The sequence below is a fragment of the Populus alba genome, chromosome 8 (assembly GCF_005239225.2).
Source record: "Populus alba chromosome 8, ASM523922v2, whole genome shotgun sequence".
In the NCBI taxonomy this organism is placed as follows: domain Eukaryota; kingdom Viridiplantae; phylum Streptophyta; class Magnoliopsida; order Malpighiales; family Salicaceae; genus Populus; species Populus alba.
This window is the reverse complement of record NC_133291.1, coordinates 10,690,861-10,827,621: the sequence shown is the minus strand read 5'-3', so window position 1 is coordinate 10,827,621 and position 136,761 is coordinate 10,690,861. Positions and strand designations below refer to the sequence as shown.

Below are 136,761 nucleotides of genomic sequence, written 5' to 3'. Positions count from 1 at the left end.
AAATCTATAAATTTACCTTTGAGATACATATACTTTCGCAGCACCCCTTCCTTGAGGAAACCCAGTTTTTCCAAAACCCTTTGGGAGGCTTTGTTCTCCACATCAACCCTAGCTTGAAGCCTAACCAAATCAGGAAATGACCTGAGCCCATCAGAGATTGCCATCTTCAACGCTCTAGTTGTTACACCTTGCCCCCAATACTTAGCGGCTATAGCATATCCGAGTTCTGCCCTGCATTTGTCATCCCCAGATTCTTGTCTGATAAACACAAATCCAATTGAACGATCATTTACACATATAGACCTGCAGTATGGATGAGGAATGCAGAAGTCCTTGATGTAAACGAGGGCTTCTTCCTTGCAACTGAAAGTGTTCCACCGGGTGAATCGAGTCACTTCATCATCACCTGCATAGCCCAAGAAATCATCGGCATCGGATTCCTTATAAGGACGTAGAGTAATCACTTCCGATGAAATATCGTTCTCCGTTTCCTCAGCAAGGATTGATGATGGCATCACTACAGTACTCTGTGTCAATAACCGTGAAATGCGCTTAAGAGTTCTCTAAGAATTTAATAATGGGGTATCAGCTACATCAGCAGTCAGTACCATAATTTGTTTTGAGAAGACATGCTTTATAAAACAAGGATTCAATTACAGAACATGTTGAAAGAAGATAGAGCCTTCAACAACTAGCTAGATACGATATCTCGTGGGTCCGTAACATCCCCATCTAACCTATTAACTATAATTAAATTGGTAAGAAACATGTTCGACAAGTTCAACAAAAACTTCACAAGGGTATAATCTGATTGATGCTTACAATCTGTGATCTGGGCACGTATCCTATATATAACGCAGCACATCCTTGACAGATGGGAGGTCATATCTATCTTGCAGATTGCAATTTCGTTGACTAGCTTAATAAAAAAGCTCTACATCGTTTTATGTTAACGAGGTGATATAATTCTTCCCTTGCTCTTCGATGGGAATGCTTGGTAAAGAATATGTGTTTTATTTAGTTAATTCTTTGAAGATAGCGAGGAGAGAAAGTGGAGAATCTTTTGCAATTTGTATATATTTAGTTAATTGAGGGGCCTTGGTGCAACTGAGGGGTTTGTAGGCAAATATTCGGTGGATGGAGAAAGAGATGTTGTTGAGAGAAAGGGGATTAGGTTTTATTGATTTCAATTTGTGCATAACTAATAATTTGAAGCTGATTTTAATCTTGTGAATTGATAAATGTATTTTCAAGGTGATGTTTGGAGTACAGTAGAGGTTATTTTTATAATTTTTTTTTAAATTTTTAATTCATCACATATATAAAAATATAATTTTAAATAATAAATAAAATTAATTAACTCAAAATAATTACTTGATTTATGTTAAAGTATTGAAATCATAATCAAGATCGCAATTGATATGGTAATTATGTGTGCATAATATTATTCAAAAATCTAATCATTTAAAATTCATGGGTTTTATCCTTTATTGACACATCATTTTATATAAAAAAAAATTAATATGCAAGGTTTAATCATAAAATCTGAATTAAAATGACGACTAAAATCTGAATTATCCAATACTTAGAACGATGATCTCTCTAAAAATATTTATTTTCAATTAATTAGAAATGTCCTGTCTCATAACTGGATTTGTTAGATATAATTAATTAATTAGAAATTGTATATAATGGCAATTTTATAGGATTGTAATTTACAAAATAAAAATATATATGTTACTAATATTTTCCACCATAAAATGTAATTGTTAGCCGGATGTGATCTGATAAAACAGAATTTTCCCAGTGAAGAAAAAGAAAATACTATATATTACATGGTTTGAGATGCTTATCTTCAGGAAAATACAGCAGGAGTGAAAAAAAAAATCAAAAAATTAAGAAAATAAAAAAATAACTAAAAAAATTTATTAAACCAATAAAAAACTGAACCAAAATTAATAAAAAAACAAAATAAAAAAAACTTAACCAAACTGAAACCAAATCTATTAGAAATTATAAAAAAAAAACCAAGAAACAATATAGTTATTATTTTTTAATATAAAATAACTAAATCAAACCGAGTCAAAATGAATCAGTTGAGTTTTGATTTTTATTATAAAATAATTAAATCGAATCAAATCTAGTCAGTTTAAACTAATTTTGATTTTTTTTTAAAAATCAATTTAATTAATTTTTTAAATAAAAATTAAACCCAGAGTAAATTTCGTTGATAATGGAACATTGATTTATTAGGCTTATTTTAGAAGGAGCCTTTAACAACGTAGAGGAGAGGAGGCGACTGTGTTTATAATCAAAATCGCAATCGATCCCGGCAAGCAGACTTGAGATCTTCTTCGATGTGTATTCAGCAGCTTGAGAAAGGCGGGAAAAATGGTCTCTAGCTCTGTAATTGAGAATAATAAAGGCACCGCACAGGGCGGTCGATGAGGCGCTCGTGGCCTAATGGATAAGGCGTCTGACTTCTAATCAGACGATTGTGGGTTCGAGTCCCACCGAGCGTGGTTCCGAATTTTTGTCTGAGTTTCCAACTATTCCTTTTCAGTGTTTATTTTATTTTAATTTTTAAATCCATGAATATCAGCGCTCTTTATACGGTGGAATATCAACCTGCAACCTTTGGTAAGTATACCTAAACAGTCGCATTCCGTTCCTGATGATTCGACAGTCGACAGCTTTGCCATTCTCCGATGACCTTTGTTTTTTCTTTCTTCTTTTGTTCCTTTTGGCTTGATGTCCGAACACTTTTTCGAACTCTTAAAACAAAGCAAAGTAAGAGTTGTCAAGCGGTGTCCAAGCCTCTTGCTTACCGTTAAAACAGACACGTGAAAAATATTGTTCAATGAACCAGATAAAAAGCCATCGGAATCAAATTGTTTTTCTCCAGGGCTACCTGTTTTTTTGTCGTAATTCTATGGGTGATTTGAAAAATGGTCTAAGGACTAGTCCAGTAATTTGAACAAATTCCCTTTTCAAGATCCCCGCGTTACTTTTTCCAAGCCCTTTGCTTTCTGAAAGCTGGATAGGTGACTCGATTACGCTACATGAATCTTCTTCTGCTTGTAATCTTGCGTTTGTTTTTTTTTTTTTTTTTTGTGTGTTATAATGTGTTTTTTTTTTTTTTTGAAAAGACATTAAATTTATATTTTTTTAATAATTTTTAAAACTAAAAAGATAATTTTTAAAAATATAATTTTAATATATTTTTATTTGTAAAACATTTAATGTATCATTCACCACAATGCTGAAAGCATCACTCATAAAAAAATGTACAAATAAAAGAAAGAGTTAATTTAGTCCATTGGAAGGTAATTAAAAAAATATACAAATAAAAGAAAGAGTTAATTAAGTCCATTGGAAGGTAATAAAAAAATATACAAATAAAGTCGATTGGAAGGAGAATGAGTTAACCATTTAATTGTTTTTTATTAGAGTTGAAAAATATATAAAAAAATATATATATACTAAAAAAGCATCTTATATAAAAAGCATTTTGCAAAGTGGATTAAGCCACAAAAGCAATCACACTTTAAATAAATCTTTATCCTTCTTATATAACTAAAAATAAAACCAACATGTCATCTATCCTTTCTTCAATCTCTTCTAATAAACGATTGTGTTGATAAAATAGGAAGAAGAAAACAATAGGGACTTTTTTTTTTCATGCTAAAATTATTTATTTTGAATTCGTTTAGTATTACATTAGAAATTATTTTTTAAAATATTTGTTTATTTATAAATATGTTGAAATAATATTTTTTAAAAAAATTATTTTAAATTCCAGTATATTAAAACAATTTAAAATCTGAAAAAAATAATTTAAAATAAAAAATAATTTTTTTTTTCAAAAAATATTCTAGGAGACTTCCTCTTTGAATGGAGTTATATCTCCGTTTGCTAAATTAAACAAAATCCCAGACAGGAGAGCGACTCAACATTAAGAATGTACATCTTTTTGCATTTTTTATTATTCAAATAATTATTTATTTACTGAGCAATCTCTTTTCTGAATTAAATTATTTCTTTACATAAAATGGTTAGCAACCAAGCATGATGTGTGTGCAAAAACAAGGCTATATTTACGAGTTAAGAAGTAAACATGTACCGAATAAAAAAGAATATAAATATTTTAATGACCAAATCAACGAAATTACCTGTAACAAGTTTTTCTTAGACTAGAAGACAAAACAAAGTATAGAGGCCAGTCCACAGCCCTCTCTCCAGTAAAAGAAGATTTAAAAAATATTTTTTATTTTTTTTTTTTTTTTTTATTTTTTAATAATTGAATTGTTTTAATGCATTAATATTAAATTTTAAAAATAAAAAATATTATTTTAATATATATTTTTTTAAAAATACAGAAATTGAGATCGGTAATTGTGATCGTACGCCACGATCACACTGTAGACCCATCATTTCTAAGCGGGCCCTCCACATTTCCTCTCTCTGCTTGACTTCCAAATCGGTCCCTGCTTTACAAGAACATTTATTCATTTTCAAAGGGTATTTCAGTCATCAAGAGTTAATACCATTAATTCACGCACCTAAACAAATGCTAGCATGGGACAACGACACAACTTATTATTGTAGTAGACTAGAACCAGTGTGGGCCTTCCTTTGTTTGCGGGGCCAGAAGTCTATTCTCTTTAAGTGGGACCCAGTTAAAAAACGTTAACTTCCAAATTCCCACGAAGGGCCTGGGCGCTGCAACCAAGCTTTTGGGCGGCGCCTCCTACTGTGCCCGTGCCGAGTTTTCTTCTCTGTTCTTTTCTTCTCTAGAACTTGTTCAAAATCTTCGACTGGACTTCTGCTAGAGACTGCAACTTCAAATTACCAGATAAATAAATGAAAGAAGATCTAGACGCCAGAGGTTTTTTATAAAATGTGAACTTAACCCTTTCTTTCCATAAGATTACTGGATCTCATACTGTAAATATTATGATTTTATTACATGGACATGCATAGTCTCCAGGGGAGGTGATGTGTGAAAACGCGTGCTAAGATATCACCATGAACAAGTAGTCGCGAGATGAATGATTGTTGCGGGGTGGGAGAGTTCTAATCACTTGATGATTCATGGAAAGGGCTGCATATCCAATAACAACATGTTTTAGAGGAAAGAAAAACTCCTTTTTCAAAGCTGTATCTGATCTTTAAAAAAGAAAAGAAAGGAAAACTCAAAGATGAAGCCACCGGCCTCTTACTGGCTAGAACAAGACTCTTTTCCAATTACCACCCATCTTAAATTTCTTTGCAAATTACAATTTTCTCGTCGCCTACCAACCGTATGTATCGTCGAATTCGTCCTTGATTTTGTAAAGCAACGATGCACAGTGCATCCTTTTGAATCACTATTAGTACACGTACGAAACAGAAAAAAAAGATTTCCAAGCCATCTTTATATTAAGACAATAATTTGATACAAAAATCATTTATATTAAGGCATCTCGATTATAAAAATCAAACTCTCTTTTTCCATGCATATATAAAAATAAAATAAATATAAAATTATAAAAGACTACACGACACAAAACTTGATTAATTATTCTATAAATAAAAAATAGTTCTATAATGAATTAAGAATAATAACAAACTCTCCCACATAAGTTTTGTTTCTAAATAATAAATTATTTTCTATTTTTTATTTTTTTGAACCTGAATATAATTTAAATAAACTTATTTAATTATACCAGGTAAAACATTTTAAAAATTAATAAAAAATATCAAAAAAATTTATAAATAAAACTCTAAATCAATTAGAAACCAACTCAATTCCCGCACATTCACATTCAGGGAGAATATCGTTAGCCTTATGAGGTTATGGCTTAGCGAGTCCTTAGCTTAGCCCCGTGAGGTCATGGCTATCCTCCAAGTTTCTGTATTTTTTTTTCTTAACAATAACATTCAGGGAGAATATCGAGGGATTTTTCTTTCATGACCTGGAGTTACGATGATTTTGCTAAAGATAAACTCATTTTATTTTATGCATCTGAATTATATAAACAAAAGCATTTTAATTGCCTTATCGTGACCGAAAGCTCACTAATTGAGTGGAGGGGCTCTTGAGAAAGCATTTCGTGTTCGTGGCAATTCGAAAACCGACGTGATTTGCCATTTGTAAGGCAAGGCAGTGGTCTGATCAAAACCACCGATTCTCCCATGCATAACTTCCTTTAAGATCCACCCCTCAAAACCACGAGCTCCTTCTTTGTTTTGACTGTCCTCTTTGCTATTTCATGGCGATGTTTCAGGTCCTAATTATGGAAAGAATGAAATGGTGGGTTTAAAGTGTCAAAAAGTATTTTAAAAAGACAACCCACTGGAAGGGAAAGAGAGTAACAGTGCTAGGGCTATCATTCACCACTCTATTCATGGATGGGTTGTAATTTGTGGTTTTTACTTGGGTTTATGCTATGGGGTCTTGTCTGTTTCCAAGGCTTTGAATTTGATGCATCTTTGTTTTTTTTAATGATAAAAAAAAAAAACCTGTTGACATATACGGTTGAAGGACGCATAAAAAGAAACACAAAGATAAAAAGAGAAAGAAAGCAAAGCCAGGAGAGGGAAGAAAGAAAAGAGAGCAAAACAAAAACACAAAACTTCTTTTGTCACTGGTGGTGTCTGAGGCATGCACGTCTGGTCTGTTGATCATGACTCTTGGGGGTATCTTTGCATGTCTGTTCTATGAACTCAGGGATTCCTGCTGATGAATCGAGGTTTAAAGAGAGAGAACTTCGGGGAAAAAGTGAATCATTTTCTTCCTTTTTTTATTTTATTTTATTTCAGTTGATGTTTGGAAATGGAAGTGATGACAGAGCTATAGTGGAAGCAGAGGGGTTCTTGGATCCTATTCTCCGCTCTGTTGTTTCTGGGTTTACTAAATATTGTGATTTTGACTGTACTAGCGCCAGTCTTTTGCATCTCTTTCCCTAGTATAAACCTTCAAAGAAGCCACTTATTCAAGAGTTTCTTTCATATTTCTGAGCTCGCAGCTGGTCTTGATCTTAGCCCCTGGAATTCATGCATACTTCTGGGTAAAAAGCAAAAATCCTTCCAGGTAAATCTCCTGTCATTTTTATTTATTTATCTTGATTTTTTAATTAAATTTGGTGGCAAGTCATTATTTTTTTTTATATATATTCGTACTCACTGGGGTTATAGTATTCGGTTTATGCTAAAAAAGAGATCAAGAGCAGCAACAAGCAAGCAAGCTCTAATGTCACAGCATAGCTCAATCCCATCTCCAGCAGACAAGTTCAGAAAACCTACTTCATTTCCGAAATTGCTAACCGCCTTCACGTTCAAGAACTTCTCAGAAACGTCAGAGGCAAGTATGAGCCCAACTTCAATTCTTGATAGCAAGCCCTTCTCAGGCCTCAAAAACCCCTTCTGGCCTGACCCAAACCCCAGTCCTAGAACCCCGGAACCGGAGACCAGGCGCCACTGGGACAAACTAGACTCCAGAGGCATTGGCCTTGGCATTGTTGATGCTCTTGATGATGAAAAAACTGACTCCAATTTGTCGAAACCCGAAAGCAGAACAGTTCTGTTTGGCTCACAACTAAAGATCCAAATCCCTCCCTTTCCCCCATCGTTTCTTTCACCAACAGATCAATCTCCCAAATCTCCAGGTGAATTTGGTATTAAAACAAGAAACTCTCAATTGGGTTCTTTCTCTTCTGGGTATTCCCCTTCTCCAATGAAAAAATCATTATTCGGATCAGCTAATTCGGGTATAGAAACTCCTAATTCTCCCCGGGTCTTCGCCGGGTGTCTTTCTGCTAGTGAAATGGAGCTATCTGAGGATTATACTTGTGTAATAACCCACGGGCCTGTTCCTAGAACTACTCATATTTTTGACAATTGCATTGTCGAGAGCTGCTGTGGTGTTGTTGGCTTCTCTAGTTCTTTAAAGAAAGACAATAATAGATTTTTGGGTGATGGATCAAGCTACCCGCCTAATAATTTCTTAAGCTTCTGCTCTACTTGCAAGAACAATCTTGAGCAGGGAAAAGACATTTACATGTACAGGTTAGTTCAACCCCCGCATGTTTCTGCTTTCTTTCCTCATGATTTACGTGAAAACTATGCTAAGCTTGTTAAAATACATCTTAAACATGGAAATTTGGCTCAAACATAGTAATATAATTGTAAAAATCTAACAAATATTCCATCAGTAAACCTGCATATATCCTTTTCTGGGAATCTCAAAACTATTTCCTGTTTTGATAGGTAAAAATCTTGAACCGAAAGAATACGAATATCTCTGGCATTTGACTGTCCTGCTATGATTTATATACAGCACTTCAATTGTGTTATTTCAAGTTCCATCTCCGATCTCATACGAGTAAAATTAAGCTTTCTTTGAATGATTTAATTCTTTTTCCAGAGGGGAAAGAGCATTCTGCAGCAGTGAATGCCGGTACCAGGCGATGCAGTTAGAGGAGGGAATAGATGGAGTGGATCCATATGATGCTTGATTATGGAACTTGTTCCTGATACTAGTTTTCATAATTTTGAGCAGTCTCCCTTCCCTGAAAGCTGGACCAACCCAGGAAATAAACCGACTGCTCTAAGGGTAACTTTGTAGGACTACTACCTGATTTTTGTTTCAATTGAAGAAGCATGTAATTGATAAAAGCGTGGGAAAATATGGTAGGAAATTCAATGCCATGCTCGACTCTGTTTTCATGTTTTCTCCTTTGTTCTTTCACTTCATTACTCTCCCTGTAGAAATAAACAGGGACCCAGAGGCTGAAACATGGCCTGTAAATTTGATTTAATGAAGTGATAATTTTGGGGAATGATGTTTGGTTTGGCCACAGCGTATTGCTTTGTGCTGGTGTGATGATGACGTGTGACTGAAACTTACCTTATCTTTATTTTATATTAACTTGTACCTGTAACTATATTATATAATTTATTTATTAAACCCTTAGCCCCTGTAGCAGATTCTTTTCTTTTCTGCGTCCTCTTCCCCCATCTTCTTATTAATAATGTTATTGCTGTCAATACGTCCTGAATAAATAATTCCTCGCATTAATTAGTGAAACTCTGTCGCCCAGTGACGAAAGCAGCCCTTATAATTATCGAAGGGAGCACTTCCAAGGGAATAATTATCTGTTCTTTGCTATGCTCAGATATCAAATATATTAAATTATTCGGTGATGGATTAAATAATAGATTTTATATTATGCTATGCTATTAGTAAAACAACTTGAATTAAAATTATTGTTAAGAACATAACTTTAATTAAACATTCTATTAAGAAATAAAACTTAAGAAATCCTACAAAACGATAATGAAAACATTACATTGTTTTTCTTTCAATAATTAGAACCACTAAATAATTTAATTAAAATACATAAGAACTAGTATATTTGAAATAAAATAATTTAGATTTTTTAAGTTATTAATGGTGTAATTAAATATTAGTAATGCAAATTTTGAGGGATAATTCAACTTTAGGTTCATGAGTTTGAGTTTCTTCAAGACTATTAAAAATTTATATAATTATTAATTTTAAAATTTATAAAATTAGTTAAGGTGAAACTTAGACACAATTGTTTTATATATATATATATATATATAAAAGCACGGTGGATTGCCTTCAATAATGCTGGACAAAGGTAACGGTACGATGTTTATATACCTAAGCTATCTAGCCTTGCACCAGCCTGTCACAAGTAGGATCTCGTTCTTTTCAAGTGCAGAATTATTGGCTTTTCAGCAAAAACGATTGCCCTTGTGATGATGCTTTTAAATGGAGGAAAGCAGACCAGTTCGATATGTAACATAATTCTAATAACGCAACGTTTTTGAATGATGCTTTAATATACAATCTAAATTAACCCCAAATAAAACCATTAATCAATTATAATATTGTTTGGTAATTTTTCAAGTTACGGTTAAAATTATTTCATTGAGATATTTTTTATGGCATCAAGTGTGGTGTTTCTAGTGATTTCATTCTTCTTGTTTTTTTTTTTAATTCTTTCTCCTGTTATATCACCTTATCTTTTGTTTTTTTTTGTTATTATATTTTGAGTTTTATTTTTTTATCATTAGATATTTATAAAATTTTGGATTAATTTTTGTATACATAAAACATGAATTTTAAAACAATTTACTATTTTCAAAAGCGATTAAGTACAAAATTACTATTTAAAAATGCGGCTAAGCTCAAAATGTATTATTTTCTAAATATTTTTACAATTTATATTATTTTTCAAAACTTTTACTAAATTGTGTTATACAAACACATATAAAGAAAAGGTTTCGAACCAGGCGAGGCGGTCCTGCCAACAGAACCGCGTGCTCTCTGCCCGTGGCCAGTTGAGAGACCTGATAAGGAATCAAATTAGGACCAGAGACCCTTCAGTCCAGGAGAGTTGAGACCCTGGAATTTCTATATTCTTGTAGACGTGACAGTATTGTGGTACCGGTTATGCTTTTTCGTCGCCTGTTACTGCCATGTAAGGGATTTAAATGATGCTCTGTCTTGTTTTTTCTGTTAATGCTCTCCGATTTTGTTACATCTTGACTTGAAATGAGTACAAAGATTCATGTTACATTTTTCCGTATTCTTATTTTTATTTTTTGCATGTGTTTTTATTTTAGAGTTAATATATGATATTTTTAACCCTTTGCTCTGTATTTCTAAACTATCATGCTATCAAATCAGTATCGAAGAAAATTAATTAAAATGTTTTGTATAGTTTTTGGTAATTTATCGTAAATAAAAAGGATATTAAGATCATACAGTATGATGAAATAAATTAAAAATATATTCAAAACACATCTTAAACGTAGCATGCAATTCATGTGTATCCGTGATATGTTGCAGGGCTTAATTATTAATTAGCGAAACTAAACAGAGATTTTTTTTTGAAGTAATCTCTATTAGAAAACGAAAAAAGAAACCTGGTCTGATTTAGTTTCTGTTTTAATAGTTTGAAATTGATTGAAAAGACATTAAATTTTCTTCTGGACCCTAAAATAAACCCCAAAACAATCACCCCGAGATTTCTCTGTCTGTCGCCTGCTTTTACTGTCTCTTGTTCTCTCTGTTCTTCATTGATAGCCTCTGTCTCTCTATCTTATCGAACTACCCCCACCAACATATTAGAATGGGCAACAATAACTTTTCTTTTTTCTGGAGAATTCTTGACTTTAGAATTTGCAATTTTATTGAATGGTTTAATCATTGTCGTGTTGATTCTTTTGTTCCTTTTGGAATAGGAGCTTTCTCTGAAATTGGCCCATTCAGACCCAGTGGTGGAGGGCTTCTGGTCAGAAATGATTGTTGTTGGAATAAAGTTGCTTATTATTGTTAACTCTGTCAATTTTAAGGCAATGTTTTGGGAAAAAAAAATTATTTTTTATTTTTTAATGTGTTAATATTAATAATAAATTTTTAAAATATATATTATTTTACAAGTAAAAATCATTTCGGTATGAAGATTTGTTGGGTATGAACCAAGCTGATATCAATCTTCAATTCTTGTGTTATTTGATCTCCTAGGATGTAATACCTGACATAGGACCTCTCATTAATCCTAGTAAAAGTTGTTTGCCTAGTTAACATAGGACTGGTTTGAACTAATTTCTAGTTCGCTTCGGTAATTCTAATATGCTTATTTATTTTAAATGAAAATCAAACTGAATATGCTTCTAGCTTCAACAGACCTGAGTAGCTCGTTCACAATTTTATCCTCTCTTACCTGGTGTCGCCTCCCAGATTGACGGAAACGCTGTCCCTTGTCTCTCAGAAGAAAAAAAAAAACTCGCCGGGGACCACGTCGGAAACTAGCTTGGGGGGAGGGTATGTCTGTTGACGTCGCCATGCCCACGCCGTCTAATCAGAGTGACAAAAACCAGGGCTCGTTTTTGGATTCGACGGGCAGTAAGTCTATACTCGTGAATGACGATCAGAATGTGTCTGTAGTGATTTCGTTTTTCTTTTGATATCCCAAAATCAACTCTACCAGCACTTGCCGACCTCTGTCTTTAAGATTTAATGGCTACTTAAGTGGATAGATTAAGAGACATTTCAGAGATTAAACATGAATTTAAATTAAAAAAAAATCGGATCAATTGACATTCATCACGAGCTGGAATTAAAGATTTTCAATCTTAATAATTTGAAAATTCTAAAAAAGTTAGGATTCATATGTAGAACAGATAACGTATTTAGTACACCTATGTTCCTGCTAGATTTTAACCGGAGACGTTGAAGGAAAAAAGAGAGGGTTTATTTAGAAATTTATTAAAATATATTTTTTATATTTTAAAAAAATTATTTTTGATATAAGCACATAAAAAATAATTTAAAATTATCAAAAAATATTAATTTAAAATAAAAAAATTTAATTTTTTCAAAACACTTTTGAATGGAAAAAAATAAAGAAGGCATAAAAATATATGCCTAAAAGCAGATTTATATTACTAGTACAGTGGGCTTTGGTGTGGGCTTTTGTCACCAAATAGCAATGGTGTATTTTGTTCAAGGTGTCTTGGGCCTTGCCAGGCTCGCCGTCAGTTTTTACGCAATTAGATCCTGCTGAGGTATGTTGTCCTGCATGTTTTATATATCATAATTGATTATGAAAATAGTTAATAGTAGAGTTTTTATCAGGTTAATGAACCTGTTATTTCTGTTTTCTCACCGGTGGTCCATCTTTCTCTTAAATTTGATGAGTGTTATTTTCATGTGTTGTTTTATTATCTGAGCACAGACAAGGTACAAAGGAGAGCCGGCAAGAGTACATGAGCAATTTGACTCTTTTTTTTTTATACAACAAATATTTATTAATTATATTTTATAAAATAGAAATTGTTTTTAATTAACAAAAAAAACTTTAAATACAAAATAAAAATTGCTCAAAACATTACCTGTTATATACATAAAAAATAAAAATAAAATATTTTTTAAATAGTTTTAAAATTTTCATTTATAATTTTGTTCGAGTTGTTTATAGGTTTATTAGGTGCATTTTATTTATTGTCTATATATTTTACTTTTCCCTCTCGATTCATTAGGAGCAAGTAACCGTTACATTTCTGCATATCTTAAACGGTGCGTGTTGGCTGGTTGATAAAATGCTAGGGCTGAAAACGCCGCTGTTTCAATAACGGTCTTCCGTTTTAAACTTGGGGGGCGAGGGGTGTTATGGTTTGACATTTACAGTGATTTTGAGCATTTCTTTCTACCAAGTGTGTTCCAAAAGGACCAGGAGTTATCCTTATATTCAAACAGTTTGTGTTGTTTCTTAATACATCCGCTTTAAGGAATGGTTTTAGTTATTAATTAGTTGGATATTTAGTTCCTTATGTTTGTGTTGTTAGCAGGATCATTCTGTTGTGGCATGGTGGGGTTCAGGCATCCATTTCATTAACATGAGCTATATATGTTTTCTTTAGCTGCCTATTTTCACATGTCATTTTATTTTATTATTATTTCTTGTCACGTGCAAGGTTGATCTGCAAGAGTCATACACCGAAGCAGCTAAACTAACGAACTATTTACTTTGCAGGCTTCTTTCATGCCAGTTCCTGTACGAGCAGCGATTTAGTTATGTCCAGAGGGCATGGAAGCGACACTTTTTGCAACCCTTGTGTCCATTTCAAATGGAGGGAGTGTTCTTGGAGGCCTGATTGGTGCTGGTCTGACTCAATTCTGATGTCATTTCAAAGGAAGGTAGAGATATATAGAGATTAAGTACAATTGAACCTGGGATGATTGCTTCCTAGTTATCCAGTTTACATGAAAGGCATGTCATGAACTATTAAATAAATATATAAATATTTTTTAAGATTAATTATTAATTTATGTATATAAATTTTTAAAGTTAATAGTAAAGTTTCAATTCAAATACACTATTTAAAATATTAAAAAATAAATTTAAAAGTACATAAAATTAAAATGAAAGTAAAATAAACACACTATTAAAGTTACATCCTTCGATGCTTCATAAAATATAATTAATTTTATAATCAAATCTGAATCAATATTATAAGAATCCCTCCGCTAGAATAATTAAAATAACAATCTCATGTCAACTGGAAAATAAAGTAATTAAATTTGTTTTCTTTTTCAATTTCTCCTTTTTTCATTTTATTCTTTTTTTAGATTAATATTTTATAAATTGAACTTTATAAATTTATAAGGTTATTCTCTTATTTTTTTTATATTTTTTCCATACTTTTCTCTCTTTCTCACATTATACGTTTTATAGAATGTAACAAGCGCGCTGTTATGTAATGGTGGAAGAAATTGTCTTGCCTCCTGCCCGGGGGTTGATGCGTTGAGCCCTAAGTGCAACGTAGCCAGGACCAGTGGCTTCCAAGCTCGAGACTAAGTTGGGCTAATGTTATCGGGTCAACGTCTTTGATACAGGCTGCTCAACGGACCCTCGGCCTTAAACGCAAGGCATGGCAGAATGGTGCTAAAAAGCCTGGCTATTGATTGCATTTATAACATGCTTCAAATATAATTACTGTTAATTTTTAAAATATTTTTTTTTATACTGAAATATATTAATATAATTTTTTTTATTTTTAAAATCAGCGTAATAAACAATCAACAACATATAAAAAAATTAAATTTTAATAAAAAAACCAAATTTAATTTTTTTGGAAACGCGTTCCTAAACTGTGTCGAACCCTTCACATGCTACGCTATAAAGGGAAGAGGGGCCAATAAACTAAAAGAGAAAAGAATAAGAAAAGAGATTCTAACTAGGGGTGAGCATTTCCGGTTCGGTTCGGTTTTTCTCCAAAATAAACAACCAAACCGGAAAAAAAAAAAAACAAAAAAAAGACACCCGAAACCGAACCGGGCCCGGCCCAAACCGGCCGGTTTTGGTTCGGTTTGGGTCCGGTTTTTTAGCCAAAAAACCGGACAAACCTATATGCATTTTTTGGGCTTTTTTTTGGACCTTTAATAGGCTTTTTAATGGGCTTTTAATGGATTTCTGGTGGGCTTACAATTAATTATGCTATTATCTCATTTTCTTTGAAGATTCCAAATATATTTAATTTTTTTACCCTTAAATATTCAATTGTATTAAATTATTATTATCAATCTTATGTTTATTAATTTTTTTGCCATTAAATATTCATTTATATGAAATTATTAGTGTCAATCTTCTGTTCAATATATTTTTAACTTACTAATATTTTTCTACTTCTGAAAAGTTTAAATAAATAATAGTATAACACACACTCACCATCACACACCAATAAGTTAAAATCTAAATTACAAAATACAAACCATTGCCTTCAAAGGGCTTAACAAAAAAACAACAAATAACATTATCATAAAACACTCCAAGCCACAAAAAAAATAAATCTTCATGTGCACAACTGCACATCATCTCAATAAAAAAGCACTTCAAGAGCATTGCACCTTGATTCCTGAAATTCATAATCTAGAATTATAACATGATAAATTAAATCAGAAAATATAAAAAATTAAAAAAATATATATTTATACCATACGTTTGGGGTAGTGCCACTGGATGAAACATTTTGATTTTGAAGGTTTTCCATCTGTAATTACCAAATGCAAACTACTTGGTTAGTTTACAGAATCAAATGCAAACAGAATAATTACCAAATGCAAACTACTTGGAGTTCTCTACTTAAAGAAGTTTGGTTCATAAGCAAGGAAAATTAAACATTTACCGTTTCACATTCTAGCTAGCTAGTTGAAGTATTTATCCCCGTCTTTAATCATTTACAGTTTATAAAATACCTTTCTTTCCATATGGCAGCAAAGCAAAAGCAATTACAGTTTCAGTTCTATTTTGACTTGTCTTTACAAGTGGGGATGGCCAAGAGACAACAGGGGGGAGCAGAAGCTTTTAAAGGCAACTAAAATGGAAACTTAAATAGGACTAAAAAATGCTGAGCAAGAAAAGCATAAAACACAAGGAGATTAGCTGTCGTAGCTTCAAAAGCAATCACCTCATAATCAACCAGAAAATGATCAAATAAAAACAGGCCTCATATTTTCAATTTTCTCCTCCAAACCAGAAGGCAGAAGTCAATCGAGCAAAGAGCAAAGTCGCAAACAACATTGAATAAATGACTCTAAATTCTAATTTAAACCTAAACTAGAATTTATCACCCAACAAAATTTATTAAAACTAACAATAAGCTTAACTGCATGAATTAATTAGAAAGGAGAAAAAAAAATTAAAACTCACTGGTTTAATGGTTTTGAGAGGCTGATCAGGGAGAAACACTCAAACACCGAGTCACCGACCATGTTGATCGCGATCCAGTGGAGAGTCTGGAGACTGAGGAAGAAACGTCAAAAAAAATTAGCTTAACAGGATTAAAATTAACAATAACCTTAACCGAATTAATTAATTAGAAAAGGGAAAAAAAACTAAAAACTCACTGGTTTTGACTTTTGAGAGGTTGAGCCGTTGAGGAAACGTCGGTCGCCGGTGGTCGGTCTAAGGAGAGTGGACACTGGAGAGTGGAGAGGGAGAGGACAGGCGAGGGGGCGAGAGGGGACAGGGGGTAAGGGGACGGGGGGGCGTTACTCGGTGTCGGTCAGTGAGTAGTGACTACACTGACTAGTGAGAGTGAGAGGCTGAGGGGCTAATAGGCCAGAGGAGACTGGAGAGAATCGAGAGTTTTCAATCTTCAATTTGAAAGTTTACTGTTAGTGTTTAGGGTTAGCGGAGAGGAGAGGGGCGCGGCGTGCAACAAAATGAACAAATGAACAAATTTTTCTATTTATATCAGGGAGTACGGAGCGGAGTCAGCGGACCTTTTTTCTTAACCGGTCCGGTTCGGTCCGGTTAACCCGGTTTTTGCACTGCAAAACCGAAAACTGAACCGAACCGGGGTTTTTTCTATATAATCTATTCGGTTCACTCGGTTTTTTGTTTCGGTTCGGTTTTTTCGGTTAATTTTTTCTCGGTTTTCTTGGTTTTTTCGGTTTTCCGGTTTTTTTGCACACCCCTAATTCTAACCAGTTCCGACTTCCCGTTATGCCGTCCCGAGGACATTCCATCAAAGCACAACTGTTCGTAAAAATAATAAAAAAGAAAAGGGGGGCCTTCGACCCTTCACGGATGCTCAATCAATGTGACTGTGGCATTGTTTTGGTCGGGCAACTTGCAGAATAAAACGACAATGTTTTTGTGATTTTTAGGGGGGGGACACCACCCTGAAGAGATCCGAAGTTCTGTTAGATTGGGCCGAAGATTAGCCCACACATGGGAAAGGGACGCTGACCATGCGGCAAACTGACTGAGTGCTCCACGTGGTAGGGTCCTACAAAATACAAATTATCATATCCTCCCCTGTTTCCATCTGTCCCAAGATCGCCAAGAACTGAAAATTGGGGTCCTCAATTTACTATTTTTGGGCATCAGAACCAGAGGCACGTCTCCATTCCTCACAATCTAGCATCCATGGCCCATCAAGCTACAAATAGGTGCTAGGGCGTTTCTAAATATAGTTATACCTGTATTTTGAAAAGAAATTTTAATTTTTTTAATTAAATTTTAATTTTTTTATATATTTTTTTATGATATGTTAATTTTAAAAAATAACTGCAACCACATTCTCAAACAGAATATGTCGGTGTAAATTGGTTTTTTCTTAAGTTTTTTTTTGTTTAAAAGTATAATAATATAATAATTTTTATATATTTTTAATATTAATATATCAAAATCATTAAAAAAATATTAATTTAATGTTTTTTTTTTATACTAGACATATACTCAAGTACATGTAAAAATACATTTTCAAACGCACTATACTAAGGTTCCACTCTTGCCGACAATCCATAGATGCTGTGCTTCAATCACGACTTCATATCCACGTCGTCATCCTTCTTTGATTTTATCAAGTAACCATGCACATCAATTTGAGTAAATCTTCGTAACTAGGATGCAAAATTGTAAGCTTAAATTAATTCCACCTCCTGACTCATTGTGTATGGTATTATGCCCTACAGAGCTTTTGCCTTTGGTTTGATCAACGTGTTTATTCCAGTCAAAATCAATCAAATTATCAATAACTGAGTTCTGGTAATTCCGGTGAGTCCACAAGTCCAGTACCGTCTCAGATATTCCCGATTAGTTTTTGTTCTTGAAGAACAAACCCTTTTCAAATTGAATATCAAGTGGCTATACAACTCATCCATGAGCTCTTTAGAACTCCATTTTTTAATGAACTAAATCAAGTCCAAGCTAATTATCCCAAAACTTGAAGGTGATGCAATGGATAGCGCACATGCTGTCGCCCTGAAACTCATGAATGCTTCGCTCCTCGTAGACCAGTAGAGATCACTTGGCCTGGCACAGAGATGCGTGTGAATAGTTATATCTCTTGCATGTTACAGTATGTGTGTGTGCATGTATAGCAGAAGCACAGCAACTTTCAAAAACCAGTCGATCATTGATCATCAGGTAGCAGAGCGATCACGAAGTCAACAGTTCTGGAATGGGGGGGAGAGATGGGAGTTGAAATAGTTGCTGAGTCGCTAATGATTGAAGCAAATTTAATAACAAAAGGCCGTGCAAACACATGATACTGCGAACAGATTGAATAAATAAAGAACTGCATAGCCACAAAGGTTTCACATCCAATCATTAATTGCAAGCCCATGGTTTTGTGAGATGGAAAGAGTAATCTAGTAATTAAAAAAAATATTTTTAAAATACAAAAACAAATGAATCCTTAAAAAAATTATTTAATCCATATAAAAATATAAAAATAAAAACCCACTCATTTAGGCTTTTTTTTTTTTTTTACTGGACTATGTGTATCATTCAAGAATGGACTATTTTTTTATTTTTTTTTAATTTGATTTTTTTATCTTTGTCCTTTTTATTTTTATTTTCTAATCTCATTTTTTAATATTAAATTTATAGTGATTGTTTTTGTATTTTTTATCATATGATATTAGATTTTATTGTTATTGATTTTTATATTTTTTATTATATAATAAAATATAAAAAATTAATTCAATCCAGTAAAGTTCATAACCCGGATTGCAGGTTTTACGGGTTGATTTAGTTGAATATAACAATTTTTTTTTGTTTTATCAAGATTTATCTCATGAACAAAGTCATGTCGGGTAACTTTCAAATGATTTAATTTAAAATTTAAATTAAATAAAGAGTCAGAGTTAAGATTTTTTAAATTTAAATTGTTATTCTAAATTTAATAATAATATGACAATTTAGATGTTATTTCTTAACGCTCAGTTTTTATTTAAATTTTTTAATCAAAGCTGCAGCAGAAACATGGTAAATAAACTAGTAACAAGTAATCAACTGAGTTATTTTTTTTTTTTTTAAAAGGCTCTACCAAATTAAATAAAACCATACTAAATATATAAACTCATGCGGCAGTGCATAATTAGACAAATCCACTTTATATGGCAGGGAAAAAAAACCCAATTAATTAATTAGTGAGATCATTATTCTTGTACATTACTGTATTTTGAAGGACAATTATGATAATGGAAGACAATTGGCGAATCGGAGAGCATAATAATGACTGAGTAGAGAATTTGGATATAATCAAGCAAAAAGCACAGCAATTTATTCTTAATGGGAGGAGGTGGCAAGAAATGGGTTGGGTGAGAAGGAAAAACAATCCATGGTTGTGAAGAGAAATGCATGTGGGATGCCATGTGCAGAGCATTGAATTTTTAAAAAACTCAAACTCTTCTCTCTTTTTTACACTGCCTCCATAAGATCATGGAGAAACCAAACAAAATCCCATGTGAAGAATCATTGACCCTCAGAACAATGGATATAGAACTAAAATACATATGTTGGAAATTGGATGCTTATGCAGAAGCAGATGAGAAGCAAATTGTTTATATGGCTAACTAAGCTCCACTGCTATAAACACCAGGTAATTAACAATGTCATAAGATTTGCAGGCAAAAGATTAGACGGGATTTAATTTGTTATTCCTCTCTCTTTCTAAAAAATGTTTAATTAATATTTTTAATTATTTTAATATGTTGATATTAAAAATAATTTTTTTAAAAAAATATTATTTTATATATTTTTAAATAAAAAATATTTTATAAAACAATCATGAAATGAAACATTATCTTAGTCCAGTAATATATTTTATACACACACCCCTAACAACCGTCTTCACAAGGGGAAGTGGGAATAAATTAACCGAGGGAACATTCTCAAAATCAGTTTGATTAATCATAAATGAAAATGGCCACTAAAATTGAAACACCTAATTTTATTTAAGTAGAATGTTGGGGATGTTTGAGAGTATGGTTATAGTTGCATTTTAAAGTATTTGTTTTGTTCAATTAAGATATTAATATACAATAAATAAATTGGTTCAAAAATGATTTTAAACACAAAAATATACAAGATAAAAACAATAATGGTTGGAGATACCATTGTGGCCACTGGGATTGCCGGACATCTACCGGACAAGCCTTGCATGTCAGTATGTGCAATGACCTAACTCTATAACCTTGTCAATACTTGAATTCAAATGTATTGGATGCTTCAGGCCAAGCAGCCCCACATGCCTGGCCATGGCTTGTCCGTGGCCTCTTGCAATTGGCGACATGTATTCTATTCTTTCGTCAAGGACACGAAGCTTGACTGCATGCAGTTCCTTTTTTTTTTTTTTTAATTTTATTTACGTGGGTGTCTGGGCCAGCTTACGCGCACCACGACTAATCTCACGGTCCACTGAACATCCTGCAAACCCAGTGAGTATGTAAGGCACCGCGGAGGTGACAAGCGTGCACATTGAGGTTTGAACCCTGGTGCAGAGGAAGAAAATAAACTCCTTCCACTGCTAGACCAAGACCTCAAGTGCATGCAGTTCCTGATTCACATGTATACAATGTATCCAAAATTCTATGAAATAAAACATGATCTTGCTTAGCTAAAACAAAAAAAGAGCTTGAAGTTGAAGGTTTTGTTTATATATGTCCCTTAAGGCCGCCCACGCACGCGCGCATATGTAAATAGAATCTAAGGTGAGGGGCATTTATGAAGTAGTGGCTATTTTCAGAGAGAGAGAGAGAGAGAGTTGCATTATAATTATCGGATTTGAGTACATTATTCTTAATTGTTTTAATTAAATATGTGCATAGATTTTTTTTTTTACTTATAATCATGATTTTTTTTATAAAAAAAAAATATGTTAGAAAAACTTGTATATTTATTTATATATATATATATATATATATAAAATCCAATATAGAAACTATCAGGTAACATTAAGAGTGATATTATTTAAACCAATTGGCAAAGGATAACGTGATAAGCATTTTAACGAACATTTTGACCAGACATGTTAACACTTAGTTTTTCAAAGGGCAAGAGTACATAGGTATGGTTGAGGTGAAGAAAAGATCGAGCCTAATCAGAGTTAATTAATCTAGTTAGGTGTCGATTCCAACCAAACAGGTCCTAATTAACAGGATACGACTAGGTGTTAGTTGTGACAAGAAGCCTAGCCTCTCCATGATTACACTAGCTGCATGAAAACGCTACTTTTAATATAATTAATTTTATTAAAAATATGCATCGATCAGTAACAAAATTAAATATAAAATTTCTCCAGTCTATCCTTCCTTCCTTGACATTGCTCTTTCTCGTTGGATTTTTATATATTGTAACTGGTTCTTTGCAATAATTGAACTAATCTAAGCCCTTGATCAGAGAGGGCTTTTTCTCGGATAGAATATAAAAAAAACTCTTCCCGGTGGTAATTAATCAGAGTATTAAATTTATCAATCAATGCCCCCTTTTGACTTTTTTAGAATTTGACAACAATCGCCCTTTATTTTGTTGACTGCGAGATGTGACTGCTTAGAAAACGCAATCAATCGGGAGTTATATACTATTTATGTTAGTAAATTATTCTTTATTATAGGTTACTTTACCTCTTCTTCTTACTTTTAAAATTGAATAAAAATATAAATAATAAACTAATAATAAACGATAAATATTTATATTTTTTTTTTCAAATTCTAATAGTTATTAATTATTAAAAAATTAACAATGAGGTTTATTATTATTTTTTTACTCGTCTCCGAAAATTGATTAGGTGTAAATTCTTTTATTTTATGACTAAATAGGTAGCTAGATGCTCCTTCTTAAATATGCCATGCTAAAACTCTATGCAAACAGATATGTTGAGCGATAAAAGATGAATTATACATTTCATAAATATTAAATAATTGGTTAAATATAAAAAGAAGAATTGCACATTGATTACTTATTCTGAAATGACGTATATGGATTACAAATTTACAATCTCGTCCAAATAACTTATGTGAATCCCTTCAGAGATTTTCCTCGGGAATTATGACCACATCGAGGCAGAAACGTTGATTCGATATGGTAGCGCTGACTCGTGAATATGGGTCAACCTATCGTTTTAAATTGCACAACTATCTAATTAGCTAATTCAGTATCAGCATCCGTATATATAATTCCTTCGGGCTAACAATGTATCCTGACATTAGCCTCTGCATGCGTGCTGTAATTATATTTATTTATCTTATCCAATCAAATCAAAGACAGATTATTCCCATGCATCTTTAAATTTTCATTTCAGCAACACCAACGCAACCTAGAATTAGAAGGAGTGAATATGGTAGAGGTGCAGTTAATTTCTTATTATTAAATCAATACACTTGACAATATTCATCAAATCACTGATTAACTATATATATATATATATATATATATATATATATGAATATCCACGAGAAAAACTACTCATTGTAAAGCTGTGTTTCCTTTTTATCATAAGAAAAGAGATTCAAACCCGGAATCTGTTAGAAAAGAAGAGGAATAGCAGTGTCAATTAAGTTATAAACTGATCATTGATATATAAAAAGATTCATAATTTTATATATTTAACAACAAAAAATCCTAATTTAACAGTCTTAATTTCTTTTTTAAGTATAATTTTCCATACAGCTACTAAATTCCCTTAATATATATATATATATATATATATATATATATATATATCAGCCATTAATTTATGGTTATAAAATTGAGAAGGCTAGTGCCAAATTGTAGTCAAAATGAATGAGAACATAAACTACATGCAGTGGTTGGAGGTGAAAGCAACTTGGTAGCATGGCAGACAGAAAGTAACCCTAAACCAACCGCAGAGTTAAGAAGATGGAAAATACTAGAAAAACCCGTAATAATTTAAAGCTTCTGTTCCGATTATGCTAAGACAAGGTCAGTCTCACGTCACCTAATTTTAAAGGAAAAATAGAAAGACTACGATATAACACCAACCCTAATCTACGAGTTGAATAAATTTTGAAAATTTTTTATTTTTAAATTATTTTAATATGATGATATTAAAAATAATTCTTAAAAAATAAAAATATATTATTTATATATATTTTCAAGCTAAAAATATTTTAAAAAACAATTATTATAACATTCTTAGAAATCCTAAATTGCTTGTATTTTTGTTTTCAGAACAAAATTGCTTGGTATCAAATGGGAGGAATTAGCATAAAGTGTGTGTTTGGATGAAATGATGTAAAAGAATCATCTCAATCCATTAGCTCAAGTTGTTAGGTTAGGTCTCAAGATATTATTTATTTTATTATTTAGCACACCCCTTTAAGTGAAAAACCATTTAAATTTGAAATTTGTATATGACCATATTACTTTGTGCTTAATTTTTATTAAATAAATAAGGGTGATAAGATTTAAACTCGTAACCATTTGATCATCAAAGCTCTGATATCATGTTAAAAAACTATCTCAACTCAATAATTTAAATGGTTAGGTTAGGTCCTAGAATATTATTTATTTTATTTTTTAGCACTCATGAATTATGGATGTGAACAAGACCGCAAAATGTTCAATGAATTATGCAATAATTTGCATGGAATGATTTGATGTTGGCTAAAATTGCAATAAATTTTAAGCTCACACACAAACACATGTGTGTAATGCGTAAACCGCTTAAAGTTAATAGGGACTTAAGTAAAATGAGTTCTTTCAGGATATTAAAGAAATATAATTTTTTATATATATAAAGGAGACAATTTTCATTTTATAAGACATGATTAACAAATACATATGTAAAAATATATATATGCGTGTGTGTGAAACTTTGACTATAATCACATGAACCTACCTTCCACGTTGAAAACAAGTTTGAATTAATAGTCGTGCCAAAAAGTTAAAATTATTGCAAGACAAGATAGAGATCGATATCCATACGTACACAGATCGTCAGCTCCCCTGTTTGGTCACATTCAACTGTCCATAACCACATAATTTCTCTTTTCCAGCATTTATGTCCATTATATTAATAGTATTTGATCGATCGACTCATGCACAGCAAATCGAAATCATTGTTATAACTTTTGCACACAAAATTTAGACTTCACAGCACTTTACCGCTTTAACTTCTCATAACCCGTTCTCACTATAAAGAAATTTCCCAACCCATTTTCTTGGCAACAGCATGAATATATTCACAAAAGATTCACTATAGCTAATGTAAGTTAATTAACATATCAAGCAAAATACATTATAATTTCTATAATTATTAATTTAAGTATATTATTGACCAGGTCGAGAAAAAAATCCACTGAAAATATGCTTATTTTATGATAAAACAAACTATAATTACAGAGAAATTGAGACTCTTGTAAAAAAAAAAAAATTAAAAAGTCTCTTGAAATGATAGAGTACCTACACTTAAGTTAGCACGGATAATGAAAGAAAGAACTTCATAAGATTGTTTTGTATGTGTTTTAAGAGCAAAATTTAAAAAAGAAAAAAAAAGTGAAAAAAGTCTAGAGAGAGTAGAGACCTTATCTTAGGACTTAAAACCCTTTTATATTACCTTGAATTCACATGAGTTTGTTGCGAAAAAGGTGTAAAATAATCATTTTTGCATAATATAAGTAGTTTTGGATCTATTAAAGATTAATAATATCTTTTCTAAATGAAACTATCGTAAAGATGTCTTCAAGATATGAATCTTGCACTTAATTTGTGAAAAGTGGTCATATAGTCAGTTTAAATGATGTCACTGGACATATGGCGACATTAACAACATATATTATTAGTTAATGAAAAAAATTTCATACTTGTATGTTGTTGGTGGAGCAAGATTTATATCAATATTATTAAATATTTGATAGAAAAATATTTACTTTTAGAACAAGTCTATAATATTAGTTCAATATTCAGTATCTTGTTGGTTCGAGTTGCACATCCAAACTTAGGTAATAGGTGAGTGCCCAACACCACCCAAGTCCAGCTCCAAAAGATGTGACTGGTCCATTAGGTTCTAACTTCTTTTTAAATTCCAATCATTTTTTTTCTTTTATTAATGCATGTGGAATAGATAATTTCTCTTGTTAATGCATATGTAAACAATATTATCACTCGTTGATGGATGTGTAAAGGATATCTCCTTTTATTAATACATGTGCAATAGATTTTTGCCCCTCATTAATGTTATAGGGTAAAATGACTCTCAAACCCTCCTACTCAAGAAAAAGATAAGGTTAATTAATTATAATTAAATACTCCTTAAACTATTTAAATATAAACTTCAAGATTTTATATTAAAAAACACATTCATATTGAGCATAAAACAACATTTTTCTTATAATTTAATATTCTCTAGTATATTTATTATTATTTTTTATATAAGTTTACTGATGTTATTATCTGAGGGTTCTTAAATCTCTTAAAGAAGATTTTTTTTTAAAAGTATTCAAAGATACTTATCAAGAAATGTTTTTTTTTTTAAATAAAAGTTTTTTAAATGAACATTTAATTAACCTATAATTCAATCGTCAAATTCTCAAGTATATAAGATTCTGAGACATCATTATCAGTTGTTCATTGAAATGGGATGTATTATTCATCCATCAAAGCATACCAAATGCTTTTAGATAGCCACGGTTTATGACATTCGAGGAGGGACGCATGACTAATACATCGAGGAGAGATGCACAACCGGTCCTGGATTTTGTTGAGGGTGCTAGCTGATGCATTTTGCTGCTAAGCTTAAAGTCTATGTCTCATCACCAAGTTTACAAGCTAATAAGAAATCATTACAATGTATCAAGTAAAAATCATTTCATGGTTCATAATCAATTAACGTGACACCTTCTTCTTCTTCTTCTTCTTCCAGGATAACGTGACACCTTCTTCTTCTTCTTGTTTATCTACTATCCTTATGTTTAAATAATAATATTACAAGATAATAAAAAATACTTTTATAACGAGAAACTAGAAAGTAAACAGTACTGTATATTTGCGAGTGCTTTTACAATTCTCTCGGAGCACATACGAACACACATTATCAACAATCCTTTTTTTTTTTTTAACAGATAACCATGGCAAATTCATATCCATTGGATCCATCATTGGCTGTTGAACCACCCCAGGGCCAGTCAGTCAATAAAGTGTGATAGTGATGTTGACTTTATAGTAAGTTTTGATACAATCAAAGCGTATTCATTGAATCAAATGCTGAGTAGGTATCATTGATTTATAAAGTATTTGTTTTTATTAAGAATTATATAATTTAAAAATATAAAAAAATAATTAAATATTAACTAATATTCATTAAACACGATCCCAAACGGGGATAAGGAAAGAAACAAGCCGCTGTGTACCGACAACAGAGAGAAATAACAACGCTAAGCCCAGAGGGCAAGCTAGGGCCTAGCCTAAAAAGTTCCGAGCCAGAGACAGACAAGTCATGTAAAGCCACTAGCCAAGACAAGCCCTGTTCAAAACACCAACCGAATGTAACTGTCAATCAAATAAAGAAAAACTACTACAAGTGTCAGAACTTATAACTACGAACAAAATGACAAAGGGCTAAAAAGAACGGTTTTATTGAAGACTTAAACTCTAGGAAGGGCAAGTCTTGAGGCCCCTCCGACCACCTTGTCTCAATTGTCACTGCTCCATGTCCCTTATAACATGGAGGAAATTATGGCAGCTTTCCCTGCTCTAAGCCCTCTCTCTTCCAAACCAACCATAAAAGCTCTCACATAACACCGAACAACACACTTAGATCTTGTGCCAAAGAAGCCCGTCAATCACTAAGAAATCAAGAAAAGAAACCCACTTCTGTTTTATCATTTCAGTCATATCAAAGCACCTGTAATTATATACCGTACTTTTGCCGCCATCACTTTACTTGAAACGAGTTCTGTTTCTCATTCATAAACCTCTTCAAGCAGGGAAAAAGAAAGGGATATGGAGATTGAATCGGTCCAGTGTGAGTGTTGTGAACTGAAAGAGGATTGCACCCAAGAATATATTAGTGAAGTGAAGGCCAAATTTGATGGCAAGTGGCTATGTGGATTGTGCTCAGAAGCTGTTAGAGATGAAGTTAGCAGGGGTAAAACGCAATCTGGAATGGAAGAAGCTGTGAGAGCTCACATGTCATTTTGTGGTAAATTCAATTCGAATCCAGCAGTTAGAGTTGCTGATGGTATGAGGCAGATGCTGAGAAGACGGTCAGGAGACTTGTCTTCATCAAAATCTTCTTCCAAGAAGTATTCAAGGTCGGCAACCACAAAACTGTACCAATTGAACAAAAAATAAATAAAATTAAGGAGAGGACTCTTCCTCGCATAAATAATATTGATAGCTAGTCTCTCGAGGCTTCTTCTTAGTTTTACTGTTCGCTTGATCTTTGGCATGCTTTTCATCACTTTTTCTTCGCTAAGGGGTAAGGAGGCAGAAATTTTGAAGGGAAAACCCGAAGTTCATAGTAATTGATCATCAAGCGGTATGAAAGAAGTCCTTTTTTACCTTTCTCAACTCTGAGTCAACACTAGTTCTAAGAACTGAGTTGAGAGGTTTTCTTTCCTTTGGCTTATATCATTATCACCCCTCACCCCCCAAGCCATCCAAGAAACTAATTAACCATTGCCAGGCAGGTAGTCATGCCTGAAAAGCTTGAGATTTCTTCCGTTCATCCTTTAAATTAACGCTAATAAAAAAAAACTGTTGCTTAGTGAAACGCAGAGATTTAACATTTTAAATTCATTTAGTGATCATACCGTCGTTATTTTATGTTGAGCGGTCGACTCATAGGAACTCAAATAAATAAATAACAGTAACTGAAATGGTACAAACAAATAGCCCTTTGGTTTCTTGATGCCACGGGTATTTTTTCCCCGCCTGGCTCCTGAAAACCAACCATGAAGAAATCTTATATTTTTTTAATACAGATGTACGAGTCAACTTCCCAATGCATGTTTACGAGGAGGTTAAAAGAAATGGTGGCACGCTAATTATAATTATTCACAATACTTAAGACTAAAAAAGTACTAGTTGGACATCATGCTTATATTATATATGGGCTCCAATTATTTAAGCTAGGGTATAATTTCTTCCACAATAACTGGCGATTGACAAAGTAATTCTATAAAAAATTTCCGACATGTTCACTGCTCCGGATTGATGGATTAAATTATGATCATCGGATTTGCTAATGCGCCATCTAATTTGCTCCAAAATTGGGGTTTAATATATATTTTGGTTAATTAAACGTAACTAGCTCGTGATTAAGACAGCTTTCTTTATCCGATGCCACCCCCAGGGCAAGGCGAGGGAAATGAGCGAGGGGGTTAAAGTAGTAGGTCCCCACATAGTCAAACAGACACTCATGCATTGTATGTAACATCAATGTTTCACATGTCCAATAAAGGTGTGTGCCCCGGAAATCTTCGACTCCAACCATCCATGATCATCTCACGAATTATCAGTTTACTTGTGTGTTTGATTTTATAGCAGTTTCTTGTGATTGTAGTTATAAAAATATGTATTTAATTAAAATTGTCTGCTTATATATATTTAATTAATCTCATGAGTCCTGAAGTTAACGACTATGAAAATCTCTAGTGGCTTTAATACTTGTGGGACTCGAACGGGTGACTTTTAAAGAATAAAATTTATGTATTTTGATATTATAGCAGTTTCTTGTGATTATAGTATTAAAAATATATGTTTAATTAAAATGGTTGTGTAATAAATTTTTACTTGAAAAAAATTATTATTTTATTTTCAATAAAATCAGAGTTGGAGGCACGACTATACAATTTAATTAACCAAACAAATTTTTTAAAGGGCAAAAAGCAAAAACAATCGCAATACTAAACCATATTTTAGTATATAAAATAGTACAGCCTAAGCAAGCAGCATCCTCGAGTGGAGGTTAAGACCAATATTAATCACTAAATCAATCATTTTCCATGTGATTAGGTAATCATGATTCCAGTCTAAGAATAAGTCAAACATCTCGGTCGATTGAAACTGGCAGTGCGTTCAATCTATAACAGGTGTCTGCTTTGCATTAACCCGCACCGCACCGCACCATGCATTTTGGTTTTGTAATGGCTTGACATCTCGAATTGGATTCCCGAACTTATACGAGCTGGCAGTGCCGAATTCCGCAAGGAGCACCATTAAATTATCAGACGTGAGGTCGATAGATGCCTGATTCCCCAGGGAATAAGAACATTTGACATTGTTTTTGTTCCTGTTTACATTGCAGACAAATGCACATTGTCTCGTCAATACATATATCTTTGTTAGATTCTAGGACAGGAGAAGAAATGGAAAAGGATGCAGTGTCGATCGAATACTGAGGGCGTGTTCTGGCGTCCGAAGAAAGGTTGACCTCTGATCAAACCCTATGCGGTCTTCATAACTACTAGCATAAATTAAGCAGATGCAGATAACTTATACGCACCTCGTTTTTTTTTCCAGAGAGATTGTTGGAATTAACGTGATCAAGATCGAACTGCAAGAGAAACCGGCAGGGTTCTGGTTTATTTGTTCATCAATTTAAATTGGGAATTATTCGTCGAACTAATAATTCACACAGAAGAAGAATTAACCAGCGTGTGTTTCCGTTTCCTTTTCTTTTTTAAGGATAATTAATGGATTTATTAAACTTTGGAGAATATTTCTTAATTGATTTCTTAAGATAACTCTATAGGTCATATGATGTTAGTGTGTTTAGACCAAAACTGGATTGAATATGCAGTAAAAATATTTTAGTTGAATATTAAATATTTTGATAGAGTTCGTAATTTGATATAAAATTATGACTTTGTATTGATGAAATTTAATCTCGAATCATTTTTATATTAAAAAGTGTGACGTGAGACAAAGATAATTAGTTGAATTAAATGCCTCGGTTAAATTTATATTTTTATATGTAAGTTATAGATTTTTTTTTTTATTTACGTGGGTGTCCTGTTAGGTATTGCTATTAGTGGGACTACCCCACCACCATTGAAGTGGCCACCACCACTAAGCAAGTGGCAGCAGCCTTTGTTGAAGAAGATGGCAGCCACCCACTCCCATGTGCAGCTGAAGAGAAGCCACCATTAGCCTATAAATAAGGCATGCAAAGAGAGCCAAATTGTGAGAGGGAGAACGTGAGAATTGTATAGAGTGGAAGAGAAAGAGAAGAGAAAGGGCTGCTGCCCATGGCAGCAGCCCTGCAGCTGCAAGGGCAGCAGAGATGTGAGTTGAGTGGATGATCATTCTCCATGTATTTATTGTATTCTTTCTCTACTCTAATAAAATGGACTCTCTCCCGTGGATGTAGGCGGTTTTGCCGAACCACGTAAAATATTGTGTCCCAGTGTGCTTGCCCCTCCGATGAGCAATTATCCGTACATCACCGGTCACCGGATTCCGCCCAACAATTGGTATCAGAGCATATGGTTTAAAGTGGTGTTTGATCTTTGCTCAAAAATGAAAGTTGTCCAAATGGTGTTTTGACCATCCCACTGTGTAGAGGAGGCCGAGACGAAGCCACTGGTGAAAACGGCGTCAAAATCGGACGTCGGACATGGCCGCACTCTCCATCACTCTCCAGCAAGGCGTCTGCCCACGCGCGCAGACGCGCCCCACGCATGCCACGCGTCTTCTTCACCCGGATGAGTTGACCCGACCCGAAGACCAGCTAACCCGACCCATATGAACAGTAGACATGAACAGTGTCATTATGAACAATATGCATGAACAGTGACGGTATCATGACATCAGCATGATGCAAGGATGACATCATCATACACAGTCAGCAAAACACAGTTGACTAGTCAACATCCATGTCAGCATAGGGGGGACCCACATGCCATGTCATCAGCCGCGAGCCGAGCCACGCCGAGCCGAGTTGAGCCGAGCCGAATTGGAACTGAGCCGAGCCGCAAGCCGAGGGATAGGATCCAGTGTAGCTAATCCTACGTGCAACCGGATCTGATATTGAATCTGAGCCGTTGATCAGGCCAGAATTGTTTTGATCAAATCTTAGCCGTCTGATGTGCGATTTGGACGATTCAAGACATGTTTCCAGCTAATTTGATCATTCCGGATGCAATGGTACGATCCGATCGTTGAGATTCGAGACCGAAAATGGCAGTGATGAATTATTGAAGAGAGATTGCCGGATCAGGAGGCATCTGAGGGTCATGATGGTGGTCGATGAAGATGAAGAAGAAGAAGGTGCACATGTTTACCCAATTACATGTGCTGAACTGTTAAATGGGGAGATTTAATGTTTTGATGGAAGGCAAAATTGGGACACTCAGGACACCCAAGATGTGGACGATTTGAGGTGTAGAGTGGAAATTGATGAAGACCAATCTTGACGAATCTAAACACTAGTAGTCTCGCTAGATGTTGAGAAATCATGTATTAAACCTGTATATCCCAGATCACTTGTAAAGGAAAGCCGCAACAAAGCTAGCAAATGGTTGTATATACGGAGAGACAGTACGATGGATAGATATAGCCTAAGAAGTTCTGTCTAGGAGATTGGGTTTTAAGCGGGACCGTTGTGACCCCTCCAATCTTTCCTGGGAACTTGCTTAGTGGAAGGATTATCCATACGGTACTATTTTCGTATATATAGCAGTTTGTAATGAAACGATTGAAGACTAGCAGGATGACGGCATAAGGGGAACAGTTGGGTTCCGTATGATCAAGGATCTGATGGAGTGGTGATTTCTCCAAAGAAGTTAGATTCGGTAACTGTGATTTCTCGAGGGGAGAATTGATGAAGACCCTGATAATGGAAGAGAAATACAGCAAGGGAATGAAGATTGGCACCCTATTTTGACTTGGATAGGTGTTGTGACAGGATGAGCTGCTGTCAAACATAAGTAAGGAATAGGGAGAAATCTGGAAAACAGAAATTGCACGAGGGCACACGGAGATTATGCAGGAGTACCCGAGGGATCCAATGAGGTACTGTAATGAGACAACAGGTGCAAGGAGAAGAAGAGTTCCCAGATGAAGCTCAGAGCAGAGACTGTTAAAGTTTGTACAACAGGAAGTCTTTTATGCTCTTGATGAAGACAACAGGCAAAGACCTTTCCAATACATGCAAGGATGGAAAGAGAGCTGTTGCAGAGGCACCTAATTGAGGGGGTGCAAACGTCTGTGATAAAAGGCGACCGCCTATGATGAAAGGCGTAGACACCAAAGAGAGTGGTGTAGGTGGAGCTATCAAGCAGAAAGATGTAGAAGCTCCAAACATAGAAATCGAGGTGGAGGATTGCGAGGAGTATACCGCAACTTTCTCTTTCTATGTAGTCAGTGGCAGTAATCTCTCCCAAGTCCACATGGTGGTAGAGAATCTTGAAGCCACTGGATTCATCCCCAATGAAGGAGGATGAGACCGCCCCATGACAGCGGGCGGAGACACCTTAGAGAGAAGGTGTGAGGGCTATAAAATGAGCCCAAGATCAGGTCGCCCAAGAGAAGGTGTAAGGGCTATGAAATGAGCCCAAGATCAGGTCGCCCAAGACAACGGGCGTAGACACCTCAGATGGAAGGCGTGGGCCACGATGTGAGCCCAATTCAAACCGCCGCATGACGACGAGCGGAGACACCTCATGAGAAGGTGTGAGGGCCAAGATAGGAGCCCAAGTTCAGAACACCTCAGAGCCAATGTGATGGCTAGATATAAGTGGACAAGTGTATGGATAGCCAATGAAGTGGCTATGATGAGTATGAAGACAAATGCAGGATTGACTTTCATGGATATTGCCCCCATGCTAAAGATCAATGAGCTAGAAGACATTTGCCTTGGACAATAAGTGGATAACTTGTGGAGCATTAAGACGCGGCTGCTATGAAGGAGCAGAGGGCATGCGCAGGTTCCCGAAACGAGTTGACTCTTGTCAAGGTGGTGAGCTCGGTAATGGCATTGTAATACTCAGAGTATGGAGATAGATATGGATCAACCTTTAATGGGCTGCCCCCATGGTTAAAGGTGGAGAGCTACCTGGACTCTTACGACTAAGAGCGAGAGACTCATGGAGAAGTAAGGCGTGGTTCCTATGGTGGAACAGAGGGCAGGCGCAACTCCTGGATGAGTAGACTCTTGGAAGAGTGGTGGGCTTGTGATCATATTGAGATACTCAAATAATGACTGTCGCACTTGGAATATCCGTTTGAGGGGGTGTTGTAAGCCTTGGTGTGAGGCTTGATGAATCATTCCGGACCGAGCATGGTTGATACGCTCGAAGGGGAATGTTGTGTCCCAGAGACAAGCATTAACACTCTTCAGATGTGATGTGTGAGACCATCTGGTTGAAGTGATCCTTTGGTGTAAGCAAGGGTGTGCTTTGGTGACTCTGGTGATTGAAAGGTTTGGCGAGTACCTGTAAACTTGGCCACAGACGCTCTCAGAATGGTAAGCTTGGAAGAGCTGCAAGATGCAAGTTTGTGTTGAAGAAGCAAGAGGAAAATTGCCCACATAAATGGCAAAGGGGGTGATTGTTAGGTATTGCCATTAGTGGGACTACCCCACCACCATTGAAGTGGCCACCACCACTAAGCAAGTGGCAGCAGCCTTTGTTGAAGAAGATGGCAGCCACCCACTCCCATGTGCAGCTGAAGAGAAGCCACCATTAGCCTATAAATAAGGCATGCAAAGAGAGCCAAATTGTGAGAGGGAGAACGTGAGAATTGTATAGAGTGGAAGAGAAAGAGAAGAGAAAGGGCTGCTGCCCATGGCAGCAGCCCTGCAGCTGCAAGGGCAGCAGAGATGTGAGTTGAGTGGATGATCCTCCTCCATGTATTTATTGTATTCTTTCTCTACTCTAATAAAATGGACTCTCTCCCGTGGATGTAGGCGGTTTTGCCGAACCACGTAAAATATTGTGTCCCAGTGTGCTTGCCCCTCCGATGAGCAATTATCCGTACATCACCGGTCACCGGATTCCGCCCAACATGTCCGGGCCAGCTTGCGCGCACCACGACTAATTCCACGGTTCACTGAACATCCTGCAAACCCAGTGAACATGTAAGGCACCGCGAGGGTGACAGGCGTGCACAGTGAGGTTTGAACCCAGGATGCAGAGGAAGGGAACAAGTCCCTTCAACAGTTGGGCTAAGACCTCAAGTGCAAGTTATAGATTTACTTATATGAGTAATGAAATCTAACTTCGAATAATTATTTTTACAGTGGTAAGTGTGATGTTAATCTCACTTCCAAGAAAGTCACGGATCTAAATCATTTGTAAATATTGGAAGATGTCTGCTACGAGGTAAAGCATTGCAAGGGTAATAATTAAAGTAGTTTACTGCACAAAACGAGGAAGGAAATTTAATAATAACCTAAAATATTAATATGTGTATAAATGTGTGTTAATAGTTGTTTTTAAAATTATTTTTTATTTAAAAATATATTAAAATAATTTTTTTTATTTTTAAAAATTATTTTTAACACTAACATATCAAAACAATACAAGAATATTAAAAAAAATTAAATAATTATTTTTCAAAAAATTATAAAACACGAATTCCATGCAACTTCAACCCGCTCCTACTTCTTAAATGATTAGAATTGGGAGATAAACTTTAACCGATGAAAGAGAGGAGGAAGGAGGGTAAAAATTTGAAGGTAGAAAAAACTTATATAGTAACAATAACGACCCTTTTCTTTTTCTTTGCTTTCTTTATTCCTTTAGAGTTTAGACAAAGGGAAAGGAAAGGAAATTGCGAAGAAAACAAAAGGTAATGGGGCTATTTCAGTCATTTTCTAGAGCTTAAGAGTGCACGTAAAATCGCCCTTACATGACCGTTGTCTTCAAATTTCAAACAGTCTCCTAATCGCCTCCTCGCTTAAAATTCTCTTCTTGACCAAACAAGCAGAAACAATTAATTCAGCCATGAAAGCATACAGCACGATAACATCACTGTTCTCCATGAAATCAAGCGCTACCAACACTACCAACACTGCCATGGAAGAAAGAGATAGCTGTTACTTCCCTGGTTGCAGAAAAGGTGCCAACTGCAACTGTGATATTTGCTTAGCTAGCATCAATGCTACCCTTGACCTCATGCCAGTCAGCATTCAAAAGTCCTCTCTCACCAAGCTTTCTTCTTCACGCGCCAACGTAGAATGCACTCCCCTTTCTTTTGATACTTCAGTTATCTCTACACCGAGATCAAGTTCTTGTCCTAAAATGGACTCTCCAACACTCAAATCAACAGCAAGATTGACTCTGAATCAAAAGAAAGAAAAGAAGAAAGAACCGCGGCCTTTTGGTTTCTGGGGTGTTTTTTTTAGCCTGGTTTGGGGATTAAGCTTGCTTTATGGTGTGGAAAATGGGTTTTCTTGGGGGGTTTGTAGGTTTTTAAGGCCTTCGTTTTCATCTGATATGATTATAAGTATTGGTGAGAGATCTTGGGTTGTACAAGATTTGAATCGGAGGCTAAGATTTTTGCAGAGTGAATTGAAAGATTTTGTTGACGATGGGAAGGTTTCAAATTGCAGCTTTATGAATTCAATATGGGAAATCAACAAGGTTTCATTTGCCTAAACTCTGAATTAATTAAAAAATTTCTCTCAAAGATTCGTGAGGTATTTTTCAACGCAATAATATCATGAATAAGTATGAACTGCAGGATGGGCTGCTTTTGAATTCACGGTGCGTCTTGTACAAGTCAGCATTGGAAGAGGTGAGCATATGGGGCTGGCCTTTGCAAACTGGAGGATTGCTCAAAACAGAATTTTCTTCACGATCATTTACTGTGTTGTCAGGCAGAGTTACAGAGGTAAACCCAAAATCTTGTTGCATGTGTATCTTCTCTAATTAGTAGCAGTTTATGACAACTACAATAGTAGATGGTTTACCTGTGTCAATCAAATTCATGATATATATTTTTTTATGTTTAAAAGTGGTCTGACGGGAAGATTGGCTACTCAATTCGAAAAGCCAACACTTCCTGGGTTCACAGGAATTGGGCTGCCTCTGTTGTCCAATTAGATCCCAATACATGGATTCTGGAGTATGAGAGAAGGTTGATGTTGGATAACTCAAAGCTGTTTTCATCCGTAGCAGGGGTCCTCAAATACAGAATGTCACGAGCTCTGAAAAGTATGAATCCAGGATTCTGGTTGTTCTCTGATTTTGAGCGCCAATACAGTGTGTTTACAGTAAAAGACCGTGTCAAGATCATCCCAACTTAGAGAGAATATATTGATAGAAGACGCGGTGCCTTAATTCCTCCAGCACAGTTCAAGTTCTCATTGCTTGTGAGAAGAAAGACAAAAACCTAAGGGTATCAAGGACCATTTCCCTTCATTTCAAGTTCCTTGTCATGTTTTTGCTTGAATCTTAATTTCATTTTCTAAGTGCGTAGTGATGTTTGGATATTCTAAGATGACAAGAATTTCAATTTCTAATATTCTAAGTTGGAATTGTACACGCTGAACTGATACTACATGACCAGTGTTTCTAATTTTTCTTGCTGAAAGGGTAATCTCCAATTGATATTGGATTTTACCTTTTTTTCACAAAGGTCTAATTGATTTTTACCTTTTCTTTTCCACGGTTGAGTAAGTTTTTTTCCTCGTGTATTCACAGGAACAATGTGTATGAACAAGCACCACAGGATCTTCAACTGTTCAGTTCCAAATTTGTAAACTATCTCCATTAGGAACAATTTCTATACAGATAGGTGAAAACAAAATCACCAATAGTCATTAGACTCGTTACAAGAGCACACGCCAGCTTTGTAAGGGTGTGAAGGTGAAATCGAGTCCTGTCTCTAACAATATTCTCCATCCCATAAACCTTCGAGACCACCTTTATAAAGGTATGCAGTCCTCACAAACACTTGAGATTCTTAACTATTCGGATGCATGACCCTTTTCCCTCACTCGTCAGCCCACTAAGAGATCTAGAATACCAAGACGAGCACTGGCGGAAATTACACTCAGTATAGTAACTTGATCAGGTTTGATTCCCAAAACTTGCATTTGACTAAAAAAATTAAGAGCTTCCTGAGGCTTATCACTCTCAGCATAACCAAGTCTGCTAAAAACCAAGTCTTTTTCATACACATGGTAACAAACAAAGCGAGCATCTTCAACTCTCTCAACTCTCGAATACCCAGAAACCATGGCTGTTAAAACAACCAAGTTCTTTGATGAGATCCTAGTAAATAATTCTTCAGCAATATCCAAACAGCCACAGCTTGCATTCATGGTAACCAGCGCACTCTGTTAATAAGTATCAAGCACAATATTATTTCCAACAATGAAATCAGCTATTGCTTTTTCACAACTTAAATTTCGGGCTTGACCAGAAGCCAATATTGTGGTTGACAGAACCTTTTCACCTGGCTTCAAATTGGAATTCCTCATCTCTTCAAAAAGATGCAACACATCATCATAAAGTCCACTCTGATGGTACCTGTTAATAAACTAACATCAGTAAAAATATATCTAATTCAACAACCGAAAGAATTAAGCTTCAGTGTAAGTATCTGTAACTGTCAATCATAATACTCTATAAGACATTTTATCAAACACCAATCGTGCATACAAGCCCACCAAGCCCATTTGAACAAAAGGGTCTGTATCAGAACACAATTTAGCCGCAACCCCATGAATCTCCTTCCCTTCAATCAACCCAGAAGTTCTGGAAGCTGCCTTCAGCAATGAAGGAAAGCTAAAACTGTCAGTACCAAGCAAGCCATCTTCAACCTTATTTTCTCATATACTAAAAAAGCGGTTTCAGGCTCGGCGATGCGAGATAAATAGCGGAAGAGTTTGTTGGAGAGAGGACTGTCACATGTGGGGAGGTCTGTGAAGATGGAGAGGGCGTAGTCGAGGGAAGAAGAGGAGAGAAGGAGTTTGAGGAGGAGGGAAGGAGGGAAGTTAGAGCTGAGTGCATTTGTCTGAGGTGGGAGAGGGATGTGGAGTTGGTGTTGGTGGAGGAGGAGGAGAGGGCTGTCAGCTGGGTGTAGGGTGGTGGAATTGAGCGGGACACGTATTTTCGCGGGCGTGGGTGGACATTTTCTTCGTAGGGAGAAGCGGGAGCCGGGAACGTTTCATATTTATTTCGTTTGGGCCGGAAAAAAGTAATGATATTTGGTCTAATCGGCTCATTGTAATTTGGGCTTGGCCCGGTAATTTCTCAGACCATCTCTTCCAATGTGGAAGATTATACAATCCTTGCTTATATGCGAGCGAACATCAGCAATTTCAAGACCTGCAGCGCAGACAGCAAAGCAGGGGGCGGTGAGCCGGTGACATTCTGTGTGTTTGCAATTAAATTAAACAGGAGATCGAAGGAAGAACTTTAGAGGAAATGGGCGAAGCATTATTTGATCTTGAACAACTACTCAAGTCCCAAAAGGTAAGTTATAAAATCCTCTCTTTCTCTTCTAACCCCCTTTTATCTTCTCCAATACAGATGGGTTCCTCCCTTTCTTTGATTTTTGTAAGTGATCCTACTCCCTAAATCTCAATCCTTCCCCTTCCACCTTTTCTTTTCTTTTTATGAGAATAGAACCTTTTGTTAAGCTTTTATAGGGTGAACACATGGTGGTTTTTTTTTTTGGTTAATTCCTACAGGAGGCATTGACACTCGAAGAAGCGAACATACTTCAAACATGCAAGTCTAAGGCTGTTAGGCAATTTACGGGCGGTGTTATTACCGGCGCCACTGTTGCTTGGGCAGGTATGTATTTTAATACTTCTTTATGCATATAGATAAGCCCAATCAGTAAATCGTCGGGGTCAAAACAGAACATCGTGCTTGTCTGCTCTTCTTCTACTGGTTTTCATTCTCCTGCTGTTAGTGTTGTTCTTTTACTTGGTGATCTGAATGTGTCGCTGCCATCAGAATCATCTTAGTCTACTACTACTGCTTATTTGATCATTTGTAGCATTCTGGCAGCAACATGGAAGCTAAGTCGGTTTGCTCAAGCCAACATTTCAGGAGGTAATGCAGTTAAGGCCTTGGACGAGTGTCTTTTTGTTGATATTGTGGGTTTACATGACCACTCCTTCGTTTGTATAGACAAAAATCTGTAAGTTTTGCCTATTTGCAGGTGCTGCTGCTTTATTTGGATTCTGGAGATTTAACCAGTCTTTGGATACCTGTGTTGATCATATTCTTGCTATGGATGGAAGTCGGTTGCAGAAGGAGTTGGCAAATATGTAGGTCTCCTCACCTTGCATGTTTGTAGTGAAGTTTTCTTGTTTTCTGCAATGTATTCGAATATATTGATGTTTTCTTGTTTGAAGAAACTGGCATGTTGTCAAGCCAAATTAATTAGCTGTGTTGTTTATTAGTTGCAGAGTATTTTGATTTATGTGTCCGGTGAACTTATTTGTAACCTGAATTTTCTGCAAGAAGATTGAGATTGATAGATCAAGTGAATAGGAAAACCTCTTATTTGCTGAAATCATTTGTGCTTGTTTGGGTGTTACGAAATCAAACTTCTCTAAAAACTGACAAGTCAACATTGTTAAATAACTCAGTTAACCTTAGTTTGTCTGAAATTATAGCTTTGATGGCCACTAGAACTGACACAATTACTGAGGTGCTTTAGGCCAGCTAGTTTAAAAGTATATGTGGTTATTTTTTCCTAACATTCCAAGCTAATTGTCTGAATCTTCACCAACGATCCTAAGAAAAGTATCTGTGACATAAATAGCAGTTCTCTGGACCTTGATGAACCTCTTATTAAATGCTGAGTACTGTCTTTTCTAGTATAATTAATGTATCTAATAGTTATCTTCCTCTCTTTCAAGCATTTCTTTCTTTGCCTTTTCATTTTTCATTTTTTCCCTTACATTCCATTTCACCAACATCTGTGCTCCATTGCTTGAGGAATCATTATCTATTGATTAGTGATGAATAATATTCCTAATGACAGAATGGCAAATAAATATCGAGATGATCCTTGGTCAATGCATCGTTTGAATAAGCATTTCTATTCAGAGAATGTTTTTGTTGACTCAAACTCAGACAGGCCAATAATAAGGCTTCGAAATCGGAATTTCTTTGTTGATGATGCTGCTTATGGTCAAAGAACGCATGACAGTGATTCTCACAATGTTTCCCACGTTGACTCTGATGTCAAAAGGGCTGATGTGGAGTCCAAGAAAGTTCCTGTAAGTGCAATTACCAAATATTCCTATTTGAACACAGGCATGACTACTTTACTGGCTTTTGGAGTCATAATAAAGTCAGGAGTGAACATGCAAAACAGTGTATTTAATTGCAGATAAACATCCCTAATATTGCAGCTAGAAGTGTCACCAATTGATTTTCATAGTTTTGATTTTTGGTCCTCACATGCAATTTTTTTCATACATTCGATTTAGCAGGCAATGCAGATAAATGTGGAAAAAAGAAGAGGCCTTCAAAAGAAAAAATCATATATAAAACAAATCTTACTCATTTTATGAACTGGTTTAACAAACCCTTGCCTATTTGGAATTTGTTAGGGAGCTTTATTTTCTATTCCATCAAAACACTGAAGGCAGAAGCATCTAGAGGTAGAAAATCTGAATCATGAGGAATAATTCATATCCATTGGATAACTGATGAAACATTTAGATGCTGCTTCTTTCTCATTATGTTTCTGTTGCTATGGGTAGACTAACTCATAGTTGCATGGTCTTCTTGGGCAAACAAAAATTAGGCTGTTTTTTTGGCTTCTACATCCTCTAGCAGAAACTGTAGAGTGAGGATAGGGAGGGCAGTCTTAGGGGAGAAGAGAAGTGAAAATCCCAGTATCTCAGCATATTTGAAAATGAGACGAGCCAAGATGTTGTGGAGAAAATTATGCGGTTAAGTGCATTTATAAGCATCCACCAGGCAAGGCTTGGAATTTATGCAAAATCTCAGAACCATAGTTTTCAATATGGAGTCATGAGGAAACAGCCAGGGCTTTGGGCCTGGACTGGGACTTAACAAATGCACTCTCATGGAAAAGGAGGTAACCTTCTCCCCAGTTTGGACAGGATTGTCAGCAGCACCGGACAAGATTTTCTACTCCTTCAACGAGTCAATACATTCTGTAGTTGATCCATTGTTTACTGTAGTAAGCTTTTCTGCTGGAAGAGGTATGATTTTAGAGCATATTAGGCTTTAAAAGTGAATTTGTAGGGATTTGGTACCAAGCTTGGGATACATTAGCTGCTTGCCACAGGTAAGAAAGTTTTCCTCAGGTACTTTTGTGATGGAAGGACAACAACTGCACCTACTGAAATTTTTTATGGACAAGCAACTGCATCTGTTACAGGCTAGGCTAGGCTTTGTTGTGTTTTGTTTTTTTCTTTTCTTTCTTTGTTTTCTTTTTTTTTGTGTGTGTTGGGGAGCATGCTCATAAAGTTGCTCTTTGCTGACCTTTTCAATCGCTTTGAATTTATTTTTCTCCTGTCTTTCACTTTGGTATAGGAAAAACAAGGGAAAAACTAAGAAAAGGGGTGAGAGATGTAGTTATGCTTCAATAACTATTTGTCTATTCTACTTGAGCATGCATGTCCAATATTAAAATTCTTGCTAGAATATTGTAATGGTTTCTTAGTTATCACATCATCTAATCTTATCCTTGTGTTCTAGATGAAACCTGGTGCAGATGTAATGGAAGACCCTCTAGAAAGTATTTTTGGTTTCATGGCATCTGTGGAGGAAATCCATCAACCTGGTGCCTCAAGCAAACCTGCCAGAGTACTTAATCGTAGCCAGAAAAGATCTCATAATAGGCGTCGGATGCGCCATCAAGAAACGTCTTTGGACTCTGAACATTTGCAACCACTGTAGATTTAAGGTCAATGAATGACTTGGAGCGAACCAGAGAGAATGCCCTTTCAAGTCCAAACCTTTGTTAGGTGTCACATAAGCCTACTGTTAAACTGGAATTGTCAGATAATTTCTGTAAGCATTATTCGATTAACTCTATAAGCAATTCTGATGAACATGAATGTCTATTTGCGGCATGTTGCTATGATGGCATTAAGCATTGCAGGAACTGATCATGTTCGAACAGTTGCCAGATTTGTGAATTTCAGATAGTGGAGCGTTACAATGATCAAACCACAAAATGCATTGGGCAGATGATGATGGTAGCAATTTGTCAAGGAGATCATTTTGGTAATGTTTACAATCATGGGATGGAAACATATCTGCCTTAGGTGATGTCTAATTTTTGCGGTTGCTGACCAAAAGCATGCTCTTGCCCATGCACGTATCAATGCCTTGTTTCTGGGTAGGGACAGAGATGATGAAATGTTGCGAAACAGTATGTAAGAACCTAGTGATATGCCCTATTGTGCCTCAGCTCAGATAATTGAAGAGTAGGAAGCATAAGGTTCAAATCCAATCAAGTGAAAGGAAAGGACTATAATTTGCTGCCTGAAAGAAGACATTGCTGTTGTTAGCTGTATAATTCCGGGAGCATATGGCGACGCTACGCTGGCTCAAATGCCTCCATACAAGGAAGGACAGGTTCTAAGTGGCTAGAAACTACAGCCATCTCCATGACCTACCGCACGTGGTTGGTCGAACAGACAAGTTTTAGCCAAACCAAAAATGATTTAGAGTTGAACTTGAGGTCTTGGCCCAGCGGTTGAAAAGACTTGTTCCCTTCCTCTGCATTCTAGGTTCAAATTTTATTGTGCACGCCTGTCACTCTCGCGGTGCCTAACATGTTCACTAGGTTTGCAGGATGTTTAGTGAGCTATGAGATTAGTTGTGGTGCACGCAAACTGGCCCGGACACCTACATAAATAAATAAAAAAAAAAGATTTAGAGTTCTGTGATCGCAAGAACACTCTCTACCGATGGTTTTATAGGAAGGAACATGGAACCTTCATTTTCTTGTCTCGATAACTTCATCTTAAACAAGAGAACCCCTCCACAGAATGAGTTCAAGATTCACACGTAATCTATTATCCTTTGCCTGTTGCCATCCACGAATAGACTTATAGTAATGAACTAGTTTTATGTTGCGTTAGGATAATAAAAAAAAATAATAACATGAAAAAAATATATTGATGTTGATAATATTTTTTTCTAATAGAAAAAAAAAATCATATGGAAAGATAACCGGTAAAAACATAATTTGAGTTAAAATAAATATTTAAAATGAGATTTTTTTAATTAATATTGAGACAAAAATATATTGGATCGATTCGGGTAAATCTGTCAATCTGCATCCTAACACATGAGATTATGATAACCCTATGTAAAGCAAATCAAAATAAATTACGAAACTCATTTTCCAACAAACTCAATGTTGAAGGGTGAAATTAAAAAAATAAAAAACCCAAAAAATACTTAAGTCAATTTGGGTTAATTTATTAAATTCGCAATCCAAATCATGAGATCAGGAAAACTTAAAATAAGATAAATTAAAACAAATTATAAAACTCAATTCTCAATTAAAAAAAAATAGAATTAACTTCTTAAATTTGTAATCTAAATCATGAGTTTGAGATAATCTCATAAAAAGTAAATTGAAAAAATTATAAAACTTAATCCTCAATAAATTAATATTAAAAAATAAATTTAAAAATTTTTAAAAATATATATTTCAGTGAATAATATTATGTGAGGAGGCCTACACTAAAAATCCTCTCCCTTCAGGTTTTTTTGGTTAATTAATAATAATGTAGGCAAAGATGAGTGACCTTATGTCCAAGTTAGTTAAATGTGTTTGTCCGTGCAATGTAGGTGTGTGTGTGTGTGATGTAATCGAAGTCCCAATTAGGGATATCTTTGATCCGAATTGTGATCAGCACTACAAGACAATAGAGATGAACGATGAGATTGAGCATTGAGCAGATTGCATGTCTTACGTTATAAAGTAGTCATGGGACAACGTAGAAGCCACGAATAAATTAATTATTTAAATTTAGTGACAATATTATAATTTATATATGTTGGACATATTGCTAGCCATATGAATCGATGTGCTACAGCAACAGATAATCTTCTTTTCGCTAATTGATCAACTGATTTTTATATATATAATAAATGGATTTAATCTAAATAGATAGATGCAAATTATCCTAATTGGTTTGTGCTGAAAAATTATCCTACCGCGTTTTAGGTAGAAAGACCACTTCTTTTTTCTTTTTCTTTTTTTTGTTTATTTACATAGCAGTCAAGCACTCCTAAGCAAGCAGCTAATCTTTTGCAAAGGTTTTGAATCCAACAAAACCCCCCATTGCCATCTACCCACCATGTGATTTAGATTTTTTTAGTCGAAATTAGATCAGATCTAAGCAATGTTATGCACTGCTAATTACTGGTATTAATTACAAAAAAAAAAAAAACCTAAATTAACTCAGTCTGTGTACCCTAAACACACAAACTATGAGATGGGATAGTGTAAATATAATTTTGCTATTGTCATAAAACTGATTGAACCTGCAATTGGGGATATAATTATCTTTTCATGATATATATTCATCAATACAAAATTGATTGGAACAGAATAGTCCAGATATGTTTTTCTGTTAGAATATAATAACTATTTTGCCCTTAAAAGCAAAAATAATAATCTTTGGGTGAATGGCTCTTTTATTTTTTTCAAAAAATGAACAATTGTGTTAGGCTCATGCCATTGGAAGATTAAAAAAAAATAAGCATGCTTGGAGAGGCTTCCCCATCTTTAAAAAAAAAAAAAACAAAAAAAAATGTCATATTAACCTTGCAATTCAAAAGAACAAAGGTTATTTGTGAGGGTATTATGGTATTTTTTTTATTGGTTTTTTCGTTATCTTTAGGTGTTGTTAAGGGTCACTTAGTAATTTTAAGTTTTTAAATATTATTTTAAAAAACATTGCTCATGCGTCAGTATGTCATGGCCTTCGCACCATTCAAGTGGCGCATGGGGGACCATATGGTGGCCAAAGTTCTGCTTCTGCTGTGATTTTAAGAGCAGTACATCGTCCACTTTCCAACGTTGTTACACATGCTCAAAGAGGAGGTTTGGTTGAGATGCGGTGAAGGTTTTTTTATTCTTTTTTTTCTTTATCATTTCCTAGAAAAAACACTCCTAAACTTCTAAAAAAATAATTTTGTGATTTTGATCATCCTTCTTTTGATTACTATTTATTTGGATTTTGATACTTTTTTTAAGTTTATATTTTTTTTCAATTTCATTCCTGGACTTTTTATTCAATTTAATTTTTTTTTATCCAATTTGGTCCTCTACTTTTAATTGTTATATTTCTTTGCTTTGTACTTTTCTTGGTTATTATTATTTTATTTTTTTTTGCAATTTTATCCCTTTTAATTTTATTGCATTTCTTTCTTAGTTCATTTTTTATCTTCATTCTTTTGATTACTATATTCTTGTTCTTTTTATTTATTTATTTTTAATTTTGTCCCTTAACATTTAATTTTATTTGTTTTTTTTATCCAGTTTTGGTCCTCAATCTTTCAATAATTTTTTTATCATTTCTTAATATTTTTTTTTCAATTTAGACCCTAATTATCTTATTTCATTTTTTTATACAATGTTCGGTTTGTATTGTTTGGATTTTAAATTGTTTTACTGTTGAATATTTCACTTTATTATTTTGTTGTGGATGTCTCTGTTTGGTAAAATAAAAATAAAATAATGTTGATGTAAAACAGTTACAATTTAAGAGACTAAAATTGACACTAAAACAAAATATGATAGTTCTTTTTTGAAAAATGATTTTTTTTTTATATCAAATTCATCACTTGACATTTGGTTATTAAGTTCTCAGTTTCATTGTTTTTTGCACTTTCTTATTTGTTAAGTTATCACGATTTCAAATCTCGAATAAAAGATTAGTTAAGTTAACCATGGTTGCCTCATTTTTTTTTCCTTGGTTTTTTTTTATGATTTTTTTTAACAATTTCATACTTTGACATTAAATTACTGGCTTTTGAGCATTGTGATTTTTTCACTTTTCTTCCTGTTAGGTTATCTTTAATATAAGTTAATCAAATTAACCTAAGTTAGCTTGTATTTTTTTATTGGATGTTTTTTTTTATTTATTTAATTTAAGTGTTTTTAGCTAGGTCTGTTTTTGGGAAGTCTAAATTTTTTTATGCTAATCTCATGTTAGAAGGATCAAGTTAACTTGGGTTGACTCATTTTTTTCCTCAATTTTTTTATGATTTTATTTTTCAATTTTATCATTTTGCATTAAATTAATTTCCATCAAGCTTTGACGTTTTTCCCTTCTTTTTCTGTTTTGTTATTTTGAGAGCGGGTTGGTCAAGCTAACCCAAGTCAACTTGCATTTCTATTCACAATGTTTTTTATTTAAGCCAAGCCTTTTTTTGTTAGGCTTTTCTTTTGTAGTTATATTTTTTTATCGTGATTTCATGTTGTGTGTGGCAGATTAATTGAGTTAACTTAGATTTTTTTTTCTTATTTTTTATTACCTTTTTTTTTTTGTCATTTTCATCATTTTGCATTAAATTATTTGCCTTCAAGCTTTGTTATTTTTTCACCTTTTGTACTGTTTGGGTATTCTAAAAACGGGCTGGTAAAGTTAATCTGGATTGGCTTAGGGTTTTTTTGACATATTTTTTTTTAATTAAACTTTGGTTTTTTTATTAGGTTATCTTCTTGAAATTTTTTTTATCCCAATCTCATATTACGGGTTGTTGGTTCGTCAAGTTACCCCCAAGCTGACCCGGGTTCTCTTCTTCAGGCCTTTGGTGTTGTATTTTTTTTTTCATATTTGATATTAGGTTATTGAACCTTAAATTTTATATTTTTTTCAAGTTTTTATTTTATTTTATATCCTAAACTGCATTTTAGTTAATTTAATCCAAATTATTTTAAATTATTATCACTTAAATATATTTTTGTGAGCGTTGAAAAAAGTTTGGCCTGATCTGGGTGCTATCCCGGGCACCCATCTTGTATTATATAGAAAACAGTGGATATATAAATGAAAAAAAAAAGAAAGAAGGAAGGAAACTTTAATTTTCTGATTTTTTTTTAAAAAAAGAACGGTGTTCCTCGTAATTTACTTAAAGGCAGGGGTAATAAGAAAATAAGAAAATGTCACTCTCTTTTTTTATCTGTTCATTGAATCCCCTTCCCACACACTCAGTCTCTGCACAGACTTCACAGGAAAAGAAGATTTCATTTCTTTTTTCCTAAAATGGATTCCCTCCAAACATTTCCCATCCAATTCCATTCCACAAAAATTATTTGCCCTTTTTAGCACTCAAAGAATCCATTCATATCTCTCACATGCACACATATTGCAAATAGGGAATAATATATAATCATCTCTTTACTGTCATTTCTCTTTAGGCCTTAGGGTTTCCCTCTGGTTCTCTCCTCCCTTCTCCTCACCTCTCACATCAAATAAATCAAACAACACCGATCAACTTTTTGTTTATCCTTTTCCCTGCACAACCCCAGCAAGATTTTGATTCCTGTCAAGAAAATAAAAATAAAAATTAACTTTCTTTTATCCTTTGTAGCATCTTTCATTTCACTATTTATTTTACCCACTTCTTGTATCTCCCCCGCCAACAACACACCCAAAAAAAAAAAATCAAGAACCATGAAGGTTCACCCATTACCCAAGAAAAGAAACATTACTATCCAATTCTACCCATTAACATCTTCTGCAGGTGGGTCCCAAAACAAGAAACTTAGGAGGCTACCCCACATTTTCAGCCGGATCTTGGAACTCCCCTTCCGGTCAGATGCTGATGTGTCGGTCGAAGAAAATCCCGACTGTTTCCGATTTGTAGCTGAAACTGATGATAACATTGGTGATATGAGGGCCCACACAGTTGAAATCCACCCTGGAGTCATTAAAATTGTGATTAGGCCAAATGGGTATCTTGAATTATCTTCACTTGACGATTTAGAGTTGGATATGTGGAGATTCCGTTTACCGGAAACCACCAGGCCAGAGCTTGCGAGTGCGGTTCTTGCTGACGGAGAGTTGATTGTGACGGTGCCAAAAGGAGAGGGGGAGGGGAATGGTAATAATGACAACGGGGAGTTTAGAGGAGGTATGGGAAATAACAATAATAATGCTAGGCTTGTGGTTGTACAGTGATATGGTAATGATAAAATTTACTGCTCTCAAGCTGGCTGTTTTTTTTTTTAAAAAATGAATGATGTTGTGGGAGTTAGTTTTTTTTCTTTTTTGTCTTGTAAGGTTGGTGATTGGGAACAGGATTTGTATGCTCACTCTTGTTATTGATGATCAATGAATCAAGGTTCACCTTTTTTCGGTCTGCGTTTGTTGATAACGATTATGGTAGCAGTAGCTTTGAATATGGAAGTTTGAGACTGGGTAGTTCATCATGTTTTGGCATGCTCCGATACTAAATAGTTTTTCATTTTGATTTTAGTGTTTTATCAGTGAAAACTTTTGTTGAGAGGTTGATTTTTGAGCATCGTAGACTAAGTTTTTTGTTCTGTGCTTCCATTTCTTCTGTGGCTGTAGAGAATAAGAGGAGCAGAACTGCATGTGATATGTTTTCTGTTGGTTTTTGTTACGTGAAGATTTGAATTGAGTAATTCTGTTCGTATTCTTGACCTCCATGCTCATGTCAACAGCTTCTGGAAGCTAGTTTCTTCTTCTTCTTCTTCTTCTTCTTTTTATTTAAAATTTTTGGTGGTTGGGACTTGGGACTAGGATTTGTGTGCTTGCTTTTGTTATTGATGATTAAAGAATTAATCAAGGTTTCTCCCTTTTCTGTTACTTATGTATTTTGTGTGTGCATAATGAGTGTGTTAGCAGCAGCATTGAATTTGGAAAGTTTGAGACTCTATTTAGTTTATTATGTTTTGGCATGTCCAGGTATTGGATAGTTCTTCATTTTTATTCGGTGTTAATATTGTATGAGCACGGGGAACGTGACTCGTCCATATCGCCGACCCCAACTAATATGGGATTGAGGCTTGATTGTTGTTGTTGTTAGTATTATTAAGAACTTTGGTTGGGTGTTTGGACTTGGTTTTTAAGCATCATAGCTTCATTTTTTTTTTTTAACTTCCATTGAAGGTGCCTTTCCTTTATGCTAGTCTCAGAATTGAATCGAGTATCTCTTTGGAATTGCTGGCCTCCATGTTCATTCTAAGATTTTTTTACTTGTTATCATGTCTTCCTGCTTTTGCTTTGTGGTCAGAAGTAGCCCCTTCCGTATATGTATTCTTTCCGATTTCTCATATCATTTTTCGTTGATTAGCTTGATGTTATTCCTTGGCAATGTTTCTTTGATTGGTCTACAAGTCCTAGCACTGATGGGTGTTACATGCTTGCATTTTTGGCATGTTTGAAGTCATTGTAAATCAAAAGCATAATTCCATGCATTAATGGTAAAAACTGCTTCTATTGATCCTCTCTGGGTGGCTGAGATTTGCGAATACATGTTCTTCTTATCCACGGGTAGAGCCGCCTACTCTGGACCTAGCGCCTTCATTTGTCTTGTAGTTTAGCACTAATATCTCTGCTGCGGCTAGAATTTCAAGTTTTGTAAAGGAATGGTAAATTATATTATCTTTTGAGACCTTTATTCAACTTGTTCTTTTTTTCTGCGTGACAAATCTTTTTCTCTAACATTTCTTTTTTTATTCTCTGTATAGCTTTAAAGATTAATGACCACCTTTCTCTCTCGTTATATTCCTGGTTGACAAGGCATTCCACATTATTGGATGTCTTCATTGTTTTTTCCTTTTCTTTTTATTGGATGTCTTTATTTTTTTGCACTTGGTGGAAGATTTTCCTATCAAATCAAATCCATTTTTATAGCTTTACACTTCATCGTGGTCTTCTTTTGACATATTTTTTTTTTATTCGTGTTGAGCCCTAATTATATGGTTAGACTAAATTGAGTGATTGATTTATCATGACGCCCAAGTTTTCTTTTCACAAAATGAAATCAGCCAACTTGACCTTCAACTGTTAGGCCGTGTCAAGCTCAAAGAAATGAATCGATTCCTTCACATGTACGAGGAACATCAAAATCTTGATTTATTAGGCATCCTTGTAGAATTTGCCAGTTAATTTTGCATAATCAGACACTTATTGCCGCACTGCTTCATCCCTTTCTGTCTGTTTTAAAGCCAGAGATGCATACATAATACTTTTCTTTGGAGTCCCTTGACAGACATGGGTGCGATGGGCGCTAAATGCTCCTCTGGCTGCCTCGCATCACTAGCAACAATTGGCACTAGAGATGCTCCGTGGTGCACTTTATTTGAAAACAGTGCTGGGTGCTTCACAATGTTTGTTTCAGTGGATGCATGTGCTTCATTTGCACAGCCCATTCATTCACGTGATTGCAGGATATATATGGTTTCTCTGTGCCAGACTCTCTTATATATTCAATGGTGTCGGTGTTATGTTTGACGTATGTGACCGAAGAAATGATTGTGTTTATGAAGACTAGGTTGGCTGGAACACCCTCCCCTCGTTTTACATCAGTGACTGTCAAATTTTGGCCTGGAATTTTTGCGTCTTTTTGAAAAGTCGAACATAATGATCGTTCTTGTATTGTCAGTAATTTTTGAAATGCAAGTTGAAACGTTTATTCCTGCTCGGGGATTAGGGCGATACAATTTTCACCTGTCAACACCTCCTTTTGGATTAAAGAAAAAAGGCGTCTGCATTGTCTGGTCATGGAAAAAGAAAGTGTCCACTCTCAAGAATCTACTACTAGCGAGCTTCTCCTCTTTGGCCTGCGTATACGAACCACGGCAGCTTCGAGTGATCACTATCAAATATACGGCCCTTGATTAGCATGAAAGGTCAACATTTTTCAACTGAAACTACGTGGGGAGGATTTTTGCTTTTGGCCGTAGTTATCCAACTCAAGTGATCAAAGTCAAGTTGGATGCAAGACAACCCGTTGTCTTGGTTTTCAGTTTCTAGATTGTTACGCTACCTATTTGGTTTTCCTATAGTTTATTACAGAATCAATTACTGATATATTAGAAAGGAGAAGGCTCCCACTACTTATGGGAACACCTTCGTATATAGATTCTGAATTTAGAGTAGATGATCAGAGCAACTGGCTTCCTTGAATCGCACCTCTGGAATGAACGAGTTGGGCCATGGATAAAGAATTCGAAACCAGAATCTATACTGAAATGCGAGGATTTTGCGTGGTATTAAAGGGTAACCTGAGCGATTCCTGGTGTTACTTTTGATTTGTTAACGGTATAGTTATTAAATCTAAAGACTTCCATTAAGAGATCATGGATCGAAATTTGAGATAAATTGGGAAAGGCTACCCTATTATATTACTCAAGAACTGCTGGAGATTCCAATGAACCAGCAAAACTCTCTTGTTAATTAAAAACAAAATGAAAAAGCTACCATCTTCCAAAGGGTTTTTCGTAGTCAAGACTATGGGATTTTCATTGGAAATTATATGTTTAAACAAGTGGAAATTTAGGGATTCAACTAAAGAAAAATTCTCTGGCACGTACACTTACGGCTTATGTGTTGATTAGTGGACTCCACATGCGGATCCCCCAAAATCAATGGTAATAAATTCCTCTTATCATGTCGTGAATCATTTTTTCCCCCAGCGCTTATGGAGGACTGCTCATTGGGTAATCCATGTTCCTTTGACCGCCCATAAGACAAAATAGAAGTTATCAAATAAATCGAGCTCTCTCTAGAAACCCAAATCTTTAAGTGAAGAATATTTTGACGATATATCAAAATGGACTTCAAACAAAAATTACAGATTTTGACAAGAAATATCAACGTTGGTCATTTCACAACATGTGTCGCCAATTCTCATGCAGCTTTATCTGCGACATAGCACTGGGGAAAGAAGAACTCTGCGGGTAGGCCTGTTTGAGCCAAAATTCATGCCTTATCATTCATCACCTAATGAATATTACCAACAAGTATCAAAAACATCATTGAAGTTGCATAAAGGTCAGGTTCAGTTCTCAATTTCTAGACTTGTGTGTTTACTTTTTGCAGGTGTTTCCAAATCCCTTGGTCGGATCTGCAGATCTTGAGTGATTACTTCTCATTTTATACCATATTTTGTTTGATACAACATTGTTCTGAATCGCTGTGTTGATTCAGTGCCATGGAACCGAGGTCACTTGAATCGCCCCAATTTCATCCTTTGTATTGTTGACACTAAATTTCCTAACTAACAAGACTAGATCTCTGAATATGTGCTCTTTTGCATGTCCGCGGATAAAAGTACCACGGCATGTACACTTAGAGAATATACGGCTGCTCAGATCAAAGACAGCGCACCGGAAAAAAATTATGAGCGTCTGACAAGGACTAACCTTATCCCCCAACTTCCAAACCAAAGTGTTCCTTGAGAATATCTTTACAGGTCCTTCCAAATCCATTAGCCACTTCTTCCATATCCTCGAGTTTCCTCATTTCCCGCTTTATCTGATCAACCCTGCTCAATACGGCACTCAGCAAAGCATCTGGCTTGGTTTTTGACGTGTGACTTGCCAATTCAGACCTCTCTTTGTCCAGATGCTGGTAAAGGTTTTCTTTTGAGCAAAAAGCAGTTCCTCTGCAAGTTCGTACTCAGCATCCTGTGAAACCCGTAGCGCCTGGAGAACCTGATTGATCTCATCCTCAAGTTTCAGAGTTTCAGTTTGGCTATCAGTAGACATAGACACATCCGGAGAGCTCGTTCTTGATTTCAGAAGGTCTTTATGATTATTAACTTCCAGCATGACATTTCCACTAGGAGAGACAGCTGTTGTATTAATGATACAAACATGTTAACTACCGAGAGAGGGAATCTTAAGAATCATCAACTGTGTATTCTTGTTGTCATTGTTTGACAGATGAAGAAAAAATCATCCATGCTCTTCGAGACTGCCCAAGAGCACGTGGGGTTTGGGGTAGAATTGTTGAAGTTAGAGAAAGGAAGGCTTTCTACTCCCACAACTGGTACACCTGGCTACTTAATAATTTAAGAAGGAATCATCTGAATTCTAGGAGGAATGATCGGGGGATTGAATTCGGGATTGCTTTGTGGCAGATATAGAAAGAGAGAAACCAACGAATTTTTGGCTCTGCTGCAAACTCTTCCATGGTACTGTTCACATAATCAGGAGGCTAGTCGGTGATATCAATCAGGCTATGTCTGGTAAATCTGGATACAGAAAAAATATCAAGCATATGGTTGGTTTCTAAAGGGTGGAGATACCCTCCAAAGATTAATGTGATAGTTGTAGCAAGGAGAATCCAGGACTGGTTGGAGCTGACGGAGTTATAAAAGATGGTATGGAAAGGTGGATTGTGGGTTTTGCTTTCAATATCGGGATCTGCACGTCAGTATATGCTGAACTGTGGGTAATTATCAACGGCTTGAAGTTAGCTTGGTCTAAAGAATTTTGAAAAATTATTTTAGAATCAGATTTTACCTTGGTGTTGAGTTCATTACTAAAATTAAGATTATTATTGACATAAATTATAGTTTAATCATGCAGGATATAGACTTATTAGCAAAAAAATGGAGGTGCAAGTGTTCCATGTATAAAGAAAAGTAAATTTAGTGGCGAAGTGGCTAGCAATTATGGTTTAACCAAGAATTATTTTTTTTTGATAAATCTTCTAGTATTCTTAATGATTTTCCCGTGAGTTTTTATTTTATTGTAGTTTGTACTTTGTATCAATTTAATTGAGCTTTCGGTCCTGAATTTAAACAACAAAAAAAATTTGTGTATTCTTGTAATTTTTTATTATATTTTATCCATGTTTAACATTATTATTTCTCCACCCTATTTATTAGTCAATGTTGCACTTCAACTTATTTAAATTTTTCAATGTATATCTTCACCTAATAAAATTAGTATATTAAAAAAATTCATATTGTTCACGGGTGGGTTTTGACAATGCTTTTTTGAATAATGTTTTAGCTTGTGGATAAAACAGTATAAAAATTAAAGAATGATTTGATTTTAAATATAAGATTTTTGAAAGAGGTTAAAAAAGAAATTAGAAACTAAATTAGTGGTTATCAAATGAGTTAAAGTTTAGAGAAGTAGCATCCATTGAGCCTGGATTTTATGATGGAGATGATTTTAGTCGTACTTAAAAAAAGGCTGTGTTTACTCCTTAATAAATTTTATGATAAATCTATATCTAAAAAAATACCCAACCCATGCCCCGTAAAAAATATTCAAATTCAAGTATGAATATTCATTTTAATTCCTATATATTTTTTTTAAAAAATATTTTCATTCTAATTTTTAGTTTTAACAAATAATTTATCAATTAAAAGTTTTCTGGCCATATTTTTTGTCTACACAATTGTGTCTCCATGTTAAAATTGTTTTACAAATAAATATTTGCATGTTATTATTTAAGGGGTATTTGAAATTATGTTAATGAATTTTTTTAAATTATTTTTTATTCATAAATATATCAAAGTAAATTTTTTTATTATTTCTAAAATTTTATTTTTGATATTAAAACATCAAAACAATCCAAAAACATAAAAAATTAACTTAAAAATAAATAAATTTTCTTGAAATGTCATTTGAATAGCCCTGCTTGGGAATGCGGCTCAAATAGAAATTGGTTAAATTTAAAAAGAAATATTTAATTTTTTTTCTATATTTTTAAATCATTTTAACATATTAATATAGAAAATAAATAAAATATATTATTAACATTTGATGGGTATGAATCCTTTACCCGCTTATTTCAAGGGCATGCACTTTCGTAATTCTAGCCCATCCCATAATTCCATTACTCATTTGACATGCTAAACGGCAATTTACAGGACCAAGTATGAGGCGGAAACACAGATAGTAACCTTCATAACCGACCCATTGCCATCCTATGATCCCACGAGCCACTCAATACAATCCAAGGTTCCAAAAGAAAGTATCGTCCTCTTAAACGCGCTTTCTCCCATCATGCCATCTAACTTCTCCCCCTCGCAAGTCAAGACACTCTGCTCGTAGCCTTCACTGCTAATCAAGTAGAGATTCGGCATTTCGTCTACTTCACCAGGCATCAATCACCTCAAGAAGGTAGTTTCCAAGGATCGCAAATGGCCCAGGCAACACTGACAAACTAAGTAGTTATAAGAGCTTCATCCTCTACCTTCAAATCTAAGAAAAACCAAAGCGCTCTCCTTTGGTTTCGTTCAAAATCAGCTCTGACATTCAAACAGCATCAAACACAATCAGGTTCGTTCATACAAGCTAGTCAAACAGCCATGTTCAACAAATTACATGTCCATAAGCGCGGGACACCATAAACAAAAAAGTGAGGAAAACTCGATCAAACATGTCCGATACACTATTAAGAAGATGGAAAAGTACATGAGAGCTCTCATTCACTTGAACCTGCAGGACCCACAAGAACACCTTGAGAAGAGCCCTCCTTCTTGTTAGGATCATCTTTTACTTCACTGTCAGACTTTCTTATCCTGATCTTGTACTTGGCTTCAAAATCAGCAATTTCCTTTTTCTTCCTTTCAGCAGCCTCATTAAGCCTTGCAATAACCTCCTCAATTCCCTCTTTATTGCGCTGCACAGCGGGCAGGACCTCTTTGATAGTTCTCTCGACCAGCACACCTCCAATCATTCGGTAGCATCGTCTGGAAGGGTCAAGCGGTTGGATAGCATTGATGACTAACGAATGCTCACTCACATCCATCTCAAGTTCAGTTATTTTCGAGTAAATTTGGTTCAGTTCAGATCGCATAGCAGTGTACATATTCGCAACTACTTGCTCGTTGATTGGTTCGTTTCTATCACTTTCAGCCATGATTCTGTGCAAAGGTAAAAGGCATAAATACTGAATAAGATAAAAGTTGCTACACATAAGTGATAGACAGCCTAGTGCAAACGGAAAGATGACTCAAGTCCAAATTGCAAATGTGCCAATTATCAATTCTAACTAAAAGGAAAGCAGTTAATTCAATGGCACAACATTTGATCCGAGAGATAATGATGATGATGATGATGACAAGAACAACAACGGAGGCAATTACAGATTCAATCCCTAGGTTTTCTTCAACAATTTAAGCTTAACCAAAAAACTTGCGACATTTTTGCTTAAAATTGGAAATATTAACATTGAGTTGGGGAACTAGTGTTGATAATTTTGCACAATGCCCTCCCTAAGAAAATATTGGAAATAAAGTAACGATTTCACTACACCCAACACATACAATACTGGTGGTGCAAATCTTGGAATAATTTTGACCTAATTACTTTTCGAAAGCATCATATATTGGTATAATCACACTTGAAAGTTAAAAAAAAGAAAAGAAAAAGGATTAAGATCTTTACCTGATACAAATAGGTGGTCTCGTTTTTCTCCTGAAAGGTAAAAGAGATCACCAGTTTTACTCCTCAAATCGATGATAGAAAAAGTAAGTGGTTAGGAAATGGAAACGAAAATGAAATGAGAGTGAGAGTGAGAAATCAAACGAACTCTAATCGGAGAGAGCCACTCCACGTTTAAACCCTGGAGGTGCCGAGGACCGCAGATGACTTTTCTGCCCTTTTCAAGCAAAAACATGTATATGTTGTTGTCTTATTTATCTTCTTTTTTTAATTCTTTTTATTTATCTTTTTTTTTTAATTTTTTTATGGAGGTGTTGGTATATTTTAAATAATTTTATGAATTTTAAAATTAATGATTATATAATTTTTAGGGTCATAAAATTAACAATCATATAAATCTTTAATAATTTTAAGATTTATAAAATTCGAACTAATAATTTTTAAAAAATAAATTTAAAATCCCATCAATTAAATTAAACCCTAAAATTTGTTTAAATCTTTTTTATTTAACTGTAACAGTTATTTTTTGTCATCAATACTAAATTTACTTTTTCTATCATCTTAGGGAAACTACTCCTGTCTGTATTATTCAGTCACATGGTTGAATTTTTTTCTGGTTCAGATTTTCAAGCTCCTTTTGAACTTATTTTTTGGACTTGTGTTTTATTTAACAACTAAATATTTTCTTTCGCTGAGAGATTTATTCACAATCTCTCACATTACAAGACAAGCAAGATATACAAGTACAAACGATATAATATATAAATACACAAATTATTACAGTAACTAATATCAACCTTTTATTAACTTAAAATAATGTATACAAGTCGGATTCTATATATATATATGCTATGTAGAATGGATTGTTTAATTGTTTAATAATATAGTTGTGATTATTTTTTAAAGTATTTTTTATTTAAAAATATATCAAAATAATATATTTTTTATTTTTTTAAAAGTATTTTAGATATTAACACATCAAAATAATCTAAAAACACTAAAAAAATATATTAATTTGAAATAAATAAAAAATAAAAAAAATTTAATTTTTTTTAAAAATATTTTTGAAATTTAAAAACAAACTATAACTTATAATGCCTATATTCATAATAGTTTAGTAAATTCTCTTCAAATTCAACAAATTAAAGAAGAGATAATCAATTTGACAAGCGTACCAATCTTTAATATCATCTTTGAAAGTGAGATAACTTTTGTTTTTCCTATTAACCACAAAAACTCTGGTTAATTATAACAAGTTGTGGATTATCTCGTGGGTCTCACCAATAACTAAGCTCTGATCTCAGCTATTGGTGTCTCTTGTTAAAGCTTATTTTCCCGAAACAGAGAGATAATCGTTGAAAATACAGTGAGACCAGAATAACCTCACCTTTCACCTTCGCCTTCCTTTCGTCTTATATTTGCCGACAGAAACAAAGAGAGAGAGTCATTGACAATACACACACCTGAACAACCCTCGCCATCCTTTTGCTGAAGTTTTTGCTTAAACGTCCATTAATTCTTCTCAAATCATACAAGCTTCAACAAGAAAACACAACAAGAAAGATAAAAAGTCAAATCTCTTCTTAACTGATTGATATTCTTCCACTGTAAGTTCCTTTCTTAGTTTGCTTTGGGACCTGGAGCTGATGAAACCAGACACTTGAGTGGTTGTTTGACTTTCACCTTGTTGGTCTCGTTCTCGTTCCTCGTTCTCTTTTTATGTTGGCAACTCATTAGTTGCTAATCTATTTTTTTTATTGTTTGTGTACATTGATGATCATTTTCCAGGTTTTACAGTCATAGTAAGTTGGGTAATGGATAAAGCCATGCATTCGTTGATGTGCCGTTGTCAGTAGCAATTTAAATCTATTAACCTAAGATTCACTTTTCTTGCCAGCTTGAGCATTTAGCATTCTACATTATTGAACTCTGCTTGGTTGAATGTTTTTAAAGTCAAAACCTTCAACGCTACTACTGGTATAGGTTACTTATTGGTTTATCAAAAGATGGTGCTCTAGCACCAATACATTTTGTTTCTCCATGGGGAGAAGCTACTATTACTTTAGATGATGCGGATTGTTTTTTAGAGTTACTCTGTTTTGGGATCCCCTGTTTCACGCTCTGTTGAAAACAGAGAATGGGAGGTAATTAAAGAGAAACTGATGAATAAAAGAAAGGAAACTGTAAGAAATATAACTAGGAAAGCATGCCAGCATACATGGATGAAGATGCTCGTCAGTTTCATAGCCAAACAAACTTTTACAAATAGCAATTTTTGGACAGTACATTTTTTAGAAAAAAATTCAATCAACTCTTGGAATTTTTTTCTTCTTTCCCAAAACTAACAAACTTTCAATGCCCTCAGCTCAGCATATCAGTGTTATTCATTTCTTTTATTTTGACACAATCAACCAATTTTGCAAATTATAATAACATTTGATTTTTAACATTATAATAACAATTATAATAACGATTGATTTTTAAAATATTTTTTATTGAAAAATAATTAAAAAAATATTATTTTAAAAATATATTTTTAACATTTAAACAATTTAAAAACATAAAAAAATTAATTTAAAATAAAAAATTCAAATAAACACAACACGGTTGCATAAAAAAATAAAAGATAAATGCACCATGTTGTATCATGTATGATGTCATTTATTAAAATAAAAAAGCAAACAATTTTGGGGAAAAAACAATGATTGCAAAGAGCACCATCATTGTCTATGTATCAAACTTGCCAAGAGTCCCCTGCACTTGCAGGGAAATCGTGTACTAGAAGAAAAAGATCTTTAATCAAAAACGGTGCTCGATGCAAATGATGTCCTGTAAAATAAACAAAGCTTCAATGGATGAAAAATGATCATATCATCACCCAGCAAGCCATGCATCATGCCAGATATGAGAACATTCTATAACATGAAACGCATAGCAATAAAACCCTATTATTTCAGACCATAGATGTCACTATTACAGCACTGTGAAGTGAAGAAACAAACTAATACAGAAGGACATGCAGGGCAACAGCCGCTAAAAGCCTACATGATCCCAAGTAAGTTTCTAGGTAAGAGCCAATGAACATTGCAATATGGAGACGTAGGCTTAAAGACATTACCTAGACTCCCATGGCAGCCTAAAAGACATTGCCTACAAGGAAAACCCTTTTAGAGGGGCAAACTTTTCCAGAATTTCAGCTTCACGTTTTTCTGCATTTGCCCTTTTTAGCTCCCATTCTGGGATTTTGGAGTTGGCAACCTGAATATCGCGCACAACATTTGGAATTGAATTTGCCACCATCCCTTGAGCAGATGCCACCTCGACCTTTGCTGACTTGTTATTCTCAATTGTATTAGTGAGCTCTGCTCGCCAGGTTTGAAGTTGAAAAATTTGATTGTCAATTTCCTGCACGGTCAGTAAGTTGGAATCAACCTGTGACTGAAGCTGGTCTGCTTTCTCCTTCAATTCATTATATTCATCCCTCAGAGAGCTGACCTTCGCCTTGTTTGCCTCAAGGGTACCAAAGAACTTGTAAACTTGCTCTATTGTTTGCCTACTCTCAAGAAAAACCTTGCTGAATGATGGGATTTCCTCTATCAATTTTAACTTAACAAGTTGTTCAGCACTAAGAGTGGGATCCTTCCTTAGTTTGGATGCTAGAGTTGTGAGTTTGGAAATGCTTCTGGAAGTGACTAGAGAGGGAAAATCCATGAGTAGAAGGGAAGAAAGCTTGCTTCGGGCTTTAGCCATATCACTTTCGGTAAGAGGAGCTTCAGTGGCTGCAGAGTATGATACTTGAGTTTCAGAGAGAGGTTGAGTGAGAATATCTTCCAAAGAACTGAGATAGTTATCAAAACCCTCTGGAATGACATTAACTACAGGTTCGGGCTCAGTTATTACAATTTCACCATTAGCAGTATGAGACACAGATCTTTTAGAAGAACGTGTAGCTTTTCGCTTTGATGCGGATGCTGATGTAGGTGTATCATGTTTCCCATCCTCTTTTCTTTTCCTCTGGCTGGAACGTGGAGTTTTCTGTTTCTTTTCTTGTTTCTGTTCTTCAGCTTCTTCTGTTAACATGGGTAAAATCTGCTTCCTTTGCCTCCGACCATAACGAGGATTTTCTACTTTCCCTTCTTGAACTTTCAAAGTTTCATCTTCAAGAGGATTCTCAAGAGGGAGAGGCGCAGCTTCCACTGTAACAAAGATGAGAGTTTAGCCACCTGGTCAAAGCAACCCTGTGGCTCAACAAAACATTATCCAAAGTAACAGGGATTGACTAGCCCAATTACATCAACAATCCTACTCAAAGATTATAAGTAATGCGCTTCATTTATTGCAATGGAAGAAAAGAACATGCTTGAGGTATTTTCTTGTCCCGGCACTAACAAATAGCAAAGAACAAGCTAAGGAATTGCAGTGACATGCGAAAAAACTTGAAAACTATGATCTAAATTCCAGCACAAAAAAGAACATGATAACATAAGAGTTTTTCTTTGGAAGCTGTAATGGAAACTTCCTCATATGACTTTCAGTCAAATTAAAATGCTTCGCTGTTTTGAGTCATCTTCCATTTTTTTCAATTTGAGAGAATGCCTTACAATTCTTTTGATAATTTCTTGAAAATTTACAGTCTTTCCCTCTTACCACAGAATTCTTTTCTATAAAAGAGAATAGAGAGCATCAGTGACAACATTTAAAATCACCTTTTGTTGGAGACTGGACTTTTGCCGGTATCTTCCATGTAAACGATGCAAAAAATGCATCAACATCTGCACCTGGGAATGCAGATCGAATAAAATTTTCCAGTGCAGGCCTGCTAGCAAACATCTGCTTCTTTTTCCCCTGAAGGCTTTTTGGAAGGTAAATGAATCTGTCCTGGAAGTGGCCAGAAGAGTTAACCCTCTTTCCTACTCTCCATTCCCAGTTATCACCAGGATTTGGCCAATCTGTCGGAGCAAATGGCAAACCTTCACCAGATTCACCTGGCATAACTAGCCTAACAGAACTGTTCACGTCTATTGTGATCCTTCCACCATCACTCTTACTAGGGGTATCACTCTCCATAACTTGCTCGTTCTGCTGACCAAAGAAATTATGCTCATCCATTAGATGCCCACCCCCATTACTTTCACGATGAACACCATTGCCCACAAATTCCTCATTCTCCTGACCATAAATATCTTTCTCATCTAGCAGGTGCATGCTACCAGTACTTCCATGGGGGATATCATTCTCCATTAATTGTTGTTCATTCTGCTGAGAGCTTGTCGAGACTGGCGTGCCATAACTGTCATCACAATGAAATAAATCCAAACATAACATGAGAATCAACTAACGCAAGGAAATGACTAATTCATCTCTAGGTTAAGCAAATAGAAGCCATCAATGTCTTTCAGACACAGATTTAGAACATTTACATTCTTACATATCACCTACAATTGCGGAATTTCGAAATTCAATAGCCCATAAACTTCTTTTGGGTTAAAATCAATTCACATTTGTTACTGGACACTTTTAAGGCTCCTTAATTTACAAATTTCAAGGGTGGTTTGGAAAACTTGCAACGCCTTCCATCCTTCACTTATATACCTACTTCACTAACGGGGTAAAGAAGAAACTTTTATCCGGAGGACGTTTTGCTTTGTGTATTGCTCGATTGACCTTTGACAAAAATTATCAGGATTTTTTTTTATATCCCCCGATTCAGATGCACGGAACATGTGAAGAATAAGAGACAGGATCTAACAACAAAAATAAAGCGGGATTGAAAACCAAAATTGAAGAAAAAAACATACTCTGGACCGAAAATCAAACCAAATGCAGTGTGTGGACCATGATCATGAGGTTTACTGGAAGGAGAGTGCAGTGGATCCGACATGATTTAATTTGCAAACCCAAAAACCCTTTCTTTCTTTCACCTGCAACCAAATTAAACCGAACCAAAGAGAAATGAAATCGAACCAAAATATCAAGGACAGAAACTACAACAACAAAAAATCACGAATTAAAACAACACTTACTCTTACCAGTAGTCGAGCACAGCTTTCTGTATTGGGATTCCTGTTAGCTAAGATGGTAGAGAGAAGGGCAAGATGCTGGGTCATGCTCTTGCATGTGGCTGATAGGAGGATGTTTTTTAGGAATTGGGAGTCAGCGGAGAACTGAGCCAATACTCCTACCCTTCTGGATGAGGATAACTATTGTGCTTGTCTCAGTATTCTCTTGTAAATAAATGAAATAACAAGGTCCTATTGTTGGTGGTCATTTCACCTGATGATTGGCGCGTGGTATATGCCATTGCCAAACGACCATCATTAACTCGACAGACGACGATGTAACGAAGACAGAGTCCACTGTTCGTGTTCCTCCAACCGGACTAGTTAACAGGTTATCAGCAACCAAGTCGTTTATGCCCGCACTAGCACAACTAGTACTAGTTTAGTTGATTAGAACGAAACTAGTTATCAGAATTAAAAGCTTACTCCATGTTTTTGTTTGGAAAATAAATAAAAAACAGCATGTCATTTACGAATGTGGCGACTTTTTTTTTTTTTTTTTTATTTACGTGGGTGTCCGGGTCAACTTGCGCGCACCACGACTAATCTCATGGTTCACTGAACATCCTGCAAACCCAGTGAGCATGTAAGGCACCGCGAGGGTGACAGGCGTGCACGATAAAGTTTGAATCCAGTATGCAGAGAAAGAAAACAAGTCCCTTCAATTACTGAGCTAAGACCTCAAGTGTAAACGTGGCGACTTTTTTTTCAATAACAAGGTTGCTTGTTTTTTGTATGCTGTTCTTGTTCCAAGAAATCTTAAATGCGTGAGTGTATATAATTACAGCGGGAATGAATAAAAATTAATTGTCCTTGGAAAAATATCATGCAAACAAAGACATATATCTACAGAGAGTTCATTGGAACAATTTTTTTTTTTCCTTATATATTTTTGTGCTTCGTCTCTCAAATTCTTTTTCTTTGTATTTGGTGTTTTAGCATCGCATTGATTTCTAATTTATTTTTCATGTCTGCGTATAAAAATCTCAAAATGTTAATAAAATATTTCATTACCTGGTTAATACTTCTTTGATTTGACAAAATAATATTTAATTTTATTAATTTAGATTAATTAAAACCTCAGTGACCGCATTTGAAAATTAGACAGATATACAATTCCTTTTTATACTAATATCAATGCTTGATTTGTTTGGTCAAGGGAGAAGTTCTTTTTTATTATTATTACTTAACTTTATAAAAAAATTCCTTTCACATCGATTTTATTTCAATATTGATCTTGGAGTTTGTTTTGATTGCCTATATATAAGATTTTTGAAATGTCAGGGTAAGTCTCGGTTGAAGCTTGATTTGACAAAACAAGATAAAAATGCATTGATGTAAAACAATTAAGTGTTGAGTGATAAAAAATGAATTTGGAACAAATATAATATTGTAATTGATTAAACCAAGTGTCCGTGTAGCTAGGACTAGGATGAACCTGGGTGTCCTTTAACTTCGTGGTTCTTGTCTTCTCCATTACATATATAATGTAAGACTCTCCAATGTTGGTTGTGTCCGTACAAAATATAGTAAGGATCTTGTTGTGCTGGAACGTAGAAACACAGGTATAAAAAAGGTATTTGATTTCTCTAATTGTGTGCGTAGAAAATTAAAAATAAATTAGTGAGGGCTGTAAGCATTATTGTTGCTCAGGTCTTCGGTCAATATTTGAATTTGATCATCAGAAAAGATAAATTTCATGCTATTAAGATTGCAACTAATTACATTAACTATTTCAACTAATTACATTAAGTATTTCTCTCTTTTTTTTCTTTTGATATTTTTTTCCTTGTCATCAGAGGTTATATCAAGAGTCGCTTTGCACTTGTTTTTTTTTTTTTTTTTTTTATATGTGATTAGAGAATTAACCATAAATAAGGTAAATATATATATAAAATATTTTGCTTGCACTGGTTGAGATTGTCAATTATTTAGATGAGAGGTTTGTGCTATATGTTTGTTGTCCCAAAATAGATACACTATATACCATAAGAACTCTGAGGAAACATGTGCATGTGATGACCTCATATACATACTACTCCACGTCATTTCATCTCATGAAAAAATGAAAAAAAAAAAAAAAACATTGTACCCTAATACAGTGTAATGGTTGGTAACGCGATATAAACAATAAAAAAATATTATTTTTATTTAAAATTATTTTTTATATATAGTTTTGGATTGTTTTAATATAATAATGTTAAAAATATTTTTTAAAAATAAAAATAAAATATTATTTTAATATATTTTAAATAAAAAATATTTTTTAAAATATTTATTATCACAACCTGAAACTCCCTGCATCCCCCACATGCATCACATAAGATTTTCTGCTTAAGGCATGCGCAAGACACAGCTGAAATCCACATGAACCCTACAAAATATTTTCTTCAAGGTGTCGCCTTATGTATAAGCCTAGATACAAAAGCTTGGAATAAAAAAATTGTATGGATGGTATCGAGTAGAAAACATAAATAAATGTTACTTCGCTCACTCCTCCGTGCCTTGCACAGTTGCTCTCCGACCAAATAAAATCCCTACCATTCAACCTTCCTTCCTTTTTATTGCCATTGCCACAACAAACACATATAATCTCTCTCATTCTGATTCCATCAAGAGGAAAAATGCCCACCATCTTCTGGAAGAACATTCTCAAATGCCTACCCACCATAACCCCATCCTCACATCCATTGCCCTCGGATCAGTTGCAGGAGTACAGGGATCCATTATCATCATCCACTACCCTTATCTCCCCCACCACATCAATTATTATCAAGAACTTCAACTCCCCCTACGACCTCTCCTCAGCACCCACCTCCAAATCCCCCAGTACTCCCTCCACCAACTCCTTCTCCTCCTCTTACTCCGACTCAGACGCCGAATCAAATCTTGATTTTGCCACCATTCTCGCCTCCCAACGTCTCTTCTTCTCCTCCCCTGGCCGCTCCAACTCCATCATCGAGTCCTTGCCAGAGCCCCAGACAGTACCAGTCAGTGGAGGTGTTGCGATTAAAAAGTATTCACCAGATCCTTATACGGATTTTAAACATTCAATGCAAGAGATGATTGAAGCAAGAGAGCTAAGGGACGTTAGGGCTAAATGGGACTACTTGCATGAGTTGCTCTCTTGTTATCTTAAATTAAACCCTAAACACACTCACAAGTTTATCATTAGTGCTTTTGCTGACATAGTAGTTTGCTTATTGTCTTCGCCCTCGCCGGAATCCGACACACACCGGGAACCTGACGGCCTTCGTCGGTGACATAAGGTTTCACGTTTCTTGGTGTAATGCATGTCAATGATGTGCATCTTTTAAATTTTGTTTTGTTAGGTAAGAAGAAAGGGCATTCGTGATGCATGTTAGAGGAGGCACGTTTTTTCTTCGTTGTTTTGTGGAATCACTTGTATCTGGAGAAAAGGGATGTTTTCATGCACGAAGACAGTAAAGGTCATTTGCAATGGAGGTAAAGTACATTATAATAAGTTTGGAAACCAAGGAATTCGCGTGGGATGTTAATGTCTCGATGCATGTTTCAATTTTTAAGGGTTGTGTTGGTTTTATGCAAAGTTTTGTGTGTTTTCTTTTCTTGTTATAAGAGTACTTGATACTTTGGATGGATGTTTGATTGGCTGGGAAATTCGCCTTATATCTAATGGGCGATGCATGGCGGCAGGCAGAGTCCGTTTATTTGCCTTGGTTTTTGCGGTGGTCCTGCGGGTGCTGAACCAGCATCAGCATCAACAACAGGGAGCTGATTAATATAATTATCATTTTGGGGATCTGAGTTTTGCAAGCATCCTCACAAGGAGCCTAGCTACTTCATAGGAGCCTTTGCCAAGAAAAGAACCTTTAGGCACGTGCGTGGGTGTATATTATACATGCCCATCGAATTTGTGAGTGCTACCATCGTAATTGTCAAATATCTTATATTTACGAGTAGTGCTGCAAATAAACCGAGCCCGGTTCAGCATCCACTGCTTCAATTTGTCTAATTTTAGTAAAGTTCAAGCTTGATTAATTCGTTTTCGCAACGAACCTAAAACATGATATATATATATATATATGTTCAATTTTTTATGGCTCAGACTTGGCTCAAGTTTATTTAAAACTCGGCTTGTTTGATTGTTTAATGTCCTTATAAATAAGCTAGGTTTTAAGTTTTGACATGCCTATACACGTTACAAAAAGAATATTTTTTTTTACATATTAAATTTATTTATTTATCAAATCTTATACAAACTGTTTAATTTTTTAAAAAATCTTCAGAAGCTTACAAATCAGCTCAATTTGCAAGCTTTTAAACAACCTTATATTTAAACATAATTGAGTCAGCTCATATGTTTTAATAAATCGAGCTTAGCTAAGCTTAATAAGTTCTGTTTATTTATATAATTACAACAATACATAATTAGCTTTCTACTTTACAATTAGATGTGAAATCTCAGCGACATGATTAACAGCTTAGCACCACAAAATAGAAAAGTAATTACATCTGGAGAATTGCATCTGTGAACAATATTGTTTCCGGTACCAAAATGTTGGTCAAGCCAATTACACTTGAGACGCTGCTATAATCATTCCTGTAGATTTTGCGGTATGATCTTTATATTAGCACTACATTAATTTAACGGCACTTGAGTTTAGTTTAATTCTAACGATTTTAAGAGGTTGCTATAATCAAGATTTAAACGATTTTGAAGCAAAACACCATTTTATACAGAGATAGGTTGGCATTCTATCCAAGTTAACTGTATATGCGTGCTCAAATCTATCAACATGATATTGATCGAGACAAAAACAAGAAATAAAAGAAATAAAAGGCTTATCAGCTTGATTTTTAATAGAACTGGCGCGGTCCAGAATTTGGACTGTCAAAGTACTCGAATCAGTCGCCATGAAAGAAGTGCATTGCGAGCCCCCATACTCTTGTGCATAAAAGAGAGCAAAGGAGGCATGGTATTAAGAATATTACAGGAATTGAGAGCTAGTTTTGATATCATTTTGTACAGTAGTACACAAGGGGAGACACAGAAAGAGGATCCAAAGAAATACTAGCTATTTTCGATAAAAAAGGAACGAGGGATACTAAGACAAAAGAACTAATGAAATGGTTTCTTCTATCATGTGTTTGATTAATTAAATATTCTTACCGTAAAGTTGGTCGGTTTAGGTAAGTTTAACACCGGACCATTTGTCCTTGAGTGCTTCCATTATTATATCTCGCTCTTTAGGGCTAAATATCAGTTATGGCATGTGGTACGTGGGACATGAGAGTACTGTATCAGAAATCCACGCCAATTTAGTGTTATAAAATGAATTGTGTATGCTAACGAGGTAACAATTGGACGGCCTTGATTGATTTCTGATTTTCCATTAGGACATGAAAAAAGATGAGAAAGGACAATCAAAGAGATGCAAAGATTATTTATTTGTCGCATTTAATACAAGTAGGGCCAAATTTAAAAACTGACCCAGAGAATCCGAACGTTGTCTGGGATTTTCTTTTCAGCAAATTACAGACACCAGCATGGACGAGGAACAGGAGCAAAGTCATGCAAGGACGCCCTCCAAAATGCTAATTTTTTAGGATCTTAATTATTTAAATCGACACACCAAAGCGCATGTGTTATACATTGAGGGAATGCTAGTTCAGTGAAAGTCCTTGAATTTGATGTTAATTACCGGTGTTGTTAGAAATTTGCTATTAGAAGATTAGGTAGCTGCAGCATGTATGCGAGAGATCCTTCTAGAGATAAATATTATTGATTTCTCTTACAAGATGAAAAGATAGAATGAGGATGTTATGCTATTTATAATATTTATGAAAAGAGAGAGAGAGAGAATCCTAGTCAATCAAGAGCTCAATTACACAAATCATAATCTAAATCATAATAAGTCTTAATTAAGATTTTTTTTTATTTTTGGATTAACGTGGGTGTTCGGGTTAGCTTATGCGCATCTCAACTAATCCAACAAGTTCTGAAGTTAACGATCATGTAAGCCTCTAGTAATCCTGAATCTTGATTAAAATCTTAATTATACTAATTCTAGCAAAAAAAAACATGATAGACAATAAGAATTCCTATCACAATAATAAAGTTGAGTTTTTAAATATTTTAATAAGTTGGTTACCATATCAACTTAGATCTTCCCATATTTGTTTTACTCTAAATATACATAACTTAGTATGATTTGTGCGATTTAAAGGTAAAAAAAATATTTATTTATGAGGTGTCCTGAAAAGCATGCAACACATGCTTTTTTCATGAGCACAGTACACATCTTAAACAAACATACTATAATTGTATGTTTGTTTAGCAATTATCCAACATGAGATATAATATATATAAAAAATTTGAAATGATTGGCATGCTTAAAACACCATGAAGACAAGAGTGACTGGCATGCTTAAAACTAACCATGTAGGAAGGACTTCTTTTATTTTATATATATAGTCGATGAAGTACGAAAATTATCCCAAATATGCTGTTAAAAAAATGTGTGAGAAGATAACCCTATATTAATTACTATTTAGCTCCATTGATGATTAAACACGCGGTTGATCAATGTATATTATAGTATTTTTATTGTGATATAAAATCTTTTTTAATAATTTAATAATAGTTATTTTTTAAAATATATTTTATTTTAAAATAATATTTTTTTTATATCAACACATTAAAAATTTTGAAAATATAAAAAAAAATAATTTGAAAAAAAAAATAATTTTTTTTCAAAAACACTTTTAAAATATAAAAATAATACGATCAATGTTGTTGTGGTTGGCCGTGTATTTTTAAAATTTTTAATTTTTTTGTTTAAAATTATCCTTTTATTTTTGAATATTTTACTAATATTTAAAATAAAATTTAAAAAATAAAAAATATATTATTTAATATATTTACAAATAAAAAAGACTTGAAAAATAATAGATAATAACGTTGAATACTAATGCATTGAATCACCCTTTCTTTTCGTGTGGCATTGGCAAGAATAATTGAATAATAATAATAATGCAAGGAGAACTGGAATTGATGTCCGATTGATATGGTTGTCAGGTTATGGATACTTCATCTCAATCAACTCCACACTGATTTCCTGGACCTAGAGATCTTCGCTTTTTAGCCAATCAAAATTCTGGTGGCACGTCAGAACCTGTGTGCCACTGCCCCGGCAACCACTCCCCGCTACAGCACCATTACTGGAGATGCGACAGAGGTGAAGCAGCTAAGATTTCAAATCCAAGATCAAGAGAGAGAGCCTCGTGAAAAACTGTGAGAATGATTCTGTCAAATTTGTTTGCTTGCTCTAGATCTTGCTGCTTGTATTATATTACGGCTTGAGAAGTTCTGTAAGTTTTTGTTATCTGTGCTCCAGTTCCATGGTATTAACTGTGCCTTGGGAATGAGAGTAGTTTGATGATCATCATAACATTTCTTGTAGTCTTGGCTTGTGCAGGCAGTCCTGTTCTTGTTTGCAGAAAAGCTTGCTCCCTCTATTGATTTGATCGTATTCGCAGGATGATCAGGTTGGCGTTTGGGGGTTTGGACAAGTACCAACCTGACGTCTAGCATAGTTGGATTAATATCTTTTTTTAACAGTTTAACGTATTACAGATTACATTATATTTTTATTTCTTTTATTTTTTTGTAATTTTATCTGATTTTAATTTCAAGTCGACATACCGAACCAGACCGTATTTCAAAACTATATGCAGAAGTATCAACCTGACGTCTAGCATAGTTGGAATAATATCTTTTTTAAACAGTTTTAAAACCAGTACGTGGAAATAAAGTTAAAATCAAGGTTTTTCAAATTGTGATTGTTATGATTTATTGTGTTAGCGATTGTTTGTAAATAATTATAAAGATTGTTTCCGTGACATTACAGTTACTAAAAAGCTTGTCCTTTTATTTTTCACCAGTAAAATTATCATTTTATTTTTTTTCCAAACAAAATTGTTTTACTTGTTATTAAAGGCAAATTTTTCTTTTCCATGAGATCTATATCTCACTATGGAAGACAGTTCAATCATTTTGATCATTTTTTAAATACATGGTAAAATAATTTAAATATCTTTAAAAAATATTTTTAAAAAATTTATAATAAAATTGGGTATAATAGGCTTTTAATCTTTTATTGCATTAATTATAGATTAAAATGATTGCATTGTCTTTTGAAGTAAAAGAACAATAAAACTTATGTCCATGAACATTTTTTTTTGGTTCGTTGTGGGTTTTTTTGTAGTTTTTTTATCAATTTCAACAAGTAATAATCCAGTTTTTTAACAAGTACAGATATAATTGATAAATTAAAAGTGATTGGTACAATACTATGAATTTAATATGTTGATTTGAGTCATGTTTTTTTATTCTATTTTAAATTATTTATTTAGTCCGTCCTCCAATATTTATTTATTAGTAACTGAGCTGCATATCATTTTTTTTCTTTACGAAGCTATTTTGTTCTCATTTAATTTTTATTTTGTTATCAAATATGATTGCTGAGATGTTTTAAGAATACCTAAAGGATATTTTTTCAAGATATTGACCAACATTCTTCTTCTTCTTCTTTTTTATTAATAGTTGTTGTTTTTGTATTGTCATTTGTTTTTTTATATATAATTATATTATTAAATTATTATCTAAGTTTATTGAACCCATTCAAATCAACGATTCAGGTCCTAGATTTTTCTCACTTATTTAAAAACAATATCATTACCTGGATTTTTTTTTTAATATTTGAAAAAACTTAACCCGATCTGTGATATAATATGGGTCACCTATCTATCTAGTATAATACTAAATATCAAGATAAGAAAAAATCTAATAATAAAATAATTTGAATCATTATCTTAATTTTTAAAATGAGATTTACTTGTAAGAATCATTAATTTAATAGTCTATGTTATATATATATATATATATATAACACGAGTAACTGGTTGGAGGACTTATATCACAGCCCGCAATTCGCAAACCATGAAAACAATATGGGCCTCACATGGCTAAGCCCAGCCCAAACAACCTTCTCTGAACGCTACAACTTTCCTTCGTTTCTTATCCAGTATCCACCCAAAACCAAAAACATCTGCGAGTGAAACACCAAACAGAAATGGCACTCTCTTCTCTCTCAATCAAACTCCCACCCACACAACCTCCATCAAAACCCACCCATTCGAATCCTACATTACAATTCAAACCTCCACCTCTCAGTTTCAACATCTTCCAATCCCACCCTAAAATACTCACCATCACGCTCTCAAAAACAAAAGAGCGCCGGGGTTGTTTTGCAATCAAGGCAGTTGAAAAGGAGAGCACGGAATCCGAGGCAGTGGAGAAACCGGGAATGGAATCAGAACCAGAGTCTTCGGTGACTGGAGAGTTGGGAGCGGAGATAAAGAAGGCGATGATGGAGAGGAAGAGCAAAGAGGAAGGGAATTTTTGGAGTGGAGTAGCGGAGGAGATTCAAGAGATAGAGTGGCCTGCTTTTGGTAAGGTCTTGGGAACTACAGGTGTCGTCATTGGAGTCATTGTTGGGTCTAGTGTCGTTTTACTCACTGTTAACGCCGTTTTGGCGGAGTTGTCCGATCGAGTGTTTGCTGGTAGAGGCCTTCAAGATTTCTTTAGCTAAAAAAACAAACAAAACAAGATAGCATTAGAATAAGAAGCTGAGAATTGGACAAATGGCAGAGATCTTTGACCACGGGTTTTGGTTTGCGTTGGGGGGAGATCAGATCACTGGAGTTATCTATCACCTGGCAATTTTAGAGCTGTAGATTTTTTCGTGGTTTGTTTTTTATGTAAAATATATATATTCAATGGCTTTTGATTTTCATTTAGTTGAACAACGAAATAGTGCATCACAAAGATTCTATCGTTCCAATTTTGACTTGAGAATCGTGTTTGAAGTTTGACATTGGATTTCATTGTTCATAAGCAAACAAAGGTAGCATGCCGGTAGAGGTGATTTGTCATGGCAAGTGAGCAACATTTTCCCGTCCATTTGGACCATTTTTCACTGTTAAACTAAATGGCAACGCTGCATTGTTCACGTCCTAAATCGGAAAGACATGAGAAAATGGGTCAATAAATCGGAAGTAAATGACAAGATATGATTGCTTATTTATGGTGAAAGAAACACAGCATGGGGGTTTGGAATCAGACGCGCAGACATCCATCACTCGATTTTCTCTTATTACAAAGTGTTGGGAAATCCAAATGCTGTCCAAAAGGGAAATCATGTTTTTCTTATAACCTCTCTTCTCTTCTCCAATCTGAAAAATCTGGAACGCTCAAGGTTCAAATTTCATGCTCTCCGCCTCTCCCTTCACAGAGTCAAACAGAACAGAGGACAGATATCTCTCTCCAAAGCTGGGAAAGACCACCTGCACAAAACAAAAACAAAAAATGATTAATGGCTGAACTCATCGGAAATTGCAGAAAGCTAACAAATTATCTTGTTCTTATTTCCCATTCCCACCCCGACACAAATCACACAAACAAAATTGGCTATCCCATTTTTATTTCCCATTTTATACAATCTTTTGACATTCCACACCCCAGCTGTCATTTAAAAGGCTACAAAAAGAACCGTGGGGAAGGAGAAGTATAGCTTGACTAAGGGAGGGAACACCATTAGCCCTAACAGTGTTAGGAAGTCAGTTTGTAGAGGCAGAACGTAATGCTTCATTTTAGCCAACTAATATTATAGCTTTACTAGTACATACAAATGTTGGGGTGCTATAATCTGACTTACAACAATGAGTTTTCCAGCATTCTCTGGCCTCTTTGCAATCTTAATTGCAGCAGCTGCAGCAGCGCCCGATGATATTCCAACCTGAAAGAATTTCCCACAATCAGTGTGATGTAAAGGACAGAATTGCAGCGACGGCAAGTTAAATACAATAAATAACAGATATTTTATATGATAGTCTAAGAGGTCATCATAGAAGTAACAGTTGCAGACTGTACCGGTTAAGAACTTACTAGCAAACCTTCTTTCAATGCAAGAAGCTTTGCAGTTTCAATTGCTTCATCACTTGATATCTGCAAAGTCCCATAAATTAGCTGGAGGACCAGTCCGGGACAATCAAAAAACTGATAAAAATCTATGCAGAGATGCAAAACAGAGCTATCATTCGTATCTTCACATCAGATCATTGCATTTCTCTAAGGAGACATTTCATTCTCTATATTGTAATCTGACATGTTATTCACCAGTTCATGAGATGATTTAAAGCAAGCTTTAAACCAGCCAGTATAATCTGGCAACAATTTGTTGGGGAAAGTGCAGACTAATATCTGATTAATCAAATTCATGAAATGATAATTGCTGGAGTACTAATATAAAAACACGAGTAATCAAGAACATTTGGGGCTTACTTGAACAACTTCATCAACGATCTTGACATCCAAAACCCCTGGGACAAACCCAGCACCTATTCCTTGGATCTTATGTGGACCTTGACATAAATGCATGCATGAATCAGTAAGCTATCAATAACCTATATATAAAAAAGGGGTCCTCCTTACTTTAATTACTGCGGTAATACAAAAATAAACTAGAATTATTCGGATCTATGGAAAGCAAACTCACCAAGTAAAATGTCCTGGACAGTATTTTTGCTAGAGGGAAATCAGAAACTGTTAGCATAACATGACAGTGGTTGTTCCAAGATTAAAGCTCAAAGAAGGAATCATCGGATGAACCAACATGCATATTACCGTAGAAATGTTTTCATTTCGCATTCCACTCAATAATGCAGTCATGCCAAAAACCTTGTGGTACAAATTTCATAAATGATTGATCTGTTTTGCCTATATAGTAGATTGTGTAGGAAAATTGAAAAGCAGCACGTGCAAGGAGTGTGAAACATCAAGCATATGAGTCGCATAAATTTTTAAAATAACTCACCAGGTTTTCCTCCAGATAAAATGGGGCTTTCAACTGGTTCCACTCCATAAAGCTACATGAAAACAAAGAAAACCTTCACAGTAAGAAAAAAAATAAAAATAAAGCAGATACGCTTAAATTCTGTTATAAGAATAGTCACGAATAAAACTTTATTGTGATTCAACGTAAGAATCCAAGGCCAAGCATACCTTAACGTTAGGATTCTGCTCTTTTAGGTATTTCCCAGCACCTGTAATGGTTCCGCCAGTTCCTATCCCAGATACAAGGGCATCAACTTTCCCTCCAGAACCTTTCCATATCTCAGGTCCAGTAGTCTCATAATGAACCTACTTAAATAATGGCACGTATCAGATAATAATGTCAATCAATGACTTATCAAAGTAATGGTAGAGCAAATACATGCACTTGCAAAACGGCGTAGCTATGATTCAAAGAATATTAATCAAATTATATAGCATTCAGAATTGTTCTTACTAACCTCCCCAGGTGTGATGAGGCCTTTGGCTTTTGCATCAGCAATCATGCTATAGCCAATCCTGCATGTCAGGCCACAATGATCAGAACCCAGCAAAAATTCGAAGCAAGAATTTCAAAGGAAATAATACTTTCACAAAAATAAACAAAGCGAAAGATAGGGACGAGTCAGAAGTCTAGAAAAAAAAGGAAGCATAAATGACAAGGAGTTAATTATACCTGTCTTTGACAGTGGAGCATGGCTCCATCCTCCATCCCCTCAAGTTTAGCAGCAATACGGGCAACGCAACCATCCAGAACGTTGTTGAGATATACTAATGGAGTTTTACCAATCAACTGGGCAAATAAACTTGACAAATAGATCCTAAGCAAACGAAAGAACCAAACCCGTAAAGAAGACAGGATTATAATTTGACCTTGCAATAATGAAGATAACTTACTTCAGTTACATCTTTGGCAATTTCGTATTTCACAACCGCCATTGTTTCAGATTACTGCAGCTCAAGAGAACAGAAGTCAAAAGACCAATGACATGGGAGTAACAGCGGGAGGTTTAAGGAGGGAAAACTCACCTATGGATTACGACAAGAAAATGGCTTTGTGGAAGCTGATAGGCAGACAGATACACTTTTGTCAAGGAGTACAGTTTCCTACAAAACCATCGGTTTCTTTTATACAAGCACCTCAATGCAAGAAAAAAGAAGAAGCAAGTCGCTATTCTTGGAGTCTCAAATTATGGTGCTAGAAACGGAAATCTCTTAAAAAACAAATAGGGTGGAAATTCATCATTCTTGTAATATGACCTATGAGATAGACTGTATCTAACTCGATTATAAGGCTAGATTAATTGTTGAATGAGATGTTACGAATATGAGGCCAAATTAATACGGTCAGGCCTCGTTTTGGATATTATAGATTTTTTCGTCAGGAGGACCAGAGCAGAAAATAGTTGCTTTTTCACCAAAAAAATATGGTATAGATAATAATATTTATTGATCACAAAAATAACTAATGGTGGTTTATTTTAGCAGGGGCAGCTCATGTTTCTCACTTTCTCGTGACAGTGGCAATTACATATTCATTTACATTAGCTGCCAGCATACTTTTTAAAATATTTTTTTGTTTAAAAATATATGAATTTTATTTTTATATTAATACATCAAAATTAAAAGAATATTGAAAAAAATATTTAATATTTTTTTATATTAAAAATATTTTTAAAACACAATTAAAAATAGATTAAACCACAATGCTAAAATCTCTCATCTTTTAAATTATTTTAATATATTAATGTTGAAAATAATTTTTAAAAATTAAAAATTTATTTTAATATATTTTAAAATAAAAAATATTTTAAAAAATAATTACTGTAGGCCTCCTTCCAATTCCAGCTTGCTGGCTTAGAAATCGATGGTGATGGTGAGGATTGCTAAGAAAATGATTATAATACACCTTTGAAGATAATGTTCAGATAAAAAAAAAACAGACTTTGTGAAAAAGTCAAATATATTTAGGTTTTATTTTCGGTGAAACATATATATATATATATATATAGTTAAAAATATAGATAAAAATGCATTTCTTATAAAAATTATAAAATCCAAAAAATAAAATTCTGATGAGAGAATTCATAAATAAAAATCATAAAGTTACAAAAACTTCAATACAGAGCTTTTCATGAAACCGTTAAATTTAGAGGATATTTAAAAATATAGTAATAATTGTTTTTTTAAATATTTTTTTTTAAAAAAAAATCAAAACTCGTATATAATTTTTTTTTTTTTAAAAAAAGCATAGTTATGCTACCAATATAGCGCAATCAATAAAAATTCAACATATTATACTATTTTTATCAGGGCAACGCTTAAAAATATTTATTTATATCAAAATTTGTTATGAATAAAATACCTCGTATTTGGGATTATCCTATTACAAGTACAACCCTTTAATTTAATTTATTTATTTATATTTTTAAGGATTACATTGTTTTCCATAGCACAACCTTTTAAATCTTATCCGGTAGTGGTATTGAAAATAACACAACTATTATATTATGCCCTTGAAAATAGCGCAATTATGTAAACTATGGTTTTATTAACAAATATGCTAATTTATAAATAAAAAACTCCTTTTTTGGAGTGGTTTTTTAAGATTATTGTTTTTTTTTTTTCTTTTGATTACTTATGAGTTATGACTCATTTACAAGGGAGGGGCTTCAAAGATTAAAAAAAAAAGAAAAACAATAATCTTATCCTATCGAACACCACAAATTACTCCTGGACTCCGAAAAGCTTCCCTCATTTCCCACCTCACAAAAGACCATGGCAACCCTTCGTTTCACTCCATCTCCTTCCTCCATCCTCACCAGACAAAAACTACCCACCGAACTCTTTTCATCTGAACTCAACTACAAAGCTACCAGATCCTTGAAGACTATAGTCAGGTCTTACAAAGTGCTGATTGAGCATGAAGGTCAATCCACAGAGCTGAAGGTGGAACCGGATGAGACCATACTATCCAAGGCATTGGACTCTGGATTGACTGTGCCTCATGATTGCAAACTTGGGGTGTGCATGACTTGCCCAGCAAAGGTAATAAGTGGCTCTGTTGATCAGAGTGAAGGTATGCTCAGTGATGATGTGGTGGAGCGTGGGTATGCACTGCTCTGCGCAGCCTATCCAACGTCGGATTGTCACATTAGGCTTATTCCCGAAGAGGAGCTGCTGTCACTGCAACTAGCAACAGCTAATGACTAAATGTTTTGTGCCTAATGTTTTAAGTGAGGATTTTTGTTATCTCATGTTGAATCAGAGTATAATCTTTATCATACGCTTATTTTGCAATAGAATGCTGAATAGATTTGTCAAAATTTGGATCATCCCTGTCATCTCAATGCGACCAGCAAATCATATCTTCAAATAGTGTTGTCCTTTGAATTTAATTCAAATCCTCTGATAACATGTCCTCCTTAAAAAAAAATCATTACAAGCGAGTAAAACATGAGTGAAAAAAGGCTGCTTCTTCATGTCATCTTTTTCTGACTGCATATCTTATGAATTGTTGAACGTGGTCGAGAGGTGTAGATATATCCAATAGCAAGACATCGATTAAATAATGACATGAATTGTTGCAAGGGATTTCAAATTTTTTTCATTCATTTGTGCACAAGCAGCTTGAACAACACCTCGTCAGATTATACACAGAGACTACCGCAAGACGATCCTCAATTCTAGTTTGCATACCACAAGTAACAGAGCATTACAATCAGCAAGCGTGCCCCTTGTTGTTGTAAGCAATGCCGATAGGAGCAGAATAGATTACGAACTTGCAATTTTCTAATGGTGGACACAAGTCCCTTTCTAGCAAATGGAGGACTGGCCCTCTTTATGCCACTGGACATGAAATCCAAGCACTAAATTCTGTTCTAGTTAGCTAACTCGATAAAACTTTATCATCGACTGCTTCTATAAGGAGGGAAATGAAGCGCACTTCATTACTCAATTATCTTTCTAAAAGCAGAGTTGTCTGGTACTACTTGAAAGAGAAGCTGTTCGCAACAAATGTAAGCAATGCCATAATGTAAGGCTTGTAGATGATAAAAGGAACTCATTGAACAGCCAACCCTACATCAAGCTTCAAACCAGTGGATGGGAACCTAGCCTTCGAGGGCTTCCTTTGCTTAAGCTTCACCTTCACATTAATGCCATTGTCAATAATAGCCTGCAGCACAATCTGAAGCTTTCCCTCCAATCTCTCCCCCTTTCTTGGCGTGTAGACCACATCATGAATATCATCTGCTAATGCTCTCTGAGCTAAAATCCCTCCAACAGCAGCACAAGCAGCTGCATTCTTGGTTGAAGTCAGGTCGAATTTAAAATCCTTAGATATCGAATGTGCCACGGCCACCACCTTACTAGTTACCCGGTGTATAACACAAGCGCGGACAGAGGCTTTTGATATGTAAATGTCAAGGCAAAATGGCTCATGATAAGGACCTGTAAGCTGATTGAAAGTCGGAGTCCTGATCTTCTTTTTCTCAGCACCGCCAGAACCATCCATGTTACTAACCAGAGTATAAACCTTCGGATCCTTTGCTATTCTTGGAAGTTTTTCAACATCAAAAGCTGAATTACAGCTTGGATTTTCCTTCCTTTTGCTTTCTTTACTACTATCATTCTTCTTTGAAGATTCTTTCTTTTCATTTCCCTTAGGATCATCTTTCCTCCTCCAAGAATTCCTCCTGTGGAAGTCGAAACTGTACTCTTCAAACTCTTTGGAGTCCCGATCAAGCTTGTAAAAGAGATTACCTCGAATTCTCATATTATCAATCTCATCAAAATCAGGGTTACCCTGCAAAGATTTAACATCATCAAACTGCTCACCGAATGCCTCAATCACTGACTTCGCTTCCTTTTCCCTATCCAATCCTCGCCATGCATGAACTAAACTCGATGATACTTGCCAGGCGTCATCGTCCACGAGCTCAATATTATAACCATCCAAATGAGACCTGCTATCACTGAGTAACGGAGAAAGATGAATCTTTCTAGAGTAGCTGGTTGGCCTCTCTTGAAGCGATGCTTGTTCGGTCGTTTCGTTTGCCTTGTCAATAGTTGTGGAAGCCTTCGAGCAAAAGCTACTTACTCTTGAGAGAAAATGGGAACTCAGTCGTGATTGGAGGCTGATGATTACCCTAGCTCGGGTTGATGTCATCTTGGATTTCTGAATTTGAGATAAAAATAAGTGGGCAATTCATCAAACAGTTGGTAGGCAACAGCCAGACACCGAACTTTCTCCCCCCTCCTTATTAAACGAAGGCATGTTTGGAGTAGAGGCCAGTCTTTATCGTAAGATACCACCGCTACAAGGTTACAAACTGCGGGAAAAGGTAAAGAGAATCCGGTGTTTAACTTGGTTCGGAGTGAAATGGTCTAATGGCGGGGACTGAGGACTCCATAGTATTCCACCTCAACGTCTATGCACAGCGCGGTTGGTGTTTGCCTACTGCACCTTATTACACGAATTAGAAGCAGTTTGTCTACGCGGATACACCGTGATTTTCTTCTTCTTCTTCTTCTTTCATTAACATTTGTCATGTTAATATTACAAATAAATTTAAAAAAATAAAAAATATTATTTTAATATATTTTAAAACAAAAATTATTTTAAAAAGCAATTGTTAATATAATATCAAATAATATCTAGATTATTGCAAATGCAGGGATATACTATTTAAATAACAAATAAAATAATTTCAATATTTAAAAAATATGTTGAGAATTACTGGAAGTTAAAAACAAGTTGAGAAATAATTTGATTATTGTAACCAAATTCAAAATCTTTATATAAAAAGTCAATCATTAGTTCCAATGTAGGATGAGTGAAATATTATATATAAGTCATGGATAAATAAAAGAATATAAATGTTTTTTTTATGATGCTTATTCCTCAGCCGAAGAATTAAGAATAATAAACTTTACATTAATTAGAAAAATAATATCACTTAGAATAATAAAATAAATAATTGTTAAATAAAATTGATATAAAAATTTGATTGAAAAATAAGTTGAGGTCTAATCTGGATTGAACCTATAGGCTGGGGACTTTTGTGAGGCTACAAAGAGAACATATTTGGCCTGAGCGTGGGCTTCACACACCCCCTCCGGCTGCAACTAAGCTTTTCACATGCCGCATCCCCTTGTCCCACCATGAACCAAAACCCAACGAAACAATTGAAGGGAGTGATTCAAAGGACCTTCACCCAGCGACGATAACAACGTCCCCCACCGCTGCCCTGAGGTTAAAAGATTTTTCCCACCTCCTCAACAGTGATATATTAAATTTGGTCCGTTTTCCTTGGAGACTTTTAACTTGATCCTTAAAAGATGAAAGATAAAATCCCCTTCAGTTATTTATAAACAAAATTCTTCAAAATTGACATATTTGTTCCACTTTTCTAAAAACAATTTTTTTTAATCCATGAAAAAAAAAACAAAATTTACCACTTTTGTCCCTAAAAAACGTACCTCAACATATGAATATTTTCCTGCAGGGGAAAAAAATGTTAGCCCCCATGTCAATGAACCTGAATTCATCTCTGCCTTCACCAAGGCTTAGCCGAGTAAATACCATCAGTACTTGCAACTTGCAAGTTTCCACAACCCAAGGAAACACAAACAACCTTATCTGCTAGCTAGAAAACCACCCTTTAAATGTCAGCGAAAAAAGTTCATAGAACACTCGCTACTCCGGTGAAAATCAAGACGGGGCTCGTATGTTAATTGTAATACGGCCAATGGTGGATGTACATGTACATCGGTGATTTGAGCATGTGGTATTTTGGTGGTATTCATGTCAAGAGACGATTCCTTGAGTGTGAGTATCTTTATAATATATACACAGAATTTGGATCGTACCAATCAGAGATATATTTATCAATTTACATACTGGATTTTTTCTTTGTTTTCTAAGAATAGCACCGGGATTTTGAACAATCAAGGACACGGAATTTCCGTGCAAACAAAGCCTGATGAGTTACAGAAATTCTCACCAACCTAACTTTCGTAATGCATTCGAAGCTACACCAATCCAGACAAGCTCGAAAACTTTACAGGCAATGCCTGCCGATTTGCCAATTTTCCCAATGCTTTATAGATTATGCATTCATACCACTCTAAAAATCTGTAATTTCTCCCCTACGGCCGGTTACCTGATAATTCTGTCAGGTCGATTTTGCGATGCTCCAGGAAGGGAGCTTCTTTTCAAGTTTGACATAACACGTGCCATGGAAAGGCTTTGCATTTATTAAACTGTGCCTTCACAGAATTTACAAGGCACCGAATTGACACTTGTCCCTTTCAGACATGAAAACAACCATTCAACAACTGCACCTATAACATACATCAACAGAATCATTTCATTCCACTAACCACTTCCTGTCCTTTGGCCGTTTTTGGAATTCACCCCAACTACAAAATGTGAAACGCAAGTCTTTTACTTTCATCTCTGCACGTAAAAACACACTAGGACAGTTGGGGTGTCATATCACCAGCTAATTATATATTCCACAACCCTAGTTGGATGCCGAGTGCCATCATATCAAGCAACAAGGACACCAGGATCACCAAGACCGTAAATTGCGGGGATGATAGAGGCGGACGCTCAAACGGAAACAACCGCCACCTAGCTTCGATTTTGATTAAGATCTTAGCAAGCAATAGCGAGAATTCGTCAACACATTCGATGGAGTTTTTTTCCAATTCCGACCCAGGCAAGAAACAAAAACGAACGGAACAGGATAGCAAGAAATAGTCTTTCTACAACTAACCCTAGTAACAGTGGTAGTACTTTCAGTTCATTGACATTGTTATGCTTCCATCATGATTACTTTCCACAATCACCTAGTGCTAGAGTTTGATCAATATTAGAAATACAACTTCTCACCATGGCAAAGCAAGAAGTAGAACAGTTATAATTAAACACACACGGATTGCTACCGTTAAGACGGTTAGTGATTACAAACAAGCCAGTTGAGAAAGCAAATGAGATTGGGGTCATCATATCAGTGGTTACCATCATCGAGTAGTCATGTCTATCGGTAGTAAGCCTGATGATAAGCTGGTGCGAAACCATTGCCATACCCTCCATATGCTGGATAATTCAAAGGAGCTACAGGGTATGACCCAGCAATTGGAGCGGCAGCCTCAGGGGAGTAAGCATAAGGAGATGGTGGACTCCTGCTGCCATAAACAGCTGGTGGAGAAGGATATGCCGGTACCCCAGTAGGGTATTGTGTATGTGAGGGAGACCTGACAAAAGCTGGAGGTGCAGGAAAAGATGACACATATGCATTCGTCAAGCGACCGGCCTTGGCTGGGGGCATTGGGCCACCATTGCTGGCACGTGTTCGTTTGTTGGCTGGAACCGCAGCTGGCCTTTTCTTCTCTGTCTTGGCCTTCTCCAGTTGTTCAAGGCGTTTCTTAAGGTTTTCTGGAGGGAACTGTGCCTCTAGTTTGTAATCTTCAACGCACTTAATGACAGCCCGGAGCGCTGACTGCTCCTTGCGTGCAGCAAAATGCTACAAAATAGATCAAAAAAAAATAATGCTAATTAGTTGAGTTTCTTGTTGCTCATGCAAAAGAATGAAATTCAGGAATGTGTGTACTTCAAAACCTTTTCTTCTCCTGAGCAATTAACACAGTTACCCAAGCATACATTACAAGACTTACAGGTATTGTTGCAGGCAAAGACATGATATTACAAGCATAAAACATTTAAGCAAAGACAAAAGGCATCGATAATATAATTTTAGCCCCTAAAGTAATTGGAAAAAAAAATTGCATTTGAAATTAGCTCAAGTGAAGAAATGGTGGTTTGCCTAGTAGTTTGGAGAGACTATACAAATTATAGACGGGGAGGTACAGGATGATGGCCAGTGACACCAAGTTATTTACTGGGGGGGTTTATGGAAAACATTAAAACAAATGCTGTAGGTCATACCCAAAAAATGAGAGCTTCGCTCCCTATAGTAAAATGTTGTATCTAGTTAAAAAAGAACAAGGCTGTAAATTAATTCAATACTATGACCCCTGCAGTCATATTTATCACTTCTTCAGAGAAAAATACAGCGCTTTCTTAAATCACCTACCAATGACGAAATACAAAATCTTTATCACCTACCAATGATGAAACACAAAATCAAGATCACCACACAGGTCAGTCACATAACATGTGATCTGGTGTCCAAACACATGTTGCAGTTGAACTAGTTTCCAGTGACAAAATAAAGTCACATAATCAGTTCCTCAGAAGACAGGGCATATAAATTATCTGTGAACAAAAATCAACTAGTTATACTGGATAACAGGAAATACCGCAGCTCGACCAGTATTTTCAGGATCCTCCAATACAGAAGCTGCAGCCTTCTTAGCATCCTTCAAAAAAGCTTTCAGCAAGGGTACAGGGGGGAACTTATCCACAAGGCCAACTTCATAGGTGAAATGCACTGCATCTAGCTGTTGTCCCCTACTGATTAATTCTTCAATCATATCTGCACATAAGAGCAGTGTAAAACCATCGAACTAATATATAGCAAATATACTACACAATTAATGGGTTGCATCAAAATCCATGACAGTGACCAAAAGGCTACTTCAAAAACAACATGATCTGGTGATAATAACTGTAAAACTCGATGACATATTTGAGATTGAGATGAATAGATTTGAGATGAACTGATATATCTAACACACCTAATACTGATGTGTGCAGAGAGAAAATGCAAAGGATGTGTTGGATGAACTCTACTACAAATACATTATTTACACGGACATATCTAAACTATCAAATCCATAACTGTTGACTTCTATAACAGCTAGATTCCAATGCTTCCTATAAAAAACATATCTTCACCAGTTTCAATGTAAGTTAAATAACAAAAAATAATTGCCCTCGTAATAGAAACAAGATGCTTTCCAACATGGGTTTATAATCATTGTACATCAATTTGTCAGGAACAGAACAAAAAACTAGAATGCACGTCAAGCAGCTGGAAGACTAAAGCACATCAAATGGCAATAGAACGTGCAAAACTGCTTGGAGCAATACCTTCTCATTTTTACCACAAGGTTAAAAAGGTCACCCTCATCATGACATGTAACTTCCAAGACCACAAATCAACAAAAACCCAAACTAGATATAAGGCGATCAAAGCCCCATGGCAGGAAATGAAAGGTCGTTGTAGCCTACAGATTCAGTAATTAGCACTGAACAGAAGCACATTAAAACGAAATTGATCCCATTCCACGTTCCACCAATCAAATCATACAAGGGCATTTAGCTAAAACGCATGCAAGGAACCAAGGCAACCTTATCTTGAGGAATTCTCAAGTTCTCAACCATGTCTGGATCACAAACAACCTACATATGCACACTGCATGAAAGTGATCTTAAAAAGACAGATGTAGCAATCAAAATCCCTAAACAAGAGCCACACTCTCTCAAAATGAAAACTTTGATACATCATGTATACATTCTCTTTGTTTCCATTAATCCCTTGAGTTTTGCAAAAACATACATCGCATTTTCTCCCACACTGAAGTGTGCGATGGTAGACCCATCCTTCACTTAGTTTAGGGACCAAGATCCGCCAGACACTCCAAAAAAAATATAAACTAAGTAAATATCAACTAGCGACATATTTTTGTTGTTTTGAATCTTGATTGCAGGCTCAGACACTTTGTCGGCAGAAAACAATTTTTTTTCCCCCAACACAGACCAATAAATGTAAGCTTAAGAAAAAACGAAAACACCAAGAAAACATCTCAAAACACAAAGCAAAACACAAAACCCGGAAATAAATAATGAAGCAAAACATACCAGGCATTTTATCACCCAACCCAAGAGAGACAGCAAGCTTAGGCATTTGTTTCCTCCAAGCAGACCCAACAACAAGCTTCCTATACAAATCCACATCATCCTTCTTCACAATCCCGAAAGTCACCAAATGCTGCAAGAAAGTATGCACATCAGGAGTCTTGACATTCTCAATCCCACCTCTTTCCTCCAAACTCTTCTTCCAAATCTCTGCTATCTCCTTCGCTCTCTCCTTAACACTAGGCGTAACTAACAACCTGGATTTCCCGATTACTGGGTCCACGACAACCGGAATCAAACTCTCCAAGATTAACACACAAGCCCATCCTAAATCATTTCCCTTTTCACCACTTCTTTCCCCTCTTTTATCCACCGGAAACACCTCCGATATAGCTTCTATAACAAACTTGGCCGGATCCACACACTCAGCTAGAGCCAAAGGAATTTGCTTCCTCAAAATTTCAATTTCCTTCTTTTTGGTAATCACAAAATTCCAAAACTCACGCGACTCCATTGTCAAACAGAGAGACTTCAAAACCATAAAAGATCCATCTCCATCATCGACCTCTCCATCCGGATTTTCATAATCAGGATCTGACAGTGACTTGAGAGCTAGTTCCCTGTGTTCTTCGACGCGCTCTAGTGCGATCTCGACGCTACCGTCGATTGTTACCTCGCGCTTCTTGAGCGAAGCAAGGGAAGCTTTCGTTTGGTTGTCTAGGGTTTGGATTTTGTGTTTCAGAGCTTCTGATTTCTTCTGGAGGTTTTGTTCCAGTGAAGTGAAGTGATCAGAGAGTTCTTTCCAGAGGAGAGTGCAGCTTGTCATCAGTGAAGTTTGACGCTGGAACTCGTCAAAGCTGGGCCGAGTTAGCTCAGTTAACTCGCCTGGATCGGGGATCGACCCCATGGTAGTGGCTGTTTCGATCAAGTTTTTGGTAACAGTGGGTGAAAGTTTAGAGGAAGAAACCCTAGAACCGAGAGAGAAAGATCGAGGGAAGAGAGGGGGGGGGATAAAGTTAGCTAGAGGGAACAAGACAGCGATGACATGGAGCGTTTCAGAAAAGGACACGTGTAGTGGCGACTAAGGAGAAAGTGGCAATGGAGGGGTCTAGAATGCGCCGGGGATGCGTAGGAACTGAGGTTCGCACCAAAAGAGTGAGTGGAGACTAAAGTGAGCGGGTGCGTAGGATAAGAGAGGGGGAGCATGACGTAAGATAAATGGAGGGGGGAGTTGGTTTGGGTTGGAAGTGAGGACAAGAAGGGATGAGATTACTTTCGCGGAAACCGAAGAGAGATCGTAAAAAAGCAAAGTGAAATGGAAAGGGAGAGGGTGGGCCAGGCCCACTTGTGACCACCACATGGGTGGTCGTCAGATAAAGTAAAGGCATTGCCGGTGTAACAGTTATAGCTTAGCATGACCATTCTTCGTGGAAAATAGTATGTATGTATGCATGCATGCATGAATACAGCGAGAATCATCCATCCATCCATCCATCAGCCATCAAGTACTGCGGCTGCTGAGGAGTCCAGTCCATACCAGAGATTCAGTCATGCGCATCATTTTTCTATGACCTTGTGAGAGAAAAAAAAAATCTAACCTAAAATCTTGCTTGCGACTTTATGCAGACGTATGGGAGGACTCCACTTGGCATATCCTGATATGTTTTTATAGTGACTGATTGATCCGGCTGAACCTTGCCTTTACTCCTTTTTTTTACCTAAAAGTAAATAAATTTTTTATGTTTGTGTACATAAGGAAATTACATTTACAATTTATATTTATTTATAAAATGTACTAAAACAGTTGAGAACTTTCTTGTGCCTGAGTTGTTTGCCCTTTCATATTTGCATGTTCGTATCATTGTTGGTGGCTTCTTTTTAATCATTTTTTTGTCCTTAAATTTTATTTTATTTTGTTGTTCTCGAGTGTCATGTTTTCATGCTTGGAGTTTACTTTGCTTTATATATCATTTCTGTGTTGTGACAAATTATCTGTACATTACTATTATTTAATAAAAATAAAAAAAGACTAAAATTAACAGCATGGATTCTCAGTTTATAAATTACAGAGAGATTTTGGGCCAAGTACTACCTTTACATAGCATGTAGTCATGTATTTATTCGCGCTTGTAACGGATTAATAATTTTTTTAGATAAATATATATAAAAAATTATATTTTTAAAAATATTTTTAAAACAAAATTAGATTTGACTGTAAAGTTAGACCCAAGACACTTGTTATTGCATTTCAAAAATATTTTTATTAGTTATTTTAATTGTAATAATTTATAAAATATTTTTATTAATTATAGATTTATAAGAAAAAAAACATGATTGCTATAGTATATTTGTTATTGCATTTCAAAAATAATTTTTTAAAAAAACTTTTTATATTTTTTTCTCTGCTTTAAATTTTTTTTTTTATATTTTCAAAATATTTTAATGTATTACTATTGAAATAAATTTAAAAAATAAAAAAAGTTATTTTACTATATTTAAAACAAAAATACTTTTGAACAAAAACTAGATCGGTAACAACTATGAAATATAATTTCTATTGAAAGAATAACAAATTTACAAATATAAAAAATGAATTATTTCAATGGAAAAATATGACTTGAATTTTTAGGTATAAAATGTTAAATTAGATTTTTCTGATGGTTTGTTGTTTGTAAATTATTTATAATTCGTTTATAAATAATCTTTTGATCCACATTACTCGAGTCTAGCAAATATATCTGGCTCGGGTTTACTTGAACAATAATAACAAAAACAATGATAATGATGAATAACAATAAGAAGCATAATAATAATAATAATAATTAAGGATATAAATTTTATCGAGGGGATAACAAATTCATAAACATGAAACATTAACTATCTCAATAGAAATATATAATTTGAATTTTTAAATTTAAATCGTTGAATTAGATTTTTGTGATGATTTATTTATAATAATTAAGATATGTTTGCTTGGGTCTGGCAGACTCGATAAGTAGGTCTACATACTTAAGATTGTAAATTTGACCTAAGCACCCGGAATTTGACAAACATACATGATTCTCATGCTAGGTGTCTAATAACTATATCGTTCCCTGTCATCAGACTCTAAAAAGACCCGAACAAATTATTTTACCTTTAATTATTTTTTAACATTAAATATATCTTATAAAAAAGATAATCTCACCCTAGCCACATGCCTAATAAGTTTATTCAGTAAAAACAACAGCATCATTATACTGCTAAAACCAATAATGAAGCTATAGCATGTATATTTCCAATTTTTATAAATCGGGAATGTGTAGATAGTAGCATAGTGATAGATCGAGGAATAAGTGGACCCAAATTACCCACGAATAGAGAGCATTGCTACCGGGGGCGTGTATTTATTTTTTATTAACAGAACACTAATAGTTGTTTTGGAAAATATACCCAGAGCACCATTAAATAGTATTTTGTATTCTATTTTTAATATTTTCAATATTAAATTGGTTTAAGAAATATATCTCATGATATTTTTTCAAGTTATATATTGGTTTAATGAATTTTTTTCATGAAAGGACTATCTCAGTTTTATAATCCAATATGGTTTCAACAAGTTCATATAAGTTGATTCTAATAGATTTTTTTGGATATTTTATTAATTTAATATTTTTTTCAATATCTAAGTAAAATATAATCTTTATAATTTATTTTATTTTCTTATAAAATTATCACGGTCCAATTACTCCATTGGCTATATAATATATAATTATCTCAATATTTTATTTAAAAAATATCATTCAATATATTGCCTTATAAATATTTTAAAAAATATATATCATTTAATATATTTTAAATTGTTTTTTCATGTTAAAAAAAATGACCGAACTCAGAGCAGCGCGGCCCTGTACAGGATATAACATCTGTTTCTGCAATATTGTACCTAAGTGGGCTCACAGCGCAGAAATCTTACATGCCGGTTAGAACTCTAGACTTTGGGTTGTGAATAGTAATTAGAAGGGCGGCGCTTTTATTTATTCAACGCCGGGCCCGTCAAATAACTAGAGAACTCATCTGAATTCTACCTGCCCCGATTCAGTTGAAAGAACAAAGAAGAAGGCCTGTGGAGTGAACTTTCGAAAACAGAGTTGGTCGAACCCTTGATTAAATTTGAACGGAAGAATGATCTGTTTCTTTCTCCGTGCATGTGTGCATGCCCACCTTACTCTCAACAATTTCATCGAGCTCTGCGAAGAAATGGCTCACGATCATGTGGAAGTCCACCGCCGGGAATTTTCAAATCTCCATTTACTATAATTATTGAGTGGTCCACCGATGGCCATAATTGTGTAGCTAAGCCTCCAATAAGTACCAGGTAGACGAGGTTTAAATTAGTGTCAACTCATTGATAAAAGCTTCGTTCATGCAAACAAGAAAGTTGGTGGGTCCGTTTCGGGTCAGTTCCCATTAAATAAGACATTGTTTGGATCCAATTATATTCTTCTCCTCTTCGAGGACGTATAGCCTCGCCATCGTCTTTCATCAAGTCATCACGCATCCTCAGAAGTTGGACCATAGGATCAGATTGGGAGGGGACAGTTGGTTGCTGGATTGCTAATCATCTAAAAAAGAATAAGGAAACAAGAACAGGTAGCAGCAGGAAGGATGACATCGTGTCTTCGGCTGCTGAGCCAATGGTAATGCACAGATACAATAGCAGCACGCCAAACGGAACATAGGGTATTATACCATTTTAAAGATGGAAAGTAACGTTAAAATATCATGGGTTAAAAAAATATTTAAAAAATAATATAGTTTTAACATATCCCTTACTTTGAATTTTGGATTTGTATTACCACAATTGTAGCACGTCACAATCTTCTTACTTCCATGACCACATATTCCTATAAAAATTGTCATGGCCCAGGAAATGACCGTGGGAGAGCGAGGTGCTTCCTCCAAGTCCCCTCTCACACTCATCATTGTTATTAAAAGAAACTAAAACAAGAATTGAAATTATTTTGGCAAAATATACCAATCCTGCACGGAAGTCACAGCAGATCACAATAGTAATTTTTTTTTTATCATAATTGAGAGTTTAATAGATTAACTAAAGTTAACTTGAGTCTTCTAAATGTTTTTCAAAAAATTCATAATTATTTTTGCTATGAAAACATATGAAGAGTGCCTTTATTTTTAATTTTTTGTTTTTACGTTCAAAATAAATCTGACCAGCAGCAACATAACGGATGTGAAGTGCAGAGTAGAAGGGGCGGAAACATTCATGTATTTCACTAGTAATAGTACAAGGCGGGGAGGGCAGGAAAGACAATAACCAAAAAAAGGAGATGATGTCACGAGGGGGTATTTTTCAAGCTCGGAAAGCAGCAAGGACGATAATTGCAAACACGATAAGTAGTGATAAGATAACGATTGTCGTCTTCAAGGACACCGGGAAATAATTGGCCACGATCAAAACATCACCACCTTGTACAGTTTCTAAAAAGCGTGGGTTACCAGATGTCTACTACTCTCTTGAATCTTTGAAAGGGCATAGGATCACAGTTTATATCCTGTCTGAGAGCGACCCGATCACCAATCATTCATCCAGCCATTAACATTACACTCGCCAGTGAAAAAAAGGAGGAGCATGCAGAACGAAACACGAGAAAATCTTCAAATTACCCGTGACTTTGGAATGGGCGATTTGCTTAAATTCCAAAGAAGCCAGCTACGCAGCATCGTACTCAAGCGTCCAACCACCACGCGACATGTTGCCTGTTCAATCCAAAGAAAACATCTTCATCCGACTGGCATCCCGACTTCACTAGCCACTCACATGGAGACTTCTCCTACGAGAGAAATCTCCCTTTTCCCATGCATCTAATCATATGTCTAGCTAGCACAGATATATGATAGCTTGCATAATCAATGCTGGCAAACTCAGCCTTTCCACGTCTGATGTCCACTAATGTCTAACAATTACTGGACGAATAACAGCTTGAACCTGTAAAGTTCCTGCGTACCACAAGCTGTGATTACAAACACTGATAAATTAGCATCAGAACACTAACAGGCCTCCTATTAACTTGAAATTCGGTTAGCAAACGGCCTACATGAAGTCTAGAAAAAGGAAAAAATGCCCACATGAAGCTTTCCTCAACTTGGTCAGAGATTTGCAGGTCAAATAACAGCACATTAAATTACGTTGCTGTACCTTTTTTTTGTCATGACAAATCTACTTGGATGCTTCGTATTCCCGCAGGCTCTCAATCACAACCTTCTTCCTTGTCTCAAAATCAACCTTGTAGAGATCAGCAGCTGTTGCAAGATAACCATATAGAATCCTGGTTTTTTCCCCACTCCGATCCACCTTCACAAGGCTCAGATTTTTATCGTCATCCTTGCCCAATGTCACAGGTTGTAAGCAACCCCAAGCCTTGCGTCCATGATTATCCTTCTCAAAGTATTCTGCCATCCGTATAGCCTCTTCCAGTCCTGATTGATCACCACTAAACTTTACAAGAGTAATGCCTAGATGACCATCTCTTCCATACAAGGACTTTGAAGTGCCACCCACAAATCCAAGATCTGACCAAAGAAGGTAAAAACAAACAAAAGTAGGTGTCAAGGGTTGCACTATTGAAAATATTGAGCAGATGATGAAACTCATAAGAATCATCATCAACTCTTCTTCCAAGGCTAAACTAAACCAATGGTTCCCATACATTGCATTCATAATCAAGGATTTAGGTCAAAGAAAAAAAACAATAATAAATAATTCTCAGCTGAAAAAGACAGCAGAGTCTAGAAATATCAGTTAGTCATCCAAAAGAAAATGATAAGCCTAAATTTGCAACTGCAGTGGCTAATTGCTAGGTAGACTTTGACACACTAAATAAATTTACAAAAGAAACTAGAATAAAACCAGCCTGTTGTTACAGCCTTCCCTTTAAACTAATATTAAAACAGAAGAGCAAAGAGAAAGCAAATTAATAAATCATGGAAACAAAATACAAATAAATATATTACATGGAACAAAGCACAAACAAGTCACTAAATTGTGGTGTAAGACTGAAGGTCCCAAGAATCTGGTAACTTGAAGGAATACAAAATAAATATATGTAGCTTGGTCTGCATAAAACAAGTTGGAATGTACGGCCTCAGAAACTGTATGCATGAAAATTGAAACCCAGCAAGCCACTGGAGGTTCAATTTTGACAAATCTAGAAACACTAAACAATTGAGTCGCCCACCAGGGCCCTAAGGATATTTTGTTTCTCCTTCAGTAATGGATTTGGATGGGGTGGAAGTTAAAACTAAAAAGAAAGAATATAAGAAGAGTGTATGATCCAAATCCACTAAAAAGCCTTAACCTCAGCCCCTGACTGAAATACATGCTCTTCAGTATCATGCAAAAAAGACAACGAACAGAGTTGATGATCTAAACTCTCATCAAAAGCATGCTTGTCATTGCATCAAGCAAAGTAATAACGCCATTGAAAAGAACAATTAGTTAATGCTTTAATTGGGATCTTCAAACTTGATGGTTTTAGGTGTTTCTTTCATGAGTCCTTGAGCAACAGAACCTGTTATTGTTTGCAAGTACATATTCTTCTAAGAATTTCTGTCTCTAATCTTTGCACCTCAATTCGCTTTTCTATAATTCTCAAATTACAAATTCCAATCCCTGTGGAACAAGAACAAGAAAAAGTCGCTGTAGCCTTTACAAGCACCAATGTATAAAGGTCATTTTCTTAGACTTTTGATAACAGAATTAAAACTGTTTGGTTTTAGCTTGGAGGCCTATGCATGTGCAGTGAGTCCATTATCTCTCTCTCTTCCTCTCTTTACCTGCTTGTTCTTTTATCTCTATTCCCAACTTCCATCACTGCATTAACTTATTCTCACATCAAATCAACTCTCATTTCATTTCTAAACACCCACCCATGACTTGTATCCTGGTCCATTCTTCCATGATGCATCACCCAAACTCACAAATCTGCAACTCTTGTGCTTTTTAGGTCATCGTTCACAGTACCCAGTCAGCCTCCATATTTCATTCTTTTTGCTTGCTTTACTAATCCATAATCATGCAACAACATTACAACATCCATAACCCTTCATGCAGTTGATTGACCCATCAAATTGAATTCTAAATACAACAATTAGCCACAGAACCAGAAAATCTGCAACCTACAACCCAAATTCTTGCTACTAAAACTTCTCTAGACCGAAACCATCTATTCACAGAGCAGATTATTTAAATATGCTCAACATCATAAAGCTTTAGACCAACTGACCCAAGTCTGCAATCAATATACTTATTTAACTCACAATTATCCTTTTGCATAGCGGTTCCATCTCTTAGCTGGGGTAGATGAAAGTTTCTAGTAATATGATGCATTTCTGAGACTTTTTAATGGTGAATGTCCTTTGTGTAGCAGCAAAACTCTTGGAAGCTAGTTACTGCATGTGAGCTTCACATGAACAGGGAAGCGTAGAGTTCAAAATGATTTCTCCTTGATAGTTTTCTGTGAGTTCATATAATGTCAAAAAGAGTGAAGAAGTGAACAAGCACATGGCTGGTCTTCTGGTCCGTATGGCCAGGAAAAAGAAATAAACTACTTAACAAAATTGTCAGAAGTATAAATAATCCTTCATTACAGAAACAACAGCCCTTAAATAGTTAAGCATACCCTAACAAGACAAACCCTAGTCCTTAAATACCATAATAAAATAATATGCATAAAGAGACTAGAAAATGGAAAACCCTAACCCAAAGAAACCAGGTACAGTATGCTGGAGCACTTGCTAAAATCACCTATCAATCTTGAGCGAGTACTTAGGTTTGCTCTCGCATCAAGATATCATCAGTATTTTTAGAAAAAAGTACACGGTGGTGTATTGGGATATAGCAAGTAACCGGCATCTTCAAGAACTGATGCAAAGTGCGAAGCACATCCTATATAGCCGGAGGATTCTATTAAGATAAATACCATTGTATATGGTGCCAGTCACAGAAAGGAACCAAGGGGCACACTATACCTCTCATTTTGCTATCCATTGCTCGGTTTCCCAAACCTTCCATGCGCCCATCTTTACTCTTCCCTGTAATTGTGTTATGAATTATCACCATTGGTGGCCACATAATCAAATCATCCTGGTTTGCCCCTGCTTCATCAGCAGGTAAGAACTGATAGGCCTTTGAGTTATCAGGAGGCATCGAATAATTCCATCTCATTAGAATACAGAGAGCTTTATGTAAGCCCAAGTGATCCACACGCACATCAGCATTATCTGAGCTATACGTGTGCATTATAAGCGCATGCATGTCTGGGAAGTCTTTGGAAGACCTGTAATTTTGCATATCAAGGGCATCGAAGAATAATAATTCAGCTTTCTCTCTGATATTGTGAAGTCTACAAGTTCTAACTAAATGAATAGCAAAGACGCATTCACCACCAGATTTTTGATAAGTTAAGGCACAAACAGACAAATAACACGTCAAGCACACATCATAGAGACCATGCCTTCTGTCCTTCGATCGAGATAAACAATAAACAACAAGAATAATAATCTTTTGATGCTTTCTTCCAAGGAATGATTTCTTAACCCTACTTGTGTGAGGCTAGTGATTTTTTCACTTCCTCCCCCATCAATTTCACACGTTCAGAAGGGTTATTGGGAGCTCCAAAGTTAAGAAGAAATGTTTCGCAAGCATAATGTCAATTCAAACTAAAGCTGAACCTCAAACTAGTTTGATACTTTCTCTTCCATTATGATATATTTTACACCTAATTATCAATCCATCTTTGCACCTTTTCCCTCTTGACTGCTCCAAACCAGTTACTCTTCAGCACCTTGTACATCCGCAAGTCCATATTGGACAAGGCAAAGCACCTTAAACAGTCCTTGCTTGAATTATGCTAGTTCATAGCCAACATGCAAACCTCATAGTAGTCAGCAAAGAGAAATGGCCCACAACCAAGACAAAGCAACTTATGGTCAAACAGGCACAAGCAGGAATTGATGCCATCTTAAGATCATAAAAGAGAGGATCTATATGATAAAAGCCTATCATACAAAATGGTCAAAACTCATCTGAAGTAGAAAAGATGAGAAAGGAAGCAAACTGATACCCTGTAGATAACTTCTAGGACATTTATACCTTGATAGTGCAAGCATAAAATCCAAGATTTGATGTTATAAATAATATTGCACCAGAAAACTGGCATCAACTGCCTTTATTGGTCAACTAAAGCACCAGACAAGGACATGAAACTATTCATATTTTCCAAATACATGTCCATATTTAAAAACCATGAGCATCAAAGGCATTAAATGAACAGCCAACATTTTTTGACGAGGTAAGTTATCCAAATGATTTAGAGTTATAAGTGTAAAGAAACACAAAAAACAAAAGTCAACTTGGTTCAGAAAGTTTCACTCATCGAAATGCTCTTAGATGTACATTTTGACCGCCCCTTGAGAATTAAGCAATCCTCAAAGCATAACAATCTGCCAGGTTACACAGGAGAAACAAATCTGTAAACCCATTTGAAAAGGCATAAAGACATGACAGCTAATCTCCTCTTTACAAAAAGTGAAAAGACAAGGTGAATTCATAAACTGTTTTCCAACTTGAAATTGGAAATCAATCAAGGAACTTGCATATGTCTGCAATAAATGCACTACCTTTACAATGTTGTTAAGACCAATCGCAAACCAAATCTATACAGGATCTATGACAGAAACTTACAATGTGAGTTGCAATTCAGTAGGCAAGCTGACATTCATAACTCAAGATAAGTGACTTAATAACAACTATTCTGTGTCAGATATAAGAACAAGATAACGAGTCAAGCTACAACCAAAAGGCCTACCAATCCAAAGTAGAAAAGGAAAAAAAGAAAAAGAAAAGAAACGAGAAGAAAAGACAAACAGCTAGACTATAACTACAGCTAATCTGCAAATAACTTCTAAAAATTTTACACCCAAGTACAGTCTCATATAAGCCAATTAATGAAAATCTAATAAAGAATATCACACATGGAAACAAGCTCCAACTACCTTCCTTGATTAATTGAAGTACCAAGCAAAAAACTAGATTTTCTTTCACTTTCCAAATAAGGCATCCCTATCAAGACTAATCATAAGCAACAAAGGTAGTATATGAACAACCAACATTTGGAAATTTTGTCAGACAAGTTAACCTGATTATGTAATAGCAAAGATGTGATGAAGTTCATCCAAGTTAAGAATATTTCACGCACCAGTATCCAATTCAATGCAGTATATATTCTCACCATGCATGGAAATTAAGCAATCATCAAAGGATAACACAAGTTCCAAACAAAAAAGCATCTATGAATCTATTGGCAAAAGCATAAAGAGATGACAGTATATTTTTTATTCTACAAAAAGTGCACATGAAAAGGTGAATGATCAAACTCATTTTCTAACTAGGTTGAAACTCAGACCAGAAACCTATATTTTTATCTACCATAAGTTTACTAAGCCTATGATGATGTTAGCAGTTGTAGTGAGAACCAAAAGAAATACCTAAGTTCTACCACAGAAAATTACTACTCCAAGTCCCAACTCAGCTGCCAACTTGACATCTATGACAATAAGGAACTTACAGTTGAATAAGAACAATAAAGAGAAGTAACCACGTGACAAAACAAATGGCTAGGAAAGAATTCATTAAACTAGTCTAGCAGGAGGAAAGGCTCTTTAACTATCATGTACCAGTCAAGAACTTTCATGTCTTAATAGCAGTGATAATTTGTTAATCAAATGTGATTTCTGCAGTTAGTGCATTTCTATCAACATTGCTAGCATCTAACCAGTCTTAGGCCTACCCCTCATGCACTCAGTTAAAACCACTAAATAACAGATAATTTCCCTAAGATGAAAGGAACCGTATCCATATAGAAGTTGACAATAACTGACAGAGGATAACCTTCTATTACAGAAATCGAGAAATGATTATTCTTCCAGCCCTAATACTCTAGCAACCTGCCATACATATCACCAGGCATATCAGAAGGTTAAAACCCTCAAACTCACTAATCCTTGGATAAAAGTGTATGTAATTAGCAACAAGCTTAAACGCACAGTCGTGCACGCAAAAGCCTCACTTACAAGAGGCTTTAGGGGTTGATCAATCCCGGACAGACCAAAAGTGGAGTATCTTCCCTCTTGCAAATACAAACAAAAACTACAAAATAGTTTCTAACCAAACCTGGAGCAACAAATATCCTTTTATACCTATAAACAGAATTTACACTAAACCACTTCTAAACGCATGGAAAACCACTCTCTCGCTCCCATTAAACCCCAAACAAAACATTCTATAACTAACACACCAACATTTGTATGCTAAAAACATTCAATAAATACTAAAAAAAAAAAAAAAAAACAAAGAAGAAACAAAATTGAAAAGTAACAAACCTGCCACAAGCCACACACCGAAGCCGCCCTTGCTTGCCATCCTCCAAATACTTCTTTCTGTTGGTCTCATTCTCATTAATCACCTTCGCAAAATGAAAAAACGCTTTCTTTAATTCACTCTTGTTCACTTCACCAAAATTCCCGTTATTATTTCTATTAGCCAACCCTACATCATCACCACTACAGATCCTCATTTGCTTTCCTGCTCTCATTTCACCCGCCACACTACTCGTTCCCGAACCTCGATTATCCGGCCCCAAAGTGTAATTTTTCCCATTTGAATGATGGTTATTATCACTATTACTACTATTCCCTTGCTTCACTGATTCCTCATCAAATTTCCTCTTATTTTGATTTTGATTCTGGTTTGGAAAACCTAACGCATCAGGGTTCGATGGAGGGAAGCAGGGCCCAGCGGGGAGAAAGTCGAGATGGCCCCCCCGGAGAAGGAACCGCGGCGGAAGAGGAGGACGAGGGAAGTCTTGGTAATCTGGTGGGAGAGCTAAGTAAGAGCGGACGCTGCCGTCGGCGAGCACAATAGTGCGGCGTTCAAGCATGTGAAAGCCGTATGTAGGTGGTGGAGGAGGGCCAAGGTCTGGGAAAGGGTACGGAGGGACTTGTGGAGGTTGGATTGGGCCTGCAGTAGAAGTAACGGGCTTGGGGGATGGGCCAGTGTTGGGCTTTGGGAAAGGGGTTGGTTTATGGAGTTTCTGGTTGGATTGTGGTGGTTGTGGATTGTTGTTGTTAGTGGCGGTAGCGGTGGCGGTGGATTCCCAACGGTATTTGCGGTGGGGGGCAGGGGTGGAGGAAGAGGAGGTGGAGGAGAAGGGTTTTAGAGTCGAGGATTTGGGGTGGGAGCCACCTGCCATCCCCCGGAAGAATGTGTGATTAGGGATTCTAAATGGATATCAAGATTTTTAGCGGAGAAGAGGAGAGAGAAGAGTGCACGAGGTTTTACTTTCAGCGGGGAGAGATGCTCTGGCCTAGGCCTCTCTCTGAGGATGAGAAAACGGCCTGCTAAAAAAGATGATCCCAAGGCCAACTGCAAGTCGTTCAGTTTTTTACGGAACGACACGTCACCTCGACGTTTTAAGGTGTGTCTTCTGGATAAATTCAACAACTAGTGAAAGACAGTTCTTTACAAGGAGGAAAGGATTGAAAGCGAAGTGTGTGTGGAAGGGAAGGAATCAAGGGTAAAACCACCTACAACTCTGCATCCAATTCTAGCTGGGGTTGTGTATGTTTTATTTTGTTTCTCCTTTTTCGTTTTTGGTTTTCCTCTGAACTCGTTAATCTCCATAGTAAATGCTTGTTGGTTTGTAGGATGCCGCGGATTTAGCTTGGTTGAGTTACCGGAACAAGAATGGCTGTGGTTCTTGGAGCTAAAATATGCTCATTTGTCACTTTCAAGACAATGAACAGAACCTCTAAACCTGATATTGACTGTAAGCAACAACTTTAATTCCCTCCCTCTATTCTTTCTTTCGTAAATCAGTATTGACAACGGCGTACCATTCACCAACCTTGTTTGTTGATGGTTTCAAGGCAACATTACAGACAAACTGAATTCTAGGTGTAATGCTGTTCAATCATCTCAAGCTGCTCTGCCAAGTCGTCGACATGTCTTGGTCTTTAGCGCTTCATTCGTTACAGTTCTGATCTTAAATTGCTTTCCTCCACCATTGCAAGCACGGGCCAAAGAGGAAGAAAAGGACGACGGAGTCGCTGGGGCCATAAAATCATTGTTTGATCCTAATGAGAAAACAAAATCTGGGAAATTGTTGCCAAAGGCATACTTGAAGGCAGCAAGAGAAGTTGTGAAGAACCTCCGCGAGTCACTCAAGGAAGATACCAAGGATATTGCCAAGTTTAGACGGACTGCAGATGCAGCGAAGGAGTCCATCCGGGAATACCTGGGCAGTTGGAGGGGACAAGAAAAGGTAGTTCGTGAGGTACGCACCTTCAACTCGTTACCACCGTTTGAAGAGTTGTTTCGATCTGCCATTTTTTACTTTCTTGTTGCAGGAATCATATGTAGAATTAGAGAAGGCAATTAGGTCTTTGGCCAGTTTCTATTCGAGGGCTGGTCCATCTGCACAACTCCCGGAAGAGGTTAGGTCTGAGATATTGAATGATTTGAATACCGCTGAAGAATTTTTGTAGAGTGATCAGATGCACATCAGCTAAACGGCCTCGAATCCAACTGGTTTCTGGATGGGAAATTCAGGCTGTGCTCTCTATTTGCAATCACGTCTATTTCCTTTGAAATATGAACAGAAAAACTACTGTTACATGCTGTGAAATTCTTGGCTATCATTCTTGAGTTCATGCAATCAGGATAATTACAAGGTTGGTTGGTTTGTTTGTTTTTCATTTTAGCATCCATCCAAGAAAGCAAAGATGGTTTAAGCAAATTCCGCAACTGCTTTCCCTGTCTTCTATGAATCACATCTCTGGCATTACATATCCAATACAATATTCGTTGGCTGTGAAAATTTCACTCCACCAGAAAATGAAAGGTTGGGCAGCATTCAACGCGTATGCATTGAGCAAATTCGGGGGAACCAAAATCTCACACCATGGACAAATGCATATTGATTTTCTTTCCAAATTGAATGAGAATGACATGATTTAGGCATATGAATCCCAAAACAAAAGCACTGTAAATTATAAATATGAGAAGTAATAAAAAGGAGGGGTTAGCATTTGCCAATTCATTCTCCTATAAATCACAAAACCATTAGAATCTGAACTTGGAAAGCAACACATTCCATTCCGCTTGAAAAGATTATAGTAAAGAAGTGTAAGGGAATTTCATACGACTAGAGAAAGGTACTGAATCCGACAAACAGAAAAATTCACTCAAGTGCCTAGTCTAAACCACAGTGGAACAACTTAGCAATCTCTAGAAATCAAGTCACCAAAGGCCACGGTTCAAGAGCTCTCGGTGTACACATCCCAGAGGCCACCACCAAGAAGCTTCAATAAAGTGACTGGTGAGAACGGGTAAATAACAACTACGAGCTCAAAAGTTTATTCTTGACAAATACACATCTTCCCTGCTGCTCCCTCCTTTTCCCTACGCCACGAGTAAAACAACGTTTGGAATACAAAAACATCAATTCATTACGAGTTCATAATACAACTAACCATATGGGCAGTAGCCTATCCTTCACAACATCCATGTCCCCGTATTGGACTTCATCAGCAAGAACAGTAACTTGATCACTTTCGGTTTATCATATAAATAAATGGCACTCAACTGATTATCATAACCACAAACTAGTAGAGATCACCAACATGGATCTCATGGAGGATGCATCCAAAGTCACATCACCTTCGAATTTAAACCATCATTCTTAAAGTAATAATGAATCATCACGTTCTCGATAGAACCCCCTTTGAGCTGCACATAACACATCAGACATGCTTTAGCGTTCTCGTTACAAGATGTATTATGTGGAATGAGCAAGAAAACCTTCTAATGTTAAATAACTCTACAATATGCCATGAAAATTGGCTTCCTAATGGATAGTGAACCCCCCCTTTGAGCTACACATAACAAATCAGACATGCTTTAGAGTTTTCGTTACAATAAGTATTATGTGGAATGAGCAAGAAAACCTTGTAATGCTGAATAACTCTAAAATATGCCATGAAAATTGGCTTCCTAATGGATAGTGAACGTGCTAAAAAGGTAAGAAAAAGAAAATGCAAACAAGTGATAGGAAATGACTTGCAAGGTGCAATCAGCCAATCTAAGAAATCTTGCTGAAGTAAATTAACAAAAAATTATGGTTTCTTAGCTGCAAAAACTTTGATGCAATGATTTGCTCATGAGAACTGAAGAAGAATCTTATACTAAGGGGACAAATCACAAAGTCACATATCAAGTTGAAAAAGGAGAAATGATGTCAAAGCAGGAACTTTTTGAGATCCACAAAGGAGAAGCATACCAACTCTTTTGTTAATGTAGCCGCAAAATGAAAGGAAAAAAAACAGAATAGAAACTCGTGCAGTGCATTGCACTTATAAGACTATTTCTCATCTTTAAATCGACTTCAAATTTTAGAGTATGTTTACACGGGGAGATGCTTTCAATGCCAGTGTAGTCACAGCGGAAGAGGAGAAATCAAACCTTGGCACAGTCCCGAGGCGACGTGGGTCATATTCTGTTGCTTGTCGAAGAGCCCTGGCAAAAGCTTTGAAGGTTGCCTCAATAATATGATGAGAATTTCTTCCAGCAAGCTGTGGTCCACATTGGAACATTCTTTTATAAATATAAATTTGACAGCAAACAAGATTAGAAAAGCTTGCTAGCTAATCATTACAAGGAAAAATGCAAATTATAAAATTAAAGAGGAAAAATTGTAACAAAAAATAACAAGGAAGCCAACTTCTAAAAGATTGAAGATTGCAACAAAGTTCATGGAAATCCTCCAGTACTACCATTGTACCATCAACTTGGTACATCTCTACACTAGATTGTGATGTGTGTTCAATTTGCATGTCATATAAGTAACGCAACCATAAAACCAACACATAATGTTTCAATCACATGAGTAAATGTTAGGACCAATATCTGCCACTCTTTCTACATTTTATGCTTTAATGGACCCAAATTAAACTTGAGGAAAACCTAGGTCTAATTCTAATGCAGCCCTTCCACCAAAAGGAGATTTACTCCTATCACATCTTTACCCCTTGCTAATTCTTCACAGGATTCTGATCAGCTTTGTTACATATCTTGGGTTCTCTACAATGAATCGAAGCCATTCTTGTCCATAAACTGTACTCTGAACTACTTCTGAGTTTGTCTGTTGACTCTAGCGATTGATCTCAACATGTTCTTTTGATGCTTAATGGGTAAAAACAGGCCATAATTAAAACCTAAATGGATGGGTTTGAAGAGAGGAGTGAAAAAATCATTTTATTTTTATAAAATCTAGAAAAGATGAGAAACAAAATATATTAGAGAGAGCACAAGTGAAGTATCAAAAGACTCATATCATGCGAATGTTAAACTTACATCAAATTAGTTGAAAATTATGGAGAAGTGACAGGGTTTAGGGTGGAGGTGTACCAAGTTAACAGTGCAACAGGAGCGCTGGAGTTTTTTTTTTTCCCCCAAAGGCTATAATGAGAGAATATTAATAATCTATTTACAAAGATAGTGAAGACTGTTTGCATGGACAATCAATAGTGCTGGAATGCTTCAGGCTAAATTGAAAATTTTAAGCATTACAATATAGTGTTACCTGCCGAATGTGTAGTGTCATACCAGAAGTATTCACCAATGACTGGAAAAAGTGTTCCGCCAGCTAAAAACAGACATTTAAAATTAATCATGAATATCATTAACCAGTTAATCTTAGAAAATGGAAAATTTTGACAGAAGAAAACAAGGAGAAAGGTGTTCAACAATCAAAATAATAGACCAGGTTAGAAATTCCGAGGTGTGAACTTTATCCGCATCAAATTGTCTTCTTGATGCTTTGACTAAGATCCAAGAGTTGGCAACAGGCAAAAGAACAAGAAATCATTGTTGCAGGTGAAGAAAGTAAAGTGGAGCACCTGAGTATCATATGTTCCAACTCTCTGAGTAGGAATTTGCAAATCATAACCCAAATATGGCCGCCAGACAAATCCTGAAAGGAAATAAAACTCAATTCAATACAAATATGCGTAACTTTAAAAAAAAAAAAAAAAAAAGCATAATATGATGGGAAGCTAATCCTTCTTCTTAAGTAAATACAGCTAATGATTTACACGCACTATGATTTTAGTCTCGACTTCCATGATACTCTGCAACCTCTAAGTCCATTTCATAAATAAAAAAGCATTATGATCATGGAACTGAATCTCTGATATTGCTCTTCTCCAACTTCAAATGAGCAATGCCAAGCAAAGTGGCAGGTGATGCAACTGTACAATTTGTATTGAGCAAGTTGCACACACAAATCAAGACCACTTAACCACAAGCATGGGTGTTCAGCGTGCACAATGACAATCACAATGTCACATCACCCACACTTGTGATGGCTATTTCACTCCCAACCCTGCAACCCCATATCACATGCATACAGAAAAATTTCATCATACAACTAAATCAGTGGTGGCATCTAGCAATACCCATGCATTTTGCACATAAGTATATGAGTCTACATGGTCATGCTCTAAGGCACTCAACAAGCATGGTGACACAAATTATGTTTAGCATCTCTCTTCCAAACTTCCACCCAACCCCACCCTTAGTGACCTCATAACATGCCAGTCCATCTCACACTTAAAGCATCATAACGATGCCATTCTTCTTCATTTTCCAAAACAAGCAATCTTAAACAAAGTCGCAAGGGATTCAAATGTGCAATCTTCATCATGCTTATTGCATATGCATGAACGAAGATCACATGCTCATGGACTAGGTGTTTGTCTGGCTTAGAGGGTAGCGGTACAGGTAGAGGTGTAAGCTTTTTAGAGAGGTGGAAAAGGAGGAGTTTTTTCATTAATAGCTGCATGGAGATATTTATATGATAACTAAGCGCATAACTTACCAAGGAAACATGTATTAATGCCTCATCAAGAGGAGCTGAGAAGTCGCCAAACCGATTAATTCCTTTCCTATCCCCAAGCGGAAAGCCTGCAGAGGCAAATTTTACATATTGCCTCTCATTCATTTCCCAGAAATATAAACTCGCAGATAAAAAAAAAAAAAAAAAAAAAAAAGAGCTGATGATTCATGCTTAATTTTACAATTGTAAGTTTCAAATAAAATAGAAATTAAGTAGGAATAACAAAAATAATCAATATATAACATGCAAAACCGGGGGGGGGGGGGTTAAAAAAAAGAGAAAAGATAATGGATAGTGACATGCAGTTCCAATAGCAAGAGCAACATCTTCGTTAGTGTGATGATCATCAATGTGAATATCGCCAGTTGCCCTCACATGCACATCAAAAAGCCCGTGCGAAGAAAGTTGCTAAGAACACAAACCAGCTAAATAATTATAAGAAAAAAAACTATAAATAGTAAAATCCAAATTTCCAAATGAAAAAAGGCAAAAAAGAAAGATAACTAACATCTAAAATGTGATCAAGAAAGGGAATGCCAGTAGTAGAATCAGCAATTCCAGTCCCATCCAAGTTAAACTTGACTGAAACATTCGTTTCATTAGTGACTCTCTTCACCTCCCCAATCCGAGCACTTGCTGCTGAACACCACCCAAAAAAAAATAAAAAACCAAATTTGGCAAAATATTGTGGAAAGAAACTGATGAAAATAGTGTTAATAATAAAGAGATTTGTACGGGATTCGATTGAAGAAGAGTTGGTAAGAGAGGAACGGTAGGCCTGAAGTGGTTTTGAGGTTGTAGTAGTAGCAGCAGCATGAGAATCCATTAGTAAAGGAGTCGAAGAAAAGGTGTGGGGGCATGGGTAGTGAATGCGCGTGGGAACCACCAGATTTCTTTGAAAGATTATTGTGGATCTTCTTGGTTTTGTTAGTGAAGGAGTAGCGGTGCGGCTTTGGAGATGACGAGGAACCGCCACCACGTCCATTCCACTCGTTTCAAGCCCTTTTCTCAACTTCATTAACGAGTCGCCCACATGAAGGCACCGGAACTTGTAACGGCGTCGTTTTATAACGGCAGCCTTTTTCTCTCTTGCTATTTTTCCTGCTTAAATTGATAGATTATAAATAAAACTAGGGTATTTTTAGACATTTTCCGCCCAAAAATAACCTCACCTGCTCCAGACAGAGCACTACTATCAATCAGAAGGCTGAGTACGAACCTCGGGAGCTTAGTTTCTGTAAAGACCCATCTAATGAGAAGTGAATAATATGATATTTTTCAAACTCAATGGAGACGGGCAACTCGCAAATGACATAAAATTTATGAATCAAGTGCAGGCATCATGGGAAAAGAAGGAATGAGAAGAAAAAAAAAAAGGATAAGTTATAATTACATGGAAAAATAGAGTTCAAAATCTTTCTCCTACCGCTTACGTCATGTGTCAAGATGTTGCCATATGAAAATGAAATAATACAAGACTTCGTAAGAAACTCGCAATTTGGATCTCGGCAGATTCAGATATATGCACACTGCATTGCACGAATACGTTGATCATCAACACTTGAACATCTCCACATATCTGCCACCAGCCTCCACACCATTGCCTGCATTTCACGACAGTAGATTCTCCTCCAGCGTCGAGCAGATATGGCACCTGATAATCCCATCAAGAGATCGAATTGCAACTCTTTGGTATCAAAATTTATCTTGGTGCTTGCCATAGTACAAACTGAATCTTGAAAATCATCCTCAGAAATGGTATCAGCGCTGACTGCATCTCAGACGATTGATGGTTCTTCTTTATGCCAAAACAGTGCAGTAACAATCACGAACCAGTTGGAGCATTCCAAGTTACGCATGAAAGTTGAGCACAGAAACACTGCAGGAATTCTGTGGAAGTGGAAGTGTCAGATAGAGCCAGATTCGATTTTCCCTTCACTTGCATCAATCACAGAACTCTCCTCCGGCACATGCGATGCAGCTCCTCCACAATACATTGCATCAGAAACAGCCTCTGGAACCACGTCTAATTTGATTCCCCTCTCATGGCCAATTTCACTGTTTGGGTTGGACTCGATTTGCATGTTATTTTCCTTGGCACCACTGAATCCAGAAACAGACACACCGGAAATTTCATTAACCTTCTCGACAAAGTTTGCTCCAGTTGTCTTCTCTATGGAAGGGACAGCTTCAAGAGATACCATATCGACACTTCCTGTAGGAATATCACCCAAATCACCATCATTACAAGCCACGTTAATGTTTTCAACAGAGGAATCTGATAGGGGCATAGCTTCCATCTTCAGTGTTATTTCCACAAACTTGTCCTCTGATTGAGAATCAGCGCATCCACTCTCTTCTACTGATTTTGAAACTTTAAGTTCCCCGGACACAGACTCATTCAGATTCAATGAATGAAATAGATTGATTCCATCCACTTTACAAGATTGATCACTGTCTTTGGCAGGAGAAGCCATTTCAGATTTATTTTCCTCTTGACTGTCACCACTCACGTTCAAGTTTGTTATAGAAGCAGACCCCAGTATCTTGCCCTCTGATTCAGAATCAGCAGATGAAGTCCCATCAAAAGGTGCAACATCTTTAAGTTCACAAGAAGCATCTAAAGAACCACTCATCATCGAGGCATCACCTAGGGAAGCACCTGGAAGTTGGGTATCTGTATCCATGGCGGCCACATCTCCCGTGAAACAAGTCAGAGAGGTATCTTCAACAGGAGAATCTGATTTGGATTTAACCATTTCAGGTACATCATGAGTTGTATAGGAGACACATTCACTTTTCTTATCCACAGCAGATTGAACCAACTTGTCCTCTGATTTAGAATTTGTCTGTATGGTTTCCTCCTTGACTGGCACCGCACTTAGAAGTCCACGAGACACATCCAAAGAACTATTCATAGTAGAGACATTGTTCGAGGAAACATCAGGGCATTGAGAATCAGAACTAGCACTAGCCACTTCATTTTTCCCAATCAAACATTCCAAACCACTATCATCACAATCATGAGCATCATGCCCAGCTGGAGAATCTGCATCATATTTATTTACTACAGTTTTAATACATTCACTGTCTTCTTTGAACTCCATCTGGTTTGCACCTGTTGAAAGAAATGTAGATCAATAAAACAGGACATAAATATAATATGAAGTTAAAAAGGGAAAATTGAACAAAGCATCTGACCAAAACCTATGCTGGTACTCCTCTTTCCATCAATATTTTCTTGCCTGAGCTCCTTCTGTAACATATCTATACCAGGGAACACCAACGTATTCATAGACTTCAATTCTTGCTTGAGTAATTCATCAAGAGTAGTGAAACCAAAAACCTCTGTCCATGTATGCATGAGTTCAGAAATTGCAGGGATAATCAGTTTCTCAACCTTCAGAGAGCATAGTGTCTGAGAAGAAAAGATAAAATTAAATGGATTATCAACAGATAGCAGAGAAAAAACAAACTAAAGGCAATACAAATAAGAACTTGTAGTTTCAATAGTTTAAACATGTAAATACTAGCAAAATAGTTCTTATTCCTTACTGATTCAATAGCATAGAAAAGCCGACGGCACATCCCTTGACGCCTGTACATATGGCGAGTTCCAATAAATGGCATTTCTGCCAACCAAGTTCCGTGGAACCTAACCAACCAAGGACGGCGTCATTATCAGAATTCAACTGAAGCAAATCTACACTCAAACACACACACAGCAAAGTTGTGTTCAAACTGAACACGATGTCCTCCATACCAAAACCTAACCTAGTAAAACATACAGGTTTTTGCTACAAAAACCTAACTTAGTAAAACATACAGGTACAATAGACTCGCAGAGTTATCTATAACAAGAAATTAATAAAAGACACTAGTCTTAAGAAGAGACAACAGTCTTAAGAAGAGAATGACTCCTGCATACACGTGATCGTTATTTTCCAAACAAGAAAATCTGATTCCAGGAATTGCAGTCACTCACTTTTTAAAAGAACCTAGAAAACTCCATTCAAAAGTTAGAGATTGCACTAGGAATAGCAAGCAAATGACCATAGATTAGAACCTGATGGATGCAGCAGATATTATTTCATCACCCCTTTCCAGAATAACAGCATAAAAGCCACCAAAATTCAGCCGGTTAAAGTTTGATCTGAAAAAGATAATGACAATTAATGAATGGCAAAAAAATTAAGAATTCGTCATATAACAAAGCCATGCAGCATGCTTACAAAAACGAAAAAATATAGGCACATAAACTTTTATCCAGAAGAAGCGGGGGAGGAGGAGGAGGATGCTTCCAAGTTAACCAAATATGTTTGTTGGACTTTCAACAATTCATACACTCAGGCATATATATTCATAAAGTCGCACAGTCATGATCCTGATGGACAAACAGAAAAAAGAGAAAATATCTCATACAAGTTCTAAGCAATTAAGAACTTGAACAATCAGCAAAGCTTTAGCAACCTCCAGGAAAAAAGAAAGAAAGAAAGAAAAACAGAGGGTCACTGATGCAGTCATACCAATAACAATATGAAGAGACATTGGCACCACAAACTAACTAGAGCTAATGGGTCACACAGAGCAGTCTCAAATCAATGTATTGCTATTAAACCAGAGACACAAAAGCACATATATGTTGGCGCCCAATTGAGAGGATGGTGTGAAGATGGCTAGACCATGCTCAACAATTGAAATAACCTGTGCTTTCTACATGGGCATAAAACATGTGTAGATGATTCATGCACAAGTTGTCTTCCTCATGATTCTCTCGTCAACAAGAGCTGCACAGTGACAGATAGCAAGACAAGGAAGCTTATCCATTCCATTGGTTACTCCCCCATTTCTTGGGCAAATTAAGCAAGGGTACAGCATATCCCTGGCCACTACCAGATAACTCTAGTCTAGCACTGTGATCCTGGACGACTCCACTTTCATTATAGAAGCATTAACCCACCTCTCATAATGTCACTTGATATCACTCAGGCATGTGATCGAGTTGATGCACTGCACCAGCATTAATCCAGTAATGCAAAGGCAGTTTGAGCTGCTAAGAAAGATTTCAAAATCCCAAGCCCCTCCCCCTCCTTTTTTCCTCATTAGCAGCTGTACGTTTTCTTTTTGCCAGCCCCTTGTTACCCTCATGAGAGTCACAGATGCCTAAGAATTTTGTGCTCCCCTATTAATGATCTATTCTTACACGGAGAACTCTTGCACCAGATTTTTAACATAATTCATAATATGAGGTAATTTCTAGCTAGAATGTAATTCCATCTGGTTGACTTAGGTTATAAGGAAATATGAACTGTGTGGCATTATTATAAGACTAGACTGATATTTAGATGCCCTGTGCCTGGTGAGTAAAAAAGAGAGACTACGCTGAAATCCAAGGGACAAAAAGGTGGCTTGGATTAAAGACATAAGACATAACTGGGATTGACATAACTGCCACCAGCTACTGGGATCAGTCTTACAAAGAGCCCCATGGCAAGCCAAGTATAAAGGCTTGAATTATTTTTTCTGTAGAAGTTAAGACTTGGACCAATTCCAATTCTACTAGTGTGTATGCATGCATCTGCCCGAGCAAATCTCAGCTTGCTGCTATTAACAGGACAAGTATACAGGTTCAGTACTTTTCAAGTTCGTTTAGAAGTTGTTTTGCTCCAGGTTGGACTGAGTGAGCTGGGAAACCAAAAAACACCAAGTGATTGAGCAAAAAAAGATCCATAAAAAATCTTCTACATCAGACGTGCAACTTGTAGCATCTGTGCTGTTATGGTCTAAGCTTAGCAAATTACCACCTCGTACAAAGGTGCATCTGATGGTTCATTCCATGCAAAAGTATACACAACTTGAATATGCAAGGAAGTTTAATCTCCTTGTTGACATACACATACTTCTTCCTAACAATTGGCAATGCAAATCACAGTAAAAACTTCATAACATAATATCTAACAGCATAGTGATTCCATTAAAAAATTGCAAGTTATAATACTTAACTAGATACTTTGAAACTGAGCATTCATATCCAAGAAGCTATATATGTTAAATGAAAACACAACTTTAACGCTGTTGATCAACTTCTTCATAAACCAGAAGAGAATTGCAGCAAAATCCAAAACACTGCATTCAACAAAAACTGCCTAAAGACCAAACCAATTGTCAGTAATTATGCACAAACAAGTTTTCTGAGTGTATACTATTTTAACCCATAAATGCCTCATGCATCCATGCTCACAAATGTATGCGATAATATAGCCACAATTTTCAATCGAAGTAGAATGTCTAAAGACGTTCATTCCATGTTATTTGAGAATTGAGAATGCTTACCCACAGTTGTAGAGAACATTCTGAATTAAATTGATCCCACTCCTCCTATCAACAACTGGCAAAAAGCACTCGTCCATGACAGACAAAGAAACAGCCAGCTTCGAATTGCACTCCACCCTTTGTGGAAGTCCTTGGAGAGAGGTATCAGAATCTGCATCTACTCTATGAATTAGAGACCATGAAAACCCAGCATCTAGTTCATGTTTGACCCCAAGATACTTCTGCAAATGTTCAAAGAGCTGTACAAGCAATAAAAGGATTCATCAATATAGTGCATCTTTTGCAAAAATAGATGAAAACAATGTAGCCAAGACCAACCAGCAAGAGAAAAAAAATTGTCACCAACTAACAAATCCAGATGTATTTGATGGATTAAAAACTAATAAAAAGATGTCCCTAGATCTAAGATCTTAAAATGCATAAGCTACAGAAAGATCCAATGAAAGGTTTCTGGTTTTAAAGGAAGAGTAATGCTTCCATAAAACATTTTTAAAGGTTTTACTTGAAATATGAAATTTCTTTTGCAACAGAATCTAATTTCCAAAACAACAAATGCTCTAGACCAAGCTTAGACCTGGAAGGCAGTATGCTACAGGATACTGGATTACCAACACCAAATCCAGCGTGTGATGACACAAAAATCATGCGCTACCCTCTGAAATAGACAAAGCAAAAGGGAAAAGGAATTGGAAAGCTAAGAACTCAATAGCTTCCTGATTTAGCATTGGTATTAACCAATGCCTTGATACAGTTGCTGAAATAGTGAAGCCAAAAATCTTAAGACTCATAAAATTACAAATGTTTCGCAAAGCTAAAAAACCTAATAACCATTACTCTACAAAATAATGAAATTAAAAGGTTTTGCGCAAAATATTACATTATGATCCTCATATAGTCTAAAGTACACAAGTAAGACTAACTCAATCAAAAGCATGAAATTAAAATATTAAAATCATGGAAATTGCTGAAAAATATAACTATAATTCACCAAACCCCTGAAAAATTACCTCTCTGCATTTCTTCTCACAAAACCTAGCGACTGGACTGTTGGTGTCAATGGAAAGAGAATCAAACTCCTGTGTGCATGACCTGTGATCTACAGAGACATGCAAAGTTAATGTCAATGAAAACATAACAATAGTGCGAACGAAGATATGCATAGAAGCAGAAGATTTCAAACAAAAGAAGAAAAGGACAGGTACATTTTTTTACACACAGACTACAGGTGAGAAGCTTGGAGACTGTTGTATCATCTCCCTGGGCATTTTTATCACTCGCTATCCCACAGAATTTGCAAGTACAGTTTGGACAATGCCAATCACCTGGGGGAAGCATCTGCAATGAGAAGACAAATATGACTACTTTGAATGCCAGGGCCAGAACAAATGGAGGAAAGCAAAGCTACTAAGCACAATTATTATTCAAAAATGCTAGCGTAGCCAATAAATTCCTGTGTTATTAGCAAGTGGATTAAACTTGCCCCCTACTTTTAAGGTGCAAGTTGAACCCAACCCCAAAAAAGAAAACCAAATGCTCGATGAGTGTTTTACTCAGAATATCATTTGTAGTGTGTAATAATCAACCTTATCATTCATTATGTGCAAGTATTTTTCCAGTGTCAGCCATCTAGTAAGATGGTTTACCTTTGTTGGGATTGTCCCAAATGAGCAACCAAAATGGTTCATGTGAATTCAACCAAGCTCGCATGCAAGTGGCAGATTTAGGACAGGGTTGTGAGATAACAAATAGGTGGATTTCTTAAATTCCATTATTCCCAAGTGGAGTGATATATTCCATCTATGAAAATGCAAAATCCAAGCATCTGTAAAGTTTCAACCATCAAAAAACACGTGTCGTTATTCTTTCTGTCAACCCAACTATAACCTGTATAATGTGGTGGAGCCAAGGGGACCATTTATAGGGCACAATTACTAAGCATACTTGTGGGTAATTGAACATAAGAGTATGCAAAAGATATAGCCTCAACCACAAATATATACATATGTATAAATATGTATATATTCTGCCAGTATTATTGTATCCAACCCCAGCCATTTACCTTCTCCCATCCTTTTGTTCCCATACCATTTAAAACTGCAGGATGGAAAAAGAGGCCACATGGGAACATCATGGAGAAAACAGGAGACGCCAACATGATCACAAAGTCAAAGTAAAGAACATGCCACTACACATACCTTTATATCTAAGCAGCTCTGATGAAATGTTGATGGACAGCCATCACAACACATCAAATCTCCACCATCTCCACAGAGGCCACATGTATCATCATTTGGATCGTTACCATCAATGTCTACAGCTTGAAAACCAAGGCGTTTAACTGATTCCTGCCTATTCCATGCTTCAATCTGGCAGTCCAAAAGAGAAACACCAGAGTCTAGATATATATTTTGAAATGGCTGGCGCAGTTTGCTCCCTGCATGGATCTCAAACTTCGATACTGTGAGGATTTTGCTGCAGCAACCACAATGAATTCCATCTCTTGTAAGCCACCCTTCCAGCATCACTTTTGTTCGTCGACGATTCATGTAGCACACCTTTTCACTCAACTGCACAGTTCCACAGTCAATCAACCAGGAGAGGAGTGTCCGTTTCCCTGAATATGGAACAAATCCATCACCATCCAGGAATGTGCCCTCATTAGAATTCCGTACCAACAACATACATCTGCCCAGTTTTCTACTTCTACTTCCCAGAAGAGAATTGGACCCGGATGACCGTTTCTCAGTGCCGTCGTGTAAATGATGCGGGGAACTCTCACTTATTGAGTTTATACTGACAGAACCATCACCACTAGTTCTACTCTTCAATGACTTTCCAGCCTGCTTTACAAAGGAGCTTAGTTTCTCTTCACGACTACCACTGTCCAGGCTCTCCTCATCATACCTGGTACTTGACTTTCTTACAGTAGTTTCTCTTGCATCCTCACTGTCGCTGACATCTCTTTTCTTCCTTTTCAATTCTTTCTCAATCTTCTTTTTTGTCTTCCTTGTTAGTTGGCTGAGCACGTCATTTGATAAAGGCGTAAAAGGAGAACCATCACCTCTGGATCTTGCCTCAACCTCATCTAATTGCTTTAGAAGGGCATCATATGCCTTGATTATGGACCAGTAAGCTGTTCCAGTAGGATTTATATAAACTGCATCGAGGTAGTCTCTGTTCCTTCTAGGCCTGTAGTCTATTGTCCAGCCTGAATTCAGAAGCATCTCCCTTATCCGTTCTCGCAACTTCTGTTTTTCCGTGCCACTACCTCGCTTAACTTTTACTTCTTTGATTCTAGTTTCTGGGTGCTGGTTGCAAGGGGTTTTTTCACCTTCGCTGCTTGTCCCCTGCTTGTCCCAAGCTTTTTTGTCTTCTTGCTTTGGTCCCAGCTTTAAAGATGCGTCACTGTCATCAGAATCCATGTCAAGGTCCTTGCTTTTCTTTGTTGCCGATGGAGTCGTCATAGGAGTGTGAGCTTCAACTTTCTTTGGTCCCAACTTCAACAATGTCTCACTGTCTTCTGAATTCCTATCACTGACTATACCATTCTTAGTTGACACCGATTTCTTAATATTCATTGTATTCTTCTCTGTCCTAGAAACTGAACCAGCTTTATCAAGGCTTTTAGGATCAGAGTAGACAGGAGGACGAATTACAACATTCTTCTTCACAGATTCCTCTGTTCTCAAAACCTTTCTATTTCCCTCAGCTTCCAAAAGATCATAACTTTTCAAATACCCACCAACCTTCTTTTTCTTGTTGACCATCACCTTTAAAACACCATTTTTCCCCTGAACCCGAATGGGTTCATCAGAATCATAACTATCCCTAAAAAACGACAAAGACGACCGAGCTCCAACCCTATCACCTCCCTGACTTGGCCCACTTGACCTCTCAAAATATGAACTCTTTCTTCTATCAATAACAGCATGCCTATTGGAGCCTGGCTCATATTCCCTTGCAATGCCACTTCTCCCTGGCATCATCGGCCTGAAATACGCCCTCCCTTCAACTCCACCATCGTCAAACTGCTGCCTCCTCGACATTTCCAAGCCATTCCCATCATACTCATCAAACCCAAACATATCCAACTTATTCCTCTTCATTTCACTCAAATCCCCCCCATTCCTACCAGTCAAACCAACCTCGTTATGCCTAATATCCTCCCCTCTGCTTCTCTTCCTGCCAATATAACTCTCTTCATAACCACTCAAACCATTACATGCCCTCGATGTTTCAGGACCTACCCTTCTACGCGGCGGAATTAACAACTCGTCACTAGACCCTGAATCACTGTATTCCACCCTAAGCCTCCTTCTCTCTTTCTTTGACTCAAAAACCTTAAGTGAACCAGAAGACCCCGCACCTCCCACACCATCATTACCTTTTTTTCTCACAATCAAACAGCCTGAAGAGCTCCTATTCTTCACTACATACCCAGATGGGTCACCAGATCTCCTTCCCTCTTCCATAAAGACCAAAAAAAAAACACCCAAAAACCCTAACTTTCCAAAATTCCCTTCAAAATCATCTCAAAATATAAAATATTTCCAATAGGAACAGATTTTATAGTCTAAATCTATCTCAAATCACAGTATCAAAGTAAACGCCACCAGATCTGATGCCACTAACTATAGAAAGAAGTCGAGGATTTGGGTTTTCAGCGTTATTATCAAGAAAAAGAATAGTAGTACCTTGCCGGATTCTGTAAACGGGAATCTAAAAGCGGTGCATCACCGTTGCTGACGTAACTTTCCGATGAAGAAAGCAATGGAGAGTGGGGTATTTTTATTTTTTATTTTTTTAAGGAAGTAGGAATAGCCTGTCTAAAATTATAAGCAAAGAAGCCAGTAAGCCATTAGCTTCCCTGTTACGGTTATGTTATTTCTTTTTCTTTCTGTTTCTATTTCCTTTTTTCTTTTTTCTCCTTTGGTCTATTTTTCTCTTTATTGCATGCATGTATGACTATTTTCCAGTTTTCCCTCCAATTCTCGCTGTGGCGTCGCCAGTCTTATTTTGGCAGGTGGAATGGTGCCCGGGCTTCTTATGACGTGGCAAGATCAGAGCGGGATGACTCAGATGGTGATCCTCTTGTTAGATAGGTGACGTAGAATTGCGAGGTGGAGCGCGTGGGGAGCAGGAAGCATGACAGTAGATTGGGTGGATTATAGGTGGAGAACTGGATTTTGGTTCCCTTTGATGAGATCAGGTTGTTCCTGTTTTAATTTTTATAGTAATACCTAACAACCACAACAACGTTGTTAAGAATATATTTTCTTACACTATATGAAAAATATAATATAACTTGAATTGTTAAAATAAATTATAAAATCATAGGAAAATTTTTTCCATGCATGATTTATACACACAGTAAACAATTTCTCCAATAAAGATCATTTGGGATTAGAGCGTCGTGTTTTCAAAATAACACATGCTTGAAATGGTAAAGACACGGATGGCTCATGATTACTTTTAAGAGACTCCAAGTGGAGATATAGAAAGTGTTTAGAAATGCCGTAGTGTTCCCACAAAATATTTTTTTTTGTTAAAATTTAATATAATTTATATATTTTAAATTGTTTTGATGTATCAATATCAAATATAATTTTTAAAAAAATAAAAAAATATCATTGACATGCATTTTAACACAAAATTATTTAAAAATGAACCACTATCACACTGTCAAACATACTCATATAGATTATTGGAGAGGAGTACTTTGAAGTTCTGTCAAAACTTTCATTATTTTTTTATTCTTAGTATTTATTTGAGAGAATACTATGCATATTATTTTTAATTTTTTTATTTTAAAATATATTAAAATAATATATTTTTTATTTTTTTAAATTTATTTTTAATACAATTAAAATGATAAAAAAACACAATTTTTTTTAAACTTGAAGCTAAAACATTAAAAAAAAAAAACATAACTTAACTGGAATGTCAAACTGCTTAGGTAGTTTTATGGTTGTGGTTTGAAAAAAAATTATTTTATAAAAAATACTTTTAGTTGAAGTTGGTTTAGTATTTCTATATGTTTAATTAAAACTGTGGTTGAGTTTGAGGTTGAACAAAAAGTAGTTTAATGTGTTTTGTTAGAAAATTGCTTTTCAAATTGAGGTTATAAAATAATATATATATATATACATATATATATTGATAGTTTTGAATTTAAATATTATAAATTTAACTATTACTATTACATCATGAAATAAATAGTATTTTATATAAAAATATTTTTTATTGTTCAATTAAACTATCTACAATTCCATCACATATGAAATACATCCTACAAATACTATAGTTTTATTGGTTTCTTAAGCACGCAACAACATCAGGTAAAATATAATCAGGAACAAAATTGGGGTCACGACAAAAATTTGCAAATGTAATGTCATCGATAAAACACAATTAAAAATAAAAAATAAAATTTAAATTTTTTTATTGAGTCAAACTCGGTTCAATGCATTTAGCTTTAGACCGGATCAGGTTCGACTAGAATCATGCACCACTATTCACGTGAACAGTAGAGTTGAATTTCACTGTAGACACCATGCAGTGGATAGTGAAACTCTCCAATGCATGGCATCCACAAGTTTGCGGAAAGTAGCCGAGAGCTACTTTCCACAAACAGGTGTTTTGTGTTAAATATAAGTGGATCCCTCATACACAGTAAATTGTGTCTTGGGGGAACCAGACAGGTTGTGTTTGTGTCACAAATACAACCTCTTAAACAAACGGTCAGTTAAACCAAGGACTTGTTTGAAAATTGTGGCAATGATGATGATTCAAAATATTTTTTATTTATAAAATATATCAAAATAATTTTTTTAAAAAAATATTTTTGACATCAGTACATCAAAATAATATGAAAATATATATAAAAATTATTTAAAATAAATTTTTTTTTTTTAAAAAAAAAAGCGGTGCAAAACATGCTCTAATTTGACATCTCTACTTTTATTTCCGTTAATACCCACTCTTTCCTTTGAAAATCATCTTTATTTTATTTTAATTTTGTTGTAAAGTTTGGTTTTTTTAAAGCCATTAGGTCACGTTCTGTCATGTTATAACACATGTCCAAGCACATTATAATTTGATTTTTCCTTTTCCTTTATTTTTTATTTTTTATCTTTTTTTTTTTTACATGCCACCAATCTGTTGGCTTGGAACACACTACAATAGTATTTGTTTATAAAATATACCACGGAATATACCTTAAAAAAAAACATGTAATATTTGTTTTTTAATTGAATACATGGTGCGGTATATTTCTTAAACAAGCATAGCCCGTTTGTCTCTACAGATGCATTTATGTCTCTACTAAATGCACTGTATTAGTCATTGGTAATTGATAAATTATAATTTACTGTTGATGAGACCCATAAGAAATTGCGTTTAAAACACAGTGTCGCTGAAAGCAGTTCCCGTGTGCTTCTTCTTTCTCTATTGTTCCAGTTAGACCGAATTCGGTCCAAAGCTAAATACATTTAATCAGGTTTGATTTAGTTAAAAAAAATATTGAATTTTTATTTTTATTTTTAATTGTGTTTTATTTAAAAAATTAGTGTTTAATATTATTTAATGACACTATATAAAACTAGAAAGAGATTTCTTGATGATGTAATATTTGCAAAATTTGATTGCAATCCCAATTTTGTTTATGATGATATTTTACTTGATGTTGTTGCGCATTTAAAAAATTAAAGAAACTGTAGTCCTTATCGGATGGATTTCGTACGTGATGAAATTATAGATAGTTTAATGGAACAATAAAAAATATTTTATATAAGTATTATTTATTTCATGATGTAATAATAATAATTAAATTTACAATATTTAAATTAAAAATCATCAATATTAATATATATCTTTTTTAATTATTTTATAACCTTAATTTGAAAAGCATTCTTAACCAAACACATTAAATTATTTTTTATTCAACCTCAATTTCAACTACAGTTTTAACCAAACATATATAAAAACCAAACCAATATCAACTAAAAATATTTTTTATAAAATATTTTTTTTAAAATACAGCTACAAAAATTACTAGAATACCAAACAAATTCATTTTCTAGCCGATGAACTCAACCTTGTTTTGTGTAAAAATTAATGATATTTTACATGGAAAAATCCCTCAATATGAAAGGGGAAAATCATAGAATCAAAATCCACTAGAAAAAACTTTTATTGTTAGAACAACGGGATCTCAAAATTATCTCATCAGTAGAACGCTGAAAATTAACCAACTAATTTTTTTTTCTCAGTCAGGCTCCTTAAATAATTTCAACAAGTTGAACACGTGCTTACGCTCAAAACTCTCTTGGACTCCCTTGTCCTTTGCTCTCGCTTTTTTGTCCTTTATATCGCACTTTCTGCAATATAAAAACTCACGAAGCATTTACTGCCATAAACATGCAAGATTTTCGATTTCTTTATAATAAAAGTTGCACCAACGCACGTCCAATTTTATGCGTGTGCTGGATAGCGTCGGTTGTAATTATTTTTAAAAATATTTTTTATTTTAAAATATATTATTTTTTATATTATTATATTAAAATATCTTCAAAAACTAAATATTATTAATTTAAAAAAATAAAAAAAAATTAATTCTTTTTAAAAACATTTAGTTATTTTTAACTTGTATATATGCGCTGAGCTTTCATTTTCAAGCAATCACACATACCAGTCAAAGATTTCGATCCTTGCCTGCAAAAGGAATAGTCTACTCTTCATTTTGGAAGAATGAGGTGGAGCCTATGTCTCGTCATTTTTTTTGTTTTCCATGGGCGTCACCTGACAAGAACGAATACTATGAAGAGTTATTACGAGTAATATATATTATGTTCAATAATCTTGTGCCTTGCTATAACTCTTGTGTTATCTGTAATTTATGATGGTGAAGTTGACAGTTTACAAGAGTAATCTGATGCTGGCGCGGGCCCCTGCCCCGCCAGCACACCCGTGCGCGTCTTATTTATATGGTTGCATATTATTTTTGTCTTTGAAAAATATTTTTAAAAATTTTAAATTAATAAATTTTTAATATTTTTAAATTATTTTGATGTATTAGTATTAAAAATAATTTTTTAAAAAATAAAAAAAATCATTAACATGTATTTTAACACAAAAAATTATTTTAAAATAACCGCAATTACATTACTACACAAGCTCTAACAGTGTAAAGTCCAGGTTCTTTCACAATCGACTCACACGCTCAGATACTATGCACAAGGAAAAAAATTGCACTTCAAAAAGGCCACCAAAATCATCACTGGACGCTAGAACTTGTGTGTTAATTGTGCCTTTTCTGTTCAAGAGGCTTCTTGAAGTGTTGTGGTGTCGTTCAAAGAAAAATGGTCATTCTCATGTGTCAAAGCTACTACTGCACGTTCATAGGATAGAATCTAGATGGAGGGGTTGTGAATTTGTGGGTTTTGGAGATTATGTTTTTTTCTTCGGTTTGGTATGTTGATGGTAAAGATGTGAGATCAGCGACGGGAGGGCCGGAGAGAGAAGGAAGGAGATTGGTGACGGGAGAGAGAGAGGGAAGAAAAAAGGGGAGGATTTCTCGAGATAGTCAACGCTCATGATCGATATAGAAATGCGCCGAAATGATCGATTGAGATATCAATTACAGCTCATGCTGGAGTTTTACACCTGGTTGTCATTTTCTAAAGTCAAATTTTTCCAGCTACTGCTGTCGCATGGAGGCACTGAAAGCTTGTATTCGCTATGCAGCACCAATGCAATCCAGTTACATCACCGGGTAACGCGTTTGCATCCAGACTATCCACGCTCACAACAGGTGAAAAATTCAGAAAAGAATTTAACGCTCAGGCCATGACCCTTTTCCCCTTGAAGAAACTGACACTGTCAACTTCTGTTGCAGTAAATTTGAGGTTATGACTAACACGGCGTTACAATCAAGAATTGCTAGTAGAAACTAACAAGAAATCTTGGAAAACAAAAATATTCATAATCCTGTATAGGGCATAAGAATTCCAAACGAGTGAAGAGTGAAGCGGGAACAATTTGCATCAGTAGCATCAGGACCCCCCAAAACAAAATCACCAACGCAAAATTGTCACACAATCACCTCAACAAATGATTCCTCGAATATTAAACCACTATAGGGGCATGTTCAGACAGCTGGCAAAAACAACTAAAGCGTCCCAAAACAAAAAAACTTTGCAAAACTTCATTGGAGGATTGGTAGATAAAATGCAAGAAGGAAACATCCAGGTTCCCAGTCGTATTACTGTGACGGGTAGCTTACTCACTTAGATCTCACTTCTTCTTTGCAGCATCTCCAGCCTTAGTCTGCACATAGAAGAAACATGTTCGGGATCAACAGTTTGGATGTGGAGGCTAAGAAAAATCCAATAATAAGGAATGGGATTGCCAAAGAAAACTTGCTAAATTACCTTTTTTACACCTCGAACTTTCTTGGCCCTATTCTTCCTTTCCTTAAGTTGCTTCCTTGATTTTTCCACCTTGGTGGCTAGTCCATTCTATCATCAAAACAAGCAATTATTCAGCATAAAACACAAAAAACCCAGGCACTAGAGTGCTCAGTGTACACTGACAAAATCACGTTGAACTTCAGAAAACTAAATCAGTTTCTCATTTCACCAATACATGTGATGGTCGTATGGCAAAAATGGTTCCAGATCAAAGAGCTAACAGCTAGCATATATCCTAAACTGTAGATATTTGCGAGGCTTAACAATAAAAGCAGACATAATTTATTCTAACAAATACACCCAAGCAGTGCGCAAATATTGAATCTGCATTGTCTGAACATAAAAATTCTGATACTAGTCCCAAAAAGAGTAAAAACAGCATTCAACATCTTCATACCGCAGCTTGTCTATATCAGCTTCCATTGCATTGGCCAAAAAAAATTTTCTCTTCACCTTGAATAGTTTTTAGCGGTACCAAATTCCTCATTATTGATCCAGAATCAATTCAGTCAAATTTGAATTGTAGCAAGAAAAATGTTACACATATAAGCTGTAAGCAAATGTTGAATCTGTTTTGTCTTGAACATAATCAAAAACCTTTATAATGCAGGTTTCAGATGCTTTTGTGAGACATGTCTAAAGAATAAAAAATGCATCCAGCATCGTCATACAACAGTATGTGAATATTAGCTCACCTTAGCTCCAAACTCCCCAGCTCATTAACATAAGGAAAAAGGAGAGCATTTGGACTCTAAATCAATAACACAGGAGATGACTTTCAAAAAAATTCACAAGTTAATGATCCAACAAGCAAGAAAAGTACACTTCTATAGCAGCTAACTTCTGTAGTTTCTCATAAGGTGAAGACTAGATGGATATGTAGAATGACACATTATCCATAACCCCTCAAACCATCTTACCAATTAAAACTAATGCTATCCTAGGATCACAAATGCATTTGCATTTCTGCATTCAAAACTGGAAACAATACTCTCCTTGAATAATGTGCTAGAGGCTATAGAAAGATGTGATACATATAGGTTCTCAGAATTCTATTTGAAAGTTAAGAGAAATTGAAAGGTGTGTTTTAAGGTATAGGCTAGAAAATTCTTAGGCTACTTGCATATAAAACACGTGGATGTAAAGAAGTGCTGATTTGACCAAAGTGCTTATATGACTGGAGAAATAGTTGATGCAAGTAAAGTTATTGTGAAAAAAATCGAGTAGCTTGGATCATGAAAAGGTTTTGATACGTTTATAGTTTAATAAGCATCCTGAAGGGTTCTGGAAATGTCTATCCTACAGGACCTACACTAGGTTTTGTTCTTTGTTTGCACTATGAGTAGGCTACTCGCACACATGATTCTATTTATAATCTGAATTAACAGAATAGGTTTGTTCATTCACAGAGAAATTTCAAGCTAGTAAAAACCAATAAGTCCACACAATCAGAAATCAAGTAAAGGGTTCGATAATCACATTTTCTTTTAATCAAAAAATGCTGAAAAAATCTATCAGCAGGTATTATTTTGCCCATTCTTTACTTGAATTAACTAGTAGTCTCACTAACATATTGAGTGTTATGCATGCGCATTGCAGCTGCATAAAGATGATTCGACACTAACAAAGGAACAAGACATTCAACAAATGCACAAAATGTAATCAGATGATGAACATTCTAAAACAGTAGCAGGGAAGTTAAGCAGACTGGCAGTTACCCTGATTAGCCTATACTTGGGTTCGTACTTCTTGGCGCTCTCAACAGAGTCATAAATCAGCCCAAATCCAGTTGATTTCCCACCTCCAAAATGAGTACGGAACTTGAACACAAAAATCGAATTCATGTCTTTCACTTCATATAAGCTTGCCAACTTCTCTTTCAATTCAGCCTTCATAATATCCCATTATCAGATACCAAAAATCACAGGAAAAAAAAAGCAGTTAAGAAAACATGAAAAAAAAACTAACCACGTACCTTAGAGACATTAGCTCTCCCAGGATGCAAGACGTCAATGATCTGTTTCAAAAACCATGATTAGATTACAGACTGTATTATTCTAGAAACCAAAAAGACCTAAAAAAGAACAAAGAAAGGAAACTGAAGAGATGGAACTCACAAACTGCTTCCTAGAAAGAAGCCTGTTTGTCATAAACTTTCTTGTTCTAATTGTGACAGCCTTGTCTGCCATGGTTGTCTGTAACTAATAGGCTTCTTCTCTCCTTAACGACGCTGATAGGCTTTGATTCTGCCGGAGGCTGCCTTTGGGCAAGGAGTGGAAGATGAAGGTATTATTATTAGGGTTTTATGCAGTAACAGTGTGAAGCAGTTTGGGTTCTGTTTGGCTCTCGATGGTTGTACGCTCCAGTGTGCGATTAGATCTATCCGGCTCCAGCTCGTGATATCTAATCAAAGGACACGGGCCTGCAAAAAAGACTCGCCTAATACGGGCCTGAGTTCAGGTCAAATGTAACTTTTCAGTCCATCCACAACAGCATCAGATAGATTACAAGTCATTTTAATAAACGGTCCAGATTCATGGGTTCATAATAGATGGGACCAATTGTTAGTTGACACGCCCGCACCTGATTGAACTTGGCATCCTTCCCCAGTTCCAAAAGCTACAATACAACTCTAACTAACTTGCAAGTTGCAACTATAGGGCTAAGCGAAACCGTTACGTATATATATAGTCGAATACCAACCCCCTTTCCCCTACTAACTTTCTTTATTCTCATAATTCTATCCATTATAAAATAAAAAACTCGTAATCTCTCCAAAACCCACAGGAAAAAAGAAGAAGAATCTTGAAAAGCCTAACATAATTCATACATATAGACAAGCAGAGCACAATGGCATCGACGATCAAGTTTAGTGGACCATCAATTGATCTTGCGTTTCTTTTGCTTCTCTTAATGTCTTTCTTGAATATATCTTTGGCCGCCTATTGTGGTTCAATGGGTGGCTCCTCTGGAGAAAGTTCTCCAGTCTCTTCAGGCGGTGGCTCTTCTTTCTCCTCCGGCGGAAGAGGCTCTTATTCCTGGGACTATATAGACTCCGGGGGAAGTAGAGGGCAGGGAGGAGGACGGAGAGGCAGCAAAGTAGATGTTATAATATTTGTCACCGGCGTCGTGATCGTAGTTTTATTCTGTGCCGGTTTTATGATTGCCTTTTGCTGCTCTGAATAGGAGAGAGCCAAAAAAATCAGAACAGTACACGCTTATAATGGTTCAGGTACACTCCGAATATCGGATAGTGATAGTGTTTTGGTTTCTTTAACAGAACAAAGATTCAAATCAAATCAACTGTCCTTTTGGTTTCTAAACAAGGACTCCCGCTTTCCTCTTTAAAAGAAGGAATCTGATGCAGTAAAGAAATCAATACCCAAAACCTGCTAGAGCTAGTTTATAGTTCTTTTCAATCCTGACATTGTAGGTGGGTCTAACGGGCACGGCTTTTTCACTTCAAAACGAGCTCAATGAAATTTCCAGCACTGTAAACACTTCTACAGCGAGGGGATGGCACCGCATACTGACAAGTGAGTTATGATCAGGACTTTCCTGGTAACTTTTTTGGAACATCATATTTATGATATGTTTTTGACTCCGTGGCATTCAACCAATGCCGTGTCTCCTTTTCAACTATGGATTCAGAAACAGTGTTGGCCCTTCTACGATATCCAGAATACATGATCTCTGGCTTTTCATCGGTATGTCAAACCTATTCTATCCAGTAACTGATTTCGGCCCTCTCTTTACTGCATACCTATGAAATAGTCACTGCCTTGTGTTTAAGCAATCAATAGAAGCGGTGGCTGGCCACTAGTCTTTGTTTATCTTCATTTCTTCTTATAGATCATATAACGATTGAACGTTTTTATGTGCCCCACAAATTTTCTAATAGGTAGAAAAGTATAGTACCACTGGAGTATTGCTAATGAGGTTCAAGCAGCTCTCGAGTGAAGAAAACGAGAAGTGTGATGCAGGATCACTGTTTAATTTCAACAACGTCAATATACAAAGAGAAGGCGTTCCTGGAAAAAAATTACGCAGTTGTAAGTTCATCTGTTTTAAGTACTTCCTTTGACAAATCGATTACTTTCCTTGTTTGTTTTGACATAATGAGCTAACTATTTGTTTGTAATACTTTATCCTATTCAAAGTACTACATGTCTACTAAATACTCTTTAGGATGGCTTTGGATTGATCAAGAGGAGCATCATACGCTTCTGAACCTTAGAGTTTTTTTACTTTTTTTAGTAGCACAAGGTCACCAAACCCCTAGATGCAAATTCTACAAAAGGAATATGATCACAAAACACTGCTACAGGGGCAAACTCTCCTTTTCTTTATTTTCTTATAGTTACTGAATCTACTTTAAGTGGTTAATTAATTGATCAAGGAAGTCCCGTATCACGAATTTGTTAACTTGAAGATAGCCTTCGCTGTAGCTTCAAATGAAACAAAAACATGTATAAACCAGACATTATTTGATGCTCCGAAATGTCTGCTGAATCTCTCCTTTCTAAACTATCATTGGTAAACATTAGACTATCTGTATCTAGATCTTCCTACGGTGACATCTCCTGCGTCCTCCTTCAAATGGAATTAAAATGATGCTGTGAGAAAAATAAGGGGATATTTGTTATCCAAGAAAGAAGTGACGAGTGAGCTGGACAGAAGCTATATAATACTAGTTTTTTATTCTTGTCTTTAGATGGCTCCTACTTGTTAACTTGACCTCTTGCAGAAATATCTGTATTTTGAAAGTCTGAAATATCTGTATTTTTTTTTATTCTACCCATACTTTTCTCTTGACACCCGTTCACAGGTGACAATCCTGGTGGCTGCTAATGGTATGTACAAAGTTCCTGCTATTAGAAGCACAAAGGCATCAAAGGTGCCTTGCTATCTTTGAATGTTGATGCACAAGAACTTGAGGTGATAAATATGACATCCTAAATATTTTATTATCCACTATATAACACTTCTCAGTTTGGGCCTCCTGTTGATACTATAAGTACATTGTATCTGATAAACATTGCCATTGTTCTATATAGGCTGTAGAGGTGCTCTGGACTCCGCGGGCTGAGAATGAAACACTGTCTGAGCAAGGATTTCTCCAAAACTACCCACGTTTGAGGCCGGATTTTATGACCTGATAAAGGCATCTGTTCGAAACTTTGATGACAGGCAATTTTTAGTTTTGGAACGCAATACACTGCAAGTAGGAAGATGATTTCGTTATGTCAAGAGTCTCCCCCACCTGTAGGATTGATTACAATATACTCTAGGATATGTTTGACACCTCTATGTGCTCAGAAACTTCTCTCTGTATATATATGCCTGTAAAGACTTACCTCATTCAGACACAATTTCTGCGAATAGCACAACAGTTGAGAAATTTGTTGTCGGCTTACCATTTGATTTGCTATTTTCCAAATAAACAAGCTTTACCCAGGGCTTGTTTGTAATAATCATAGTTTTGTACTTCAGGTACTTTTCGGGCGAACATAAGAAATTAATCTGACAACAAAGGATGGATATGAGGATGATAGTTTTTGTTCTTGAAACTTGATGCGACCATCCCGTTTAATTTCACATATATCCCACAAACAGTTTGGTGCCATTTATGTAGCCAAGTTTTGTTACCTTGACTCTTCACTTTCTATAAACTACCTATCTTCATTCACAGAGGAAATCAAAGGTGCCTTGCGATCTTTGGATGTTGATGCAGAAGAACTTGAGTTAATGATAATGACATCCTAAATATTGTATTATCCACTATGTGTACCTTGTATCTGATACAAGTGACAATCAGAGGCGGAACTAAGGGTGGCAAGCAGGCTCGGGCCTTGCAAAATATTTGAGATTTTTTTTATTTAGTATTTAAATATAACAATTAATAGGTTTTCTAATAATAAATTATTATTTTATTAGTTATCTTTGAATTTAAAATTATTCCTCCTTAGAAAAAGAAATAACCGTTTCAATTTAATTATTTTTTTTTTTACGATTTCTCTATCTTCCTTCTCTAGTGTCCTAACACAAAAGTATAATAATACAAAGCAATGTGGAAAGCTTAAAACAAAGCTGTCAATTAATTCATTAATCATTAAAACAAGGTAATTAGTGATCCATATTTAAAATCTTTTGTTTTTTAATGTTATTAAGAATTTGATGAGGTTTATATATATATATATATATTCTAGATCTACTAGTTTTACTATTTTTTAATTTCTTGTTATAGTGAATGCTGTTTTTTCTAATGAATTGAATAAATTTTATGGGTATATTTCGATTATACTTGGATTTTTTTTATGTTTTGCTTTTAATAGAACCGTCAAAATTATTAATTTTTTCTCACATGTATCTTATTATCATCAGATTCAATATACAATTAGATACGATCTTTCTAGTCAAATTAAGTTCTTTGAAGAGCACATGCCTAGCTTTAATTCAATTTAAGTTTTCTTCTTTAGGAACCAATAATTCCATTTTTTATGTTAGATTTGCTTTTATATATCAGTTTTTTTTATACATATTAATTTTGCTTTTATATGTCAGTTTGCTTTACATGTAAAAAACTATACTTTATTATATTAGTTCTGGCCTTCCCTATTAAATAGTCCCAGCTCCACCCTTGGTTATCATTTTTCTATATGGGCTGTCGAGGTGCTATGGACTCCGCAGGCAGAGAATAATACCTTGTCTGAGCAGGAATTTCTTAAAAATATTTGTTCTTAAGCTCTAATTTCTGAAATCGAGAGTCCTGATTTAAAGTTATTAGAGGGGTACGTAGTATTATATTCAGATAAAGATAACAGAGAATAAGGTGTAAAATAATCATGTAGATTATTCACTAGAGAAGAATAATTTCAGCAATCAAACTTAAACGAGAAGTGTGGCCAGTAGAAGCCACGGTTGCAGCTCTATGCCATATCCCTCGGTAGAGAATCTAGAGATACTTTTTTTTTTATTATTTAACGTGGGTGTCCGGGTCAGTTTGCGCGTACCTCGACTAATTCCACGGGCCCTGAAATTAACGACCATGTAAGCAAGGGCGTAGCCAGGAATTTTTTGTGCTCTGGGCTATATATATATATATATATATATATATATATAAAAGATTAATTATTAACTTATAAATATGAATTTTTAAAGTTAATATTAAAATTTTAATTCAAATATATTACCTAAAATATTAAAAAATAAATTTAAAAATACATAAAATTGAAGTAAAAAATAAAAAGAAACTTACTATTGAAGTTACATCCTTTGATGTTTTATGAAATATAATTCATCTACAATTGAATCTGAATCGTTATTATAACAATTCCTTAACTGGAATAAAATAACAATCTCATGTCAACTGGAAAACAAAGTAATTAAAATTTTTCCATCTCTCAATTCCTCTTTCCTTCACTTTATTCTTCTTTAGATTAGTGTCTTTAGATTAGTGTTTTATAAGTTAGACTTTGTAAGTTTACAAGGTTATGCTCTCATTTTTCTTTTTTTTTTTCTTGGATTTTTTTATGTTTTTTTTTCCTTACTTTTCTCTCTTGCTTTTTTTTAAAAAAATCTTTTTCTATTCTGCTTCTGCCCAGTCAGCAACATATAAAAGGAAGGAAGAATTGATTTGTTTTATTTTTTAATGACAAATAATCATTTTACCCTTAATGAGTTTGTTTTGCTTTTATTTGATATTTTTTTTTGTTAACACTACCAAGCTCCGTTCATCCTAAAATTTTAACCATATTTTAATCGATATATTTTAAGATTTTTTGTAAAATTTCAGCTCAATCTGATAGTCAGATTAAAAATTATGTCCAATAACATAAAACCAGTAAAATTGTGATTTTTCATCAAATTTCTGAATTTTTTCAAAAATTATGAAATTTTAACCCAAGCTAAAGTATTATATTACAAGGCTCTACGCAAATTTTCAGAATTTTTTGATAATTTAATTAAGAATTATGAATTTTTTTTATATAAAACTAGTTAAAATATATTAATAAAATCCTTACCTAGGCTAGAGCCCACCCTAGCCCTCAGCTTGCGTCCGCCCTTGCATGTAAGCCTTCAATGGCCATCATATAAATAATCTAGGGCTCGAACATGAAATCACAAAGAAAGCAAATCTCTTGATTCCAAGCTTTTATCAATGGGCTACCACCTAGATGGTTAAGAATATAGAGATACTTCATTCTAGATTAATCGTGTCTATATTCTCAAGCTAGCAGCACCGAAATCGAGCTGCAAGTTTGGTTTCTGTAAACTAATCGGAAATGTGAAGCCTCGAATTTCCACAGATGACAATAACGGTACGTGTTCTGAAGAACAGATATTTACAATTATGTGTAGCAGGTTCCAATTAATGGGCGACTAAGACTCACACCAGCATATTTGGCACGTTATAGGCTTCGTAGTCATAGTCATACACCCGTGTAAACCCAACAAGAAGTCATAGAGCCATAAGTGAGAAAGTGGGGGGGGGGGGGGGGGGGGGGGGGGGTGGGGATGCGGCATTAATTATTTTGTGTTTTAAAAATATTTTATTTTATTTTTAATTAATTTTTCTAGTATTTTCAAATTATTTTAATTTATTGATATTAAAAATAAATTTTAAAATATAAAAAATTTATCTTAATATATTTTTAAATAAAAAAGCACATACCACATTGAATTCTACATGAAAAAGTTAGGTTGGGAGTTATTGAGAAATCATAAAGGAAGCTGTCTCCGCGTTGGATAACTTTTCTACTGCTCAAGTTTTTCCACAAATCTATAAGTTTCCACAAGCGAAAGTTCAAAGTCAATACTTTTTTAGGATGGAATTTTCTTTTCTTATGAATGGATTCCTACATCATTAGCTACTGTATAGAAGGGGGGAAATGGCTCTGATTTCCTCCGTTAGCTCCGTGCCTCCATCTGTCCTTTTACTATCAATGATGTTGCTAATACTGTGATACAAGCCCTCAAACTCATAATTTGTTGTAATTTAGTCCCAATCCTTTAATTTATAATAACTGATCTACTTATGTTATTTTAGCCTCGACTTGAAAATTCAACTCTCACTGTTTTCTAAACCACGAAAACACTTTCAATGCCATGAAAAGAAAATCCCCTGATGACAAAGGAAGGACATTCCATGTATTTATGAGCATTCTACAATTCTTCGCATGCACTAAAGTAATTGTATCATAAAAATGTATGAATACTGCTGCGTTATCGTATACAGGGGGTTAGAGGGTTGAGAGTCGTCACACTCAACTGCTTGAAATCAAAGGATAAAAAGTTTGAGGACTTTTACATTATCACAACATGGTAGTTTTTCTTTTGCTTTCTTCCACACGCTGGCACTGACGCAAGGTATTTGCAGGTCGCAATAATGGCAAGAGGCAGGCATATACGCCCATTGGAATAGTGCTGTATTGCATCAGTCACGCATCCTTCAGATATGTCCAGGTCAAGTTGGCAACTTGTGATCACCCAGTACATCACGCTGGAAGCATATGCCTGCTACGAGGTAGTAGGTATATGAACGCTCAAATTGCATGGGACCATTCCACTTCAGCTTGCTCCGTGAGTCAATCTATCCTACAAGGCTCTGACTATGTGAGAGAAGAGTAGAGGCAGTGGGCACAATATGATTTCATTAAAATGAATCATGAACTTCTGGGAATTCAAGACTTCAGGCTTAGAGTTTAGAGGAGGGCAATTAGCATGTAAAATACAAATAAATGGTGAAATAACACAGAAATAAAAAGTTTTGTTGAAATTGCATACTTTTGGATGTTGTGGTTGGAATTGCGATAAAATTTATATTTATTTAAATTCATACTTACCCGTCGACCAATTCGTAAGAAAAATCATAAAAATACATTTAGACGTCTACAGCATCAACAGGAAGGGAAGTTGCCCTGTGAAGGGAATGTGGAAGCAAAGCTCCTGCATAGAAGTTCTTAGCCGTGATTATTTGCTCGGGGATGAATGCCTTGTTGATTTCCTCACAATTTTGGACCTCTTTATTTGCTGAGTCAGCACATCTTTTATCAGCATCCGTAGGGAAACAAGAAGTAAAATTCTTGGCAGAGGAAAGAAACTTCAGGGCAGCTTCATTGTTTCCTGTCTTTTCTTTAGGCAACATCGAAGGCAGAGAAGGCACGTTACCTTTCTGGTGCTCCATGTTATCTGAATTAGGACTCAGGCTTGAAGGTTTTGATTTGACTCCCAACTGTTGGTCTTTGAGCTCCCTTAACTGCATCTGATACTTGGCTTTTAGCCATCTTAATTCTTGCCTAATTTCGTTCTCATGATCATCCCAGTGAGTGGTGCTAAATGCTGAAGGACTCTCGCAGGTAGATTTTCTTGCGTTGGATTCTCCAAGAGTGTCCATGTTTACGATTCTTTCTTGCTCCTCAAAGATTGTATGGTTTGTCGTGCTGTGACCCTGACCACAATGAATCTCTCTAGATCCTTGTGAATTGGGTGCATCTCGCTGAGCCCAAATGTCAGTACAATTGATGCTTGTAGATTGGCTTGGTGAAACAGGGGCACAATCAGTGCTAGTACTTTGCTCAGGGCCTTTGACTTGATATGTGATTTCCTCGAAACGCCCATGCACAGCAGCACATCCGTGTTTAGAACACGGAAGGACTTCCAGGTTCCTGGTGCCTGAACTGTTTGATGAAAAATAATCCTGTAGGTTACCATGTGAAGCACAATTCTGACAAAAACTTGCATCTGTGCACTGTGGACTTTGCTCTATTCCCAGCCCCCTCTTCCATTCCGGTACCAAGGCTGAGATTTCACCATCGATCATGTCTGCTATCTTCAAAACATCTTGGTCTGTAATACCAAGCTCATCGAACATTTCAATCGCGACACTAAATGCAGTATCAGTCTCAATGTCAAATGGAAAGTAGATGTTTCGTATGTGGCCTGCATAGAGAAGTTACAGTGTTAGTATGATTTTTATGCTGCATTATTCAGTCAACATCTATGTCAAAACACAATAATGGTCTAGAAATTTGAAACGTCTCTTACCTTCCTTATCTGCAACCCTGAGCCTTAAGAAGATGTCATCATCCTGTCTCCACCTCCCTTTAATTGCAATGTCAACATTTCCCAAATGTTCATCCTCTTGACAGATGAAAAGATCAATTGGGCTTGTCTCAAGCTCAAGTTGATGGTATTCTATTTCATTCTCAAGATCATAACCCAGATAATCAGTGTAACCATTGGTCAAAGAGCTGTTGCTGCAATGAATTCCATAGAGAGGTTGTGTCACAAGAGGACCTGCTCCATTCAAATCTCCTTGGTAATAATCTTTTGGTCTCAAATCAAATCCACAATCATCAATTTGAAGAAAAGGGTCATTTAAAAGCTCTCTGGCTGAGAGCCTAGTGGACACAGTTGCTAGACATTTCTCAACAAATTGCCGCACATCAGGATCTTTTACTTTGTACAAGGAATCAGGTTTTTTCCCCTACATGAAAATAAGAAATTGTAAAATGAAGTAATGAAGATAAATTGGATCAGTAAAAAAACTGAAGAGTTTGTAGTTCCTACAGATACGACTTTCTTGTAAATCTGACCAGCGTGGTTGCATTCACTGTATGGATAATCATAGGTGACCATCTCCAAGACACACATCCCAAAAGAATAGATGTCAACTAATTCATTATACTCCTCCCCGTACACCTCTGGAGCCATGAATTCTGGTGTTCCTGGGTAATAAAATAAACTCAAATACATACTTACATTGAAGAAGCTTCAGCAGTTAGTTTAATTGAAGCACTCTGGATTAGAAAAATCATCTGCAAGCATTTCTGATTGAACAGTGATTATGTGTGCATGGGAAAGTGTAAAAAGGCATAGACCGTATGCAAGTGTTCAGTTTGAAAAACCAAAGGACGAGATTAGAGCTTAGAAGGAATTTGAGAAACCTAGAACTGAACTCACCAACACAGTGAGCAGCGTAGGATTTCTTAAGAATTGCAGCAAGGCCAAGATCACCAATTTTGACTTCTCCTTGGTTACCATTAACAAAAATGTTGTCACACTTGAGATCTCTGTGGATAACAGGGGGCTCATGGCTGTGTAGATAGAGAAGTCCCTTCAGTATCTGCCTACACCAGTGCTTGACGGCTCTAATATTTACTCTCCTGTGTTTTAGCCTATACCTACGCAGAAAAATTGAAATTCAAAAAAAGAATGAAACGTGCTCGCACTGAATAATAATCAATGAATTTCAATCACCCGGATAAGCAAACCAACAAGAAAGAACGACTAAATTTCTTGAAACTTGTTCAGTTCTTACTGTCTTAGAGTACCAGAGGTGAACATCTCAGTGACAAAGTTGATGTTCCAGTTAGCAGTATCAACCCAAGAAGTATAAAATTTCATGATGTTTTCATGGTTTAAGGTCTTGAGTAGGTGAATTTCACAGTAAAGCCTCTCAAGATCTTCAGGTCTCTGGAGGGAATCACAAAGCCTCACCTGATTCCAAGCTACCTCAATTCCTTCATACTCATCAAAGGCTTTATAACTGCAACGCAATAGACAAAAATAGAAACCATCGCGTTCAGAAAAACTGGGTTCACATTTAAATGGAAAACCAACCACAAATTAAAACCCAAAAAAGAAAACATCCATACACAGTCTTTGAAGCTCCTTTGCCAAGAATTTCATTATACTGCAGAAAGCATAAAGAAAAGACATTTATGTGAGACTCAAAACTCCAAATAGTGATGACAACATGCAAGAAAGAGGGTATGCGTAAATGTATATTTACTCTTCTATATCTGCCAGTAGGATCAACTTCAACAAACTCCAAGTAATCTGCTCCAAGACTTGTAAGGCCATTCATTCTATATATCCTTAAGGCTCTGCAAAATTTCTAAGCAGATAGGAGAGAAGGAAGGAAGTATGCTTTGCTGGTTCTCCACTGTATTAATAGTAGTAGAAAAAACTGAAGAGCAGATTATTATTATTATTATTATTATTATTATTATTTTATTTTTTTTGTGAAGGAAGGAGATTAAAAGAAGATGAAAAAAAATATATATTTAGTAACTGAAAAAAAGAGGAAGTCACAAGTGTAGTTGGTGCCTCGGTGAGTCCATAGGAAGGACAAAGTTAAAAGCCAACTACTATGACTTTTCTTTGTTTTCATTAAAAAGTATTTTTAAATATTTTTATTTTAAATTAATTTTTTTATATGTAATTTTCAATTATTCTGTGGTGTATTAAAAATAAATTTTAAAAAATAACAATTACTACAATCAGACTGAAGGACAGAACCCAACAAAACAGCCTCTGTCTGGTCGACGCTATCTTTCCATGCAAGTGCATACCTTGTTTCTCCGATCTCCATCTCGTCACGAGCTGTAAGACCAAGACTTTCTCTACCCTGCAACAGCTTGCATCAACCTGGACCAACCATGTTTCTCTTCTGTATCTATTTTTCTAGAAGGTTTGTTTGTGGAAGAAAAGGTGGGAACTAGGATTTTTATTTTTTGGTGAAAGGTCATTTTTGCATCATGGAAATCTTATGAAGCTTTATAATTTGTTTTTATTACCTCTTTTTTTTTATTCGTTGCGGATACCATTTACATGTAAAGATTAGAGTTTCATGTTAGCTCTGAGTCATTTGGTGTTTATTTGTAACATCCTGCCTCTTTTTTTTTTTTTTTTAATTGATATAGTTTGGGAATCAATTTATATTTACCTCGATTGATTTTACTATCTTAAAATTAATGATTATATAAATCTTTCAGTAACCCTGAAAATACTTAAATTTATAATTATTAAAAAATAAATTCAGACCTAACTAATTAAACTACTTTTAGAGTTATCTTCATATTTTTTTATTAGACAGCCCATATTTTGGAATTAGCTTTTCAAATACAGCCAATAATGTTTTTTTATTTTTTAAAAATTATTTTTGATATTCAAAACGATCCAGAAGTACAAATATTTAATCTTTTTTCGAAAAGCAGGTTACACGGCCCCTATATATATATATATTCTCGATTGAAGATCTCATCTTTAATTAACACCTAAGGTAGCCTCGGATTATGTGGCTGGGTTATTAATTTAGGACGATGTCTTGTCGTCGGAGATCATGCAATGGAGTCAACATGTACATGCCACGATGGGATCAGTCAAGTGGAACTTTTAAAAAGGTTTCATGTTTATTTCAGTATTTAAAGCAGTTTTCAATTTTTATTTGTTTCCTCGTAAACCACGAGTTATGAACTACTTTTGAGCATTGGCGACAACATGATGATGGTGTCATTGTACAAGCGTGTCAGAGTAGATGATTCGTCAATTGCACCACCTCACAATATCTCCGGACTCCACGGTGGATTGTGAGGTTCTTAGGTACTCGGATATTACTAAGAGTGTGTTTGGTATTGTGGTAGTTATTGTGTTGTGGTTTGAAAAAAATTATTTTATAAAAAGTATTTTTAGTTGAGGTTAAGTTGGTATTTATATATGTTTGGTTAAAACTGTGGTTAAAATTGAAGTTGAACAAAAAATAATTTAATATGTTTTGTGATATATATTAATATTGATGATTTTTAATTTAAATATTATAGATTTAACTATGCTATTATATCATAAAATAAATAATACTTTATATAAAAAAATATATTGTTTCATTAAATTTTTTATAATTTCATCACATACAAAATTCATCGACAAGACTTACAGTTTAACAAAATTGAAATTACGATCAAATTTTGTAAAGGTTACACCATCATGCGATTTCCTTCTAATTTATACAGTATTATTGAATAATATTAAATATTAATTTTTTTTTAATAAAACATATTTTTTAAAAAATTAAATTTTTACTATTTATATAAACAGTGTAAGTAGAAATTGACAAACAAGTGTACAGAGTGAATTATTCACTCTGCACACTGTTCACTTTTGTTAAGTGAACAGTGCAGAGTGAAATTAATTCACTCTGCACTGTTAACTTAATAAAAGTTAACAGTGCCGGCAAAGCAGGTATAACTTGCTTCTCCCCTACCTGTGTTTTTGTGCAATTTTAGGTGGTTCCCATCAACTAAAAACACTGTTTTTCACTTTAACCAAACAACATAAAAGTGTGGTTTCTTCAAAACGCGACCGTTGTCGCGTTAACAAACACAGTCTATGTCGTTTCTAAATGAAATAGAACATGGGCAAAAAAAATTCATTCAAAAAATAATCAAAATCTAACAAACATGAAAAAATGAAGATGAGGGTATATCTATCTTTTTTTATTCTTCGACAATTTAGATTTATTGAATCGGCTAAACGTTAATTGAGGTTTAGTATTTTTTTTATATAATCTCAAAAACACAGTTTTTATAATGATTTAGTCCATTAAAATAAATAAATTTAGTTGAATGTTTCAAGAAGCAAAGTAAAATAACGAATTTTCTTTAATCACAAACCTGCCTCTCAAGTTCTCATATGATTACTAAAAATATGTTTTTGAAGTAATTTTTGTAGTTGTGTTTTAAAATAAATAAGTT

At 35.4% G+C, this 136,761-nt stretch overlaps 22 protein-coding genes and 1 non-coding gene across 46 annotated transcripts in view; 11 read left to right on the top strand and 12 right to left on the bottom strand.

Annotated features, from left to right (window-relative positions):
- Positions 1 to 1,014, bottom strand: part of LOC118056206 (uncharacterized) — a 1,333-nt gene extending 319 nt beyond the window's left edge. The window contains exon 1 of the mRNA XM_073410681.1: positions 17 to 1,014. Within this exon, the coding sequence (XP_073266782.1) occupies positions 17 to 515 (499 nt within the window). The 5' untranslated portion in view covers positions 516 to 1,014. The remainder of the gene's footprint in view (positions 1 to 16) is intronic.
- Positions 1,015 to 2,449: 1,435 nt separating this feature from the next.
- Positions 2,450 to 2,522, top strand: TRNAR-UCU (transfer RNA arginine (anticodon UCU)). The gene has a single exon. It is a non-coding gene; the product is annotated as a tRNA-Arg (tRNA).
- Positions 2,523 to 6,432: 3,910 nt separating this feature from the next.
- On the top strand, positions 6,433 to 8,822 carry LOC118056193 (FCS-Like Zinc finger 8). Of its 2 annotated transcripts, none has more exons than XM_035068342.2 (3): positions 6,433 to 7,075; positions 7,180 to 8,049; positions 8,408 to 8,822. In XM_035068342.2, the coding sequence occupies exons 2-3, from the start codon at positions 7,190 to 7,192 to the stop codon at positions 8,496 to 8,498; spliced, it is 951 nt and encodes a 316-aa protein (XP_034924233.1). In that variant the 5' UTR covers positions 6,433 to 7,075; positions 7,180 to 7,189; the 3' UTR covers positions 8,499 to 8,822. The 2 variants fall into 2 exon arrangements, with proteins under 2 accessions (XP_034924233.1, XP_034924241.1); XM_035068350.2 differs by having other exon boundaries at positions 6,446 to 7,075; positions 7,202 to 8,049.
- Positions 8,823 to 26,876: 18,054 nt separating this feature from the next.
- LOC118056185 (uncharacterized) lies at positions 26,877 to 27,696 on the top strand. The gene has a single exon (XM_035068332.2). It carries the CDS (start codon positions 27,276 to 27,278, stop codon positions 27,624 to 27,626), a length of 351 nt encoding a protein of 116 aa, XP_034924223.1. The 5' UTR covers positions 26,877 to 27,275; the 3' UTR covers positions 27,627 to 27,696.
- A 7,433-nt stretch (positions 27,697 to 35,129) lies between these two features.
- LOC118056150 (uncharacterized) lies at positions 35,130 to 36,853 on the top strand. Its single transcript, XM_035068276.2, has 3 exons — positions 35,130 to 35,863; positions 35,964 to 36,113; positions 36,238 to 36,853. The coding sequence occupies exons 1-3, from the start codon at positions 35,225 to 35,227 to the stop codon at positions 36,526 to 36,528; spliced, it is 1,080 nt and encodes a 359-aa protein (XP_034924167.1). The 5' UTR covers positions 35,130 to 35,224; the 3' UTR covers positions 36,529 to 36,853.
- Positions 36,854 to 36,963: 110 nt separating this feature from the next.
- Positions 36,964 to 38,019, bottom strand: LOC118056178 (pentatricopeptide repeat-containing protein At4g14820). Of its 4 annotated transcripts, none has more exons than XR_012170595.1 (3): positions 37,837 to 37,980; positions 37,675 to 37,756; positions 36,964 to 37,563 (listed from the first exon to the last, which is right to left on the bottom strand). XR_012170595.1 is itself a non-coding variant. In XM_035068315.2 (3 exons), exons 1-3 carry the CDS (start codon positions 37,903 to 37,905, stop codon positions 37,225 to 37,227), a joined length of 438 nt encoding a protein of 145 aa, XP_034924206.1. In that variant the 5' UTR covers positions 37,906 to 38,019; the 3' UTR covers positions 36,964 to 37,224. The 4 variants fall into 4 exon arrangements, 1 of the variants encoding a protein (XP_034924206.1); XR_012170596.1 differs by having other exon boundaries at positions 37,683 to 37,756; XM_035068315.2 differs by having other exon boundaries at positions 37,889 to 38,019.
- Positions 38,020 to 38,534: 515 nt separating this feature from the next.
- On the top strand, positions 38,535 to 42,288 carry LOC118056158 (uncharacterized). 4 transcript variants are annotated; one of them, XR_012170593.1, is made up of 7 exons: positions 38,535 to 38,788; positions 38,923 to 39,028; positions 39,248 to 39,292; positions 39,402 to 39,510; positions 40,233 to 40,470; positions 41,004 to 41,790; positions 41,927 to 42,064. XR_012170593.1 is itself a non-coding variant. In XM_035068284.2 (6 exons), the coding sequence occupies exons 1-6, from the start codon at positions 38,657 to 38,659 to the stop codon at positions 42,125 to 42,127; spliced, it is 747 nt and encodes a 248-aa protein (XP_034924175.1). In that variant the 5' UTR covers positions 38,535 to 38,656; the 3' UTR covers positions 42,128 to 42,288. The 4 variants fall into 4 exon arrangements, 3 of the variants coding, with proteins under 3 accessions (XP_034924175.1, XP_073267173.1, XP_073267174.1); XM_035068284.2 differs by lacking the exon at positions 41,004 to 41,790 and having other exon boundaries at positions 38,535 to 38,704; positions 41,927 to 42,288; XM_073411072.1 differs by lacking the exon at positions 41,004 to 41,790 and having other exon boundaries at positions 41,927 to 42,288.
- Positions 42,289 to 47,370: 5,082 nt separating this feature from the next.
- On the top strand, positions 47,371 to 48,565 carry LOC118056142 (uncharacterized). The gene has a single exon (XM_035068265.2). The coding sequence runs from the start codon at positions 47,878 to 47,880 to the stop codon at positions 48,382 to 48,384; it is 507 nt and encodes a 168-aa protein (XP_034924156.1). The 5' UTR covers positions 47,371 to 47,877; the 3' UTR covers positions 48,385 to 48,565.
- A 6,901-nt stretch (positions 48,566 to 55,466) lies between these two features.
- Positions 55,467 to 56,847, bottom strand: LOC118056126 (prefoldin subunit 2). Its single transcript, XM_035068255.2, has 3 exons — positions 56,734 to 56,847; positions 56,589 to 56,618; positions 55,467 to 56,065 (listed from the first exon to the last, which is right to left on the bottom strand). Exon 3 carries the CDS (start codon positions 56,059 to 56,061, stop codon positions 55,624 to 55,626), a length of 438 nt encoding a protein of 145 aa, XP_034924146.1. The 5' UTR covers positions 56,062 to 56,065; positions 56,589 to 56,618; positions 56,734 to 56,847; the 3' UTR covers positions 55,467 to 55,623.
- Positions 56,848 to 59,515: 2,668 nt separating this feature from the next.
- Positions 59,516 to 62,764, bottom strand: LOC118056115 (uncharacterized). The gene is made up of 4 exons (XM_035068237.2): positions 62,609 to 62,764; positions 62,384 to 62,506; positions 61,292 to 61,875; positions 59,516 to 60,781 (listed from the first exon to the last, which is right to left on the bottom strand). The coding sequence occupies exons 2-4, from the start codon at positions 62,464 to 62,466 to the stop codon at positions 59,736 to 59,738; spliced, it is 1,713 nt and encodes a 570-aa protein (XP_034924128.1). The 5' UTR covers positions 62,467 to 62,506; positions 62,609 to 62,764; the 3' UTR covers positions 59,516 to 59,735.
- A 2,504-nt stretch (positions 62,765 to 65,268) lies between these two features.
- Positions 65,269 to 65,907, top strand: LOC118056106 (transcription repressor OFP18-like). The gene has a single exon (XM_035068229.2). It carries the CDS (start codon positions 65,269 to 65,271, stop codon positions 65,905 to 65,907), a length of 639 nt encoding a protein of 212 aa, XP_034924120.1.
- Positions 65,908 to 71,760: 5,853 nt separating this feature from the next.
- Positions 71,761 to 72,279, top strand: LOC118056097 (uncharacterized). Its single transcript, XM_035068216.2, has one exon. The coding sequence runs from the start codon at positions 71,761 to 71,763 to the stop codon at positions 72,277 to 72,279; it is 519 nt and encodes a 172-aa protein (XP_034924107.1).
- A 462-nt stretch (positions 72,280 to 72,741) lies between these two features.
- Positions 72,742 to 75,905, bottom strand: LOC118056093 (cysteine synthase-like). 2 transcript variants are annotated; one of them, XM_073410751.1, is made up of 10 exons: positions 75,609 to 75,905; positions 75,477 to 75,530; positions 75,256 to 75,400; positions 75,041 to 75,098; positions 74,751 to 74,888; positions 74,563 to 74,614; positions 74,031 to 74,110; positions 73,635 to 73,694; positions 73,405 to 73,485; positions 72,742 to 73,033 (listed from the first exon to the last, which is right to left on the bottom strand). In XM_073410751.1, exons 3-10 carry the CDS (start codon positions 75,327 to 75,329, stop codon positions 72,941 to 72,943), a joined length of 636 nt encoding a protein of 211 aa, XP_073266852.1. In that variant the 5' UTR covers positions 75,330 to 75,400; positions 75,477 to 75,530; positions 75,609 to 75,905; the 3' UTR covers positions 72,742 to 72,940. The 2 variants fall into 2 exon arrangements, with proteins under 2 accessions (XP_073266852.1, XP_073266853.1); XM_073410752.1 differs by having other exon boundaries at positions 75,256 to 75,385.
- Positions 75,906 to 77,246: 1,341 nt separating this feature from the next.
- Positions 77,247 to 77,914, top strand: LOC118056084 (ferredoxin C 1, chloroplastic). Its single transcript, XM_035068190.2, has one exon. It carries the CDS (start codon positions 77,358 to 77,360, stop codon positions 77,790 to 77,792), a length of 435 nt encoding a protein of 144 aa, XP_034924081.1. The 5' UTR covers positions 77,247 to 77,357; the 3' UTR covers positions 77,793 to 77,914.
- Positions 77,915 to 78,160: 246 nt separating this feature from the next.
- LOC118056074 (uncharacterized) lies at positions 78,161 to 80,139 on the bottom strand. The gene has a single exon (XM_035068181.2). The coding sequence runs from the start codon at positions 79,747 to 79,749 to the stop codon at positions 78,643 to 78,645; it is 1,107 nt and encodes a 368-aa protein (XP_034924072.1). The 5' UTR covers positions 79,750 to 80,139; the 3' UTR covers positions 78,161 to 78,642.
- Positions 80,140 to 82,459: 2,320 nt separating this feature from the next.
- LOC118056064 (FRIGIDA-like protein 4a) lies at positions 82,460 to 86,429 on the bottom strand. Its single transcript, XM_035068175.2, has 3 exons — positions 85,414 to 86,429; positions 83,910 to 84,085; positions 82,460 to 83,113 (listed from the first exon to the last, which is right to left on the bottom strand). Exons 1-3 carry the CDS (start codon positions 86,315 to 86,317, stop codon positions 82,628 to 82,630), a joined length of 1,566 nt encoding a protein of 521 aa, XP_034924066.1. The 5' UTR covers positions 86,318 to 86,429; the 3' UTR covers positions 82,460 to 82,627.
- A 4,220-nt stretch (positions 86,430 to 90,649) lies between these two features.
- LOC118055989 (uncharacterized) lies at positions 90,650 to 98,857 on the bottom strand. Of its 3 annotated transcripts, none has more exons than XM_035068077.2 (4): positions 97,852 to 98,857; positions 94,441 to 94,748; positions 91,610 to 91,983; positions 90,650 to 91,424 (listed from the first exon to the last, which is right to left on the bottom strand). In XM_035068077.2, the coding sequence occupies exons 1-3, from the start codon at positions 98,718 to 98,720 to the stop codon at positions 91,631 to 91,633; spliced, it is 1,530 nt and encodes a 509-aa protein (XP_034923968.1). In that variant the 5' UTR covers positions 98,721 to 98,857; the 3' UTR covers positions 90,650 to 91,424; positions 91,610 to 91,630. The 3 variants fall into 3 exon arrangements, with proteins under 3 accessions (XP_034923968.1, XP_034923958.1, XP_034923976.1); XM_035068067.2 differs by having other exon boundaries at positions 90,650 to 91,410; XM_035068085.2 differs by lacking the exons at positions 90,650 to 91,424; positions 91,610 to 91,983 and adding an exon at positions 93,963 to 94,357.
- Positions 98,858 to 98,869: 12 nt separating this feature from the next.
- Positions 98,870 to 100,224, top strand: LOC118056043 (photosystem II D1 precursor processing protein PSB27-H2, chloroplastic). Of its 4 annotated transcripts, none has more exons than XM_035068140.2 (4): positions 98,870 to 99,044; positions 99,175 to 99,296; positions 99,397 to 99,803; positions 99,877 to 100,224. In XM_035068140.2, exons 2-4 carry the CDS (start codon positions 99,215 to 99,217, stop codon positions 100,012 to 100,014), a joined length of 627 nt encoding a protein of 208 aa, XP_034924031.1. In that variant the 5' UTR covers positions 98,870 to 99,044; positions 99,175 to 99,214; the 3' UTR covers positions 100,015 to 100,224. The 4 variants fall into 4 exon arrangements, with proteins under 4 accessions (XP_034924031.1, XP_034924049.1, XP_034924039.1 ...); XM_035068158.2 differs by having other exon boundaries at positions 98,895 to 99,044; positions 99,409 to 99,803; XM_035068148.2 differs by having other exon boundaries at positions 98,951 to 99,088.
- A 310-nt stretch (positions 100,225 to 100,534) lies between these two features.
- Positions 100,535 to 105,672, bottom strand: LOC118056015 (uncharacterized). Of its 5 annotated transcripts, none has more exons than XR_012170644.1 (8): positions 105,159 to 105,652; positions 104,932 to 105,062; positions 104,752 to 104,831; positions 104,406 to 104,493; positions 103,426 to 103,499; positions 101,990 to 102,099; positions 101,115 to 101,257; positions 100,535 to 100,930 (listed from the first exon to the last, which is right to left on the bottom strand). XR_012170644.1 is itself a non-coding variant. In XM_073411200.1 (8 exons), exons 2-8 carry the CDS (start codon positions 105,439 to 105,441, stop codon positions 101,339 to 101,341), a joined length of 831 nt encoding a protein of 276 aa, XP_073267301.1. In that variant the 5' UTR covers positions 105,442 to 105,524; positions 105,596 to 105,672; the 3' UTR covers positions 101,267 to 101,338. The 5 variants fall into 5 exon arrangements, 3 of the variants coding, with proteins under 3 accessions (XP_073267302.1, XP_073267301.1, XP_073267304.1); XM_073411200.1 differs by lacking the exons at positions 100,535 to 100,930; positions 101,115 to 101,257 and adding an exon at positions 101,267 to 101,403 and having other exon boundaries at positions 105,159 to 105,524; positions 105,596 to 105,672; XR_012170645.1 differs by lacking the exons at positions 100,535 to 100,930; positions 101,115 to 101,257 and adding exons at positions 101,376 to 101,403; positions 103,110 to 103,172 and having other exon boundaries at positions 105,159 to 105,584.
- Positions 105,673 to 105,787: 115 nt separating this feature from the next.
- Positions 105,788 to 115,742, bottom strand: LOC118055976 (uncharacterized). 2 transcript variants are annotated; one of them, XM_035068038.2, is made up of 8 exons: positions 112,952 to 115,742; positions 111,959 to 112,091; positions 111,764 to 111,852; positions 110,757 to 110,995; positions 108,490 to 108,576; positions 107,979 to 108,078; positions 107,631 to 107,841; positions 105,788 to 107,541 (listed from the first exon to the last, which is right to left on the bottom strand). In XM_035068038.2, exons 1-8 carry the CDS (start codon positions 115,226 to 115,228, stop codon positions 106,331 to 106,333), a joined length of 4,347 nt encoding a protein of 1,448 aa, XP_034923929.1. In that variant the 5' UTR covers positions 115,229 to 115,742; the 3' UTR covers positions 105,788 to 106,330. The 2 variants fall into 2 exon arrangements, with proteins under 2 accessions (XP_034923929.1, XP_034923925.1); XM_035068034.2 differs by having other exon boundaries at positions 107,625 to 107,841; positions 112,952 to 115,741.
- Positions 115,743 to 120,718: 4,976 nt separating this feature from the next.
- Positions 120,719 to 123,585, bottom strand: LOC118055968 (small ribosomal subunit protein eS24z). The gene is made up of 5 exons (XM_035068022.2): positions 123,343 to 123,585; positions 123,201 to 123,242; positions 122,944 to 123,114; positions 121,187 to 121,273; positions 120,719 to 121,082 (listed from the first exon to the last, which is right to left on the bottom strand). The coding sequence occupies exons 1-5, from the start codon at positions 123,412 to 123,414 to the stop codon at positions 121,050 to 121,052; spliced, it is 405 nt and encodes a 134-aa protein (XP_034923913.1). The 5' UTR covers positions 123,415 to 123,585; the 3' UTR covers positions 120,719 to 121,049.
- A 314-nt stretch (positions 123,586 to 123,899) lies between these two features.
- On the top strand, positions 123,900 to 126,807 carry LOC118055958 (FLUCTUATING-LIGHT-ACCLIMATION protein 1, chloroplastic-like). 4 transcript variants are annotated; one of them, XR_012170424.1, is made up of 6 exons: positions 123,901 to 124,457; positions 124,659 to 124,761; positions 124,877 to 124,932; positions 125,127 to 125,277; positions 126,054 to 126,163; positions 126,283 to 126,807. XR_012170424.1 is itself a non-coding variant. In XM_073410651.1 (5 exons), exons 1-5 carry the CDS (start codon positions 124,449 to 124,451, stop codon positions 126,074 to 126,076), a joined length of 342 nt encoding a protein of 113 aa, XP_073266752.1. In that variant the 5' UTR covers positions 123,901 to 124,448; the 3' UTR covers positions 126,077 to 126,807. The 4 variants fall into 4 exon arrangements, 2 of the variants coding, with proteins under 2 accessions (XP_073266751.1, XP_073266752.1); XR_012170423.1 differs by having other exon boundaries at positions 123,900 to 124,457; positions 125,127 to 126,163; XM_073410651.1 differs by having other exon boundaries at positions 126,054 to 126,807.
- A 3,454-nt stretch (positions 126,808 to 130,261) lies between these two features.
- Positions 130,262 to 134,199, bottom strand: LOC118055925 (probable serine/threonine-protein kinase WNK9). 3 transcript variants are annotated; one of them, XM_073410764.1, is made up of 8 exons: positions 134,022 to 134,199; positions 133,885 to 133,922; positions 133,548 to 133,775; positions 133,190 to 133,410; positions 132,797 to 132,945; positions 132,272 to 132,713; positions 131,071 to 132,166; positions 130,262 to 130,822 (listed from the first exon to the last, which is right to left on the bottom strand). In XM_073410764.1, the coding sequence occupies exons 1-7, from the start codon at positions 134,094 to 134,096 to the stop codon at positions 131,109 to 131,111; spliced, it is 2,211 nt and encodes a 736-aa protein (XP_073266865.1). In that variant the 5' UTR covers positions 134,097 to 134,199; the 3' UTR covers positions 130,262 to 130,822; positions 131,071 to 131,108. The 3 variants fall into 3 exon arrangements, with proteins under 3 accessions (XP_073266865.1, XP_034923859.1, XP_034923865.2); XM_035067968.2 differs by having other exon boundaries at positions 130,266 to 130,822; positions 132,797 to 132,954; positions 134,022 to 134,198; XM_035067974.2 differs by lacking the exons at positions 133,885 to 133,922; positions 134,022 to 134,199 and having other exon boundaries at positions 130,269 to 130,817; positions 132,797 to 132,954; positions 133,548 to 133,786.
- Positions 134,200 to 136,761: the final 2,562 nt, after the last annotated feature.

Bases quoted from the DNA above. Each gene is read 5' to 3' on its own strand.
- LOC118056193 (XM_035068342.2), top strand. From the start codon at position 7,190: ATGCTAAAAAAGAGATCAAGAGCAGCAACAAGCAAGCAAGCTCTAATG. The intron at 8,050-8,407 runs GTTAGTTCAACC...TTCTTTTTCCAG, and splicing joins AAAGACATTTACATGTACAG to AGGGGAAAGAGCATTCTGCA.
- LOC118056185 (XM_035068332.2), top strand. From the start codon at position 27,276: ATGGAGATTGAATCGGTCCAGTGTGAGTGTTGTGAACTGAAAGAGGAT.
- LOC118056150 (XM_035068276.2), top strand. From the start codon at position 35,225: ATGAAAGCATACAGCACGATAACATCACTGTTCTCCATGAAATCAAGC. The intron at 35,864-35,963 runs GTTTCATTTGCC...TATGAACTGCAG, and splicing joins CAATATGGGAAATCAACAAG to GATGGGCTGCTTTTGAATTC. The intron at 36,114-36,237 runs GTAAACCCAAAA...TATGTTTAAAAG, and splicing joins TGTCAGGCAGAGTTACAGAG to TGGTCTGACGGGAAGATTGG.
- LOC118056178 (XM_035068315.2), bottom strand. The intron at 37,564-37,674 runs GTTCTGTCAACC...ACTTATTAACAG, and splicing joins ATTTGAAGCCAGGTGAAAAG to AGTGCGCTGGTTACCATGAA.
- LOC118056158 (XM_073411072.1), top strand. From the start codon at position 38,657: ATGGGCGAAGCATTATTTGATCTTGAACAACTACTCAAGTCCCAAAAG. The intron at 39,511-40,232 runs GTAGGTCTCCTC...TCCTAATGACAG, and splicing joins CAGAAGGAGTTGGCAAATAT to AATGGCAAATAAATATCGAG. The intron at 40,471-41,926 runs GTAAGTGCAATT...CTTGTGTTCTAG, and splicing joins TGGAGTCCAAGAAAGTTCCT to ATGAAACCTGGTGCAGATGT.
- LOC118056142 (XM_035068265.2), top strand. From the start codon at position 47,878: ATGAAGGTTCACCCATTACCCAAGAAAAGAAACATTACTATCCAATTC.
- LOC118056126 (XM_035068255.2), bottom strand. From the start codon at position 56,061: ATGGCTGAAAGTGATAGAAACGAACCAATCAACGAGCAAGTAGTTGCG.
- LOC118056115 (XM_035068237.2), bottom strand. From the start codon at position 62,466: ATGTCGGATCCACTGCACTCTCCTTCCAGTAAACCTCATGATCATGGT. The intron at 61,876-62,383 runs GTATGTTTTTTT...TTGTGATGACAG, and splicing joins GGTTTGATTTTCGGTCCAGA to TTATGGCACGCCAGTCTCGA. The intron at 60,782-61,291 runs GTGATTTTAAAT...TCTTTGTTACAG, and splicing joins AGTCCAGTCTCCAACAAAAG to TGGAAGCTGCGCCTCTCCCT.
- LOC118056106 (XM_035068229.2), top strand. From the start codon at position 65,269: ATGCCCACCATCTTCTGGAAGAACATTCTCAAATGCCTACCCACCATA.
- LOC118056097 (XM_035068216.2), top strand. From the start codon at position 71,761: ATGGCACTCTCTTCTCTCTCAATCAAACTCCCACCCACACAACCTCCA.
- LOC118056093 (XM_073410751.1), bottom strand. From the start codon at position 75,329: ATGGTTGCGTTGCCCGTATTGCTGCTAAACTTGAGGGGATGGAGGATG. The intron at 74,111-74,562 runs GTGAGTTATTTT...ATTTATGTCAAG, and splicing joins TTTATCTGGAGGAAAACCTG to GTCCACATAAGATCCAAGGA. The intron at 73,034-73,404 runs GTAAGTCAGATT...TGTTTTGTGCAG, and splicing joins ATGCTGGAAAACTCATTGTT to GTGGTCTTTCCCAGCTTTGG.
- LOC118056084 (XM_035068190.2), top strand. From the start codon at position 77,358: ATGGCAACCCTTCGTTTCACTCCATCTCCTTCCTCCATCCTCACCAGA.
- LOC118056074 (XM_035068181.2), bottom strand. From the start codon at position 79,749: ATGACATCAACCCGAGCTAGGGTAATCATCAGCCTCCAATCACGACTG.
- LOC118056064 (XM_035068175.2), bottom strand. From the start codon at position 86,317: ATGGGGTCGATCCCCGATCCAGGCGAGTTAACTGAGCTAACTCGGCCC. The intron at 84,086-85,413 runs GTATGTTTTGCT...TCTTATGTGCAG, and splicing joins GTTGGGTGATAAAATGCCTG to ATATGATTGAAGAATTAATC. The intron at 83,114-83,909 runs GTATTTCCTGTT...TCTATTTTGTAG, and splicing joins AAAATACTGGTCGAGCTGCG to CATTTTGCTGCACGCAAGGA.
- LOC118055989 (XM_035068077.2), bottom strand. From the start codon at position 98,720: ATGGCAGGTGGCTCCCACCCCAAATCCTCGACTCTAAAACCCTTCTCC. The intron at 94,749-97,851 runs GTTTGTTACTTT...GCAAAATTACAG, and splicing joins CGGTGTGTGGCTTGTGGCAG to GTCTTCCAAAGACTTCCCAG. The intron at 91,984-94,440 runs GTATAGTGTGCC...TTCTTTGGTCAG, and splicing joins AATGGATAGCAAAATGAGAG to ATCTTGGATTTGTGGGTGGC.
- LOC118056043 (XM_035068140.2), top strand. From the start codon at position 99,215: ATGGCTGTGGTTCTTGGAGCTAAAATATGCTCATTTGTCACTTTCAAG. The intron at 99,297-99,396 runs GTAAGCAACAAC...GATGGTTTCAAG, and splicing joins CTCTAAACCTGATATTGACT to GCAACATTACAGACAAACTG. The intron at 99,804-99,876 runs GTACGCACCTTC...TTCTTGTTGCAG, and splicing joins AAGAAAAGGTAGTTCGTGAG to GAATCATATGTAGAATTAGA.
- LOC118056015 (XM_073411200.1), bottom strand. From the start codon at position 105,441: ATGAAGTTGAGAAAAGGGCTTGAAACGAGTGGAATGGACGTGGTGGCG. The intron at 102,100-103,425 runs GTGCTCCACTTT...TGTGGACCACAG, and splicing joins TTGGAACATATGATACTCAG to CTTGCTGGAAGAAATTCTCA. The intron at 101,404-101,989 runs GTTTGATTTCTC...TGTTATGTGTAG, and splicing joins CGCCTCGGGACTGTGCCAAG to CTCAAAGGGGGGGTTCACTA.
- LOC118055976 (XM_035068034.2), bottom strand. From the start codon at position 115,228: ATGGAAGAGGGAAGGAGATCTGGTGACCCATCTGGGTATGTAGTGAAG. The intron at 111,853-111,958 runs GTACCTGTCCTT...ATGTCTCTGTAG, and splicing joins TAGTCTGTGTGTAAAAAAAT to ATCACAGGTCATGCACACAG. The intron at 107,542-107,624 runs GTCAGATGCTTT...TTCTTTCAACAG, and splicing joins GAGTACCAGCATAGGTTTTG to GTGCAAACCAGATGGAGTTC.
- LOC118055968 (XM_035068022.2), bottom strand. From the start codon at position 123,414: ATGGCAGACAAGGCTGTCACAATTAGAACAAGAAAGTTTATGACAAAC. The intron at 123,115-123,200 runs GTACGTGGTTAG...GATATTATGAAG, and splicing joins GGAGAGCTAATGTCTCTAAG to GCTGAATTGAAAGAGAAGTT. The intron at 121,083-121,186 runs GTAATTTAGCAA...TTCTATGTGCAG, and splicing joins AAGTTCGAGGTGTAAAAAAG to ACTAAGGCTGGAGATGCTGC.
- LOC118055958 (XM_073410650.1), top strand. The intron at 124,762-124,876 runs GTGAGTTATGAT...CTATGGATTCAG, and splicing joins ATGGCACCGCATACTGACAA to AAACAGTGTTGGCCCTTCTA. The intron at 124,933-125,126 runs GTATGTCAAACC...ATTTTCTAATAG, and splicing joins TGATCTCTGGCTTTTCATCG to GTAGAAAAGTATAGTACCAC.
- LOC118055925 (XM_035067968.2), bottom strand. From the start codon at position 134,096: ATGAATGGCCTTACAAGTCTTGGAGCAGATTACTTGGAGTTTGTTGAA. The intron at 133,923-134,021 runs GTAAATATACAT...TGCTTTCTGCAG, and splicing joins CTACTGGCAGATATAGAAGA to TATAATGAAATTCTTGGCAA. The intron at 132,714-132,796 runs GTAGGAACTACA...ATTTTCATGTAG, and splicing joins TTTACAAGAAAGTCGTATCT to GGGAAAAAACCTGATTCCTT.